Source organism: Amaranthus tricolor, chromosome 16, assembly GCF_026212465.1.
Source record: "Amaranthus tricolor cultivar Red isolate AtriRed21 chromosome 16, ASM2621246v1, whole genome shotgun sequence".
Lineage (NCBI taxonomy): Eukaryota > Viridiplantae > Streptophyta > Magnoliopsida > Caryophyllales > Amaranthaceae > Amaranthus > Amaranthus tricolor.
The window spans coordinates 8,764-131,003 of record NC_080062.1 but is presented as its reverse complement, the minus strand read 5'-3'; the positions used below and the strand labels follow the sequence as shown (position 1 = coordinate 131,003).

The following is a 122,240-nucleotide window of genomic DNA, read 5'->3' as shown; positions in this document are numbered from 1 at the left end:
CTGTAAGATACAAACCACATTCTTGGTATTTTTAGCTCAACGTAAAGCCCATCTAGCTAAGCCCAAACAGAATTCTATATCTCCCTTAACAGAAGGACATTTATTGTTATCTTTTTTTTTAATTATTTTTTTTTATTTTTTATCTCTACTTAATCTTTATATACTTGATGAATGTTTGAAATAATATTAAGAGAATAAAGCTCAACAATGTGGGAGATTCAGAAGATTCAAGATTACAACATACGACCCACTTGATTAAAAACTAATTTATTTATATATTTATTAATACATGTTCAAAATTTTCTTTAACTATTCATTACTAATTTAGGCAAACAAAAGAAAGAGAACTATATATTGTTTCAGTTAAAGCATATATCACTGTCTCTATGAAGAATATAGATTTGATTCTCGTTGCCGTCTTTTTAGCCCTCCTCTCAGCCTACCCTATGTCTCAAAAAGAGTGTAAGACATTCTTTTTATGAGTCATGAATGTAAGGTTACGTGTTTAATGGTGGTGATTTGGGAGGGGTAGAGAGGTTGGGAAAGAGAGGTCTATATAGAGTAATTGGGTAAATTAACTTAAGATAATGAATTTAATTGAAAGTCAAAGGTTATTACTTAGATCAACGATCATTTAGCAAGTCATCTCAACTGAATCCGGTAAAGTGGTTATATCACTGTCGTGTTCATTAATGTTGTTGTGAACGGGCTATGACAATGGTGGAGAACAATAACAAAAACAAATGCAAGGAAAACTAAAAAAACAGAGCACAAGTACAATGGAGAACAAGAAACACAAGATATATGAGGTATCCAAGGACCTCCCCCTCAAAAGATGATTGCTTTCATTAATATACTCAACAATACATTAATGAAAACCCTCACAAGCTTCCAAAACAACCTCTCAAAGCAAAGATTGAACATTTGATGTCAATCTCCCTCAAATGCTCTAATACAAGTAGAATGGACTCTCTTGGCTAAAATCCTAGTTGATTCTAAGTATTAGGCTCTCTCACATATCTCTAATGAAGTTCTAAGGACCCTTAGATAGCCCTAAAACTAATTAGAGAACCCTAGGACAAAAGCTATACACCACAAAACCAAGAACTTAAACAGAAGAGGTTTTGATTCGCGAGTTGACATCCGCTCGACTGGTCGAGCGTGACTCCAGTACCTACTAGACTTCCTCCGATACTTTGCTCAAGTCATTGCTCGACTTGTTCCACCTAGCTCGGTTGGTCGAGCACCTCAATTTGGGGTTTCCGACTGCCTTACTTAAGTATCTCATTACTTGTGCCTTGTGTTCATCATGGCACATCAAATCATCATCATTAATCACTTCATTAAGTGACCCAAAACATAAGCTCCCATACTTCTTTGCACTCACAACTTCATTCTCAAACGTACAAGCCAAAGAGTAAGCAATGAGGTGATCGAACTCACCTCTATCAAGGTGAGATTTGAAGCTTGACACAATAAATGTGAAGGCTATTGTTCACAAAAAAAAAAATTCACGACTGCTGTTAGTAAAAAATTTAAATTCCAAAGTTATAGTTGGCAAAAAAAACTCTTCAACTAAAAATTATATGCATTTTACATGGTGGACGGCCCTATAAGAATGTCATCTAAAATTTTCTAATCTTTTAATTGAATTATATGATTTTAATAATTTTATTGTATAAGATAAAAATAAGGTGTATCATGTCATATGGTATTCTTGGCTCTTGATCACATTGTAGGTCACGAGACAGAATTATCCTTGTTGAGAGGAACAATAAAATCAATTTGGGGGTTGATGTTGACTTATATGAGGCCAACAATACATCAACATGTAACTTAATTGCTCCATCTCACTATGTCTACATACATGTGATTACACCACATGTATCCAATGATCCAACCACAACATGCATTTTCTCCACCCTATAAATTAGTCCTTCATTTTTTTAAATTATTGTTTATTGATGAAATTCGGAAATCAAAGGCCAAACATAATTAATGAAATTTATTAGGAGCCAATTAAACTATGATCTTTATATAAAAACGATTATATAAACTCGTGCAATGCACGAAGTTTGTTAGTATAAAAATACCTATAAATAAAAATTTAAAAGAAAGATGCAATTGCATATTATAGTTAACATGATTTGTATGTCATCCCACAATCACATTTTAATCTGTAAAAATGATTTCATTTGTTAAAGATCTATAAGATCCTTGTTTGCAATTTTTCTATTCTTTTATAGTATTGTATAATTGGATGATTTAATCTAATATAAATCTTTTTAAAAGCTTACTTTTAATACTTAATATCATAATTGATGCAAAACTCTATAAATTCGCCTTATGAAATTTTCCACTTAGTTTATAGTATTGTATGATTATTCTCCGATCTGAATTGATTAGTATCAAATTTAAGATTTTAATTATGATATTTACATTTGAATAAGAATTTTTGCTACTAACATCTCAGATTCATTGGTTTTCATATATACAGACTCATTTATTTTCATAATATACATACATGTATATGACTGAGCTAAAAAACATAATTATTTACAATACAAAAATTGTTAATTAAAGACAGAAAAGCAATGTTCTAGTAATTGTTGAGTGAGAAAAGAAAGTACAATTTTTTGGACTTATTTTTCTTCCATTATATGATTGACTTTTGAATATGTGGCCTAAATAGTTTGATGGTTGATATTATTGAGATTATTTTGTATCTATTATTGCACCTTTTTACCAAAATCTTCTAATTTATTTAATAAAGAAAAGGCTTTACTAATTTAGTTTTTGTTTCTTTTAAAAATTCAAAATAATAGTCAACATTTATAATCAATTTATATGTATGAATTCTTATATATACTCGAGATTTTAATAAATTTAGAAAGTTGAGTTATCTCATTTGATAGTCTCATTTGTTTTCTTACATCTCTTTTATATTTTGATTATAACTTCTAATCGATGAGTGAGATATATCGAATATTAAAATTATTTACAAATTTTATATCGTTCTTTTTTCTATATGAGTAGGTTTTTCTTAATTAATTTGAAGACAATGAAAGGCTTTTGGATCAATAATTTGTTAATTAAAAGTCATTATGTACATTCTAAAAGCCTCTTAATTCATACATACCCAGCATGTTCCCATTAATTAATTAACCTAATTATATATCAAAGATTGCGTGAAGACTTGGATTCGGAATTGATCAAATAATTGATGGTTGAATCTAATTTAGAGTAGATTAAATAATAATTTATTAGATCTACCATTATACATCATAGTTTTAATTTAGTAATTAATAGAAGTATTTCCTAATCATTTTCAAAATTTATGTAAAACAAATGTAGCTACGCTACCTCTATCTTACTTTATTATGAAATAAAAGGCCAATTATACACACATAAAGCCAAGATGAAGACTGAAATGAGCCCACGAGAAGAAAATGATTGGTTCACCGCCCATGAAAAAAGGTTGCAGATAGGATTGGAGTATTCCTCATTTTAAGGTCAAATTTTGGAATTTTCTTAATACAATAATAATAATAATAATAATAATTCTATCTTCCAATTACTTCACCAACAATACTATTTATATAATTAATTCAGCTTAAATTCTTGTAAAGTAGGACTATTAAACATATATATATGTGTTCGTTCGGTGTGGCCTTTTCTTTAATTTGGGCTAATCAAAGAATTTTTTATGTAAAATACAAAAATAATTTTAATTATAAATAGTAAGAATCAAACTCTAATCATAAAATAATGAGAATAATCAAGTTATTATGCTGATTTATAATTTTCTAACGCTTTCTAATTTTTTGAATTGAGTCAAAATGTTAGTAATTTATTAATCATACAATCTATCAAATAGCTAATTTATAATTTTCTAACACTTTCTAATTTTTAGAATTGAGTCAAAATGTTAATAATTTATTAATCATACAATCTATCAAATAGGCTATAAAATTCCACATGTCATTCTCATAATAATTTGTCATAAGAAATATAACTAGTGACTGAATTGAATTATATGACATATAATATTTTTAAGTAAAATAAATAGTTTCTATCAAAGTTAACATTAACTTATTGTTCCATAATATTCGAGTTGAATATCACAATAAAATATGTTCTTTTAAATTCTTTGGGAATATAATATGTTCAATTTTTATAAATATAATATGTTCAATTTTTATAAAGTTCCTTAGAATATATATTTTCTTTTATATGTTTAAGTATTTGTTAATTAATAAAGTTTCTTCATTAAATTTTAATTGTGAAAATATTTCATCAAAAAACAAAAGATACATGATGATAGAAATTATTTTGAGAATGACGAAAAATCATTATAATAGTTGGAAGATTGCTCCAATTTGACTTAAAAAGTATGAGAACTTTTAATTAATACTTATATTAACAACCTTTTTTTCATTAAAAACACAATGTATTATGAAATCCTCAAACTATTTATAAGAAATATTATAATTTTATTCTGATAATATGTAATTGCATCTCTATTTAAAATTTGTATTTGTACATACGTTTTTGCTAACAACTTTGTACATTATACGAGTTTTTATACTTGTTTATATATAACGGCTAGTCTCTTGAGAGACGTATCTTAAGCCCAACTCATTAAAGATTAATATCTACTTATTGTATTTTTAATGCTTACTTTCATTATCCTTAACGCTTACTTATCATTTTTTTACTGCCTACTTTCAATATCTTAAATGTCTACTTACATCATTCTTAATGCCTATTTATATTATTTTAAAATATATAATGAGCCGACCCAATTAGAGATGATCTCCCAAAAAGACCGTCTCTCACAAGAATTTGTGTATATATAATTAGCTTGTAATGCATGTCATTAGAGTGTCTTTTTAATAGTTTTAGCATTATTATAAATATTTTATAAAGCTAATGGTGACTTTTTAAGTAGAATTTTGTAAAAAAAAATTACTATAATTTTTTAAAGGCTATTATAATTTTGTTTCAATAACTACTTATATACAGCGGCAAATTTAGAATCCAAACTCATGGATAACACCAATGTATTGAAGCAATCAAATAGATAAATAGTAAAATAAATAAATAAATTGTAAAATCATTATGTACTAAAGAGTCGAAGACTGAGGTCTGACTTTTGAGGAGGGGAGATTCAATTTGAAGATTAGCACAGAATCTTGAGTAGAAAAGAAGGAGAATCAAATGAATGAGAAGGATCGAAGAATGAACGCAAAAGTGCGTGAGAGAGACAATAAAGAAAAAGAAAAACACTTACATTTGAAAATACAAAAAAATGTACATGATGACTAAAATTTCCTCTCAAAAATTTTTTCTTTTAAAATCATAGACAAGTGCTACCCAAAGTTATATACTAACTTGTAGGCTTAAGAGGTACACACAAAACATTGGCCTCTCTCTAGTTGTCAAAATAAAAAAATAATAAAAATAAATCACACTTATACCCTTTAAATTATCATCGCATAAATGTGATTCCCATCCTAGCTCACTCCAAATCGAACTCTCCCATCTTCTCCTCTATAACTTAAAAAAAAAAAATAATGGAAAAATTAAGCATTCTTGTAATTTCAATATTAGTTGCATTACCATTCACACATTCAATAACACAAAATGTGCATCTTTCCAAACTATACAAAGCCAAATACCATGAAAATAATAAAATTGACAAGAACTCATATGAAACAATGCTTGATGTTGATCATGGCAAAAGGATAAATAAACATCATCATCATCATCATCATGATAATCATAGGGAGATGAAGGAGAGAGATAGAATAGAGAAGTTACCTGGGCAACCAGCAGTGAACTTCACACAGTATGGTGGATATGTTACAGTTGATCACAAAAATGGAAGAGCTTTTTATTATTACTTTGTGGAAGCTCATACCAACAAAAATTCTTTGCCACTTCTTCTTTGGCTTAATGGAGGTACTTATTATTATTATTATTATTATTATTATTATTATTATTATTGTTGTTGTTGTTAATTAATTACTGTTATTTTTAACAATTCTTTGGTTTTTCTTACAATATAATGTTGAGATTTTTCATATCTTAGAAGGGTAATAAGTAGATTTAAGGTGAACTTTATGACATTATTAGAATTTTGAGTTTAATATTTGGTAATAAATAAAAATAAGTTTAGAAATCAATTATTTCACGCTTGGATTACATAAGTGTCATTAAATTACTTATCCCGGCCAGTTTTCTTTTTATGGTTTGGTTATAAATTTTCTACTCATAATACATTGCATATTATTGAAATTTTTGAGGCTTGTTAGTTGTTACAAAGTTGAATTAAATTTTGTCTCATTTCAAGCATATAGGTTTTGGGTTGATTCTCGTACTAAATAAATTATTTGTTAACAAAAATTATTGAATATGTTGAATTATGATTGTAGGTTAGCAGATATATATTTGTAAATTTTGAGTTTGGTTATTACTAATAGATTATGAAAAAAAAAAAAAAGAAATCTTTTTGGATCCTGCGAAGAGCTGAATTAAGAGTGGGCTCTGTTTTGCTTCTTTATAGAAGTTTATTTTTATCCATATATCATTAAATTGTTTAGCAATGTATTATAACCAAAGAAGGTATTATATACTCCATCCTATTCGCCCAACGTGTTCCATTTAACTTTTTATTATTATTGAGGTGGTCAAAGGGACCACATGTGAAAGAAAAAAATATAATGTTTTAAAATTTTTATAGAGATAAAGTGAGATTAGTAGGTTTAAAGGAGTGAAAAAGCTAAGTTTAGTAAGAGTAAATTAGTAAAGATAACATACCCAAAATAAAAATGAGACGTTTAAGATAACTTGATCAAATAAGGAAATGAGACACTCAGGATGAATAATATATAATTAATAAAATTTGAGAAATTATTAAGTAATCTGAAATGAGCATAGATTGCGGAACAAAGAAAGGCTCGATTCTTGGAAAAATGATAAATGTGGATTAGTGCAAATGTATGTGTTATTAAATTATATGATGTTTGTAGCATATGTACCCCCCATTTGTCCCCTATTTCCTATGTTCTTTTTAATTAACAGAAATCGCCAGTTGCTGCTGCAGACGACATGTTTGGATGTCATTGTTTGTACTCTCTTGTTTCCCACTCCTTCGTTTAACATTATTTACCAATAAAATACTTCAGATCGTATCCTATCTTTGTAAATTGTCAATGTAGGATTCACTGCTTATTAGTTTGCATTGATTGAATAAGTGATGAATTTGTATTGGTACGTATGTAGGTCCTGGTTGTTCATCTTTGGCTTATGGAGGTATGGAAGAATTAGGTCCATTTCGAGTTAAAAGTGACGGCAAAACATTATATACCAACAAATATGCTTGGAATCACGGTATCATCTTCATATCTTACTTAAATGAAATCACATATATAATTAATTAATATCGCTTACATATTTATTTCTGTTTTAAAAGCGTTTACATTTTGGGATCCCATCGTAAACTATATTATAAATATAATAATAATTATTGATTGAATTATATATTATATATGTGTACGTAGTTGCAAATGTTTTGATGTTGGAGTCTCCAGCTGGAGTAGGGTTTTCATACTCAAATACAACATCAGATTATGATAGCAACGGAGATATGAAAACAGCGGAGGATAATTATGTATTTTTATTGAATTGGTTTGAGAGATTTAGTGAGTATAAAGGCAGAGGGTTTTACATTGCTGGAGAAAGTTATGCTGGACATTATGTACCTCAGCTTGCTCATGCCATTCTTCACCACAACATCAATGCTACTCCTAATTCCATCATCAACCTCAAAGGCATTATCGTAAGTTTCATTCTCTTTTGTATACTACATTCTACTCCCTCCAATTCACCACTAATGTCCCATTTATCTTATTTGATCCTTAATATCTCTAATTGTGCATTATTAAAAATTATGGAAAGTTGATATGAATAATCCTTGCATTAAGACGAATCAAACAAGATCCCATATAACTATATTTTAACTTATAGATTAATAATAAAATACAAATTAAGAGTAAGAGATAAATTGTTAGAGTATATAACATATCTTGGGGCCTCAACCATTAACTTAAGCTTTTGGTTGAGTTGGTTCCTTGACATGGTATCAGAAGCCAACGTGAGAGGTCACGGGTTCGAATCTCAACCACCCCTCATTTAAAGTGGAATATTCAGCGCCTATGGGCATCCACACTTCTAGCCCAATGGGGTCTCGTGTGAGGGGGCGTGTTAGAGTATATAACATATCTTGGGACCTCAACCATTAGCTTAAGCTTTTGGTTGAGTTGGTAGTTCCTTGATATAAATAGTGTCCAAAAAGCAAATAAGATGTTAATGTTGACTTGGTGAGAGTACTAAATAATCTAATAGTACATCAAATCAATTTCATCCATCCTTTAAACTTAGTTTTCTTTGCTCACTTAAATCAACAAATTAACACTTACCCATGTTTCGCCATTGAATTATGATCGAGTATATATAAGACAATAACTTTTTTGGAGCATTTCTAGTCATATATATATAATTTGATGTATAGGAATAATGTTGCCTAATAAAAACAGAACATTAAAAGACTGTATATGAACGTACCCCAATAATTGATAATTTGGGCTTTTAAATGCTATAATTTAAACCTATAAACTGGCATACATGTGAATTGTTTTGTATGCATTATTTAATTTCCTACTTATTCATAGCTGCTTAAAATTTAAATATGATATAAGATAGTTAAGGATTTGCCTTGTATTTGTTACACTATATCAAAAATTACTCTAACTTCGCAATATATAAAAATAACAAATAAAAATAGTACTTGTATTTAGAACTTAAAAGCATAATTTATTGAAGTATGATTTAATTTATGGTAATTAAATAATTAGAATTCTTAATAAATAACAGTGATTTTATTTGTAAATTACCAAAAAATAAAATAAATAAATAAATAAAATATAAAAAATAAAATAAAATTTTTCTCATGCTACGTAAACGCCGAATGATTTACTGAGTTAACAAATAACCATTCTTTAACTAAACAAACTCATTAAATAAAAATTGCAGATTGGAAATGCAGTGATAAATGATGAGACAGATTTAAAGGGGATGTATGATTTTTTCTGGAGTCATGCAATAATATCAGACCAAGTCAAAAATGATATTTTTGGGAATTGCAATTTCAGTCCAAGTGCAGCCACACAGAGTGACAAATGCCATGCAGCCGCCAATCAAGTTGAAGAGGATATCCAATACTTGGATGTTTACAATATTTATGCTCCTGTTTGTCTCTCCTCTAATCTTACTGTCAGGCCTAAAAAACTCACTGTAAGTCACTTTAACATGCACCAGTATCTCTTACTCCATCCTATTCACTTTAGGAGTCTCATTTAACTTTTCACGAATTTTAAGAAGAGTCAAAAGTGGAACCCTAAGGGTAGGAAAGAGAGTGGTATTATGAGTTTTTAATGTAAGGAACGAAAATTAGTATGAGTAATGGAGGGTATATGAAAATAGGATAAAGCTACTAAGGGCATAAAAGTCAAAAACCCATACAAAAAATAAAAATGGGACAATTAAGGTGACTTGACCATAAAAAGAAATGAGACACATAAGCTGAATAGGAGGGATTATTAATTAAGACTACTCTCTTCTCTTTTGTTTTTTCGACTTTGCTACGTAGTATAAATCAAAGTAAGGACGATTAAATATTTCATAGTATATTTAAAAGCATTTTAATTATTAACTTAAGTTTTTGATTAAATTATTTCCTTAGCATGACATCAAAAGTTTTCAAGTGGAATCATTAATGCCAAATAGGGGTATGCTTATGTAGCATCGATACTTCTATTTCAAAGACACGCACTCATATAAAAAGGCGCAATAAAATATGAAGTATAATAATAATAATGATAAAATATGAGGGCCTCAAATATATTAGTTTCTTTAAAGTCATAACGTTGCCTATAAGTAAATAATTATTAGAGAGAAAAAAGTTATTTAATTTGTTGTTGAAGAATTGTTGATGAAGCTAGCTAACTAGTATATTTTTGTTGTTGAGTGCAGCATGCTTTGGATCCATGTAGTGATCATTATGTGACTGCTTACATGAACTCTCCTGATGTCCAAAAAGCTCTTCATGCCAATGTCACCAAACTCTTTTATGATTGGCAACCTTGTAGGTATGATTATCAATTTCATTCTTTTTCCTTAGAGCATACAAAGCCACATACTATAATATACATAACTAATTTGAATATAATGGACTTTAATGGAATTTTAACCGACTTAATTTGTTCACATGTACATGAAAAATAATAGTTCATATGGTGCTCCATTCTTAGTTTTAACAACCATGTCTTGCTTTGCACCTTATGCGCACTTTAAGCTCAGGCTTGGATGAAAAACGCCTCAGCTAGGTGAGATAAAGACCATTACAAGAGGTGTACCGCCTTGGTGCACCTCAATGCTTTTCGCTTCTTGTATGTCTGGTGCGACTTCTCACTGAATGGAATATTAATTACTTAAGTTTGTTTGTTTGAAAATTAATTACTTGAATATATATGAAGTTTAAGAAATCGTCGTTTTCGTAAAATACTAGAGCAAGTTTAAGAAATTGCCGCTTCCATAAAATACTAGGGCAAAAAAACAAATGAAGAATAAAAAACATATAATATTATCGATTTTGAAAGTAACATAAAGTGTAAATTTTGCACTAATTCGTAAGCTTATCGATGAATATTAAAGCCTTAATCTAATCATGCATATTTGTTAAAAGTGTAAATTTATGAGTTTTATTTTGCAGTGCGGTAATCACCAAGTGGTCAGACAGCCCATCAACAGTGATACCTCTTCTCAAAGAGCTCATGGGTAAGGGCCTTCGAGTATGGATTTTTAGGTAAATACTTTTCTCATCATTATACTTATCTAATAACCATCATTCTTTTTTGTTATAATTATACAACTACATATTTTTTTATGACTTTTTATCATTGTGCCAATAAAGCTAAATATGGCTCTCACATGGATAAGGTCTTCCTAATGATTGTTTTATAAGTCAAGAAATTATTACCTACATATACAAAGCAAAAGCTTAGTATATCATAATCTTTAAAATTGTCGGTAAGAATTCAAAAAATGAGTTTTTAACACTTACACAACTTGCTAAGCTTAATATGTAGTTGCTTGTAGGTAAAAGAGCAAGTAAAATTTAATTAAAATCAAAGATGATAACGAGCTGAACTAATTACTTGAATTGTAATTATAATTCCGAGTTGTTTGTTCAACTAGCTAACTAGCTAGATTCGTTAAAATATTGAGTTGATCCGAGTGGACCCAAAACCTCCCACCTCAAAGATATTGAACATGTTGTAAGTAGCAATGGGCAATGGCCATAATAGTCCTTACAGCAGAAGTCAACTTTGGTACTGTTTTCTTTTTAAATGGGACCAAAACCTCAAAATGTTTAAACTTTCATGTTCTTTACCATGGTGATCGATCAGTGAGTAGGACGCACTTTGAATAATATTATAATTTTAAAGTAATTTACTATATATTTCCAATTTTAGATCACAATCAACCTACATATTCTAATATGCCCCCTCAGCTTTTACACGATAATTTTTTGGGCTTAAAGTGTAGATGCACCACAAGCTCTCCTCGTATTTATCATGAAACATTATTCATTTGATTTTGAGAATAATTGATATTTAAACTCGTGGCCTTTTAGTCATGTTAGCTCTGATACCAAGTTAAAAAGTCAACTCAACAAAAAACTTAAGTTAATAGTTAATACCCTATGATATGTTATCTACTTTAATATGTGTATTTGATCACTCACTTTAATATATTTGGATTTTTAATGGAATTAGAAGTACTTTTTATTATGTGGTAAAGGTTGGAGAATACTTTATAGAAAAATTAGAAAGCGAATTGATTCAATGTGTAGGCCGTGATGAGGATCGAACATCTATTGCGACAGTGTGAAAAAAGTCTTAAACTATTAGATCTAATCATAATTCTCTCTGAGATCAAATTTAATTACATGTTTATGTTTTTGATTGGATATTTAGTAGAAAATTATTCATGCATGATTTGGAGACAACGACTTCCAATATAATGCATCACACATCACACATGACACATACAATATAATCATGAGCAATCATATATTCAACTTGCTTTAAATGAAAACACATTCACAAAAGCAAAAAATAGAATTGACCGTTGATCATGGAATAAAATTAATTGATAACGTTCATTTATTGTGATATGAATAGTCCATATGATAGTTATAACATTGATCAATTAGTCAATTATCACTATTTTCAGTGTAGTAAGGAGCAAAAATTAAGGGATGGCAGTATATGATTATTGATTGGTGTATTCATAACCATGGACTATTAGTGCCGTTGAAAATACTTCACATATGAGGAAGATTTCATATTGTTAAAATATTGTATTGTGAATTTGTATATAATACTTAATAAGTGATCCTCCTAATACTATATAGTTTTGGGAAAGAGTAAAATTTATTAAGTGTTTTATGCAAGTCAACGCTTATTACTCGTGGGTTTGTGGGCACTAGCCCACTGGTGTCCATGAGAGTGATCATGTGTGGACCTATAGGATGATCATGTGATGAATAGTCACGGCCTAACATGAGCTTTATGATTTATTTGTAATTAATATATGAATATGATGTGATGCAGTGGGGACACAGATGGTAGAATACCAGTAACTTCAACCAGGGAATCATTGAATATAATGAAGCTTCCAATCAAGACTAAGTGGCATCCTTGGTTCATCAAAGGAGAGGTGAATACTTCTAATTAATGCCTTTCGACTACTATTAACCATTTTTCTTATCAATGATAAAAAGTAATTATTTAAATCATAAGAGTTAAATATTAGCAATAGGAAAAACAATGATTGAAAAAAAAAGCAACGAATTTTCTATCAAATTAAAATCACCATTTAATATTTGTGATGCTAATAAGTAATTATTTCAACTAAGAAGTGGCTTGGATTGAGTACAAATATTTAAGGGGTAAAAAAAGTCAAACTAGTGAAATAAAGGTAAGTAGAGGTGCAAATGAAGTAATTAAAATACTTTTAAAAGATGTAGAATGAGAGTAAACTATAAAACATAAATAAAAAAAAATGATAATTTCCCTCATTTGGAAGAAAGTAATCTCCTATCCTAACTTAGGGTAAATTTATACCCCAATATGAGTGAAATAATTATTGTTTTATCCATGTTTATTACCTTTTTAGTAATTCTTCCACCTTTTTAACACTCAAAGTCTTTTAATTTTCCATCTAATTAACTTTGTTTCCTTTTTAACTTTTATTCACCCCTAAAATATTTACACTCAATCCAAGCAAGCCATAAGAAAATTAGAAGCAAGGATTGACAATTTAAAGTCACTTTCCTTCATATTAGGAAAAAATTGAACAAATAAAACGCTACTTTTGTTTTTGGTATTAATTATTGGGACGATAGGATTTGCTCTATTAATTTCATGGACTCCTACTTATTACTACTTAGGATGCTTTCTTTTCGCTCTATATAAATGTAAATAAGTAGTTAGGTTAAATTTAGTAAATGACTTAAACTCATTAAAAATATGCTAGATTTAGCAAAACAATAAATATTCATTAAGTAAAAATAAGCCAAGCCAATAACAATTTTAAGAGCGAGATTTTCTTTTTTTTTTTTTTTTAAAATAAAGTAATGTATTGTTGACAAAGTAAAATATTGTGTGGCAAACAAGGTTGGTGGATACACAGAAGAATATGAAGGGAACTTAACATTTGCAACAGTACGAGGAGCAGGCCATCAAGTTCCCAGCTTTCAACCTATTCGAGCCCTTTCTTTGATCTCTCACTTCCTTGCTGGCACCCCTTTGCCTAATACTTCTAGAGCTAAAGTTTTTTGATTTCTTACTTCATTTTTTTTTTTTAGATTTTAATTATTAAGAAATTGTTTTTCTCCCAGTTAATCTAAACTATAGTTGGGAGGAAATTTCGGGTGATGATTTCCGCACATACAAATTTGATATTCGTTCTCCTCAAAGCGAGTTTCCAAGAAGGTGATTTGGAATTGTACAACGAAGGAACTTTAGTGCGGAAATCACATGCCGATAAATGGATTTTTCTTTTTTTTTTTTTTTTTTTTTTTTTTTTTTTTTTGAAAATTGTTATGGTAAATGAAAGTTCAAAGATGTACAGTTTTTATTCAAGCTGATTCATTTTTCATGAATTTGGAGTTTGCTTACTGTCTTATTATATGAGAAATACATCTAAATTTCTTTCAGTATCTCAAGTCGCTTGCAACAAATATAATCCAAGAATGAGAACAATGTGAAAGTCTGATTCATTCAGACAACGGATCGGAGATCAACAAAATAAACGAGTTTTAAGTGAGGCGAATGGCTCCAAACTCTATTTCTTTTGATGACCCAAACTCTGAACATAGCTTCATGAGCATAAAATGTTGGATATAATGATGATGAACTAGCAAGTCTGCCACGGTTATATTATGTCTCACGTCCCATTGAGTTTGCAACAGTTGTTAAAAAGCTCGTACGTAATTTTGACGGTTTTTGCAAAATCAAGGAGATGGAAGAAGTAATTCCTAGACGTATGAATACCAATATACCATCCTAGTTACATAAAGTAGTGTGAAACTGATGTGTCAAAACAATCAACAATAATGCGGTCATTAATCATAAAAATATGTGTTGAGTCAGCATAAAATGTACCAGAACAGTGTTCCAACAAAAACCCCTTAATTATATAGCGATTTAGCAAGCCTTTAAGAGACGACAGTCAAGAGTTACTTTATACAGTCAAGTAGATACAATATCTTGAAAACTAGCCCGGTTGAGGTCAAATAAGTTATATCATGATAATTAACTATGTTATTCAGTTCTTACAACGAAAAGACAACAATGTACGTTATTGAGTATTAGATTACATCGCACAAGTTCATAGCCAAAGGAGGGAAAGAATTTTAAGAACATTTCAGGTTTAAAAACAGGTAAAACATTAGAATCTACCACATTGAACCTAACATGTCATACTGTATACGACTACATGGCCACCATCACGATGTTAGAAATTTGAGGAGTAGGGATGTGGTGGGGTTTTAGTGAAATTGTAATTGATGAATTTGTATTATGGAGTTAATAATGATGCAATGAATTTTTTGTAATGCTTAAGTGGTTACATGCAAGTATATGCTCCTATTTATAGTAGGTTATGTTGGTGACATTAGCTAGCATATTCTTCTAGTTAGGTAGTCTATTCTAGAAGAATTATTAATCTAGATTTTTCCTAAGATAATATATATCCTAAATGTTTCTAGCTTAGATATTTTACATAGAAATTTTGTATACATATTTTTTCTAGTTATCTTAAGAATTTTCTAGATTAATTCTCTAATACTCTCCCTTAATATGAAAATTCTTGAACACTGAGCTGTTTTCTGAACTGGATGAATTTATCTGTTGGTAGTGCCTTGGTGAATATATCTGCGAGCTGCTCTCCCGTCTTGCAGAATTGTAGCTCGATTTCCTGTTTCTCGACCAATTCTCGAATGAAGTGGTGCCGTATCTCGATATGCTTAGTGCGACTATGGAAAACTGGATTCTTCGTCATAGCTATGGCTGACATATTGTCACAATAGATGATAGTTGGATCTTCTGTATCTTGTCGTAGGTCTTGAAGAATTCTCCTTAGCCAGACTGCTTCACATGCTGCGCTCGTAGTTGATATGTATTCTGCTTTTGATGATGACAGTGCCACCGTTGCCTGTTTTTTTGATGACCAGGAGATGGACTTCGATCCTATCTGAAACACGTATCCACTCGTACTTCTTCGATCATCAATGCTTCCAGCCCAGTCGCTGTCTGTGTAGCCCGTGAGCTTGTACTCGATTTCGGACTCGTACATTATTCCATGGCTCTTCGTTCCTTTGATATACCTGAGAATGCTCTTTACTGTTGCAAGATGTGCCTTGCTAGGTTCACTCATGAACCTAGAGACAATGCTGACTGCATGTACTATGTCGGGCCTTGTGTTTGTGAGATAGATGAGAGATCCGACCATGCTACGATAGAGCGATGCGTCTACTTTCTCCTTTCCATCATATTTGGAAAGTTTCTCATTCGTAGCCATTGGTGTCGTCATTGGCTTGCAATCGCTCATGTTGAAATTTTTGAGCATATCTTCAACATATTTCTCCTGTGAGAGAAAAATTCTTCTTGGACTTTGCTTAACTTGCGTGCCAAGGAAGTATTTCATAGCTCCAAGGTCGATCATCTCATATTCCGACATCATTACTTTCTTGAAATCTTCGATCATTTTTGAGTTAGTGTCCATGTAAATGAGATCATCTACATAAAGGCGCAAGATGAGAAAATCATGTGTCTCTTGTGTCTTGATGTGAAGTGATGGCTCACTTGTGCTTTTTGTAAACCCATTTTGAATAAGATAGCCATCAATTGCTATTCCATGCACGAGGAGCCTACTTGAGCCCATAGAGGGCCTTTCGAAGGCGATACGCCTTTTCTTCCTTGCCTGATTACATATCCTTGCTGTTGCTCAACATATACTTCTTCTTTTAACTCGCTATTAAGAAAAGCAGATTTGACATCTAATTGAAAAACTTGTAATTTAAGTTGAGCTGCGAGTGCAAGGACTGACCTGATCGTCTCCATTCGAACAAATGGAGCATATGTCTCGTTGAAATCAACTCCAGGTTGTTGTGAATAGCCTTTTGCAACTAGGCGAGCCTTGTATTTTTGAATGGAGCCATCTTCATTGTATTTGATCTTATAGACCCATTTGAGGCCTATTATTTCTTTGTCTCGAGGCTTGTCAACAAGCTCCCATGTGCGGTTTTTCTCGATCATCTTGATTTCTTCATTCATGGCGTCAATCCGTTCCTCTTCTTGTGCTGCCTCTTGGAAGCCTTGTGGTTCGCTGGCAATGAGAGCCATGATAGCATGATTACACTGATATTTATCTAAGTAGGCTAGAGGACGTCTGGGTCTTTGTGATCGTCGAACTTCTTGTGTTGGACTTGATTCTGGTGTTGGACTTGAGCTTGATGGTGATCTAGGGCTGCTTGGTGGTGATCTTGGGCTTTTTGGTGTTGATCTTAGCCTGCTTGGACCTTCGCCTTGGTCTGGGCTTAGAGGTGGAATGACTGTCACTGGAACTTCTGGATTGCTCTTGTTCCATTGCCATTGTGCTCTTTCATTGAATATGACATCTTTGGAGATGATCAACTCCTTGGATTCGGGCTGATAAAGACGATATCCTTCAAACTCGTCACTGCATCCAATGAAGATACATTTTTCTCCTTTTCTGTCTAGCTTATCCCGATTCTCCTTCGGGACGTGGGCATATGCAATGCACCCGAAAACTTTGAGGTGCTCAACCCTAGGCTTTCTTATGTGCCAAGCTTCATACGGCGTCATGCTTCTTATCACTTTTGTGGGAGACCTATTAAGTATGTAAATAGCTGTGTGGACAGCTTCCGCCCAAAAATGTTTAGGCCGATTTTTTCCTTGCATCATACTCCGAACCATTTCAGCAATTGTCCTGTTTCTCCTTTCTGCAACACCATTTTGTTGTGGTGTGCGTCTGACTGTGAGCTCCGTTTTGATGTCGTGTTGTTTACAGAATTTGTTGAATTCATTACTTGTGAATTCTCCCCCACGTTCGATTCTTAGAACCTTTATTGAATGCCCACTTTATTTTTCTGTGAGGGCTTTAAATTGCATGAAGTGGGATAATGCTTCTGATTTTTTCTCCAAGAAATATACCTACATCATGTGTGAAAAATCATCAACAATCAACAGAAAGTATCTTTTTCCGCCAAGAGACGGATTCCTAATAGGACCCCATATATCAGCATGGACAAGCTCTAGCCCTCCAAGATGAGGTTGGGAATGATGATCTACGCAATTTGCCATGGATACAACCCTCACAAATTTTCTTTACATTATTGATTGGTGGTAGCCCAATTACCATTTCTCTATTTTTTAACAGTTTTAAACTGTCAAAATTTAAATGTCCAAATCTCAAATGCCACAATGTGGATTCATTCACCATTGTACTTAGGGCAGTATTAGACTCTAATTGCATTTTACGTGGAAAAATTTTATTTAGACCCATTTTAGTGGTAGTGATTAATTGCTTCTTTTTCTTATTATATATGTGGCATTGATTATTATCAAATTTTACCATATAGCCTTTTTGGACTACTGACCCACACTTAACAAATTTTGTGCTAGCTCAGGGACGTAAAAGACGTGAGGGATGAATTTAGAGGAGCCATTTTTTGTTTTAACAACAATTGTTCCCTTTCCGAAAACTTTCTGATTACTCCCATCACCAAGAGTTATTTGTGATTTTATATTTTCATCAAGAGTGACAAAGAAATTTTTATTTCCGGTCATGTGGTTGGAACAACCACTATCAATGTACTATCTGTCATTTTGCTCTTCTTGAGCATTTAAACAAGTATAAAATAATTGATCACTAGAGTTATTATTTTTTGTAAAATTGGCCTATTCTTTTTGCCGGACATAACAATCTTTTTCAAAATGAGAGTGTCGTGTACATCTTTTGCATTTGTACCGACTGTCTCTTGTGTTATGGCCATTTTTCTTACACAATGTGCAAAAAGAGTTATTATCTCGGCTCCCTTGGTTTTTATAATTTCCTCTTTCCCGACCACGGTTATTAAAAATTTTTCTTTTTTGGTTGAAAATTATTTTCATGGCCATTTTTATTTTCTCCATTAGAAAATTTTAATTTAGTTTGAAAGGCTTGTTCTACCAACTGCTCATCAAATCTACGCATTCTTTCTTCATGAGCCAATAGAGAGCCCATTAGCTCAGTCATGTTGAGCAATCTTAAAACTTTATTAGACTCTTCTATAGTAGCCACTATGTGATCGAATTTTTTTTGTAAGAGTTCGTAGTATTTTTCGAATTATTTTAACATCGTCAAATGTGTCTCCATTAGATCGAATTTGATTAACAATACTTGAGACTCGATCAACATAGGATTGAATTGATTCATTATCTGTCATTTGTAAGCTATCAAATTGACCCCACAAAGATTGAAGTTTAAAGAATATTACCTTTTCCGAGCCTCTATATTTTGTCTCTAGGATACTCCACGCCTCCTTCGCCGTTGTAGCGGCCATGATCGTAGGTAGTATTGTTTCATCTATCCCACGATAAATTATGGAAAGGGCATAATGATCCCTTCTTATGTTTTGTTTATGTTGGCCTCTCTTTGAGGCATCCCAAGAAGCCTCTTCATTGGCATCTTTGGGTTTCTCATAGCCATCTTCAATAATTTCCCAAATATCTTGGGTGATGAAGATTGATTTCATTTGCATACTCCATTGATCAAATTTCTTCCCCTTAAATATAGGTACTCAATTAACTTGGGGATTAAAAATGTTTGTGTTTGTGTTTGAGTTTGTAGAGGAGGCCATTGTATATACATACATACATATATATATATATATATATATATATATATATATATATATATATATATATATATATATATATATTGTGGAGTTAATATAATGTTGATATGATGGTTAGAAGATAGATGATAAAAAGTGAAGGCTTTGGATTAAATTGGCTCTTGATACCAATTGTTAGAAATTTGAGGAGTAGGTATGCGGTGGGTTTTTAGTGGAATTGTAATTGATGAATTTGTATTATGGAGTCAATAATGATGCAATGGACTTTTTGTAATGCTTAAGTTGTTACATGCAAGTATATGCTCCTATTTATAGTAGGTTATGTTGGTGACATTAGCTAGCATATTCTTCTAGTTAGGTAGTCTATTTTAGAAGAATTATTAGTCTAGACTTTTCCTAAGATATTCTTAACTAGATTTTTTATACAATATTCTAAATATATATCCTAGATGTTTCTAGCTTAGATATTTTACATAGATATTTTGTATACATATTTTTTTCTAGTTATCTTAAGAATTTTCTAGATTAATTCTCTAATACACGAAACACTTGGAAGCAACAAAACTCTCTTCAAGCAACAAGTAGTTTGGAGGTTCTTTATGTACATTTTCTATCTACTGAGTGGTTACACTTATCCCCAGATTTGGAGGTTGATCGACATTAAAAGCCTCTCAATACTGTCAGATGATAAGCTAACAAGTGCAAGGAAAACACAAAAAATGTGTCACGACTCGGGAGATTATGAAAACGGTTCAAGAAACATCGTTCTGAAGTCTAGGCTACAATGTTTATCTCATGTATGTGTGGTAAATGTCCTTACTTGGTAAAACTCAATTATCAATTCCTCATCAGTTGCCATTACTATTCAATGCCATTAATATATATAGTTTTCGATAGCAATACTTGGAATAATGTTAGTATATCGATCATCAAACAAGCCAAAGACATCATTCAGATTTAGATACCTGGGGAACTTCAATTACAATTACACGGCAAGAAGCACTTGGGCACACTGATGCTGCATCACCTTTAGAACACAAGCGACCTTTGCGAGCATGAATTACTGGTTGTTGCTTGTTTTGGAAAAACAAATAAGTCAAATTTTGAGTTGATGGTCTACCCAGTAGGTAATTAAAACAGCGATGACCAACCTGAAGAGCTAATGGACCATGTTTCATTTCACCAGCAAGTATTCCTTTACTGTAACCTCTCCCGAAAACAAGAAGTGATTACAGATGAAATCTTAGCCACGGTACTCTAAACGGCGTAAACCATTAAAGAGAACTTCAAGAATGTAACGTCTTTCTCTGTTAACATTGAAATTTAAGTATGCAAAGATCCCACTCATTATGATTTCTCTCTGATTTGAATTCCCCTTTTTTCCTCGTTTCTTTGCTTTCTTACAGATGAAAAGGTCAGAGATCGGAGTGTTTGACTGATTATTTGTAACAGGGGAGGAGAGAGAAAATGGGAAAGACAACATTGAAACTGACAGAGAGATGAGATGATTGTATCTTTGTGTATGAATTACTACTCCATCCCTTGAACGACTAACAAACACAAAATCACAAATGAGGTTTTTTTAATAAAATGAAAATGGAAAAAGATAATATAAAAAGAATAAAATTAAAAGTCAAAATATATAAATGAAATAGAAATAATGCAAAATTTTATTTAAAACACATTGTTAAACATGATATTATAAAATAAGTTTGATAGTTTCATTTGTACAGTTCATCTTACTGGTTTGTTATTATTATGTCACCTAAGCTTTCTTAATTCATTTTCTTGTCTTCTCTTCCCATATATTAGGGCTGGTACATTTTCATAAGGTGAATAAATATATTTTTTTTTTGCTTTTTTCTTCATTTAGTTTTCAATACCTATTTTAAATTATAACATATATTAAAATAGCAAATAATATTAATATAGGAGGGGTGAGGATTAAGGAGTAAGAAGTTGTCAATTTTGACTAATAAATTTTGGAAATTATATGTTGGATCATTTATGGAATATTGTTATTATGGTCAAAGTGTTGCATGATGTTTTAGAAGGCAGAACGTTCGTAGAAAGGATTTATTTGGGCCAAAATTCGAGCAACCGGGCAACCCAATAATTAATTCACTTCTCAGCCTCACCTTGGAAAATTTGAATAAAATAAGATATTTTAACAATTTAATTTCAAAAATAAGCTTTGTGAAAACTTAATTCCCAAAATAAGCGGCCGTATATTCAAATCTAGTCTTAGAGTAAGTCGTTGTTACTAACAGAGACTTAAAAAAAAAATTTTTTTTTTAAGTTGCTGTTAGTAACAGCGACTTAATGCGGTTTTCAGTTACTTCCTCATTCCAACCTACGAGATTAAGGAGTTGACAAATTAACTTTAAAGTCGTTGTTACTAACAGCGACTTAAGGAGTTGACTGGTCAACTCCCTAAGTCGCTGTTAGTAACAGTGATTTATGGCTTTTATTTATTTATTTATTTATTTATTTATTTTTGTCTTTCGCAGTTAGTAACAGCGATTTACTCTAAAGCTAGATTTAGATGTACAGACGCTTATTTTGAAAATTAAGTTTTCACGAAACTTATTTTTAGAATTAAATTGTTAAAACATCTTATTTTATTCAAATTTTCCCAACCTCGTCTTTTCCGTAACAACAAACCAAAAGTATTTTTACTGGACTGGTACTTCGCAAAACCCTAGGAATTAGAATTCTTGATTAGGGTTTCTGTCGTCAAACACTGGACATGACGCAGAAGGCTAAATTGTTCAAAGGACAACAGAAGAAGAAGAGTATACCTCCTAATCGCCATGGAAAAGCTTCTCAAATTCGCAAAGGTAGCCCCTTGCCGTTGAAACTACTTTCTTCTTCATTTGTTTCTAAACCTCTGGTTTTAATGGTAAAGTATGTTAATGAATTGCAGGAAAGAGGGTAATTAAACCATCTAAAATCTCTAAGGATATGGATGATAATCGGGTATTGTTTTATACTTTACTACGGTTTTATTTTGTTTTTTCTGAAGGTTTAATTTTAATTGAGTCATTATTATACTCGGCGACATTTATTGTAAATCTATATCATACTTCACCATATTATAATCCGCGGATTATTGTTTATTATACTCTGCCATATATATAGTCAATTTATATCATGTTGACCCATTTAAAATATTATTTATATCATATTGATTTATGGAATAATATTATCTAAATTTTTATATTAATGATCAATTTTTGGTCATTTTTGATACATTGGTTCCCTGGTTATGAGATGATTAAACATTTTTGGATGAAGTGACTTTATGACCTTACTCAATGATGATCGAGTTGTAAATTTGTAATAGTTGGACACTTGACCATTAGTTGGAAATTCAGTTGAAGTTTCTGATAATATCCTCATGGGGTTTGATTCCGAAATACCAAATGAAAGTAGATTGGTTTTATGAGTTTATTTACTAGAAACTAAGTGGCGGAGTTGTTTGCATGGGGAGGGAAAAAGCTAAACGTTGAAGTTATAGAAGATTGATCCGAGAGAGGCTTTCTAGTCTCTTGGGCTTTTGGTACCATGATGTGGCTTAGGATTTCTCATCCTTGGAGAAGTTTGGTAGTACAAGTGATGATAGTAGATAGTCAATTGCAAGATGTTTGTAATTTGTAAGACTTTGTTCACGGAAGCCTTAGGATGTGAATTCAAATGACATTCCATTATCTTAATACCAAGCGGCTCTTACATAGGTGGGATGTAAGCAATCTTGCCTGGTTTATGTTGTAAGGCCTTAATTTGTCAATGAGTAATTTATATCTTGGTATAGGAGTTAATGATATTTTATTTTTATTATTAGATGGAGCTAACTTACTCTTGATGATTAACAGACGCTTCAATGGAATTAACAAAAGTCATTGAGAGGGCTTTTTCAAGTTTTGTGTTTAAATATGAGTTTGTTGGAACACCAATTTGTTTCTTTCAAATTACAGGATGATGTCAATGCTGTAATATTAACCATTTCACGATGCCATATTGATTTTTATGGGATTATAATTGGAAATTTGCACCACTTTTGTGGCCATTTTACTGATTTATTATGAGCTATTTCTCTCTTCTACTCTTTGGAGCCTTGAATTACTTTGTTTCATATCAATTAGCTGTCTAATCCTTGAAGCCCCTACTTAGTAATGGATCACATGGTACTTGTAGACCTAGTATTTAGATATGCTCCCTCTGTGTTGTATGGAAGCTTACTTTTAAAGGTTACATACAAGACAAAGGTGATGAAATGGAAAGTTGATATCCAATGGAATAAAGGAATAAAGAGGTTATTTTATTTGGTTTCTAAGGCCCTTTTGAGAATGAATTGTTGTCTTAAACCTAAGCAACTGAATTGATGATGAATGTTTGAACATAGGCCAAAAGTATTTATGAGTTTTATGATGATTTAAGCAAACTAGTTATGATATGAATAGGTATGGTTTTGGGACAATTGGACAAAATTATAAGGAAATAGAAATGTTTGTTTTAAAATATGTTAAAAGGGGTTAAGAAAAAAAAATTAATGTTAGCAATACAGTTACACCGCAAAGGCGCGAACAAACATAGGTAAGCATCAGCGATTTGAAAATGTAAGAGATAGGATAATTTTGCAAACTTTTTGTTACCAATGTTATAGCCATACCACAAGGATAAAACATAGGCCTCTAAGATCACAAGTGGATTGGAAGTTTACTAAGCAAAGTGATCTTTTTTTAGCTAATCCAAAACCTTAAGGCAAGACATTTTTCGAGCAAGTGTTCTTCTCAACAAAAAATGACTTACAACACTACATATACATAGAAGTAAAAGCTCAGTACTTAAGATTAAAATCAGAAGTTGTTATTCCCTTAATTGACGTGTTATGCAAGGAGAAGTTATTAAGGATAACTCCATTCACACATTTTGCATTTGAGGAGCTATGTACATTCCCTTTACAGTTCAACTACTTTTAGAAGGGAATTTGTGCATCTAAAATTTAGAATCTTAGCACGTGAAAATCCTAAGCTAATCTGAGAGGGAAAACCATAAAGGAAGTTATATGAATACTTATGTTAACTACATAGCCGTAACTTCCTCACCATGCAAATTAACTTCTACCCATTTTGTAAATAATTTCTAAACTATCTGAACTTCCCCACATAAGAATATAGCTCATTTTACATCTAAAATTTAAGTTTCTTTTAATGGAGGGAAAAGGATCCCAAAGTTGTAATTTCTTTGAACGTCTGTTTGATGATTCCCTCATAGCTTGTGCTTGATAAGTCCCAATGTTGTTACCTGATTTATACAACTTATACTAATTACTTTAATTCCTACAACTAATAAGCTAAAGTTCTTAAACATTACAACATGCATTAACACACTTAAACAACAACACTCTAACAACATTAACAAGCTATGTAATTGTCTTTGTAAAAATGTAAAAACAACATAATAGAATCATGAAAATCGCAGCTTGCAAAAGCTCAAAGAGATTGTCTTCTTGAAGATGAACTGTTATGAATGGTGTGACTTGAGTGCACATTTGGTGTGTGCATTCATGTAGTGACTCTTGGGATGAAATCCCATAAGTTTGTCATGAATGGGTGTATTAAGTTGAGTCTTGATGATTGTGATTTATGATGGTGATTAAAAGTATGGATTGATGAGGTAATGAAGTATGAGTTATTCATGGGAGTTATGGGACTTAATGAAGAAGTGCAAAGGTTTAACTCTTGATGCTCCTAGGATGCTGTTTTTGACTCTTCATATACTTGGGATGTTTCATTATCATTTATTCATAGTTTTAATGTATTTAATGTTACTTAGTGAGATCTCTCCTATAAATAGAGAGCTCTCATTCACATTGTAATAATTCACAAATACACCCCAAGCCATACACTAGCCTATATCTCTTCTCTATTGTAATTCTCCATATTTGAGAGTTCTTTGAACTCCTTTTGATAATATAAGAGATACTACACACCGGAGGACGTAGCCATACATTGGTGAACCTCATTAAATCTTTGTGTCATTTTATTGCTTTATTTTCTCCTACAAACATCGATATCATTGATAGCGTAATTTGTTTGTCACTAAAACTTCATACACTCGATCTTGGTAATATTGGAGTTTGAAACACATTGTTCGAACTCTAATACATCGTCGTTTTCATGAACTAATCTAGGACTTGGATCTAAAAGTGAGGGTGGGTTGCCAACTTGCCATAGCTAACCTTCCGTTGCGCATAGAGAGAGCTTGCCCTCGAACTTGGAACTTGGATACCATCTAACAACACCTTGGACACTTGTGTGATCATGCGGGAAGTAGGGATGTTACAAAAAACCAACCTGCCGACCCGTCTGGCAGGCCATTTTACTTGACCCGTCTTAATTGATTCAAGTCATGAGCGACAAAATTAATTTAATCGGGTATTCGCTGACTCATGAAATATAAATGTGCAAATTTCTTTAGAAGCTACAGTAGTACTACTACATTGAGAAAGTAGTACATTACAATCAATATTGGTTGTAGAACATTACACACTTTATGGAGTAAGAGATAGAAGTTCCCAGAACCTCCATTTTTTAACTTTTGATTAGTACTATGACATACATAAATGCAATGAATTTGAGGAGTTAGGAGTTAGGACTATGCATGAATATGAATTTGATTTTTGAGATATTGAAAAAAATTGTGTCACATTAAAATTAAAAAAATGTTAGCAAGTAATTCAAAAATATTGTTACAAATGAAACCGTCTGCCCGCTATTCTGACTTGGTTTTTTTGAGACCCTGATAAATTGGGTCGAAACATGGATTGATAAAACAAGTACCGGACTAATGGGGTGCCCGACTTTCTGAATACCCAAAACGTCCGGTACCCGGTTATTAACACCATAGCGCCAAGTCATTTTTTTTTTCCATGTGTCTTTCATGCCATTTCTTGTATTGCACACCTAGGAACAACTTCTTGCTTTGATGAACATTAGAAACAAAGCTAGCCTTCAAAATTGTTTGAGAAGAGGATTTTGGTTTGACTTTTTTTGTTCTGGCTTTGTGTTAGGAGTAAGGGTGATATTGCGGTTTTTGAGTAAAAGAGTATGTGCTTCTAACCCATAATATAGATTTCTCGCATAAAAAAAACAAAAGCCTCTGTAACAAAATGTGACATGCATTTATGGGAATAACATCCCAGTATAGTTCCTCCTTGTAATTCCTAATACTAAAGGCTAAAAACTCTATGAGATACTTGCAAACCTTTTCATTGGTTATGCCATTGTATAATATAAGGGTATGGCTTTGTGGATGATGTGAAGTTGATAGACTCATCTTAGATATTAGGATTTGTGACACCACATTGGCAAAACTACCCCCCATTCATGATCAAAGTACATATTTTGTCTTTGATGATACATTGTTTATAGAATATGTCCTCTTTGTGGACTTTAATTAGGCATCCTTTATCATCTCCAATCCAATGGCTTTTCCATTGGTTAAGCCATTGTATAACATAAGGGTATGGTTGTGTGGATGATGTGAAGTGGATAGATTCATCTTAGATATTAAGATTTGTGACGCCACATAGGCAAAATTACCCCCCAATCATGATCAAAGTACATATTTTGCCTTTGACGGTACATTGTGTATATAATATGGCCTCTTTGTGGACTTGAATTAGGCATCACATATTTTGTCTTTGACGGCACATTGTGTATAGAATATGGCCTCTTTGTGGACTTGAATTAGGCATCCTTTTTCATCTCCAATACATTCTTACCAATTAGGATGAACAATTGAAATTGGTTTTATTTCGATTGTTGCCTCTTAATCTTCCTTTAAACTAGGTTCAAACTCAATCAAAGTAACAAATTATATATTAGGACATTCTAAGGCAATGTGCCCTATTCCTTGGCACCTATAACATCTTCTTCGAGCTCGTGGGTTTGTAGGAAGTGTGTTTGGTGTGGTATTGATTTTAGGCAGTTTTGAAGTGGTTGATTTAGTGATGGATGACAAGGCTTCTTGAGTTTAGGAATTGTATTTGGTGAAAGGGTTTGGGGGTTTTGGTTATTGTTGTTCCACTATTTGAGCCAAGATGATCAATTATTCTAAAGTTGAACAAGGATGCAATTCAACTATTTTTGCAATCCTACTCTCAAGTACTGACTTGAGAAACGCACCAAAGTTTGTGTTTCATCCTTATTTACTCCACATTTCATGGCATAAACTTTGAATTCTCTTGCATATTCTTCCACACTTTTGTTTCCTTGCTCTAAATGGTGCAACATAGAGAAGTTTTCTCGAATGTAGTAGGATGGGAAGAATGTTTCTTTCAAAAGCTTTTTCATTTTTCTCCAAGTGTGCATCATGTCTTTTTCTCCAAATGTGCCCTCTGCCATACTCCACCCCACCATGTTCAAGTGTACTTCCTAAACTTTGAAGCCACAATTATAACCCTCTTCTCCAGAATCTGTTGGTAATTATCGACTCTTTCCGCTACTCTTCGCCACACAAAAAATTTGCATCTAATCTTAGTAGAAATGACCTTGGGTATTTGCAATGTATGGGTTTGTGACACACCCACCTCTGTTCCTTGTTCTTTGGCTGATTCCAAGAGTAATAAAGATCAGTTGGGACTTTACTTAAAGAAAGAAAGAAAGAGAGATAGAATAAAGAGAAACTAAGACACAGTTTCGAGTACTGCAACTCCTGCCTGACTTCTTTTATTATATTTCTTCACACCCAAAATATTTACATACTATGGTATATATAGAAGTCTTAGATAAAGAATCTAACAGACACCGATTACAAAAGTAACCCCTTCTAACTAATCATTTGCCAGCTGTCATATGCCTCTTTTTTTTTAAGTCTTGAGAACCGGCTCCTCATAATTTGTGTAATACAAACTTTGTATGTTTACAATTTCACTATGATGCCTACTTTCATGCCATGTTTGACGATAAATTCTATGTCGAACAAAGGGACTGCCTGTCAATTTTTCCACTAATGTTCTTGCATTCATCTTGTATTAAGAATATTCAGAGGATTTAATCCATTCATTTTAATACTTGGTATTTTTCATTTGAAGTCCATTGTGTAAAGTGTAAACTGTAAAAAGTAGGTGCATTCTGAAATTTCCATGAAAAGAATTATAAAGAGCTTTTAGAATCTAGATGTTGAAGTAAATCTGTAATTTCTTTCATTGGAATTGCCTTTTCTATTACATTTACTCAACTGACATCACGTCTCTTTTGTTTTTGGATAAGTAGGAGGTAAGTAAGTTCATAAACTATTGCAATGAGGTGAAAGCAGCCACAGTAGCTTGCAAGGATGGTGGACACCTGAGCATTGTTAAGACATCTAAAGAATCATCAGGTGGAGCACAGAAAGGTTAGCCATGATAATGATAATGATGCATGAAACAAAATGAGGTCTAATGATCATCATAATCATATGGTATATAAATGAAGTTTTGGAAAAAGATCATACAACTCATGCTTGCTAGTAGCCTTGATTTCACTGGTGTGCCACAAAATCTCCTGCAAGATTCAATGATTCATTATCATTGTCGTTGATAATTTTGAGGTTTCAAACTGTTTCTAAATTTTGCATTGTGTTTCCAAGTCACTTAATCTGATTTTTTTTAATTATCAATATTCATTAGAGTTGATGTTTTTGTTTTTCTTATCTACTTCCTGCTTCCCATGCACACTTGCAATTTTATCATCTACTTACTGGGCTCCAACTTGGGCCTCAACACAAACCGCAAATGTTTAGAAAGATTTGCCATTAGTGCAAACCTAACATCTTTTTCTGTCTTTTTGTGTTCTGCAGCCCCCTCTTGTATGAGGTCATCTCACCTTGAGACGAGTTCATATAAAAGGTCTATTATACTAAAAGTTTCTATTATTGGGCTATTTATGCAAGTATGAGGCACTACTCACGGTGAGAGCGTCTCATATAAGAAGTTGTGTTCTGTTTTAGTCTTGTCAGTTATCTATTTTTCTGTCATTTTCACAATTAAAGTAATTATTATAATGATATAAAAAAAATGTTTTAATGATCCATTGATTTTTCCTCTGTTGTTCTACCTGAAGTTCTAAATTAAATACAAAATTTGTTGTAAGAGACGATTTCTTCGAGAGATGCATTAGATATATAGGTTAAATAGCCTAATTAATACAAATTAAAGAGAAAATAAGAATATAGGCTTCTTGTTTGAGGTCGTCTCTTTGAGCGACGGTCTCTCACGAAAGTAGCTGAATTAAATATCAGGTTTTAGAGACGTCTCTTAGGCCCAACTCATTAAAACTTAATGTACACTTACTGTATTCTTAATGCCTACTGACATTATCTTAATATCTACTTATCATATCCTTAAAAACTACCTACCATATCCTTAATGTCTACTTACAATATCTTTAATTTCTACTTATAATATAATCAATATCTTTGATTCCTACTTATAATATAACCAATGACCACTGAGTAAGTACTTTAGTACTTATAATATTCTAAGTATCTATTTACAATATTTTTAATGTCTATCGAGATCCCTATTCTATATTTTCTTTTTTAGGCCAGCTTAATTAGCAATGGTTTTTCAAAGAGACCGTCTATCACAAGAATTTAGATTAAATATAAACCTTTATTAAATACTCACTCTTTCGGCTCTATGGATTTCAAATATTATATTTTTGTTTGCATTATTTAGTTTTGTATTGCTTGGAAGTTGTATTAATTTTTTATGAACTTATAAGTAATGTTTGCTACAAAAAGTTAATTTAAAACATGTCTAACAAGAGTATGGTTACGTATTTGCATACATCCAAACTTGTCAAAATTCATTTTATGCAGTGGCGGACCTTAGACTCAAATTTAATGTCGGCACAATCGACACAAAATAATATAATAACAATATTTTAAAAATCCTACATATATATATATATAAAAAAATAATGTTTGCAATTTAATCTCTTTTAAAAGATAAATATAAATATATCAGTCCAGTAGGTTTGAAAGGTTATACAATAGTGAATCCAATAATATTACAAAGAAAATAATAGCTTCGTCGGTCATTTTTGTGCTCTTTATATTTAAGAAAGGTTTAAGGTTTGATTTCTAGTGCAGTCTCTTTGCAAGCATTGTTGTTAAAATCGCGATTTTAATCTATGATTTTATGATCTAAAAACAAGTGAGCGATTTGAATCGTAGGTAGAATCTTAAAGTTGTAGAATCTTACGATTATAAATGGAATAAAATTTTAAGATGTAGAATCATAAGACGATTCTACGATTTAATGATCTGATTCTGCTAATTTAGTATTAATTATTATTAATTTTTCCTCTGTACCATCTTTCACTAATCTCTTTCACTTATATAAATAAATTTCAAATGTGTCGTCATGAAAACTTTTAAAAAAATAAATTTCTTAATCAGTTTGAAGATTTAAACTAATTATCAAAAAGTTTTCTTTACATTAAAAATAAAGTCAAAGAAACTTTAATTCATAATTTTAGACTTTTAAAATGGATAATAATGATAAGATACTATATATTTTAATATATTGAAGTTTATTTGTAGAGTACAATTCTACGATTTGATTCTACTGATTCGATTCTACCTTTGTAAAACGATTCTAAGTAGAATTTCGATTTTAACAACTTTATTTGCAAGTTTGTTTTTATGTTAAATTTCAGTGAAATTACTTGCGGATGCTAGTAGTATGAAATATTGTAATATTTTATGCTGAATCTAAAATTTATTAGCTTAACCTTTGATTTTGATATACTTTTGCTTACTATAAATCAAATCAATAAAGTAGATTTAGTGTAGCAAGATGAAGAGGTTAAAATAAGTACTCGTCTCCGATCTTAGCGGTCAAGAGGATTGAGGGAGTAAACCATTGTGGGCTCCAACGCCACTTGTTTGTACGTACTCCTAACTTCTACACCTTTTATGGTAGACGTAATAGATGTGAGAGCTTGACTCTTTTTCCTTGTTAAATCCTAGCCGTCCAATCTAATCATCGATTGAAAGTGCACCCAATTATATATAGCCACGATGCACCGAATCTTTCTCCAAAGTCTAAACTAAAGTAAGGCCATCCAATATCCAAATGATTAACACGCGCATATTTTTATGAATCTTCTTTCTGCAACGTCCTCATCTTTCTCTAAACAATTAAACATCCACCACTTCTTTTTTCTTTTCCTTTTTTTTTCCTACTCTTTTCTAGTAATTGTATGATAACGTTTAAGTTGTATTTTTCTGTGGTACTCTTTCTGTTTCATATTATTTGTAATATTATAAGATTATATATTATTTATATATTATTTTTAATTTATAATTAGTTTTTAATTTATAATTTAAAATATAGTCAAATAGAATCTTAATTGATTTGTTTCAATGCAAATTTTTATAATTTTTTATAATTTATTAAACTGCGTAAATACACAACAATTAAATTTAATAAAAAGTCAAATGGTATAAGTATTTTAAAACGGAAAAAGTATATTGTTGATTATATTTAAATAACTTTACATGGAAATAGAGATTTTAAATGCAACTTCTCATGGATATCAAAAAGTTAAAATTTTTTAATATGAGATTTATTAGATTAGTTTCAATATATAGAATTTAATAATGTATACTTATGGATATTAAAGGTTGAATTATACTAAAAAAAATTGTGTAAAAAAAATTAAATGTGACTAATATTATAAAACAAAGGCAGTAATATCCTTATGCATGCCTATTTTTATGGTCTCGAAAAGCAAGTTTATAAATTAGTGATGGTGATAAATTGTCCAATCAATAAAGATACAAGCCTATGTGTATTTAAATTTGTATATACTCCTAATATTTAATTAAAATTGTTGAAAATTGAGAAACCAAGCACAAGTCAAGAAACCATTTAAAATAGTCAACCACATGGACATGGAATAAAATAATACTTACAATTTATGAGTAATTTAATAAGTGTAGATTTTACCTCAACGCGCCATACAAGGAGAGTGGAGAAAATAAAACAAAAATGCTCCAAAACAGGCAAACGTGAAACGCCCACCCAGACTCCCAGAGGTGTCTTACATTCTTTTCCTCTCTTCCTCACATTGTAACCAATTTTTGTATCACTGTATTACTTTCAGTAACAATGATATTCACATTTTCTAGATTGACATTACTCATCACTTCTTTATAATTTACACCAAAGAGAAAGTGAGTAAAATTTTAAAAAGTGATAATAAATGTTGAGAGACAATAAATTATGTGAATAAAATTAAAAGAAACTTGAAATATATAGATGAGTTTAAAAGAAAGTAATGGGTCATTATGCAAAAATAAAAATAATACAAATTAAATAGGACGAATTAAAATAAAAAAATATTATAAATTCAATAGAACGAAGAGAGTACAAGAAAGTAAACAAAATTGAATAAACAATAAAATAAAATAAAACCATGAATTTGATATCAAAAAAGACTTAAAAAAAAACGTATAACGACTCTCTTCTTTTTTTTTTTCCTCTTTCTTAAATTCAACATTCCAGGACATCAACTTTTTCATCATCAGCTGTTGCTGACTTTATCACTCAATCTAAGGCATCCATGGGAGCATTTCAACCTGTAATCTACATTTATTGCATTCAATTTTGCTCAATTCTTTTGATAATTTTTGTAAAGTTTTAATCCTTTTGCTGTATTTTATCAGTTTGTTAGTTCTGTTTGTCAAAACTTTTATTTTTTTTTTTTTTGTGCAGGAAAGAGAAAATGGGAAAGAACAGGGAAGAAAAACAGAGGAGGAAGAAGAAACAGGGAATTTTGAAGGAAAAGATATGGAGAAAGGTGAAATGGAGGGTGAAGGAAAAATATTTGGTACAAACCCACAAACTAATTTTAATGCTTCAATGTTAAGAACATTAAATCCTACTAATCCTTTAAGAATTGTGAATTCAAGATTAACTACTCCAGCTCCTCCTCCTGCATATTCCCAACATCCTCCTCCTCCTCCTCCTGTTCGGCCGCCTCGGCCTCATGTTCATCCTCCTTCTCCTCCTCCTCATGTTCATCCTCCTCCTCCTCCTCCCCATGTTCATCCTCCTCCTCCTTCTCAATCCAGATTCATTCCGACAACTACACCAATTCCTCAGGTATATTTTTATAATTTTTATGAATCCTTCATTGTTTTTCATTTTTTTTTATGAATTTTTTTGGTGGATAATTGACAGCAATCAGTGTTTTCACTGAATTCAAGAGGATATACAAACAAGATTTCTTTAATTCTGTTTATATTGCATATGGTGGCAGCAATTGGTTTGGTGGGTTTTTTGATATACAAAGCAATTGAAGGATTTGTAAGAGGAGGAAAATTTTGGAGAAAAGAACAAGATATATTGAAGCATTATTTACCTCAAGTTGAAGCTTCTTCTTTTCTGAGTATAGTTTTAGCATTTTCATGGCAGAAAGCTGTTAGGGTTTGGCCTAAATTTATGGTTTATTTCATATTATGGGGTAGTTTTGTTATGTCATTAGCAGCTGGGATTATGTTAATTTGCTTTCAAAAACCAACTACTGATGCATGTGGAGTTGCTCTTATTGCATTTGCTATTGGGAATGGTTTATATTCTTGTTGGGTTACCCAAAGAACAAATTTTTGTACCAAAATTTTGATGAAATCGCTCGAACCAGTATCGAAATTTCCTGACTTGAACCATCCTACATACTATATGCTCATTGCTGGGTTCATTTGGATGTCTCTTTGGATTTTGGCTGTGATTGGAGCTCTAAATTTCTACTTTCCACCATTGGTTATTATTGGACTTGTTTTGAGCTTAGCTTGGACTACTGAAGTTATGAGAAATGTAGCTAATTTAACAGCGAGTAGAGTAATTGCTCTATATTATCTTAGAGGAATCCAATCTAGCACTAGTGTTTGCTTCCAAAGAGCACTTACTAGGAACCTTGGAAGTGCTTGTCTTGGTTCACTTTTCGTGCCTACAATCGAAGCCTTGAGGATCATCTCTCGTGGGTTGAATCTGGTTGAGGGTGAAGATGAATTCATGTTTTCTTGTGCTCATTGTTGCTTGAACATCATGAACTCTATCTTTAGATATGGCAATGGTTGGGCTTATGTTCAGGTTATTTCCCTATCTAGCTCTTTTTTGTTTTTAAAGTTGCCTAATTTTTATTTGAGTTTGATACGTATTGGTTGGACACAGAATAAAATAATTCACCAGCTAGTTGCTGTTCATTTTGAAATGATCATACTTTGCTTTTTTTTATTCGCGATTCCTGATAAAATTGAGAATAATGTGACACTGATGAAACATTTAGCACTACCAAATTGCTTAATCTATACTATGTTTGCGAACAATTAATTAGAGCTTTCTTAGGCTTTAAATGAGATAGCAAATGTAACAAAACGGGTAATCCCAAATTTATCATTGTGATCGATTCACAAGCAAAATTTTAGAAAGAGGTTTTCTTTATTGACATGTTCAAGTCGAGCACTCCACTGATTTTATTTAGATGTTGCTTAATAAGATAGTTCATTCTAGATGTTCTAGATTTAAGTAGTTTGATTTGTTCAAATAAAACAATTAGTCGCTATTGAATTGATATTAAAGATAGTGACTTTATTAAAAACTATAGTTGTCTCAATGGAAGTTTAGTCAAATTGAGTATAGACTGACATGTAGAATTGTACATTACTAATCCTTTGGTAGATAGCTGCTTATGGGAAAAACTTTACAAAGTCATCAATAGATACATGGGCACTATTTGAGCAGCAAGAAATGGAAGCAATAGTTGATTCAGACATAATCTCGGCGGTTTGCTTCCTTGCCGGAGTATGCAGTGGCTCGGTTTGCGTGATAATGGTGGCGCCCTGGACTCATGTTGTGCACCAAGCCTACACAGCCACCCTTTCTCTCTTGGCCTTTTATGTTGGTTACCTCATGGTTGGTACTCTTTTCTGCCTACCACTTTTTATCATAAAATACTACCATTTTCATTGATAATACTCCTAGTACTTTATTAATGCTTCTACTTTCTAATTCATGCACCCCATCAAGTAGTCACACTCATATCCTACTAGGCTACTATATACATAGAACTAGGGAATCACACTCATTTCATGATTAAAAAAAAAATTAAAAAAAAAAAAAGTTTAAATCTCTATTTTCTTTCACAGTCCAAAATATCTAAAAATCTCCTACTAAATCCGTTTATAGCAAAAATAAAGTTATAAACTATGAATTTGTTTACATTAATTATATTTTTGAAGAAATTAATAAATCTTATAAAGGGCATTTCTATAATCAACCACTCTAAATATTGAGAAACTTCAATACTTGAATGAAAAAAGTTCAACCAACAACCAAGTAGCATTATTACATAATGTCTCTTTTTTGTTGAAGTATACTTTTTATGTAATATAATATAATAATCCTATAATGGACCAATTTAATGATTGAATCCCTTAATGTTAAGTGGAGTATATATTAATAATATTAAATGGGTTAAATTAATTCAGACAAGGATAGCAATGGCTTTGCCTCATGCTTGTGTGAGCTGTTACTTCGTTTGCTATGCTGAGAATCCACAGAACAGGCTGTTTAATGATAAGATCATTTCTGGTCGTTTAGAGTTGATCAAAACTGGTCGAGATGTTGGTGCTCCAACTCCTAGAGTTCCTCACAGGTTCAATAGATGATACTTCTGGAGACTCTTCTTTATGTCATGTGGATCATTACTTCCTATTCCTAATTTTATGTACTTACTTAACTTCACTAATCCCTTTTTATTTTTTATTTTTTTTTATTGTAATTCTAAAAGAATCTTTTTGTATATAGTATAACATTTTTTTGTTTTTGATCAATAAATTATTAATGTCAATGTTACATTGGTAAAAACCATTATTGTAGTATTTATTACTACTTACTAGTTGTTTTGTTGTAGTACTCCTGGAATAAAATCATACACATGCTAATCGTAAATTGTTACTCCTTTTGTTTTGTAACATTTCACCTAAAAGCTTTCATAGTTTTTGTCAAAGTGTAATAAACAATATAAAATAGGAAAAATTACCGTAAATAATACAATTTTTTGTTAATTTTCTTACAATATTATCAACTATTGATTAATCATGAATAATATCAACTATTGATTAACCATGAATAATACCAACTTATGGGGTATTTTTTTAGAATAATACCAACTTTAGTTTGATTTTAACATGTTAAGGATTTTCTAGTAAAACACCCCTTTAAGTTCGTATTATTCATGGTTAATCAATAGTTGATATTATTATAGGGATATTAACAAAATGTTGTATTATTTACGATAATTTTTCCTATAAAATAATAAAAAGTACTTTTTAATGATTTTGAGTTGTAACTATTATACTACTCCATTTGAATATAAAATAAAGGGAGTACTATTTACATAAAATGAATTATAGTGCAAATAGATCTAATATTTTAAAAGAAAATATTGTGATTTGAATAGAATATAAAACGGAGTGAGTGAGTAGTAGTGAATGTGAATGTGAATGTGAATGTGGATGTGGTAGGGAATTGCTGAGAAGGATCTGATTGTGACTTATGAACAAGGTTAAACACAAAACATTAAATTATTTTAGTGGCTTCTTTTTTTTTTTTTTTTTTGAAAATAAAAAAAAGTTAAGTCCCCACTTTGATTCCATTCAACTATGCGAGAAAGCTCAAACAAAGTGCCTTTTTGCCTTTAAATATATTTTTCTCTCTTGTTTCTATGTGTTAATATTGCATATTAGAAGTATTCATCTATATTTTAGGAGATTTTGGAATCAATGGACATATTATATTACTAATTTGATTAATAAATTAGGTTGAGTGGATCCTCTTTGATAAAAAAGTTTCTTATAGTTTATTTAATTAACATCCTTATTGTAGTTGATGAATTTATAAAATCACATGGGACATATTATATTATTTTGTTCGTGTCTTTGAATGGCGTGCAATTATCTTGTGTTTAGAGTGTATTAGGATCTTCTTTATTACTTTTTTTTTATTATCCATGTTAGAATTTTGACACCTATTTTAAAATAAAAAATAAAATATCAAAGTCACTCTTATTAAAACTCCATTAAATATCAAAGTTTGCCTTATTAAAACTCCATCAAGCAATTATAGCCATTAGAATGAATAATATACACTCCATTACATTTTAAGTAATAGAGAGAATCCTAACTCATTTAGAGTAAACAAACAATTTTCAGACCGACAAATTTAAATATTTTATTTTCCTTCCCGTAAAAAGTTTGTATTGTATTTAAATTAAAATAAAACAGTACGATAATGGATTGTCCTCTACAAGCAGGCGAAGTCATATTTCTCATTGATGCCAGCAAGTTTAAGACTATGTATAAGTTCGGAATACACAACGTTACAGTAACAATAAGTTAAAAATTTAATGTCCACCGAAAAAGTACTTAAAATGTCTACTTATAATATTCTTAATGACTATTGAGAAACTTAACTTACTAGCCTACTTACTATTTTTTTAATGCCTACTTACAATATACATAATGCCCACCGAGTAAGTACTTAAGTACTTACAATATTATAAATGTCTAGTTACAATATTCTTAATGCCTACTGAAAAACTTACTTTATATTTTCCTTTTTGACCAGCTCAATTAAAAATACTCTTTTAAAAAAATCGTATCTCACAAAAATTTGTGTTTCTTATTTACATGACCATATATTTTTTTTCCTTTTATACTAATCAAAACAAAAGGCAAATTGGATGAGAAAAGCTCGAATACACGGACACGCCACTAAACCTGCATGTCGCGTGTCGGACACGCCACTGAACTTGCGTGTCGCGTGTCGGACACGGACACGCGAAAATCCGTGTCCGACACGCCAAATGAAGTGTCGAATATTTTAATATTTTTCTGGACACGCGGACACGGCAAGGACACGGAAGGGACACGACAAAGAGTCAAGGACACGTTTTTTAAAAAAAAATAAAATAAAAAAAATTGAAATCAGAAGCAACAGGTAGCAGCACTCAAATTCCTTGATTTCCCTCTCAATTCCCTCTCTTGCTCTCACTCCTCTCAACTCTCTTTCACTCTAACTCTAAAAACTCTACACAACTCTTCCTCCACCTCCACTATCGCTGCCGCACACCCGCACCACACCACCGCCCGCTCCTCCATCACAGACGAAAACTGCTGTTGCCCTGTGGGTTGTTCGAAACTTCGAATCGAACACTGCTCTGCTGCTTCTGCTCCTAAAAATCGAAATTTTTGATTTTGTTTAAGGTATTTTCACTCTTTATCCTAAATCCTAATATTAATCTTGTTCTAATCTTTAATCTTAGTGTTAATCTTAAATTCTTAATCTTGAAAAGTTTGTAATTTGAATTTTGAAAAGTTGAAATGTTGTTCTTGATTTTTTTGTATATCCTCTTTGAATATTCGTTAATTGTTATTTGTTAATGTTAAATTGTTAATGTGTTATTTGTTAATCTTACATTCTTAATCTTCGTGTTTGTAATTTGAATTTTGAAAAGTTGAAATGTTGTTCTTGATTTTTTTGTATATCCTCTTTGAATATTTGTTAATTGTTATTTGTTAATGTTAAATTGTTAATGTGTTTGTAATTTGAATTTTGAAAAGTTGAAATGTTGTTCTTGATTTTTTTTGTATATCCTCTTTGAATATTTGTTAATTGTTATTTGTTAATGTTAAATTGTTAATGTGTTATTTGTTAATCTTTATTTTTAAATCTTTAATTGTGGTTGTTTGAATTTGAAGAGTTCAATCATATCTAGTAGTGGGGCTACTGGCTCTGATTCATGCAATGTTAGTGGTGATGCTACAAATGAAGAGGGTGATTTCAATTCTTATCCGTTGTGGAAATATGCTGTTAAAGGGGACAAAATGAGTGGAGGTGGGGGTAATTATACTTGGCAATGCAACTTTTGCAAACAAATAAAGAATGGTTCATATACTAGAGTTAGAGCACATTTGATGGGTCTTGCAAAAGGTGAAATTAGTCAATGTCCTAATGTAACAAATGAGGATAGAATGCAAATGAGAAACGTAGAAAGACAAGTTGAGCAATATAAAGAATCTAGACAACCAAAAAGACCACCACTTCCTAGTCAATCTTTATCTTCTGAAACTTCTCTTTCACCAACTTCATATGGCAAGAAAAGAAAATCTGACAACCCAATCACCAAAGCTTTTGATATACAAGCTCGAAACAATTTGAATGCTGAGATAGCAAGGATGTTTTTTACTGGAGGATTGCCTTTCAACCTTTGTCGAAACCCTTACTATATTAGTTCATACAACTATGCTGCCAAAAATAATATTACTGGTTACAAGCCTCCTGTTACAATAAAATGAGAACCACTTTGTTCTTGGAGGGAAAAAGGGGTAAGTATAGTGAGTGATGGGTGGAGTGATCCACAAAGGAGACCTTTAATTAACCTCATGGTGGCTTGTGAAGTTGGTCGTCTGTTCTTAAAGGTCGTTGATTGCTCAGGAGAGGTAAAGGATAAAGACTTTATTGCTAGTTTGTTGAATGATGCCATTGAAGAAGTTGGAGATGACAAATTTGTTGTACAAATTCTCACTGATAATGCAACCAATTGCAAGGCCGCTGGAGAACTTATAGAGGGTAGATATCCACATATATTTTGGACACCATGCATTTTTCACACTCTTAACCTTGCTCTTAAAAACATTTGTAATGCTAAAAATGTTTCAAACAATGAGGAGGTTTATGATGAGTGTCATTGGATAACCGAAGTTCATGGAGATGCTTTATTTGTCAAAAACTACATAATGAACCATTCAATGAGGTTAGCTATATTTAGGGGGCGTTTGGTTGGGGGTCTTAAGGAAAGGAAAAGGGAAAGGGAATGGAAATACCCCATTCCCTTTGATGTTGTTTGGTTCGCATTTAGAATGATTTCGTTTCCCCATTTTAAGGTTTAGGTTTACCCAAATGAGGTAATCCTCATTCCCCACCTCCCCCTTCACTTTCCCATTCCATTCCCTTCCCCATTCTTGAAGCTGTCCTCTCCAAACCCTACTAGCGTGCTACCGCCATCTCCTTCCATTCGTCTTCCTCAAGTTTTAAGGTTCGTCTTCCTCAAGTTCTCATCTCTTCCTCGCGCGTCGTTCCTCCTGCTGCTTTGCCATTTCTCTCACGCTCGATTTTGCTGCATCGATTGTCAAATGTAAGTTACTTGTTGATTTGAATCTCCTTCCTCTTCACTCGTTGTTCTTCTTCATTCTCTGTTGTACCGCTGCTGCTGCTGTAATTCATGTTCTTCTTCATTTGTTGAAGCTCTGTAATTCATGTCGATTCTATGCTGCTGCTGCTATTGTCGATTCGTGTTCTTCTTCATTCGTGTTCTGCTGCTAATTGTTGTTGAAGTTGGATTAATTGTTCTGGATTCCTGTATTTGTTTAGTATTTATTCCTCATATTATTATGATTATACTATAATTTGGATTTCTGCTGCTATTGATTATATGTGTTATAGGATGCACATGATGTGCTCGATGAAATGCTCCTATGAAATTATACTACTTTTTGTCATATTTTATGCAAGAAATGGAGTATTATCCGGTTGTTGTGTATTTGAATGTGTAATTTTTTCATAATGGTGGTGATGTGGTGTATAATGGGGGTTCTAATTTTGCTGTGATTCTTAAACATGATATGACCTTAGAGGGTTATACATAAACATTGCCATGATATCACAAGCTGTATTGGTGTTGTATTTTGTAGGTTTGTATTCTGTATTTGTTGAGATATGTGTTGTTGAGATCACAAGCTGTTTCACAAGCTGTGGTTTTAATCGTACTGTGTTTCATTTGGTATTCAATGTGAAGTAGCAATGTGAAGTAGCAATGTGTTGTTGATTCTTTGTTTGTTTGGTTTTGAAGAATACATGGAAACAAGGTACTTGGTAGTTCTTTGTTGTTCTTATTGATGTTCATTAAGGCTTAGGTGTTGTTTATCTCTTGTCTTTTTCATGATTAAATTATTAAAGAATATTGTTGCTTTTGGCATTGAGGAACTTCATGTGTAGGTCTTATGGTCAAGTTCTACATTTCATGCTGCTTTGAGTCATACTAGAGCGGTAAGAACTATACAGCAAATTACAGAACACCAACTGAATTTTTTCCTCTGGTGATGCTGAGGCTGGAGTTTTAGCTGCAGTGACTTGTGGGAAGTCAACTAGATAGACTTTATTGAATTGAATTGTATTGTTGCATCACGGGTACCTGTGCTTCTACAGTCTTGCTTCTCACTGTTGAACCAAGGATATATTTACCTGTGACTTGCAAGGATCATCTTTCAACACCAGGATCCCTGAGTTTGTTCCTTTGGTATAGATACAGTTGATAAGATGTACTCAGGCTAGCTTCTAGGACATATAGTTGAAAATGAGCATATGCAAGTGGCACAATATATGGCTGAATAGCTTTCATGTAGGCTGTAAGAAGTTGGGTTTCATCATATGATCAAGGTTTTTTGAAAATCTTCCTGAGATTGATTCCCTTTTTTAATAATCAACCTTGTTGAGGTTATTTTTTCCCTACTTCCTCCTTGCAATATTGTATCTCCAGTGAGGAACTGCGCTATTTCTTCTTGCGAGTCCTTGATCCAAGATACTTCGAGGAACATTAGAATGATTTGAAAAGGACTAGAACACTTTTCGTATGTATTTTGATCTACAAACAAGTCATTATATGTAATTAATCGAGCTACGTTGTTATTATTTAGAGTTATGTTTTTTCAAAAAATAAGTTTTTCAAGTTTATCATATAACAACTACTTATTTTTGGAGAAAATATAAAAGAATTTAAAAACTCAAATTTTGATTCCTTAGCTTGAACCAAACAGTCACAAAGGGAATCATTCAGCAGTTCATTCCGTTTCCTGAACACAACCAAACGACTAGGCTAAATTAGGGGAATCCATTCCTTTCTCCTTCATTCCCTTTCCTCATTCCATTCCGATTCCCTTGTGCGAACCAAACGCCTCCTTAATAAGTTCTCTCAATTAAAGCTTCTTTCTGTTGGTGATACTCGCTTCGCTTCAGTAGTTGTCATGCTAAAGAGGATGAAACTTCTTAAAACTACTCTTCAATCCATGGTTGTTAGTGAGGCTTGGTCCACATATCGTGATGATCATCGTGGACAAGCTACACTTGTGAGGGAAAAGATTCTAAATGACAATTGGTGGGACAAGGTAGATTACATCCTTGATTTTACTCGTCCCATTTATGACATGATAAGAGCATGTGACACTGACAAAGCATCACTTCATCTAGTATATGCAAAATGGGATTCAATGATTTCAAAGGTGAAGGAGATCATATATAACCATGAGCATATGCAAAGGCATGAGTATTCTTTTTTCTTTAGTGTGGTCGAAACAATACTTCTTAGCCGTTAGAAGAAAAGCAACACTCCACTTCATTGTTTGGCACATTCTTTGAATCCGAGGTATTATATTGTAATATCCCAGAATTTCCGACCCCTTAACGAAACCAAAACCGTAAAGGACGGGAGGAAATTCGAGTGTTACATAAAAGAAAAAGGAAAAGAATTTAGATAAACGTTAATTATTAACTTTAAAAAAAAATGAGCGAGTGGAAATTTCGGCAGCATTTGCCTTAAAACTGTGCGCCTTTGTAGAAAAACAAGTTATTTAGAAGCTAATAAAGTAAAGGCACCTATCAAAACTATGTCACGGCGGAATGATTCGTCGCCAACTTCCCAAATCAACATGCCAAGCATGGATCGTGGTTCCAGTGTCGACGTTTGCGTTTTAAAAAAACTTAACTTCTTAAAACCATACTGAGCTATAAACTACGCAGCGGAAATACAAATGTACGAGAGAGGACGCAAAGCCTCATAACAAAACATATACAACCAAAGTTTACAAACGATAACAAAACTACAAAATCGAAAGATAGCGGTATGACACAGGGTATGCTTCGCCCTTATCACTCTCCCCAAATGCAATGCAATGCAAAAGAAGCTCCAGAACCTGCTACGCTTGTCTATGATCCCCCTGCTGCTCGACATTAGACCAAGGGCCAATGTGTCACAGCAGGACAATCATAGAAAGTCAACAAACAAACATAAACACAAACACGTACACGTCAGTAACTAGCATCATATATAATAAGGCCAACTACTAGATAGCAATATATCATAAAATAACATAAGATGATTTCATAAAACGCAAGCACAGATAGTAACCGTTTATCGGCCACTTATACTTCTTAATTTCATTACGTGCCTTCCAACCCGAACCATGTGCTCTTGGGTAGAATGCAGGTCTTCACGCTCCTCTTTTCAAATATAAACTCTTGCAAAACACGCATAGTTCAACTCGACCAAAGCATTAACAGAATACCTAACACATGACCTTATAGAGCTTGTCTATCTTAAGGTAAATGTGATCATAGTCTGTAATACCCTTGAGGTAACTTAACTTAAGCATATTTCTCCATAGCATAAGCTATTCTATCAATAAGTAGATGTCCTATCAAAGAGTAAATATTCTATCAAAAAGTAAACGTTCTATCAACGCGTAAGCTTTCTACCAAAGAATGAAACTCCTACCATTAAATAACTTTCGATCAATGAATAAACTTTCTATCACTGAATAGTTTTCTATCAGTGGATCTTTTCTCTACTTCCTGGCATAGTGACACGGTCAAGGGCGTTATCGGCCTCCCGGCGCCCATTGGCAAAGTATGAGCTTATGCCCCCTCCAGCTGAGCCTCTCGGGTCCTACCTTTGGGAAAAACTAACACACTGGGGTACTAACTAGTGAAGAGGCCACCATATTGGGGTTTGCAAGGCCCGCATGGTAACACCTCGGTCAAGGGGCGTTTACGGTGGTCCCGTCGAACCTCACCTAGGGGACTATAAAAACAACCAGACATAATCCAGTTGAGTCACGCCAGCTAATCATAATCTAGTACCGTATCAGATGGGAATAACTTCCACCCTCAACTATTAATGAGCGCCCTGGGATAGCAGCGCACCAAAACCCACTGAGCCACTCCATAGAATATGAAATTCACCTATAACGGAGTCATTCTAACTCCAATTAAGGCATAATCTAATTCTTAAATATATAAGGGGGTGGTTCCCGCCTTCTATTAACACTCTCATTCTCTAAACTATTCTAAGCGTAAAGACTTCATAGTCGATAGCTCTTCATATAAAGTGTACTCACTAGTATCTCATAGTTTCGATACATTGCATACTATCACAATAAACAATAATGTCTTAAAGTAAATTGCATATAAGGGTTATTACTGCATGTACGTACCTGCAAGCGTCACTGCACGACCACAAGTTACAAAAATTGCCCAACTAAGGGTCTACTTTCCTCTTATAAACTGGGAACCTATACAAGTTAGAAATAGAACTTATAAGTTCTCTTAACTACTTTGTCATACCAGCTAGAAACCAAAGTAACCACTATCATCCATTCACGACAAGTTTTCAATTACTCTAGCACGCACACAACTCATTCAATACAAGTCAAAATCATTGACTCAACACAGCATAAGTCTTTCCATCAATTTAAAGTAGAAGTATGTGTGAATCGTTTCTTTGCATTAACTAATTTTGAGCATATCGGCTCGCGTTACCCAAAAATAACTAATCACAACTAAATCTTATGATTTTAATATAATATTAATATAACGATAAAGCAAATCTTAGAGTTATCATATCGGGATATCATTTGTTGCATTCTCCAAGGCTATTAAGAACTATAATCAAAACAACACGACAAATAACTTTAGCAACCATCTACGATAAGTTGACATTATGCTCTTGGCTTACCAATATCATGTATCTATAATTTCAAGAACAACCTAATAAGGGTATTTGTAATTTACAACAATCAAACCAAAAAAATTAGTAACTATTATTCCCAATATAATCAATCGAAATCACTTTCATAGTCAACTAACATCATCACCATCACTAATTATTCACAATAATAACTAATCGACCAAATCTTAAAACAACTTTTAAAGTTATTTAATCAATCATCACCAAAATATAGTATAAAACACACTAGTAATTTCATTTCTAAATCCAAGCCCTAATCGTTTCGTGTTCAAAGATAACATATTTAATCACTACACATACTAAGATTCGAAAAAACTAATACAAAAACCAACACACAACCCATAATTTCGATCACACTTCAAACCCTAAGTCATAAACATGTTTAATTCATCAATCAAATTCTTAGCCACAAAAAGATTCAATGAAAATAACAAAAAAAAATCAACATCACTCATAAACTTCATAAAACTTCAATAAAACTTCAAATAAAACTAGGAATTAATTAGAGAAAAAAGAAGAGATGGCTCACAAAGATGGGACTAACAAAAGGATGAAGACTAGATGGTGGTGAAGGACCCACGCGGCTGGGCCGTGGCTGTTGGTGGCGGCAGCCTCCACGGCAGAAAAGGGAGAAGAGCAGGCTGGGGTCTTGGCTGCAGCAGACGCGAAGCGGTGGCGGCCTAGATGTTGGTCGCTGCTGTTTGGGGAAGGAGACGCAGCCCTTGCTGCTGCTTGCGAGGGCGGCTGCTGGTCGGGGAACGAGACGCAGCCCTTGCTGCTGCTTGCGAGGGAAGCTGCCGGTTGAGGAAAATGGGAAGGAGGTGCACGGGAAGAGAGAGGAAGAAGGAGAGGGAGAGAAGAGAGGATGACGGCTAGCTTTTGTATTTAGGGTTTCATGAGTTTTTTTTTTTTTTTTTATATACTTGTTTTTATTATTATTATTATTATTATTATTATTATTATTATTATTATTATTATTATTAGGTTTATTTATTTATTTATTTTATCTCGGTTTATTTTTCTTGCAAGGCCCAACTAAGAGACTTCGTGGGCTCACACGTTTTAGTAAAATAATCATTTTGATTCGAACCTCTTTATTTAAGAAGTCGTAACTATATTTCTAATATATATATAAGTCAACATTTAAATCCGTATATGAAAGAAATTTATTAAAACTAATTCGGAAATAATTAAATAATAATTGTTAAATCTTTAAAAACTATTAAAATATTAAATAATTACGTCATTAAAATCTCGGGGTGTTACATATATATTTTTGTATGTTTAAATGTTTAAAGCATTAGATTATGCATTAACTAAACTTTCTTCTTTTTTATGTATTTAAAAGGTATTATAGTGACACGTGGCTTAAAGAGGTCCCCGCTAGAGTTGCTCCACATGTTGACAATGAAATTTCCACACAAAGATTCAATTGCTTTAGAAGATTGTTTCAAGACTTGGAAGATAGAAGAAAGGTTAATATGAAGTATGCTATTTTCTCGGCAAGAGATGGTGGCGTATTTACCGAACTGGAATGCTTGAATGATATGTACTTGAAGGCTCCAAAGCATTGGTGGGCAACTTATGGCTCACAAGTTCCGATGCTTCAAGCATTAGCATTCAAGTTGTTTGGACAACCATCATCTTCCTCTTGTTGTGAGAGGAATTGGAGCACATATAAATTCATTCATTCATGTACTAGAAACAAACTTGCACCAAAACATGCTCAAGATTTGGTGTACATTCATAACAATCTTCGTTTGCTTTCAAGGAGAGGTGAGGCTTATAACAAGGGAAGAACAAGGTTGTGGGATGTTGGAGGAGATGACTTTGAAAATTTAGAAGATTCTATTTGTCTTGGCATGGCGGATCTTTCTCTCGATGAGCCCGAGTTGGAAACTATTTTTGTAGCGGAGGATGATGATGGATGTCATATGGATGATGTGTGATGATCAAACTTAAATTTACCTATTTATTTGGTTTTCTTTGATTTGGTTTGTATGACTATTTTTAAATACTCATGTTGTTTATTTGGTACTTATTTTCATTTTATGTGAGTTTTATGTTTTTAAAGTGTTTATTTACATATATCAAATGAAAGATTGTAAAATTATCTTTAATTTGATATATTTATTATATTACCATTTTTGTGTCCCCGTGTCCGCCATTTTTAAGTTGGCGTTTTCCCGTATCCGTGTCGTTTCCGTGTTCATGTTCGTGTCCGTTTTAGTGCAATCTAGGAGAAAAGCCCAAAACAGGGTGATTAGAAAAGTGCGTACAATATAGAGTTTTGAAACGTGAAGCATTCAGCTACTCGACTCAAAAATCAGAATGTGTAAAAAAATAACAAGGACATGAAGACGTCATTCCTTTTAATCTAAATCTCTTCAATCCATCCTTACGTTTACATATTGACGTACTCCACTTTTTCTTCTTTTAGTAGTGTTTAGAAATAAGTATTTTATTTTAAATTATAAATTTCAATTATAAAATCATAAATGAATTATAGGGTTTGGATAGTCATTCTCAGCTTTAATTATTTTAAAAACAATGGTGGAATTTTATTCAAATTTAAATTTGAAAATTTTTTTATTTGCTAAACTATACAGAAAGAGGAAGAAATGGTGGAAAAGGATGGTTAATTTTTTGATTATGAAAAAGGATGAATTTTTGATACACAACGCGACTGAAATATACTATTTTGTCCTCTTTGATTTGCATCAAAGAGAAATTGGGTTATTTTTATGAAAGTGATAATAAATAAAGAGAAAGAATATATTGTGTGAATAAAATTAAAAGAGATTTAAAATGTATAAATGAAATTAAAAGAAATTTGTTATGTTTGTAGCTCATAATCTCAATATTTGTTTGATGTTGTGGTGTATGGTGTGCTAAAAGGAGGGCATTGTTGATGCACAAGAGGTAGAACAAAAGTCAGAACTCAGAAGCTACCCCCTGTAGCTCACTTGACCCGAGCAATATTAGCTCGACCAGTCGACCAAAGGCAGCCTCGAGTTCGCATGCTTCTATTTTGGTTTTCTGTTTTAGCACGTGATGTTTGGTTGCTGTCCATACTTGTCACAGCCTATAAATACTTATGAACATCCTTTTAATGAATTACATTGTAATCAAGAGAGAAACACATTGTAATCCTCTTGTAAAGGAGATTGATCTAGATAGAGAGAGAGCCACAAATTAGAATTTTTGAATAAATTAGGAATTTTTCAATTACTCTTATAATCTCTATAATTTTCCATCTCCGTTATTAGAATTATTAGTGTGGGTAATCAAGAACTAATCAGTACAATACTCTTTATTCATTGGGTGGGTTTAATAGTCTAATATCAATTTGATATTAGGATTTTCCCACCTTCCAATTCTTTGTGTGTTTGATTATTTCTTTATATTTTGCGATCTTTATCATTCTTTGAATATTAGAATCTCCATTGAAGAGAATTTGCTCTAATAAAAGTGGTGGACTATTATCCAAAAATAGAAATGATGCAAATTAAATGAGAAAGACTAAAATGAAAAATGTTACAAATTAATAGAACGGACGGAGAAGGAAAGTAAAAAAAAAAAAAAGAAATGAGAAGAGGGATGGATTGGGATGTAGTCCTGATAAAGATGTGAACAAATTGTACAATGACTCAATGAGTGTCATGACTTTGTTTCAGAAAACCCCCGTGACATGATGCGATATTCAGGTATGCTCAAGCTGTGCCTGTAACACTACAATTTACAAATGCACAAATAATGCAGAATTACCAGTTTATGGCTTTATGAGAACATTATGAATTCATGATTCACATTAGCTTGACTCAGAACATAATGTTGAGAGTTGACACTGTCAAGTGACAGCTATATATTGCTCATCTGAACTTTCAACAATACACCAATATCTCCTAAAGACATCCTACATATTCCACCAGCCGACCCCAATCTTTTTAGATTAAGGTTCTGACTGACATTGTTATGCGTTGTACATATTCCACATTTCAGTTCTTCCATCATCAAACAAATTACCTCAACTCTTCAAAAGTTTCAATAATTCACGTATCAGTCATCAACATATTGAGCTCAATGAACCCCATTGTATATCTTGGTAGACACATTATATATGAGAGCAATTTGGTTAGAGAAAGGAGGTTTTAGCACCCCAAATATCCTCATAGGTACTATAAAGAGTGTGGGAGGATTTTAACCCAATAGATATCCAACAAAACCTAAACCTAGGTACCCGACTGTAATCCCCCTGACTCGAAATTGGTTCAACATATCGTGAACCAAGTCTAACCCGCCTGACTCGGAATTGGTTTAACATATGTAAACCAAATCTAACATTATGCAACTCAAATTAGCCAAAATCACTATTTTTCTGCTCTTATTTTGATACATAGATACACAAAAATATAATGAGAACAAACCTTCAGCTATCCATCACTCTCTAAAAATTGAAACTTGTTCGGATACTGAAGTTTTTACAGGATTCAAGGAAACTAAGCTCATCTTATTATGGTGGAAACTTTGAATCCCTGGAAAAGGGAAATAATAACATTGTAAATGGAAAGTAACTATATACATAATTTCGACCTGCCAATTATCGTATCCGAAATAATAATCAGATGTCCTAAAACAAAAAAAAAAAAAGAAAAAAGAATAGCTCATCTCAATGCTCAATAATTAAAATTTAGCTCAAGATCAACAAGATTATGAGGTGTTTTTGCATACAATGCAGTGAATACGCCCTAGACTTCTACTGTGATTTTGACTACTGCCTCACTTTGTTTCACGGAATCTCCACATTCTGATGAAGTCGGTGTTATGAGTGGTAACAACTTTTCCCATCCCCACAGCTATGCATCTTATGGGTTGTCGAGTCATTAATGGAAAATTTGAGATACCTGAATCTTCCGTTAATCTCTTCACCTGTTTCCTTTCAACCGAGCCATACAAGCTATTTGTTGAAGTTATTTTCACTGCACTTGATCTAATCACACAGCGTGAGAGAATCTCGCCAGTATTTTGATCCAGAATACGTAGAACACCATCTAGGCCACCAACAACTAGTGTTGACATGTCCATGCGCAGAAATTGCATAGAATAGATTGCATTGGGACCCACTCGATATCCCCACAATTTTTTCATTTTTCTACAAAACATTAGCAGCATAGATATTATATAAGATTGAAACGATATTGTAAGCACATGAATAAGAATATATATGCAACAGTTATACCTAAGGTCCCAACATTCTGCATAACCATTGATTGATCCAGCAAATGCCAAATGAGAGGACGGATTGTAGCACAAGGTCTTTACACCTAATTGACAATAAAACACAATAATGCTGGTGTTCTAAATTCTTCCTCGCAAAAGAATATGTAAAAATAGCAGACCCCTCTGCTCACATGATAATAGGCCACATTTGGTCTTAAGTATGTTCTAAATTCTAATAGTAAGAATTGACAAAATTTGACAATGGAACGTCAAATTCAAGGTATGTTTATTAAGGGCACTATTAGAAACTTCAAATTTTAGCTGAAGTTAGAACACGATTTAATATTCAGATTTCAGAGATAACAATATCTTAAAATGTACTTATTTTATTTCCTGAGCTCCAAGGTAACAAAAGCATGTCGGAGCATCCTTTTTCCCCCAAGTAAAAAACAATTGGTTTAAGAAATTGTCTTGCTTCATGCTAGCAACAAAACAAATTTTGTAAAGAGACACAATAAACTGCTACATAGAAAGATTAACAATCATAACCTTGAAGATCGCTGGGCTTTAATCTAGAAACTCGCTGATTAGATGATTGACCCAAAACGTTTAGTTTTATGCCTCCATGAGATGAACCACTCAAAACCAGTTGGTCATCTCCCACAGCCAAACAATTTATACCAGAATCTCCCATCCTGAAATGTTAAAAAAAGTTTGAGCAGGTTTGTGGAAAGTGAAAATTTTACTATTTTTGGGAACGGAAGTGATGGACAGTAGATATAAAGAGCAAAAAGCAGACACGTGAACAGGGGACAAGTTTTAATACTTCTAATTGGAGGATGCAAAAGCTATTGAAGATCTCCATGCGATAGTCACTACAATACATCAACGTTTGGAAAGCAAACTGAAAGATCGGTTCTTAATCAATATCATAATTGGTAATCTTCTATTTATTTCTTTAAATTGGATATCTAATCAAGGTTCAAACTTTATCCGAGAATCACAACTCAAGGACTAGATGCAGTAAAGATGTTGTGATGTACTTCTAAATGTCATTTAGATCAATACATGCTATAAATATAAAATACCCTAACTATGCCATCCTGACAGAAGGAAGCATAACAAAATTACCGAATTATTTGAGAACATGTACTACTATACATGTCAAATACCCTAACTGTGCCATCCTGACATCCAACCATAGCATCTGGGTCCATGTACCTTCATGCACACAAAATAAACAAGCATAAGGCCAGCACAAGGAAAATATATGTTAAAAACAACAAGACATGGTTCACCAACCTCATACATAAGCCCTTTGGAAATGTGCCTTCACGTAAAGGAAATGCGCTACGATTTCGATGGCGCATCCATATACATAAACGGGTTCCAGCCAAACCAACAACCTATAGGAATATGACAACCCATAGAAGTCATTATATCAAGAGATCCATCTTCAAAAGCCAGAGATTAGAAAAAAAAAATATATAGGGATAAAGGAACAACAGTAGGTGAAAGCCCATATGCTTGTCTACTGCACTGGCTATCTATGGCCAATAGGTGCACCCATAAAACAGTTCATCAAAAGCATATATGCACTTTTGTTTTCTACTTTACCTTGTTCTCATCAAAATCAAAATCTGCCAGTGGGCCCAGATCAGATAGAGAGTACTCTTCCAAACATTTGTAAGTTGTAGATGACCATAGACGCATGAGCTGGAATCAAGAAGAATAAAAGATAAACATGATGGCCAAAAAGCTGGGGAGGAATTCTGAGGGAGAAGATAGAACAATGTAAAAATAGTAAAGAGGAATCTTGATGATCATGTATGAAGCATATTCACATCTTTGACCATGATACAAAATAGAGAGCAAGATGCAGTCCAATCAAGGAATGATACCTTGTCCCCTACGCCGGTTAGAATCAAACCCATCTTCATTCGGCATTGGTCAATCCTGAAAAAAACACGGTGATAAGCAGAAATCAAATAAGAGTACTAGATAGAGAGCATCTACTACCCTAACGCGTAATGACGATACATGACAAAATCCGTAATTTTAAAATACAAATGACTTCTTTCCCAAAATTACATATATAATGATAGTGTGCCCAAAAGAAATAGAGAAGAAAGAATAAATTCTAATGAGAGAAGGACAACTTTACCCAACTGTATGACCTTTCCATTGATCAACAAAAACAGAACCTTGAACAAGGGCAGACCTATGATTCTGCATTGCAAGATCCTCAAGGAATACGTTCAATGGTCCTCCCATATTAAGTGAAGAGCTGGACGCCTCATTAGCCCATTGTTTGACATACAATGTATGCATTAATCTTGATGTGTTTATGATCACATTCCTTCAGAAAATCATTAAACTGCAAGCTCAATTACGATAGAAAGAAATACTAATATGAGCACACAAGCACGCACATGAAGATAAACGTAAAACATGCCATGGTAAACTTATTGGTATCCATACACTAATACATCACAGGTCATTGTCATTCTGACAAGAACAACTTGATAAGGAAGCTGCAATGTGCACGTATGACTTGAACAGTTGGACACCGTCAATAAAGAAAAATAAGTAGAACGGGAAGGAGTGTCACCCTTCTTAAACGAGGTTTATTACTATAATATGTATATTATGACACCAACATATATCATATGACAATGATTGGCTTGGTGATAAAGTTATAGTTTTTATAACTAAGAGGTCAAGAGCTCAAGCCTTTATACTATTATTTTTTATAACCCATATTTGAAGTTCAAGCCTTTGTCCATCTCAAATTTTTCACCAAAGTTTCACCACTGAACACCACATTCACACCAAAGTAACTAGGTCAACCCTAAAACACTCAAGTATGATACGATAATCATCCATACAGGAACAAAAGGCACAGAAGTCCTGACATCAACTGATTCATTGCCTTGAATGCTCAGGTAGTACAAGGATACTAACAGCCTGATTGTTATCCAGTAATGGTAATATCTAATTAATTAAAACATACCTTAGAAGTCTAAGACAAAGAGACTCCATTCCTGAACATGTACATATCTTTGTAAATTTCCTTTTTTCGATACAACCTTAAAAAGTGGGAAATTTGCACAAGACTTTACAACATAAGCCAAACATAAACATAAGTTTTTTCTTCCTAAAGTTTCATTAACACTCTTTAGTCTATTCCACTTCTATAAGTGGCAATGAATTGGCATGAAACTTTTCCTATATTATTACATTGAAGTTGATTCGTCCTAAGTAACTTAGGGTTCTTTATTGAAGTTTAAACAATCATAATCATATCAAAGGGAGAAAGGAAAGCAGCTCATACATCAACAAATTTGTTGTGAATGGGCAATGGCAATGGTGAAGAAACAATCAACAAACAGAGCACAACAATGGAAGAAGCAAAACACAAGGTGTATGAGGTATCTAATGATACCTCCCCCTCAAACAATGCTTACTATCATTAATATATCAATATACATCAATGAGAAGCCTCACACAAGCTTTGAGAACACACTCACAAAGCAAAGACCTCACCTTTAATGGTGGTCTCTCTCAAAATCACTAATACAATGAAGAATTCTCTTGGATAAACCCTAGTCGCTTGTAGTGTATTAGCTTCACTCACATAACCCTAATGATGCTCTAACACTCCTTATAGTCATAAAACATATTAGAATAAACTAGGAAAAAAGGCTTAAAAGCCCACAAATAATCCCGCATAAAACAGAATGTCGTTGAACTTGGGTACTGGGCCTCGCTCGACGAGCACCAGCCGCTCGACCAGGCAAGCGGTGTTCCACAACATTCTGAACTCCTCTGGAGCAACTGCTCGACCGAGCCAAAGGTGCTCGACCAGTCTAGCGGTCCATCAGGGCCTTTGATCTTCGTGTCTTCTCTACATTAAGAGAATCCAATTCATCATCATTCATCACCTCATTTAGTGACCCAAAGTATATGCTCTCATACTTCCTTGCACTCACAACTTCGTTCTCAAAGTAAGCAACAAGTGATCATACTCACCTCCACCAAAGTGTGATTTGGAGCTTGCCTCAACAAAATGAGATACCCAAATTCAACAAAAGAGAACATCATTACAATAAATTTAAGCCAAATTCAACGGAAGAGGTTAGAGGATAATTATTCAACTTCATCAATAATCAAGAACAAAGCCATAAAACTCGGATAAAATTAATAACCCATAAAAAGAACCAACAGAAATCAACACGTAAATCATATAAAGTTGAGTTGATTGCCAGTAAAAAAAAAAGATAAAATCAAGTTGGAGTATAAAATGTAAAAAAAAATACAAGTAGAAGGGAGGCGGGAGGAGAAAAGGAGTAGCATACCATGATTTACAGACAGAAGAACAGCGAACAAGATCGAAGAGATCGAGGATAGAGAAGATAATACAGAGGATGTCTTGGTCGAGTAAATTGATAGTTCTTCTGGTTGTGTTTGGGGGTTTCATATCTCTACAACTTACAACGACTTACGACTTACAACTGCTACTGAAACCCCCCAATTTGCACTGTTTGTTTAATTAATTTCAATTTATTGATGTTTTCAAGTTGAGATTTGTTAGGTAAATAATCGAGATTTACCGAATCACGCGGGGCTAGTATTTATAGATTTATGACTTTAGTGATTTTGTTTTCCTTTTTTAATTTTGATTATTTTATTAATTTTTATTTTATTGATAATTATCACCATGATTAACTTTTCAAGTTAGCTTTTGTTATCTTTCATTTTTTGATTTGATTACAACTTAAAAGGTGTGTTAAGGGAAATCATCTTCTCCCCTTAAAAGTGATACTATTTGAGTATTTGGCATTTACTAATTATTATCAAATCAAACAAAGCTCAATTCTCATTAGGTCATCTTATATCAATGTAACTGAACATTCCAAACTTCAACCTTGTGTACAAATAAGTATTTAAGTCTATTCACTAATTCTCTTAATTTATATTCTATTTTTAATTTATAACTTAGAATATAATTAATAAAAATTTTATTATACATATCTCAATATAAACCATATTAATATTATTAGTATCATCCAATACTATAAAAGAATTGTAAAATTTCACATGGCAATTTTATATAGCTTTGCTAAATTGAAGATTTTTACAAGTTAACATGATTGTGTGATATTTAAAAAATTTTATTACATTAATGATGATTTTAACTATGTAACGTAAGTTTTCAAATAAATTTTATTAGATCATCATCATCATCCTACCCAGTGTATTTCACTCATAGAAAAACTATGGACAAGGTCTGGGGAGGGAAGGACGGCAGCAACTCATACCCATAAAGGAGAGCGCGGCCAAAGGACTCCCTCGGCTCGAGAAAGATAAGGAGACGTAGCTACATGGGAAAGATAAATTAAATGCATATAAATAAAATAAATAAGTAGAACCAACTACAAAATAGAAGAAAACAAAATAATAATAATAATAATAATAATAATAATAATAATAATAATAATAATAATAATAATAATAAAAGAAACGAGAGAAGCAAGATGACAAGAACACCAAAAAGTAATCTAAGAAGACATCAGTATTCTAAAACATGGATATGGCGCCTCCAACTGCCGCTATTCCTAGTCAGACCCTCAGAGAGGCTTAACTCAAGTCTTTCTCTACTATAATGCTTTCTACCCTCCTCACAAGGGCCACGAAAGTCTTTCTCTGCACATGTTCAAACCACCTCAATCTATTTTCGCGCATTTTTCCAGAAATAGGGGCTACCCCTAGTTTGTCTCTAAACTCTTGGTTCCTAATTCGATCCATCAATATGAGCCCACACATCCACCTTAGCATACGCATTTCTGTTACTTCCATCTTATGTTCAAAAATCTTCTTTACAAGCCAACATTCGGTCCTATATAGCAGAGCAGGTCTGATTGTCGCCCGGTAGAATTTTCCTTTTAACTTGCTTGAGAAATTCCTATCACATAGCACCGCGGTGGCTACTCACCACTTGAGCCAACCTGCTTGTATACGATGATTTACATCTCCGTCAATCTCCCAATCCCTTTGAATGATCGATCCCAAATACTTGTACTTGGTCGTACTTTTAACAACTGCTTCATCAATGGACACCTCTGGTTCACCTACCGATGTTGTCCCACTAAAGTCACAACGCAAATACTCGGTCGTCGTACGACTAATGCGCAACTCTTTACCTTCTAAAGCTTCCCTCCACTCATCCAATTTATTACTAATCTCCTTTCTAGTTTCTTCTACTAGCACTATGTCGTCAGCGAATAACATGCACCACGGTACCGTCTCCCAAATAGATTTAGAAATCTCTTCTATAATGACAGTAAAAATGAAAGGGTTAGAGCCGATCCCTGATGTAGTCCAACTTTAACCGGAAAACGCTCCATTATCCCTACCGATGTTTAAATGTTAGTTGAAACTCTGTCACACATATCTCGTATAGCCTCAATGTACACTGAAGGAACACCTCTAGCCTTGAGGCTATCCTAGATGACACGTCATGGTATGCTATCATACGCTTTCTCCAAGTCAATGAACACCATATGCAGATCTTTCTTTCGCTTCCTATATTTCTCTATCTATCAGTCTCCTCAAAACATGAATTGCCTCTATGGTTGACCTTCCCGGCATAAAACCGAATTGGTTATCTCTAATCATCGTTTCCTGTCTAATTCTCCTTACTATCACTCTTTCCCATAATTTCATTGTGTGGCTTCGAAGTTTGATACCTCTATAGTTCCCGCATACTTGCGCATCGCTTTTGTTTTTAAACAGAGGTATTAGTGTGTTATTCCTTCATTCTTCTGGCATCTTATGTGTCATCAAAATAATATCAAAGAGGCTAGTCAGCCAATGAATGTCCTCTTCTCCTAAACCCCTCCACACCTCAATCGGGATATTATCTGGCCCAAATGCCTTTGTTCTCCCCATCTTTTTGAGAGCTTCTCCTACTTCTCTGTGGTAATATCACTCGTTGACCCATATATTCCAGTGGTCTTTGGACGTTAGAAATTTGATTATCCGCCTCCTTTGGCCCCTAGATTCATTGAGTAGTTGAGAGAAATATTAGAGCCATATGATTTTGATGTCCTCTTATTTCTAGAAAAATCGTCCTCCCTCATCCTTGATGTATTTCACTGCCTCTAAGTCTTGCCGCTGCCTAGACCTAGTCCTTGCCAACTTAAAAAATCTGCTTCTCCCCTCTTTGGTGTCAAGCTTCCGATACAAGTCCTCATAACCACGGTTTTTTTTTGCCTCCGTTACCGCTTTCTATGCCGCCCGCTTTGCTTCTTTATAGCTTACTCACTTTTCTATCCTATCCTCCTCTTCCATGCATGCTATAAGTTCCTTAAATCTCTTGTTTTTACTCTTTATCTTCTTTGCCACCTTATCGTTCCATCACCACGACTCTTCGAACACTTTTGGTTTACCCGACGACACCCACAAGGTCTCTTTTGCCACTAATCTAATGGTTTTGCCATGTTCACTCACGTTTCATTCGCATCCTCTGACTGACTTGGGAAGCCCAATAAACTTATCTTGCTTGACAGGGTTGTGACCATATCCCATTTGAGTCTCCCCCACATGATCTTTCCCCTGGACTCGACCTTCTTCTCTACTATTTTCTTCCTCATCCTGAAAATCAGTACTAAAAGCTTATGTTAGGTGGACATGTCTGTACCCAACACCACCTTACAATCCAAGCATGAGGCCTGATCTCCCTTACGCACTAAGAAATAGTCAACATGCCCGCCTGTCACGTGTCGACTCTTTCCCTAGTCTTACGTGTGCCACTTGCTTACACTCCCGTCATAAGACAAGTCAGGCAAACCCCAAAGGTGTATTGCTAAATGATGTAGTTGGTGTGTTTGTGTGGATTTGGCTAAGACTTTGAGAAGATGTGAAGTAAGTAGGAACACAAAAGTTGGGAAATGTAAGTTAGGTTTATGTATTGCACAAGGAAAGTTTTACAAGTGAACTCTCAAGTTGTTGGGTACAAATGAATGCCTTGGGGTATTTATAGGCAACACCCCTTACTACTTGTCCTACTTCTAGAACATTCTAACCTCCTCAAATGGAGGGATCTAGATTACATCTTTCTAGAGAGTTCTACACAATTACAAGTATTAAGGTACTCTAAAGTATGTACAAGAGTTGCCTAGAGAATTCTAGACATTAGATATTTACAAGGCTCCTTCAATCCTTCAAGAGTTCTCCGGAACCTTCTAGTGTTCTCCGGAACCTTCTAGTGTTCTCCGGAACCTTCTAGTGTGGGTTGTTCTAGACCCACATGCTCCACAAGCCTCTTGATGATTCCGAAAGTCTCTATAACCTTCTTTTGAGGAAAGGTACCCGGATACCAAGTTTTGTGTCTCTGTCATGTGTGGGGACTACGAGCCATGCGTGACACGCCGCTCTTATATGTGATCAAATGCACAAATTAAGAAGTTTTTGAAAACATTACATAGTAATTTGCAAGCATGTCAATTTCAACATAACTTTTTTTACAAAATTGTGTATATCACAAAAATAGTTACTTTTAGGTAGAATGTATAATCAAAAATTATATATTCAAGCAAAAGTTGTGTTGTTATAAATACTTATCTCAATTATTACATAATTTTATTGATATTATAATTTGATAATTATAATATGCAATTTTATTTTTTTTAAATTTAAATTTAAATGTATTTTCATACTAACAAACTTCGTGTATTCATAAGTTTGTATACTAATATTGTATATTGTGCATTAACAAATAGAGAGACACACTAAAAAAATGGAAAGAATATCAAATATTTAGAGCAAATTATCCCCAACTTATTTGATGCAATCTTAAGTGTCACATTTACACTGATTGATAAGTCAAGTTTGATTCACTTCAAATAAGTTTATTTTCTTTTCATTTCGTTTATCTCTCACACTTTCGTTTTTTCTCATTTTTTCTCATTTTTTCTCATACGTTCAATTGTTAAAGATCCCAGGTTCAGTACCCTCAAATAAAATAATAAATGATGGATAGAAGTTGACGAAAAATCCAAAATTCATCTAAACACATTTCACCTGCTGCATATAGTTTCTTCAGTTGGGTTTCTAAGAAAATTATGTTCCATTTCAAATCATTGTTACCTCTTTTAATTTTGATTTTGATCTTCAGAAAATGCACATCACTTAATTCATTTCAAAATTCAGAGCCAATTAAGGCTTTGATTAACCGTTTAGATTCTCAACGATCATCTGCAACAGTCCAAGAAAATGCAGTCGAAGGGATTCTTCAGAGATTGTTGCCTTCTCACTCTTCCAGCTTCATTTTCAAGATCATTTCAAAGGTTTCATCTTTATATGATTAATCATTTTCTGGGTCTCCTTTCAGTATTTTGACTGGTTTGTTTGTTATTTTATTTTAAAGGGTTTTGAATTGATTTGTGTTTTGCATTGCTATTGCTTGCATGATATAATGATGCTCTGGTAGTATTCTTATAAATGAATTTTTAGAGTTTACTTGATTACAATTGTGGATATTATAATTTGATTCTGGGCATAGATGTGGGCTATATGCATGTTATATTGTTATGAGGTGTTCATTGTTAGCTTTATGAAATGAAAGGATTTGAACATAAGTTTTAATGGTGTCTTGGACACCTCCCCGTAAATAGGAATATATTTCATTTACTATTCAACATGAAATATTACAAAGCTTGAACTCACTCTCTAGAGCTCAAAGTTTCTTCCTTTAATATGGTTCACTCACTAATACATGAAAGACACTCAAAAGCTCTCGAAAATCCTATTTCTCTCTGTGTTTGTCACCACACAACCATAATGATTCATTTGCCCCTATGAATAGCCCACAAATCAGCATAGGAATATTCTCCAATAGGACAATACGTGTTCCACTTAAATCAGTAATATAAAATCACGTCAGAGGCCACTGTTTGTTCTGCTCAAACGAGTCAGGCAACTTCTCGCGAGCAGCCTCTGAACATTGCCTGCTGCTGGCAGGTCGTGGTAGCATGACTCTTCCCCCTCCTTGCTTCTTTCAATCCCTATATCAACGTCCCAAACCTCAAGTGCTCAAGCCCCAATGCATACCCATCTTATCCCTCTAATGTGCATGACATTGTATGAGCTATAATGTGATCGAAATAACCCTCTACGCTTGGTGATTTGACTCCTGCACTAACACTTTATGCTCATTATGTTTTGATAGTATTGTACTATTGTTCTATCCAAGTCTAAAATCTAAATCTCTTATGGATCTGTAGTAATAACTACCAAATCATGAAACAAATGTGTGTTCGGACAAGCACAACATGGAATGGCCTATCATTCGTGGGCGTGCTTACTAGTGCGTTGGATTGACCCAATGCTGGAGGGAGCATTCTTGGTCGAGGCTGGCAGAATGTTGAGTCGGGTCATGCTCGGACTAGCATAGGAGAATGATTGGGCGAGTGCTCTATGTTGAAGCTGGCAGAATGCTTGAGCCCTTGCTCGGGAAACAGGTTTACGCTTGGACGAGCTTTGTTTCTCGAGCATGACAACAGGCATAGATAGATGAATGCTTGGACCAGCATCATGGATGCTCCATCAAGCACTTCATTGGCTCGAATGAGCAATCTTCGTTAGAAATTTGTGCTCTGCACCAAGCAAATGTTCTGACTTTGTGGTCTTATGTAGCCAACGAAGGAGTGTTGTGCACTGCACCACGCACTTCAGCTCGAATGAGCAATCTTCGTTAGAAGGCATCTTGAATCCAAAAAAGGAGTGTTGCGAAGTGTGGAACCTATTGAAATTCATTAATCTCTCAGAGAAGCTCTTGAGGACAGAGTGAGAAGGGAGACCATTGAAGGCGTTTTAGTGTTTGTAAGCACACTTGGTGAGTGTTTGAGCGAGTTGTATTTAGTTCTAAGTGTTTGTAACTACATTAAAAAATACAAATCATTGTTGAGGAATACCTAGTATATGTGCATTCTCGGTTTCTTGTTGTTGCTCATGACACTTTGGTCATCATGCTTCTTGGGGTAAGATCCTCATAATCTTTAATCTTGTTTCACCCCTTGCATATTTCACAACATAATCTCTTGAGCATTATATATGAGATTAGGTAGGATGGTAGGTTTTAAGCTCATTATATTTTGGTATTGTTAATTAGTTAATATTTTGGTTCATTAGAGCATCATATATGAGACTTTGTTTTGACAAACTCATCTATCGTCACCTATACGTTGTATCTTTGCACCTGCTGCTTCGTGTTGTATTCTCTTAGTTTAGTTATTATGCCTTATTTTGTTATGCTACATCGAAGAATGTTGATAACTTTATCTTCTGCACTTGCATGAGCAAATACTATTACTTTTCACCAAAACTAGCAGCAATTGAATGTTTGCATTTGTTTCCTAGTGGCCCATCATTAGCAGTTATGGTGTATTTTTTTTGGATATCATTGTGTGTCCATGGCATGTGCGACCCCTTGAGGCATGAGATTGTCATTTTTGTTTGCGCATTATGTATTGTGTTCCACGAAAAAAACGCTTTCATGGATGCGTTTGCAGAAGCGGTCGCGGTGTCGCGGAAATTGTCTATAATGGAGAAAAACACGGATTGCGGCCGTCACGATGTGAATGTAAAAAATCATATGAGAAGTTTTTTGATCTAATACTTGCTTTTTTTTTGTTGAACAACTATTATTATGCAATAATATGGCCATAGATATTACGATTGCACCATATGAGGTTTTTATTAGTAATATAATGAAATACAAATTACACAACAACTAAATATGTGTATTTTCTGATTCTTAATTTACACAATACATTGTTGTTTCATTCTAGTCTCCTTTGTACTAGAAGATTTTTGTTTAGTGACACACATTGTTGCAAAATTATCTTCAAGGTGAACATAATTTGAAGGTCATACAATCAAGAAGATTGGTTTCATTCACAAAAGAGAATACAAATTTAGTTGTGTAATTTGTAATTTGTAATTTGTAATTTGTAATTTGTATTTCATTATATTACTAATAGTTCTTTTAGTGGATATTTAATTATTGTAATTTGTATTTCATTATATCACTAATTGTTCTTTTAGTGGATATTTATTAATTAACAAGTTAGTTATGTCGTTTAATAGTTAATTGTTTCAATAATTGTGATTAACTTGATTTGTAATATTTAAATTGATGAGTATTAGTGAAATTTTAATAGTCTGATGTTGGTGGAACTATTTGTATATTTAGGCTTCAAGATCGTTAGCTAGAGTGTTGATCGCTTATAGATTACTATACAAAGTAAAAACCAATATAATACTTTGTTATTCTTCTTCTTCATTGTTATTATAATGATAATATGGTTGACCAAAACAATATGTATTCATGTTCTCAAAATTTGACGAATTGCTTGATGGAAGGTTGTATTAAATGTACCCTGGTTTATTATTTGAGTGTGAGGTGGATTCTTCTTGGGAACTAGTAGGCCAGAGTTGCTGCCAAAATGTTGACAGGCTTGGATTTTGGTTTTGGTTGACATATTACTTGAACTCTTAGTCTCCCATATTTGGAGCAAGATTTGGGTGGTTGAATTGATGCATGTTGTTACTTGTGTAAGTAAAATCCCAGCCATACCCATAGTTCATTGATGTAACACTCCATTCATTGTTCTTTATAGCTTGATTACAGCCAATTTCATTAGTGTTTTGTGAACATAGGTCTGCATAAATTTGTGGATTGCTTTTTTTTTTTTATTTATTTTTTTTTCAGGAATTTAGAATCTGTGGAAGAGATTTTTGCAAAGATTGCAATGTTTCTGATATCCATAATTTATTAACATACTCATATTACCAACCGGCAGGATGTTTGTGGGGGTGACAGTTGCTTCCAGATTGAAAATTACAAACAATCAAGCAAAAATGGGCCACTGATAGTGTAAGTTGAACATTAGGTTTGTTGTGGACTATTTTGATATTTATCATCTGCTTCTACCTTTTCTCTATTAGCCCATCTGTTAACTATACTGAGTTATATTTCAGGATAAAGGGAACCACAGCTGTGGAACTGGCTTCTGGGCTTCACTGGTACTTGAAGTATTCATGTGGAGCACATATTTCATGGGACAAGACTGGAGGTTTTCAGATTGCTTCTATCCCAGAGCCAGAGTCACTTCCTTTTGTTAGAGATGAGGGCTTGGTCTTCAAACGTCCTGTTCCATGGAATTATTATCAAAATGTTGTGACTTCAAGCTGTGAGTATTATTCTACAATCCATGGCTTTCATTTTGTTGCTATTGATAAAATTGTCAACTTTCATATTTCTGTAGTGTTGTTTGTGTGCCGTGATTTTGAAACAGGAACTTAGGATGCTTGTTCATCTTTTGTATTTCATGACTATATTGAGCTATGACACTTCATGATCTCATTTGGGACTTACCATTTGTGAAATTAATGTTTTTTTGTTGTATTTTTTAATTATTGCATCAACTACAGCTCTAATTTGAAGAAGATTTCCACGGATATTACAATTTTATTCTCTCTCATTGCCATTCTTAAAATAATTGAAGTGAGAAATTCCTTGAAGCATTTTCTGATTGCAGTGTGTGCACTTTAGTTTTTGGTTTGTTTTGCAGTCGTAAATGGAAGGGCACTAGGAGTGGCAGAGGGCAAGGAGGCATAATAGAAAGAGAAGGAAGGGAGATGAGGAGTGAGCTTAATTTTTTAGTTTCTAAGTTTTCCACCATTATATAGATTTGTTTACAAGTAAGAAAAAATGTGCATTCTTTCCTTTCTCATTTTTGTTTTCAAAAAATACAAAATGTGATTGGTCTTCGATCTCCTTCTTCCCTTTTCCCCTCCAGATGCTCTCGTTCAAACAGTGTAAGGCCTTAGTATGAACTCCAAGCTTGATTAGAATTTTGTCCTGTTTATGTTACTGATACGATTTGCTATGTAAAAAAAGAAATAAACTCAATGCACTTGTGGTTCCTTGCTGATTAGTATGTAACTTAAATGGTAACATTAACGCTCTTGAATTGAGAACTTTGTCTGAATAACATCTACCTGATTTTCTTATTTTATATATCATGCTGTGCCTTTAGAAACACAAATATTAATGGACAGGCTTTTTGATTGTATTAATTTTGTAATCAAATGCTTATTTCAACTTGAAGGTAGAATCTTTTCATAAGACATTTTAGAAATAAAATCCATTTCTTTAACCTTTTAAAGTAGATGTCTTTGGAGTAATTTAGGTATATTTAACAATGGAAGTCTCTCACCGACTCTATAATTCCGAGTAGTGAACCTCAAACGATGATATGAAGTGCTTGGATGTTGAAGTTGTTATAATTGAAGCATTATCTTTGTTATTATTGAATTTTGGGCTTCTCTAGGGATCAAAGAATTTCTACTAAAATTATTTTAGTGTCTCTTCTGTTTCTTGTATGTACTATCTTGTTCAAATGATACTACTTAACTTTCAGTTTCTCCTTGAATGTTCTATTCAATTTGTGTTTGTCTATAACTTGCCATTTCGGGTCTGTAGATTCCTTTGTTTGGTGGGATTGGCAAAGATGGGAGAAAGAGATCGACTGGATGGCACTTCAAGGAATCAACTTGCCTTTAGCTTTTACTGCGCAAGAAGCCATTTGGCAGAAAGTCTTTATGGTCAGTATATGCATAGTTGCCCTGTTGTATCTGGTTGCACATTATGGTGTCCTTATAATCACACTTAAAGTTGTGAATGTGTCTGGCGCATGCATTATCAAGTCAATCCATACCATATCGTAAAGTAGCCAACATCCTAACAGCTTTCTCGTAGTGATACTTTATACCCTTGTAGCCAAATTCGCATGGTAGATTGAAGATTAGTCGGATTGTTGGTTTCATTTAGCACTTCTGCTAATAAGTTCTTAGACACTTTATGACTAATGCATGTAGTGCTTAGCCAAATTCCTTTTAGCTATGCTATTATGTTTATAGGACAGGTGATAGTGAAAATGTTCAAGATGTTTAGAAACCATGGTTCTAAAATTTAGCATGGGGATCATTTTAGCTTCCTGCAGAGAATTTGAATGAAAGCAGTGTCACATTATTGCAATAAACATTTTTTGTCCCTTCTAAGTTCTAATCCATTATGGTTGCAGGACTTCAATGTCAGTAAAGAAGACCTGAATGATTTCTTTGGTGGACCGGCCTTTCTTGCTTGGGCACGCATGGGAAACCTGCATGGGTCAGTACATTAATAATGCAATTCATATCTTTTCCTCTATATTATCAAGCTAAAAGATGAGCTCAATGTTGCTTTGACATCTAGAGTGCTATTATGCTGCAAGTTTGATATACTCATGCTTGAGAAAAAAGTTTTACGGTCTCTATTTGAAATCTTATTTATTCATCAAATGGCCGCATAATGGTCCATAACAAAATTTTCTGCTATGAACGAAGTGCTATTTGCCTATTTGAGTTGCAAAATTATCTTTCTCATCAGTGTCTCCAAAAAGATTGCATAAGCTTTTCCCTTAAATTACCTAGATAATATTAGGAGGAACATTGGCTAAATTCAAGCAGCAGAAACAAGAAACTGATTTGAAATTCTATTGCATTGCTTGTTACAAATGGATTTTTCTGCGAGGTTCTGTTTGGATGGTCAGCTAGTGCTGTATTTTTGTTTTTGTCAAGTTATAAGTTCATTTGGCCTTGATGTTTAGCTCTTATTATTTAATTAGCTAACACAAAATTATAATTTTCTGTCCTGAATATTTCCTGACGACATTTTGTTAAGACCTTAAAGCTATTGACATGTAAACTTAACATCCCGATTTCTATCATGACACAGTTGGGGTGGACCATTATCACAAAACTGGTTGGATCAGCAATTGGTCTTACAGAAGCAGATATTATCCCGTATGTTGGAGTTAGGAATGACCCCAGGTAATTTGGGTTGACTCCACATTTTCTCTCTTAACTAATAAAACTTTGGCGAAAAAAGTTCATTGACCATCTATATAATATAACACAATTTTCTTTTAAGACAATTTGATATTTAGATTCATTTCATGAATGTAGTTTCTTGTTTCAGTCTTGCCTTCATTCTCCGGAAATGTACCTGCAGCACTAAGAAACATTTATCCTTCATCAAATATAACCAGGCTGGGGAACTGGTATTTGACTTCTTTAGTTCCTTTCTCATTCATCTTTTTTCTTCTAGTTAATAGCCTGCAGGCTGTGTGACTAATGAAGTTCTGATGGCTGGCTCGAAATCACTTATAATAGTTATTACCCCTGCACATGTGCTCTGGAAAAATTTCAGTGAAATACCTTGATCATTCTTTTAGTTTGAATATGAAACTTCTAGTAAAATGGCTCATTAAATCATATACATTTCTTATTTATGTGAAGTTGCACACGACGTTTGCTACTAAGGGTCAATCAGAAACAACCTCTTTATCATTAACAAGGGTAAGATTGTGTACATCCGACCCTTTCAAACCCCATCCTTGGTGGAACCGCTTGATGGCATTGGGATAATGGAATGTTATAATTATAGTATGAGATTGTGTTAATTGGATCATCATAATTTTAGTATTTCACTTTCTTTCAGGAATACTGTTAGTGGTGATCCCAGATGGTGTTGTACATTTCTTTTAGATCCTTCTGATCCATTGTTTGTTAAGCTTGGTGAAGCCTTTATTCAGAAGCAGATCAAAGGTGAGCTTCTGTAAGACTTGATATGATATCATGTATAAGACATTATATATAACATCTGTATTGTTGATAGCATATCATAGCTTTTGGGATATACACTTTGGGGTCCTTGTGTATGCTATTTGTTCAGCGTGTGACAGTTTTTCGTTGCGACTGTCAACGTGCGAAAATGTAGTACAGTCACGATCGAGGTAACAACTTACCGTAATGCGTATTGGCTGAAAGAGTGAGATTTTTCCTGAAACGGCTCAAAACATAGTTTTTCCACATCTTTACGAGGGAAATATGGGTTCAGATTTTGTGAAAAACTTCATACTCGATGCGTTGTGGCCTTGTTTTTGTACTATGGTGGCAATTCAAAATGCCACACATATTGTGGCTTTACTATGGTATTGACAAATTTTAAACTGAAAATGATAATGCACAGTTGTTTTTTAAACATTGCAAACGATAAAAAGTGTCCAAAATAGTTAAAGAATAACTTCTCTTGATGATATGGCTCAACCTTTTCTTTGGAAATTACTCAATTTGGGATTAGTCTAGCCCAACAGTTTTTGGCTGAGATGATTAAGTAAATAGTGTTTATTTGAAAACTGAGAGCATGTGTATACCCTTTCATACTTCTCTAGATCAGAAATGTGGTCTAGTAATTTAAAAATTAGAATGATGACTTGTTGGAAGTCAACCTTTTGCTTAAGATCCAATTAAGGTGTACTAAATGACACTGTTGAAGCACCTTCCATACTTCTCTAATGCATATGTCCTATAAGCATTGTCATAAGACATTCTTTCTGCATTTTGTTTCATCGGCTATTGTTTTGAAATATTAACTAGATGATGCACTTATTGGTTTTTATCCTGTCCTGCTGCAGAATACGGAGATGTGACTGACATATACAACTGGTAAATGGACATTTTACATTTAGTACGTCTATGCCCATGAAGGTTTACATCTATATGAAATTACTTGGTGGTAATCCATCTTCATACCGACTTTGTGCAAGCATATAATTTGACTGAGCTTAAGGGTGATGTAATTTTAGGTGAATGTCATCTTATACCTTTGATGTATAACCATTTTTTGTCACTGGTTTATTCCTGTGGCTGTATTACTGCTTGGTAATGCAAATACCAAACGCTATACTTGGTGAAGGAGGCCCAATTCGTGGTATTAGGCTATATCTATTTTGTTCAATTGCCAAATTAGTTGACATGTTTATTACATGAATTTATGATCTATATACACGCAAATGCAAATATGCAATTAACAAATTTTTGGAATTTTTTAGTAACTTTTCATGTCATGCTCTTTAAAATTTCCTGATGGTTCATATAATCTGATCAGTGATACGTTCAATGAAAACTCTCCACCCACTGATGATCCAGCTTATATATCATCACTTGGGTCTGCTGTTTATGAAGCAATGGTCAAAGGTGATAAACATGCTGTGTGGCTTATGCAGGTAGTTCTCCTTCCATATCCCACCTTTCCAGATCTTGGACCTTCTTGCTTGTTTTTATATGTTTGGTTGATATGTTTACATGAACTTGCAAGAAACCAGCCCAAAACAGATATCCGTTTCACTTATGCTAGAAGGCCCAAGAAGAAGTCACTAGAAGATGGTTGAAGCTACCAATTGTTGCTAACCTGGGAGATAATTGCAGTTTTGAGGGTAGAGGGTAATATAGTAAATCTAGAAGAAAGTTGTTAAGAGTTTGTTAGCCTAGTTGCCTTGTTAAGAGCATACTTGAGAAAGTTTGTTATGGATCTGTTTATATAATAGAGAATGGGGTAGAAGGGAAGGCAGACAAATTTTTATTAAACACATATCACTGGGAGAGCACCTTCCTCTCGAAAGAAGGGTCTTGTAATACTCCATCACTGCGTGATAATAGCAATCCACATTCTCTGAATCATTCTTCTTTTTCTTTTTTTTTTTTTTTTTTTCTGTTTGTAACACTTTGATTTCCAGCAATTGGTATTAGAGCGGAATCGATCAAAAAATAGATGGCCAGGTTAAATCATGGGCAACGGTTGGATTTGTTGGAACAGGAGATGGCTGGCTTACTGGCGTGTGTAGCCCAGGAGATAACTACGGCATTGGCAACACTCAAAGCTGACCTAAATAATCAGCTGGCTGCTGGCCAAGAAAAAATCCGATCAGACCTGCGGTCCACGTTGAACGGTTTGCCGTCGACATGGGATAACCCATTTTCTTCTCAATCTCAGGCGGAAAGTGGAGAAGGAGGTCACTCAGGAGGTCAATCAAACTGGAAAATGAGAAAGCTTGACCTACCTCTGTTTGACGGTACGAATCCGGACGGTTGGATTCTCAGAGCTGAGCGGTTCTTCCATTTTTACCGATTGGGGGAAGATCAACTAGAAGTCGCCATTGTGGCGCTGGAGGGAGATGCGTTACTTTGGTATCAATGGGAGCGTCGGCGTCATACGGTACCTTCTTTGGGAAGCACTGAAAAGGCTAATCCTCCGGCGTTTCAGATCTACCGCCACCGGCACGTTGCACGAGCAGTGGCTCGCTCATGAGCAGACTGGAACAGTGGCGGAGTACCAGCATCGTTTCATTGAACTATTGGCACCGATAGATGGTGTACCAGAAGAGATAGCAAAAGGGCAATATATAAAGGGATTAAAGGAGGAAATCCGGATTGAGGTTCGGATCTTAGATCCGATTACATTGGATCAGGCTATGGAGCTATCTTTAAGAATTGAGGAGAAATGGAAATTGGGCCCAAGGCCCAAGCTGAATTTAAATCCGCCCACGTGGCGACTCCCTAACTCAAACCCACGTGCATACCCATATCCCACTAACCAAAGTCAAAACCATCCTCTTTCAAAAACAACCCAGACACCCAACTCCATCACTCCCCATCCTTTCACAAATCGAAACACCCTTAATCCTTACAAAAACTCCGGTGAGGTAAGGCGACTTTTCGAGAAAGAGCTCCAGCAGAAGAGGGAGCAAGGGCTATGCTTCCGTTGTGATGAGAAGTGATCGGTTAGCCATCGTTGTCAGCGCCGGGGGTTGAGCGTTTTACTCACGAAAGAATATGAGGAGGAGGAAACGGCGGAAGAAGGAGAGTTTGCGGTGGCGGAAGTAAGTGCGAACGAAGCCTATATAACCCATCCAAACTCAAATTTGACCCCAGAAGTCTCCCAGAGCTCCGTAATCGGACTAACCGGCCCAAAAACGATGCGTTTGGCTGGTATCATAAATGAGCAAGACGTGGTAGTGATGATTGATCCAGGAGCAACCCATAATTTCATATCCAAGGCCGCGGCTCAGCAGCTTGGTCTTAATCCAACAGAAAACAGGAGTTTTGGGGTGACCTTAGGCACCGGTGAGACAGTACAAGGGGAAGGGGTATGTAAAGGTGTCGTGCTGGACCTCCAGGGGGTCACAATCGTTGAAGAATTTCTGATTCTTCCCTTGGGCAGTTCAGACGTAATTCTGGGCATTCAATGGCTGGAGAAATTGGGGACCATTTCAACCAATTGGAAAACACAGACACTAAAATTTCAGTTGGGGGGTACAATGATCACCTTAAGGGGTGATCCTTATCTGGGGCGAACGGGAATATCTCTCAAGGCCATGATCAAAACTCTGCAGAAGGAAAGGCAAGGATACCTCCTGGAATGGAATCAGTTGGAAGGTAAGGGAGAAAATGAGCCAACCATTCCGGAAGAGTTCCTATCGTTGATACGGGAATTTAAGCATGTGTTTCACCTTCCGGAAGGGTTACCTCCACAACGACGTATTGAACACGCCATAGTGTTGCGTAGTGGAGCTAATCCCGTCAGCGTTCGACCATACAGATACCCGCAAACACAAAAGGATGAGATTGAAAAATTCGTGGCGGATATGCTCAGAGCAAGAGTGATTCAACCCTCCACCAGCGCCTACTCTAGCCCGGTTTTATTGGTGAAGAAGAAAGACGGGTCGTGGCGTTTTTGCGTAGATTATAGGGCCCTAAACAAGGAAACAGTTCCGGATAAATTTCCCATACCCGCCATTGATGAGTTGCTTGATGAATTGGGGGGTTCGGCCATCTTCACCAAGCTGGACCTAAAATCTGGCTATCATCAGATTTGTGTGAAGGCCGCAGATGTTCATAAGACCGCTTTCCGTACCCATGAGGGTCATTACGAGTTCTTGGTCATGCCCTTTGGGCTAACCAACACTCCGACCACATTTCAATCTCTTATGAATGACGTATTCAAGCCGTTCCTACGTAAATTCGTAATTGTGTTCTTTGATGATATACTGGTATATAGCCCTTGTATTGAGACACACTAGAGACACTTAGCCCAAGTTCTACAGGTTCTTTCAGACCAACGACTCTTTGCTAACTTCAAGAAATGTGAAGTGGGATAAGAGAGGGTGGCCTATCTTGGTCATGTGATATCGGCAGCCGGAGTGGAAGTTGACTCGTCCAAGATACAGGCTATGTTGGATTGGCCTTGCCCCTCGAATCTGAAGCAGCTTCGGGGATTCCTGGGCTTGACAGGATACTATCGCAAGTTTATCAAGGGATGCGTCCGGGCATGGATTAGGGGCTGTCTTACTACAAGCTGGGCATCCCATTGCATACTATAGCAAGATTCTGGGCATTCGCAATAGGGGTAAACCTATATATGAAAAAGAACTCATGGCCATAGTCTTTGCAGTAGAGAAGTGGAGGCATTACTTGCTGGGTCGTCATTTCATTGTCCGCACTGATCAGTGGAGTCTTAAGTTCCTCTTGGAACAAAGAGAGGTGGGGCAAGCATACCAAAGATGGGTCAGTAAGCTGATGGGGTACACTTTTGCAATTCACTACAAACCAGGCTCTACGAACAAAGTGGCCGATGCTCTATCACGTCAACACAGCCCCAAAGTTACGTATAGCGCTCTGGTAGTGTCGTGTGGGTTACGATGGGATTATGTGCAGGCTTTCATAGCAAAGGACGCCACGTTGCAACGATTGGTAACTCAGTGTTAAAAGGGAGAAGGAACACCGAAATGGTTTTCTCTGAAAAATGGGGTTTTAAAATATAAAGGGAGGATAGTAATACCAAAGCAGTGTGAGCTCACCTCTAAATTACTCAAAGAATACCATGATTCCGCGGTAGGAGGGCACGCTGGTGACCTCAAGACCTACCAGCGCTTGGCCGAGGAATGGTTCTGGTTCGGGATGAGGAAGGACGTGGCAAAATATGTGCAGCACTGTCATGTCTGTCAACAAAACAAGCTGTCCACCTTATCTCCTTTAGGACTCCTCCAACCATTACCTGTTCCTGAGAGGGTTTGGGAGGACATTTCCATGGATTTCATTGAGAAATTACCCAAGTTCTTGGGTTGGGACACTATACTCGTGGTAGTAGATAGACTGACCAAGTATGGGCATTTCATTCCACTTAAGCATCCCTATACTGCTCAGAACGTGGCCCAAAAATTCATATCTGAGGTCGTGAGGTTACATGGAGTACCCGACTCCATTGTCTCTGATCGGGACAAGGTGTTCCTGAGCATCTTTTGGTCGGAGCTATTCAAATCACAAGGCACTCAGCTTCTGCGCAGTACGACTTATCACCCTCGGACAGATGGCCAAACTGAGGTCGTCAACAAAGGCGTAGAGTCGTATTTGAGATGTTTTGTGGCTGGTAACCGCACACATGGGCTCGCTGGTTACCGTGGGCTGAATATTGGTATAACACTTCTTTCCATACCGCCACTAATTACACCCCCTTCAAGGCCGTATATGGCAGGGATCCCCCTCATTTGATTCGATTCTCCGCTGGCCACACAACTGTGTCATCAGTAGAAACGCAATTGCAAGAACGTGATGCCATTTTGGATGAATTGAAGTTTCATCTGGTTCAAGTCCAAGTGTATATGCAGCAATATGAGAATAAGAAGCGACGGGAGGGTTCTTTTCAGGTAGGCGATATGGTTTACTTGAAGCTACAACCGTATCGACAACAGTCCTTAGTGAAGCGTGTTAACGAGAAACTTTCACCTCGGTTCTATGGACCGTACCCTGTGCTAGAAAGGATTGGTCAAGTTGCCTACAAATTGAAACTTCCCCCAGGGTCCAAAATTCATCCCGTCTTTCACATCTCCCAGCTCAAGAAGGCCTTAGGAGCAGGGCATCAACCGACCAATCTTCCTAGCCAATTGACTGCTGACTTGGTGTTAGAGGTGGAACCTTGGGCTGTGCTTGGGGTGCGCAATTCTCAAGCTAATATGGAAGTCCTGATTCATTGGAAGGGTTTGCAAGATTTTGAAGCTACGTGGGAGTCCTTTGAGGAAGTCCACCTCAGATATCCTAATTTCCACCTTGAGGACAAGGTGAATCTGTGGGTAGGGGGTATTGCAAGAAACCAGCCCAAAACAGATATCCGTTTCACTTATGCTAGAAGGCCCAAGAAGAAGTCACTAGAAGATGGTTGAAGCTACCAATTGTTGCTAACCTGGGAGATAATTGCAGTTTTGAGGGTAGAGGGTAATATAGTAAATCTAGAAGAAAGTTGTTAAGAGTTTGTTAGCCTAGTTACCTTGTTAAGAGCATACTTGAGAAAGTTTGTTATGGATCTGTTTATATAATAGAGAATGGGGTAGAAGGGAAGGCAGGCAAATTTTTATTAAACACATAGTATCACTGGGAGAGCACCTTCCTCTCAAAAGAAGGGTCTTGTAATACTCCATCACTGCGTGATAATAGCAATCCACATTCTCTGAATCATTCTTCTTTTTCTTTTTTTTTCTGTTTGTAACACTTTGATTTCCAGCAGAACTATTTTGAAATTTCAATGTTGGTAGAAATTATTCCTGCAAATTTTGAATGCTTGATCATCTTGACTTCTAGAACAACATAATTTACATAATTTGATTGATGCAGGGATACATCATTTTTGTATCTTTTACGTTATGTTCAGTGACTTCAGTCGTCAATGAAAATCATCAATGAGTCTTCTCTTATTTACCACATTATTTTGCTGGGTTGATTGGGAAACTTAAGAACTCCCGCCTTCCCAAAGATATGCTCTTGTTTGACTAAAGTAATAGACTCGTATGAATAAAAAAAATGGAACGTATCTTTGGGGCAGAAGGAGTATTAAATGGCATCTGATACAGGTTTACACGATCTTATCAATTTAAGTGTTTTGTCATGTAGTCTAAAAACTAAGATATGAACTATATCGGGTAATGTCAGCATGTAGATTTTATCGCTGCTTGTTTGTATATTCATTGGACTTACTATTTCAACATATTCGATACACTTATGCACTGCCTATTCTACCTGTAATTTTAATCCCCATCATTTATTTCGATGCAGGGATGGCTCTTTTATTCAGATTCTAAATTTTGGAAGCCGCCTCAAATGGAAGTATGTTTTTGAGTCTTGACTCCTGTTTTTTCAGGTTTTTTGGGTTTTCCCTCTTTGTGCTGTTTTTTCATGTGTACCCCTCTTCATTATAGGCTCTTCTTCATTCTGTTCCCAAAGGGAAGATGATTGTTCTTGATCTATTTGCTGATGTCAAACCCGTTTGGAAAATATCATCTCAATTCTATGGCACGCCTTATATCTGGTAACTAATCTTTCTTTCTGCAGGTGAGTCGTTATAAATGAGTCACTGTAGTCACTAGTAAGTGTTGATGTGTAACCAGGTGCATGCTTCACAACTTTGGTGGGAATATTGAAATGTATGGTGTCTTGGATTCTATATCTTCAGGGCCAGTTGATGCTCGGATTAGTGAAAATTCAACAATGGTACGGTGTGATAAGCTCACGTGCCTTCAGCTTCATTGATCGGGAACAGAAGTTATATATATTCTTGTTTCTTGTTATCTAGGTTGGTGTTGGTATGTGCATGGAAGGAATAGAGCATAATCCTGTTGTTTATGAGCTCATGTCTGAAATGGCATATCGAAATGAAAAAGTTCAACTTGTGGTAGGTGCACATGTTTTCTAATGAATAATAATAAAAAAAAACCTTAATTGACCCCACATTGATGCATATGGCTCCGCCACTGCTTGCAAGTTGCAACCCCCATTAGGCGCGCTTAAATGCGTACTGTATCTATTTAATTAGTCATAATGAAAGTACCTGTCTCACGAAATTATTATTTTCTTCACATAGGAATGGATTAAAACATATTCTCATAGGCGCTATGGTAAAGCCATTCATCAGCTAGAGACAGCTTGGGAAATTCTATATCACACCATTTACAACTGCACAGATGGAATTGCAGTAAGTTCTTTCTTGCCCATAGTATTAGTGTTGTGACGAGATGACTTTATTCATCTTCAAACAACAAAGATTCTTCAAGGGTGGCACCCCTGGAAGTTTATGTCTTGATGTTTCTTCTGATGCTGTCTTATCATGTATTTATGTGCAGAAGTTTTTGTTGTTTTAGCAAGGGGATTGAGTCTTCTACATTTCACCTGTAGATTTAAATGTGAACTTAAACATGATTACAATGACAATCCCATTTGAAGGATAAGAATGTGAATGTAAAACTACTTGACAATACATTTGTCTTCTTTAGCAGAATGTCCATGACACTGACACTGCTTGGATGGGAGGAAATGGAGGGAAATGGAGGGATTGCATTTCTTTCATTTGAATACAAATAGGGAAAGACAGGGAAATGTAAGGAAGGGAATTGGAAAGAAAAAACTAAGATCATCAATCTTCCCTCCCCCCCCCCCTCTTTCCCTTCCCTCCCCTTCCCTTCTCTTCCATTCTTCTCCTTCCAAAAATGTTATTGAAATATAGTTTGAAAGAGTTACTGCTAACTATTTTGAGTTTGGGTTATGAACTTATGATGTACCTAAATATTTTAAGCTACTTGTGCATCACGTTTTATATGACGTTAGTCAATGCTTTTGATAAAAACACTCTTTTGATAATGTGAAGGCTGAACATGTCTAAACTGACTTACCCTGGCTTGTAAAGGTTACGTTATGACTAGTTTTTTGTTGATGTGAAACTGGAATGCAAACTTGATGTTGTCTGAGATACTTCCTCTCTCATTTGTTTTCTATTTGTTCTGTGATAAATTTATGTCCATTTTTGTTCAGGATCATAACAAGGATTACATTGTTGAATTTCCTGACTGGGATCCTGTGACCAACACGACTCTTTATGTAACCACAGAAAACCAGAAACAAAATCTTTTCAACTTACAAGGTAGCTCAAGGCATTTTTTGCTTGAGTCGGGTCTTTCTTTGCCATCCCCACATCTGTGGTATCCAACTCAAGAAGTTATCAAGGCTTTACGTCTATTTCTTGATGCCAGAAACGATCTTGTGGGAAGTCTTACTTATAGGTTTGTATCCAACCTTTTAAGTTCTCTTATACCTTTTAGATGCCGGGAAGGTACCACCTAGCTTGTTTAAGCCTTTTGGTGCGAGGTCCTTAAATTCAAAAATGCAAATTGTTTAAACTTTACTCTCTGACCCCTTTTGCCCCTCCTCAACCCACCCTACTCTTCAAAAAACTATCACACACCCCACTTCAATAAACTTGCTAATTGTGGAGCACAACACAATAATACCAAAGCCTGAATCATTAATCCCAACTACATGGGGTCGGCTACATGAACCAAAATAAATGACCGCGAGAGATCATTGCTAAGAGTAGACTTTATTTGGCCATTATCTTTAATAGTAATATACAACTAAGAACATCTATATGCGTGATTGTCCGCATATATTCACCTTTTCATTCGTTCTTGCGAAATTGAAATATTTTCTGCTTCTGATGAAATGCATTAGAAAGAATTTCAAAATTAGTTCCACAATCTGATTAGTGATATCATGTCTTTACTCTTTACTTAATAGATGATATAGAGTAGAAATGAGATATACCCCAAGAAATAAAAATAAATTTGGTTTTTAATGGCAGATACGATTTGGTTGATTTGACTCGACAAGCTCTTTCAAAGCTAGCAAATGATGCATACCTGAAAGCTGTGACTGCTTTTCTGCTTAGAGATATAAAAGCATTGGACATTCATTGCCAAAAGTTCATTCAGCTCATAAAAGACATTGAGGAATTACTTGCATCTGATGATAATTTTCTTCTCGGGACTTGGCTAGATAGTGCCAAAAGGCTGGCTTCGAATCCCATGGAGATGAGACAGGTTAGAAAGGATGTTCTTTTTTTCCTTGTGCTTAATGCCAATTTCTCGGCCATATATTTTTTTTACATGCATAATTTATATACAATTCCACTTTAATTGCAGTTTGAGTGGAATGCCAGAACCCAAATTACAATGTGGTTCGATACAACAGAAACCAAACAGAGCAAGCTCCATGATTATGGTAAATTATAGTTTTTCTAGTTATCTTTTCTTTCTTTTTTTTTTTGGTGATGGTTCTCTAGTTGTCTCCTTGGCACAACCGAATGATATGTTACTTGGGCCTTTCCTTTCAACTCAACTCCTTAAGGGTCTATGTCTGATGCTAAACATTCGGACATGGGGTCACACCGACACTTTCTCATATTTGTGTCCTACAGGACCCAATAGAAGGTACTCATAACATATACCACCCAGTTAAGAACGTCGGGGAGTTGGGATCACAGGGTTTATGTCAGAATCAAAACTCTGCCAACCCTAAAAGTTGGGGGCCCACTTCATTGTTTCCGTTGGGTTCTTATTCTCTTTGAATGTAATTGCTCTATTTCAGCAAACAAATTCTGGAGTGGGCTGTTGGAAGACTACTACCTTCCTCGTGCAGAGACATATTTCAATAATCTCAGAAGATCTTTGAAAAACAATAAGATCTTCCAAGCTGATTTATGGAGAAGGGAATGGATATCCTATTCAAATAAATGGCAATCTGGTACAAATATCTACCCTGTTAAGGCTCGAGGAGATGCTCTATCTATTGCAGAGAAAATGTATGCAAAATACTTCAGTTAGGTCTTCATTACGCTGTACACATTTTAGTTACTGAACAATGAGCATTTGTTGTATCATGTATGCAATACCCCTCATGCCCGCCATAGTACAAAATATCATTTGTAACCTTTGTGTGCTGATATGGAACCTGTGTACAGACTTATCAGATTTCGGTTTCGTAATCAGAAAAACATCAATGCTTATTTGTGAACTGTGTTCATAATGAATCAAGATAATCCAAGTATATTTTACTCTTCTGTTTCCTGCTTTTGACAGTAATTTTTTGTTTCAAGAACAGAGAACATATAATGGAGTATATAAAAAGCGAATACCCAATACAGTAAATCGAATTCCCTTGAATTAATCAAATCGATGAAGTTTATAACTTACACTGTTGTCTTTCAAGAAAACAAAAAAGTAAACTGCCGAGTTTGATTAGCATCTAACATCAGGTAAACCACATCCATAAAACTACAAAACCCTACCTAAAACTCGTCACTTCCATCAATATTCTCTACTTGTATATGGTTATCACCAAATTTGAAGACAATTTTGCTTCGCTTGATTATTTCGAACTTGAATAACTTTACATCAAATACACCACCCAACGCTGGCTGCAGCACATTCCTGCGCTGTTAAGTTTAATTTTCATTCAGTGGGACAAACCATATCAGAGATCTAAGTGCTTTGTGCACCTGAGCTTGCCCTGCTGTTCTGTTTGGCAGGTGCAGCATTAGAACAAAGTAAACGCTCACCAGTGAGTGGTCCATTCAGTCATAAGATGGCTTCTGGCATTCCGAGGTTGCTGCCAAGGTTGCCGAGGCAACTCATATTTGTGTATATTTGACGTTTTCTCAGATCGAGATAACGTCAAAGATCCTGTTGATGCTAGCAAGGGTTCTAGTTCGAATGTCTGTGTCCTCATTTCTTCCAACAGAGCATTAGCAGTGTCAATACCTGTTTGTCATCACCAGAAATGAGAAATGTTAGGCTTCTCCTTGAAAGTCGACAGAAAAATGAATTTTCCAAAAGAAACAAACTCCAGACATCCTGCATATATGTAAGAGTGTTATTTTTGAAATTTTGCCCTTGGAATGCACATGCATGTTGTATGCAGGGAGATATATGTTCTACCTCACCGGAAATGTATCCAAATTAGACTATCAGACAATAGCTAAACTGCTGTGAAAACAGCATGTACCTGTGAAATATCCTCCATGAACATAGCCACTAAACCTTTCACTAGTATGCTCTCCCGAGAAGAAAATCCGTCCTACTGGAGCCTGCACCAAAATGAACAGTGAATGAGCTAATTTGCCAACAGCAATTCGACAAACTGAAAATTCAAGTGACAGCATTCTCATGCCAGTTATAGCTAGCCATGAAGGTAATGTGAAAATTTGATACAAATAATATGATATATGCTTTGATCTATTTATGATCATTCAAGTACCTTAATGTCTCGTACAAGCTGATTGTTGGAAATGATAGGGTAGTTGCTGTAACTTCCCCTCTGAAAGCGGTTATTCCACCAACGAGGCACAAGAATGTCTATGGCATCTGGTATGTCAGGACCAAACATATCTCTCAAGACTTCCATGGCCTCCATCTTAGTCTCTTGGTCAGATTGAGCCTCCACACGTTTTGACTCACCATTAGTTAATGTTACTACGAGAATATTAGATCCTGGATACGCATTATCCATGTGCTGTTCTTGACAAGAAGCAATATATAAAGTAACTAGTCCAGGTAAGAATTTGAGACTTGTAAAATTTGGAATCACAATTAATATCAGGCTATGGAAGATCAGAATCCTGGCGTTTGTCATGCATATTATTAAACAATGTGAACATCAAGCAACGTGCAAACAATAAACCATAACACCATGATATAAATGACAGGGTTAGTCGATCGTTTTTGTCTACAAGGAGGCAAGTATGCCAGTTAAATATGTTATTACATCAACTGATAGGCTTACATCAACGGACTTAAGTTGTCCAACTTTATAATCAATGCTTACAACATTCCATTGTCCCAATATAAGTGACTCTCGCCTAAGCTCTCATCTTAACAAGTTTTAGAGGGTCGGATGTATAAAATAATAGACATTACTCTTGTAAAAACAAAAAAATTGTTTTCAACTGACCCTTAATAGCAAGCATCATGTGCAACTTCACATTATAAAAAGTGTACATGATTTAAGTAAATCATTAAAATATATGCTTATAAATCAAAATTAAAAACACAGAAGACTTCCAAAGTGCTCAACTAATCTTGACAGAGAAAAGGAAACAAATGACTGCATAAAGCATTAAAAATGGTACAGAGAGGCTAGACAATGTACTGTATACCCCAAAATAAAATAGGAGCAACAATAAAAACCTAAAAAGCACACAATCATTGCTTCAAATAGAAAACTAATTTCTTTAAACAACATTCTGCATCATCAAAAGACTTGACCTTATCTCTAAACCACCAAAATTAAGCCGTAATTTGTGGTACTAGCATACTTGGATTACTTTCTTGTTTATTCAAATTCAGTATGTGATTTGCAACAAAGAATCCTTAAATCAGGAATAAATAAAATAATGGCACGAATTTTTAGTGTTCAATAAAGGGATCAGTAAGAGAGCAATCAAACATTCCAAGAAACCAAACCACTCTATCCTTTCACTTGAAGCCATAAAGAACTTAAAGTCCATCAAAAGACCCCACTATGTTCATCATTTTGTGACTAAACAAAAGATGATCTTCAATGATATGATTGTTAAAAGATAAAAAACCAAGAGAGCACTGACACTTCGCTTTATGTTAATTTAATAATGCAGCAATGGAAAAGACGGGAATAAAAGAAGAGCCACTAGCTAGATATAGCATACATTGATCAAACACACCTGCCAGAACGTGTAGTAGCCTCTCCTCTCATGTGCATAGATGAAGAATTCTTTTTCTGTTCCGGATGGCCAAAAATTGTAAGGGAACTTAAGGAAGATTTTTGTGTATACCATCACTTCACATTTCCCGATGGCATCTGTCTTCCTCTTCTGTTTCAAACATGTATATCTTTAATATATGTGAAATTGCACCAGTGTTATAAACAATTGATACCAATAACCGTCTGATTTAAGAAATAAATAAGCTCCCATCAGTTTTCTACAAGCTCTTCCCAAACAACCAAATTTTAGGCCACAATCACTAAGATTACATAGTTTAGATCCCCTGATTTTCAGTCTGCGAAAGGCTCGTGTGTGTATGTCATAATCAAACTTATGGTTAAATAATTGTATCTAATCTGACAGATTTATGGGTCCACAAGGCAGGACAGGATGCCTTCATGTACGTTACAAGATAATATCTAACTTTTGAGTGGTCCAATTCTCAATACTGTATTGCACCCACCAAATTCCTTTCCCCTAGTATCATTGATCGATCTGAACTTTAATGTTTTATATACATTTGCTGTTGAGTGATGAATGATTGCAACATTAACTAATTAAATTTAGTTGTAAGCTTGTCACGAGAAATCTTTCAAGTCCACCTAGGAAACCTGTGGGTTGCTAAAAGTATAACGGACAAAGAAAATCTCTGAGATTTGCAGAATGCAAAGGACAACGACTGATGTTAAATATTGGTTGATTAGCTCACAGCCTACAAATTCTGACTAGTTCAAACTGTGCTACCATTTGCTAGTTGATAATCCTACACTCTTACTCCATTTAAAAGGCTAAGAATCACACGTTGGAGAAGCCCACAGCAAAACATAGCTTAGACAGGGATGATCAGACTACTAGGGACCTAATAACCTGGTAGCGATAGTGTAAATGTTTACTGAATTGGAAAAGACATTCAATACCGATGTATTAGTACGTTCTAACTGACACACAAACATTTTGTAAAGCTGATTAATAGAACAGTTTTGATGCAATGGTTCATTTTATAAATATTACAGTTCACGAGGAAAAAACTAAAGCAATGGATCCAAATAAGTTAGGGAGAACAAAATCTCCGACAAAAAGAGATACTCTTGTGAGAGACTGTCTCTCGGTGAGGCGACCTTAAAACAAAGGAACCCATATGATAATTGTTCGGTGTTTATAAAGTGCGTCTCATAGTGAGACTGTCTCACACAAATTCTTTTACAAGAAAAAGGGCTCAAAAAATCATCAATGCCTTAATGCATGAGTGCACTGGTCTAAACACCTGTTGATTGGAGAAGAAACGTGCAAAACTATGTGACAATAAAGACGTTTTCTCAACTACAGCAAAATAGAATTTAGGAGGACTGAATATGAAGTACAAGTGTGCAATTTTGTTTTTGAATGATGCCCTAGATTTCAAAGGTCAAATACATTGAAAGAGTCTACTATAAATAATTAAGAGTTTTTAACTTCCTAAACTATGATGATTAGAATAAAATTTGGAGTAATATTTAGATTTTAAAACATAAATATTTAGTCGATTTTAATCTTTTAAGACTAACGTCGTTGCTGGGAACATAAATGTCACTGAAAAATGGATCATAAGTGTAATGATATCTGAATTATTTGCAAATATAAAGAAGAATACATACGGGTAAAGGTGGACGAAAAGAAATTAGATCACTTTGAAGTACACCAATGCTAACAGACAAAATTAAGTAATTAGCCTCGTAGATGGAACCATCCTCTGTTTTTACGGTAACGCCGCTCCTCGAGTATTGTATTTCTCGAACAACCTGGCCAAAATCAGTTGCATGTTCAAAGTCCAAGGAATATGAGATGATAAGATGTATCAATTATAAAATATTTGCTGCAGGGACAAATTCCACCAACAATTAATATACTATCATCTCATTGAACACAGAGTTTAAGCGACCACCACAATAATCATCACATACTCGATAGTGAAATTTTTTTAAGGATTTGATTATACTTTTAGCTATAGAAATGACCCCATCATCGAGTTAGTGGGAGCTTTTCCTAAATTAACATACACCATCAAGTTAAATTTTGAGTTACCTTCAAACTGTAAAGAAATCCTACAAACCTATAAGTAAAAGAAGCAATGATAGGAGGGCCAGCCTTTTTGAATTTTTGATACCTCATATAAAATTTACACATTTCATGTGTTATTATTATAGGTAACTTATCACCAAGTAATCAAAACATGATTAAGGTAATTAATCATTTTTAGTTAGTGTAAGTTAGAAGAAGATCCATCACATGTTGGTGATTTGGTTTGTATGGGAATCAATAGTACATGGTACTATTGATAGCGTAAATCTTTACATGTGAAGGATTATAGTGCAAAAATCAGTCCAAGAATCAAGGTGTTAAGACACTTTGGAGACCGTGGGTATACATAAAAGAGGAAAGGCAAGCAGCGCAAGCCAGCAGAAGGCTGCCTGCAGCTCGCTCGACCCACACATGGTCAAGCCTAGGTCGAGCAGGGTCTCTGCTGCTCCTGTATGCATGCTGCTGTCCATCTCTTATTATCGCCCCCTTTGTACTACTTAAAGACCCATCATTTGCTATAAATACATTAGCCTTAGGAGCTCATTAAGTGCTCCAAAAGTCTCGTCTAAGAGCTACTTCCTTGCTTATGTAAATTACTCCCTAATTAGCTCCTCTCTTCCCTACACCAATACTCCATTGTAATTCCTTCAAGTTTTCTATTCTCTTTTTTAAACACATAATATTAATTCTATGCTAGATAGTGGATGTAGGCCCAGATTGGTGAACCACCTTAAATCTTTGCCTTGATTATTTACGTTATTACTTTCATTCATCACATCCATGCATATTTGATCCCTATACTTGACACAACATAAACTCTCACTTAAACTTCATACTTTGATCTTTAAGTGAGGTTATTACCTCTCCTTTCATCATGGTTGTTCGACAAATAAAAATGAGAATGGTGAGACATACACGTTCACATAATGCAATAGTGTTGCACAATGTTCTTATCTAGGGTGATTCTATAATAGACTTTTAGATCGAAACTTTAATCAAATCTCATGGATCAAGTAGAAGTTTCTCGAGAAAAAGTTAAAACCAAATTGAGAGAGAGAAAAAAAAGAGGACAAGCTCCTTCCTCCTTTGACTTGCACGATTTAAGTATGACTTGACACTTCATCATATTAGCAGGAGTAGTTAAGTACGTAACCTTTTACAACATACAAACATGAGCACAGACACAGTAAAAGATAATGCAATCTAGTGCAGGGGCAACCAGGGCCTACCAAACGAATTACAACGTAGGGGATTCAAGATGAGAATGATCACAGTATATGATCAAGAATCACAATATGGAAAGGTCAAACAAGGTTCTATTATATTGGGTCATGATCTAATGGAAATTAATAGGAAAGAAGGGGTTAATTTGATGTGCGCATGTGCAAATCTGAGATAAAAAAATGATGCTCAAGAGTCAAGACTCTCGAAGACATACCGACCCAGCTAGATACAGCCTACAGCATAAAACTTCATTTTCAGATATCAAATCAGATCATCTGACAATGCATGAGAGATGAGACCCATTATGACTACTAGCTAGCTTAGCTACATCATGGTAAAATTAACCCTATATCTACAACACACAGGTTATTGTTGAATAATGGAAACAAAATCAACTTCTATTACTACCAAAAAAGACAACCCAACTTGTCACTTTAACTCTTTGCTAATAATGACATAGTTATCAATTCAATCCGTGACAAAATCATTTACAATACTCCTTCCATCCCTTTGAATTTGCATCATTTTCCATTTTGGTCCGTCCCATTTAATTTGCATCATTTTTATTTATGACAATGACCCACTGTTTTCTTTTAATCTTATCCATACATTTTAATTCTCTTTTAATTTCATTCACACAATACATTCTCTCTCTTCATTTATTACCACTTTCTTAAAAATACACCAATTCCTCTTTGATGCAATCCAAAGAGGATGGAGAAATATTGATTATTTTTACATCCTCATCAACATCATCTTTGTCATCTGTGCCATTGTTATTGGTTAAATATCTTTAAACTAGTTATTAAACTAGCCATAAATACAACAACACGATATTAATGGTACATAGAATCTGATCCTTTAAAAATACACTAGATATACTTTATATATATATATATATAGAATCAACTAAGAAGGATTTTAAAATGAGAAGGGTGAGAAAGATTTCTGTTTGATTTTATTTGGTTACTATAAATACAAAAAATGATACTATGTTATAAATTAAGAACATTTAAAAATTATTTTATAGTTACCTTTCTGCGTAACATAGTTACTTTCACAATTATGATTTTTTGGCTTAATCGCGACCATAGATTTTTTTTATTTTAGTAAAATCAAGGGTCTAGAGTCCTTCTTACCCTTCTCATTTTCAACCCCTTCTCAATAGATCCCTCCCCTATATATAGGGGAGGGATCCATTGAGAAGAGGTTGAAAATAAGAAGGATAAGAAGGACTCTACACCCTTGATTTCACTAAAATAAAAAAAATCTATGATCACGATTGCCAAAAATTTATAATTATAAAAGTAACTATGTTACACAGAAAGGTAACTATGAATTGATTTTTAAAATGTTCTTAATTTAACATAGTATCTTTTTTGTATATATAGTAACCAAACAAAATCAAACAAAAGTCCTTCTCACCCTTCTCATTTTAAATTTCTTCTTATTTTATCCTATATATATATATATATATATATATATATATATATATATATATATATATATATATATATATATATATATATATATATATATATATATATATATATATATATCCTTATATGAGAATCCTGAGAACCAATCTACCTCACAAAAAAGTGTTACTTTTTTTTAAAACAAAGGTGATACTTTTAGGCAAAAAATTATTACTTTAAGAAAAAAAATCTGAAAAAACTCACAATAAGGTATTACTTTTAATATAAAAGGTGTTACTTTTCGAAAAATATTATGTTACTTTGTATTTATTACTTTTTCTAAAAGTAACACTTTTTTGCTAAAAAGTACCAGATTTTTAAAAAACAAAAGTAACAGTTTTTATTGAAGAGATTGGTTCTTACGGTTCTCATATAAGCTTGGTTCTCACTGAAATTTGACTATATATATATATATGTGTGTGTGTGTGTATGTGTGTGTTTTATGGTACATTCATCCTAATATGGAGGGTAAGAAATTAGATATAATAGGTTAAAGTAGTGAGTGGGGTATTTATTTAGAACTAATATAGAGTTAATAGAAAGTAAAAATGATGAAATCGTGTCTAAAAATAAAAATAGAACATATTTATTGGGACAATCTAAAATAGAATATAAAGCTAAATTATTATTGAGACGAGGAATATTTAAAATGGGTCATCTCTTATATGATATAGGCACTTGGGCATCCAATAAAAACAAACAAATTAAAAGAAACACTGTTTAATAAATTGATGACTTACCCATTTTATGAAAAAAAACAAAGATTGATAAGTTGATAAGCAACAAAATTACAGATTCAACAAAGACATCATTGTCTCAAAACGCCTCCCAGCTAAAAATTAAATATTTATACATGCAAAAGATAAAAACAGGCTAAATTGTCATTCTTGTATCAAATTACTAATTAGCCTAGCTTCAAGATTTGATCTTCAAGATTTTCATTCAACAAAGATATCATTGGCTCTTATCGTTCCGATTTATTAGTTAATTGTCATATTATTAGTAGTGACCACTATACTCTATATGTAATCAACCAGTATACAGTATTTCCTTAAAATTGAAGATCAAATATTTATACCTTATCAAGTTTGAGCCGATTATCCAAAATTTCATTATCAGATGTCAAAAGAAATGAACCAGCCATCTCGTATAACAAATGATCATACCCTCGTTCATCAGCAACAAGATATTCCCTTTCTCCAAAATCAACATATGTTGATATTGGTTCAACTTCTGCATTTTACAATACAGCTTTTCATTATTTAAGTTTAGTTTCATAAATCTGTTCAATTGTCAAATCAAAACTAGAAAGTTGGACTCAAACAAAGAAGATGAAATATCTTTCTAAGTATAATTATAATTTATTAGCAGAGCATCAACTGTTTTAATCGCATACCATATGATCAAAACTTATACATGATAAATGAAAAATTATAAAAAGTGACTGAAACAATAAGGGATAACTCACCAGCCATTTCAAAATCATGGAGGATGAAATCAATTGCCAATTCTATAGGTGTTTTCGGCGACCTGCTCAAATAAAATAAAATCAAATTATAATAAAATTTGAGAAGAACAGCATATAATTTTACGCTTTTGTGGGAATATTAATAATCGCAGCATTTCGCATTATATTATATTCATGTGATAGTTTTATAGGAGCACTCCATTATTCTAAATTACGAAATGAAAAGGTTTACTCCGAAATTACTTGAGATGCTCATTTGAGAAACCATCTTCTTTAACACTGAGTCGTTGAATTGCGGAGTCAACAGCTTTCTTATACGAGTCAGCAGCTATTCCACTTGGATATATTTTTCCGCTGCGAAAATTTAATAAATGTCAGCTCATAAAAACTAATACAATAAAATTTTGTTTTTAAAAAAGTGAAATAAATTTCAGCTATTATCAAAGAGAGAGAAAATGGAACCCTCGATCATAGATATTATAGCGAGCATTGCTATAATCAGAGAAGCAAGTACGTAAGCCGGCCCGTTTAGCGAGTTCCCAAATCGGGTTAGTATCTTTACCACCTACGCCGGCGATCCAACCGGCTCCGAGTTCGACCGTGTGGCCGGAAAAGTGTTGTTTGCGAATTCTACCACCGATTGAATCGGAAGCTTCGAGGATGATGATATCTTCAACGCCATTATCTGCGAGATGTTTAGCCGCCGATAAACCTGAGAAAAAGGAAAACAGAGGATGAGAAATGTAAAAAGAAGAAAATAAAAGAGAAGGAAGAAAAAGACGCAGTAATAACCGGAGATTCCAGCGCCGATAATAATAACGGAACAACGTATGGTAGAATCCATGAAAGGGAGAGAAATAAGGAAAGCCGTATCGATGATCAGTTAATGGGGGGAGTTATCAGTTAACCAGCAGGACTCGGGAGCCGGTTTATATAGTATGTTTTCGGTTGAGTTTTTAAAGTGTTTCCTTCTATCATTTGGTTTTCAAATAGTGTCATATACATTAATACATGAATAAAATAGATTAATAATACAATTAATAGTATATAAATTTTTTTATTTTAAGTCAATGACTTAAAAAAACTAATTATTAACAAAACTAAAACTGAAAGACCCACGGATCCACAAGTAACAACAAATACAAATTTGATTTAATGGATAGTGTAGATTTTTTTTTTTTATAGTCTATGAAGAAGCGTGGAATTCGCCGTGTCCGCGTGTGTTATTATTTGGGGTCAAATGGACTTAGGTGAGTGAGGCAGGCGCGTTGGGTCTAAGGGAGCACTACATACTACAATTTGACTAAAAAAAATAAAAATGAATAACATACAATAATGCTAAAATTATGGGGGCATTGGCGAATGGCAACTGCCAAGTAGGCCATAGTTAGAATAAAAGTAGAAATCCACAGTTGTGGTTAAAATCAAAACGTGAGAAACGATAACATGAGAATGAAGAATAAAAGAAAAAGATGTCAACCCATGTGACAATTACAAATGAAGGAACCGTGTATGTGTGTGAGAATTAAAAAGCACTAGTAGTATTAACGTGTTAAACACGAGTTATTTCCCTAAATAATGTTTTAAAAAAAAAATTTCCCACTTTACCTAATTTGGGAAAGAATTTCCCAGAATACCGTCCACGTGGAAAAGTCTTTTTTTTTTTCAGACCAAACCGCCACTTGAAATGGCGGTTTACATAAAGCACAAAAACACCACATGAAGTGGCGGTTTGGTCAAGGCAAACCGCCATCTCATGTGGCAGTTTGATCCCTGGTAAACCACCACTTCATGTGGCGGTTTGCTGGTGGCCTGCAACAATATTTTTTTTCTTTCATTTCCCCTAAATAGTGAACGTAACCTGTATTAAACTAGTTCAATACCATCTATTCCATATTAATCAATTACGAACCAGCTTGATTTGAAAAAATTAATTATGAAAATAATGCGAAGATATATTACAATCATGAACATACAAAGTTAAAATCATACAAGAATATACAAGAAGTTAAAATAATATAAGAATATACAAAGTTTGTTAAACTACAACCCCCGGCCCCTTTTGTTTTGCGCACCGGTGGATGATGATGGTGTGAACTCGTCAACCTCCGCAATGACATTAAGAGTAGGAGCTCGTCGTTGACTAGCACGCTGATATGTGATAATCCTTTGCGGAGGCGATGGATGTGGCGGAGGAGTGTTGATGGAAGACGGGGGAACGAACGGCGACATAGTAGCGGATGTCGATGGCGATCTGGAAGACCGACCCTGAGTAGATGAACGCTAGCGGGCTCTAGTGGACCGAGAACTGGATCCTCCGGAAAAGCTACCTCGATGGGCTGAACTCCTTGGAGAAGGAGTGTGGAATGTGTCATCTACGTCGCCAATGACGGGTGGAGTCGGTATGAGGTACTCATAACCCGCTTGACTCAATGCATCGGTCAACGACGCATTAATGGAGCCTAAGGTCTGAGAACATAGCCGGTAGCCCACGTCAACTGGCGATGTAGCGGCCCCTTGAATCGTGTCATTACATTGTATCAACACCGATCGGATGCGCTCAGCCTGTTTGTTATCATTATATTGTTAAAACAGTTACTTAAAACTATTACTATTTGTTATGAGTGTTGAAAGAAAACGTACCAGTAACGTAGATGTCGGATGGTAATGTGATCCTGGCTACGTAAATGCGATGTTCGTTAGGCGTAATATGGAGATGCGCCTGTACCAACTCATGTACATAGCAGAGCTATGACCTGTGAAGTTATCTCCTCCAACCAATGTAGATGCTCGGTCGTTCCACGCATCTACATGCGATCTATGTCGTACGAGGTAGTTCTTGTCCCCAGTCCTCCGATCGATCGCATGTAGTTGACGTTGGGTGTCACAGGCTTGCGGAATTACCTGCTCCAAACCGAATTGACGCATGACACGATCCGGGAGATGTAGCTCGACGATGTCAAAGCAAATAAGAGGACAACGCGATCTCCAAATCTCGTGGCCCGATGTACATATGTGCGGTAGAGCTTCCATCTTAGCTGCTGTGTAAGGCTGCCATGTCATCTGTAATAGAAATCAATATGCTTAGTCATGTATACAATTTATTCATAACTAATACAAATAGTAAATGTTACTAACCTGCTCGTCCCGTTGTCGATCTAGTGCGTCCCTGTAGTAGACGAGAGTATGTGGGGAGTGGGATCTCGAAAGATATACGCGAAGCCAGCTGTAAACAAATAAACATTTTCATCTATCATAAAATAGTGAAATTATGAATTTGAATAGTGAATTGAGTGTTGCTACCTTACTGCCAAAGGATCCATCCCGCACCGATGCTGTGACCCTAATATCGGTTCAAAATCATCCGCGTCATCTTCCTGATCATGTTGCCCATCCGGTCGAACCGTCCGAATAATGGGCCTCCCTATATGAATGTGCTCCCATGACCATATCTGTAACAACATCAAGCATCCACCCATGTCCTTGGCACCCTTACGAGATGCTCGACATAAGTTACGATACAGATACGCTAGGGTAGCACTTCCCCAACTGTACTCATCTACGCGCTCCAAGTCTCCCAGTAGAGGGAGATAGATCAACTGTACCGAGTCGCCGCTCTTGTCCGGAAACAAGATGCATCCAAACAGGTACAAAATGTAAGCTTGGGCATGTCTGTCAACCGTCACATCATCTGCATCATCCTCAAGCGCGCTAAAATGCTGTCGAAGCCAAGTCAGCTTCAATGACGATCCAACGATGATCTTCGGCTGTGAGGGGTCTTGAGGGTTTTCCGGCCAAACCCCTAGCAGCTCATGTACTAATGCTGGCCAATTTCCCTCCCCATGACCAATGACTGGTTGTCCTTCAACCGGCAGTCCCATGATAACTGCCACATCTTGCAACGTGATCGTTGCCTCGCCAACTGTGAGGTGGAAGGTATGTGTCTCCGGCCTCCACCTCTCCACCAATGCAGTGATAAGTGCTCGATCGAGCTCTAAGCCCCCACCCAACAACCGGTGAATGTATCTAAAACCAGCTAGCTCGACTACGTCTAATACCTTGTCATCCACCTCCCACCGTAACGTACTCGCCTGGTAGTGCTGACGAGTAACCAATTGGGCAGTGGAGCCCTCCCACGCAGCTACGCTCCTGTGTGTCGCCTGAAGCGTAAGCACTGATGGATCAACTGGGCCCCGCATCGCCATGATCGCTGTTACGTGTTTTTCATCGCCATAAGTGTTATAAAAATCATAAAAATATCATGACTTCCCTCGCATTATCCAAATTTGCAACCAATTCAACATGTTTTTCAATGGGATAATGATCTTTCATGTGATATCTCCACCAATTTGCTACCAATTTGCAACTAATATCATGACTTCCTCACCCCAATACACTATAACGGAAAGTGTAAATTTGAATACAAGAATTTGTGATACTAAGGTATTAGAACACTTATTATAAGGTTCATTTCAAATATAAAAGCTAAAAATACCATGAATATATACAAAAACCATTAAACTAACCCTACAAAGTAATAAACTTTCATTGAAGCATTTCATCAAACACTTTATATGCATACAAAACAAATCCTAAAATTCAACTACAAATGTGTAAAACGTAAGCTTAAATCATGAAACCAATAGAATGTAACAAACAATTAACGTTTTTATAACTTCAATTCAAACAATAATGAACAAAAAAAACAATTTGCATATTGAACAAAAATTAGGGTTTTATTCATACCTTAAATGAGGATGAAAATGAACTAGTACACAAGGAGAAGATGGGAATATAGTTGATTAGCTTAGTTGAATGAGAGGAATTGTAAATTTGAAGTAAATGAGAGTGAAGAATTTTTTTTTTTTAGCAAAACCGGTAGCAACTAAGAATGGAGTGGAATGAATGAAAACTCACGACACTGTGGCTGCTTTGTACTGCTACCAAACCGCCACTTCAAGTGGCGGTTTACTTAACATATATTTTTTTTTTTTTTTTAAAAAAAATTCCACTACAAAACCGCCATCTCAGATGGCGGTTTACTCCAGATGCATGAATAAAACCGCTACTTCATGTAGCGGTTATATTTAAAAAAAAAAAAAAAAAATTTCTCAAAGCTATCCTACGTGGACGGTAATGTGGGAATTAGTTTTCCATTTCAAGCAAAATGGGAAATACTTTGTACAATTGCATTATTTAGGGAAATTTCTCGTTAAACACTGAATGTATTAAAAGCAGTGGAGAGGTAGACATCAAACAATGCTCAGTACTCAATACTCATAACTCATAGTAGGGGAATATGAAAATAACTCTTTTTGGCATGACATCCCATCTTTCTTTTTCATAGGCAACTTCACTAAGCTACTCCGTCCAATGTATTTATGTATGCTATGCCCCATCCCAAGACATTTACTAATTGAAATGTGAATATCCATTTTCTTTACTTCTCTTCAATTATAAATCAAAATATTGAATATTTATAAGTATATAGGTTCTAAATAATATATATTATGAAATAAAAATAACAGTAAGACATATATGTATAATACTAAAGGCCCAAGGAAAGTCAAGAGAAAAAACACAATGTCAAGGTCAGAAGAAAACGACGGCTCATCGCTCACTACAAAAAACAACTGATTTAGCAATGGAAAAATAGCGAGGGGAAGCGTTCGTCGCCCATGGAGACGACAAGGCGAGAGAAAAGTTGGTCGCGAAAGCAGAAAGTTAAATGGCGACGGGAAAGGTCGTCGCCAGTAAGTCGCCCTCTGCCATTTTTCTTTTTTTTTTATTTTACTACATGGCGATGGACTATCCTGTCGGCATTTCGTCACCAAAAAAGACGGAATTTTTTTTATTTTGATGCATGGCGACGGGTTCTGTTAGTCGCCACTTGGTCGCCATGTTTGGTTTTATTTTTGGTTTTATTTTTTTTAAATGTAGGCGACAGTTCTGTTGGTAGCCCTTTAGTCGCCATGTTTTTGAATTTGAATTCAAAAGTGGCGATGGGCTTGTAATCGCTGTGTTATCGCCATGTGTTCTATAAATAAGCTGCGAAATGTTGTGCATCGTATATTTTGGAAGCTAAAGAATTAGAAGAGGTTAGTGAGTTTTTTGTTTTTTCTCTTTATATGAGTTATTTTTATTTTTTTTATTATTTATATTTAGTTTCCATTGTCATTAATTTGATTTAATTTTATTATTTAATTAGTACATATTTTATTTCCTTTGTTATTTACTTGAGTTTTATATTTACTTGATTTAATTTTATTATTTAATTTCTATTGTTATTTACCTAAGTTTTTTATATTTTTTTTTATTTTAAATTTTAATTTTATTGACATTAGTTTGCTTTAATAATTTTTATTAGAATAATTATATTATTATTATCATATATTGTTATTGTCATTAACTTACTTTATTGATCAGTTGAATAATTATGTTATTATATTATATTTAGGTGTTAAAAATGAGTTCTAGGCAAGAAAGAAGTTGGATGTACAACCGACGAAAAAATGGAAAGTTTAGTTTAAGATTTATGATAGGGTTGGAAAAGTTTTTAGAATTTGCTCGTACACAAAGCAGGAGTTCTGAGATTAAATGTCCTTGTAAAAAGTGTAAAAATTGTTGTTATAAGGAACCAGATGAAATAAGAGAACATCTAATGAGAAGGGGGTTTGTTGAAAATTACTATGAGTGGGAATATCATCAGAACACAGAGATAGGAACAACATCTGATGTTGTAGCGGAAGTCGGAGAGCAATCGTCAAACAATCCAAATCCATACTCACAGATGGTGGATGATGCAGTAGCTAGTGTGTTTCCAGACAATTACCATCACTTTCTTCCCTCACAGTATAATGTAGCGTCAATAGATAATGAACCACCGGTACACGTTGACGAATATCCAAACCCACAGTGTCAACAGTTCTTTGAAATGTTAAATTCTGTAAATAATCCTTTATATGAAGGTTGTAAAAATCACACCAAGATGTCTATTATTGGTCGACTTACAAACCTCAAGACAGACCATCGTCTCACTAAGAGGTGTTACGACGATATTTGTGGTATTGTGAATGAAGTGTTACCAGAAGATAATACGATGGTAAACAACTTCTACGAAACGAAAAAACAAATAGCTGCCCTTGGATTACCCGTTGAGAAGATAGATTGTTGTCCTAACGGATGTTTGACATATTGGGGGAATAACGCGTTCGCGGAAACAATTTCATTATTTCCCCCTGGGCCCCAGATTACAAAGATTGTATGCTTCAGAGGCAACAGCTAGGCATATGAGGTGGCATGCAGAGCACCGCACCAAGGATGGAGAGATGATACATCCGTCCGATGCTGAAGCGTGGTTGACATTTAATGACATGCATCCAGTCTTTGCATTGGAGACTCGAAACGTGCGGCTTGGTCTGTGTACAGATGGTTTTAACCCCTTTGGAAGTTCAGGTCAACAGTATTCATCGTGGCCTGTCATTGTCACACCATACAATCTTCCGCCATGAATGTGCATGAAGAAGCCGTATATGTTCTTGACCGTGATTGTCCCTGGGCCGAGTAATCCAAAGCACAACATTGACTTATATCTTCAACCACTAATACAAGAGCTGAATATGTTGTGGGAGGAGGGTATTTGTACATTTGATGTGTCAAGAAAGGAGAATTTCCAACTGCAAGCAGCTTTAATGTGGACGATCAATGACTTTCCGGCTTATTCGATGTTGTTCGGGTGGAGTACTGCGGGCCGATATGCTTGCCCTTACTGCATGGATGATTCACAAGCCTTCTACCTTACGCATAGTAAGAAGATGTGTTGGTTTGATTGTCATAGAAGGTTTTTAGATAGAAGTCATCCCTATAGGAGAAATAGAATAAATTTCAGATCAGGCGTTGTTGAGAAAAGGGATCCGCCTGTTATTCGGACTGGACATGAATTTCTCCTCCATTAATCTAATTCTTTATTAATTTTCTTTTTCTGTCTTCATCTCATCCTCATAATTTCGTAGTTACTACTTATCTTTAACTCATCTTCTTATTAAAAGGTTAGTGTTTATTATTTATGTTTTTGAATTTTTTCAATGTTCTTGATGATTATGATGATAATTTATGTTCGAATGTTTTTTTTTCTTTTTTTATGTTTGATATCGAGTTGTGAAGTACATTGTCATATTCAACATGTTTTTTCATGTTATTTCATGATGTTTATGTTGAATCTTCATGAGCATGTTTAATTTGATAATTTTCAGATTATTTTTAATTTTAAATGTAATTTTCGAATTATAGAGTAATATAGTTTTTAATGTCAAGTATATTATTTTGATTCGTCGTTTTTTGTATGTTTTTTTTTAATATTTTTGAAATATGAAATAACTTGAGCATGTCTAATGATATTTTTATGCATTTTTCAAGTTACGGAGTAATTTATATTTTCGATTTATGGAATACGTTGAGCATGTTTTATGTTATATTTTTCCAGATTCGTTTTAATGTAAAATGTAACTGTGGAATTATAGAGTAATTGATTTTTACCTGATGTTGTTATCTAGTTTCGAATTATGGTATAACTTGAGATGATAAAATATGTGTGGATGTTTTTTTTAATGTAATTTTCGAATTATTTTAATACTATACGTAGTTATGTTTAGTTTGGGACGATAAAATTCATTACGTAGGTAGAAATGTTCATTTAATTGAATATTAGTTGTACAATATGTCAATTGGGATATTTTATGGTATAGATGACATTGATTTTAGTTGAAAATAATATTAGGATTTGAAATAAATATTATAGGCAAAATGAGCAGCGACCCTAATGATTGGGCTAGCAACTATTTCTTGAATAATTTGTCGACTAGCAACGACAACAAAAGCAACGAAGACGACGATAACCCAGTTCATGGGAGTAGTGAAAATACTCCAAGTGATTCCATACATAATATGGAAGAGGACGATGGAGACGATCCTCGTCCGAATCTTCCATGGCTACCAACAATAAACAAGTAAATGTTTTTATCATCTTATTATCATTAATATTTTTTCAATATTAAAATTTCATTGTAAACTAATTTTGTTAATTACTGTAAGATTTAATCCGATATTCGGGAACACCATTGCATCCAAAATAAGGGCTACCTTTAATTATAGGCAAGATGTCGAAGGTAGTAGTTGGAAGGGTGTGACCAAACCCACCAAAGATTTTTATTTTAATGAATTTAAGGTAAAATTATTATTTTGTTGTTTATTTTTAGACTTTTTTATATATAAATTATTTTAAGTATTTTATTTGATGAAATATTTATGTATTTAGAAACAATACAAATGGGACCCTCGCTTCGAATATTTCGTTCGAAGGTCATGGGAGGAAAAAGCCGCAAAGCGCTATGCGGATATGCTTTTCAAATGGCGCAGGACATTGAAAAGCAAGCCTGAATTTAAACCTCCTTCCATCGATAATGAGACCTGGGCGCGATGGAAGGCTGATTGGGAACGCCCAGATAATAAAGTCGTTTCGGCTAGGAATTCCTCCAATAGACGTGGAGGAAAAGATAAAGCTGAAGCCACCCATATAGGTGGCTCAATCCCGCACGCCAGAACAATGCGGGATTTGGTGAGTATTTAGTTAATTAAGTAGTATTATATTGAATTTTTTTTTTATCTTTTGTTTAATTTTAAGTGGTTTTTTATTTAATATTTCAAGAACAATCAAAAGGTCAAAGACCCACAGCTTACGAAATATTTACACGAACACATGGGGTCTTTGACAATGAAACAGGGGATTATTCCCAATGGACGAACAGCAAGTCACAAAAAGTTAACGTAATAATCTATTAAACTTGTTTATTTATATATTTTTAGTATCAATTAATACTTTGTTTATTGGTAATTGATTTCTTTGTTTTATTGAAGAATGAATATCGTTCTTTGATGGAGGAGCATCCAACTCGCGACCCAAGTCAAATTTGGTTGGATGTTGTAAAAAACGTAGAAAGCAGTTCAAACAAAAAAAAACAAAAAAAGCAAAGAGGTATTTAGGGTTATGTCCGCCTCTCAAATTATTTATCCTCCTGAGCCAACGGATATTCCGTCTTCTCAGCCTGCACAACCTGATTATGATGCCCTTATACAACAAAGGTTTGCGGATTTAGAAGCCCGGCAAATGGAGTTCAATAATCAATTATGGGAAGCGATACGAAGAGGAAATGCTCAGACTGCCTATGAGACTCATCAAAGGCTAACTGAACAAATAACAAGAGAACGAGAATTCTTTTTGAAATTCATTGAATCACATTTCAATTTGAATCAACCCCCTCCTCCACCTCCTCCAAATGAATGATAAAATCTATGTAATTTTTATGACTTTGTAAATAAATTTTAGTTTTATATATAATATTTCCAGCTCTTTTATTTTAATTTATTTGTTTTATGTGTATATATTTTTGTCTTAATATTATAACTCATACAAAATATATATAAATATAATATATATATATATATATATATATATATATATATATATATATATATATATATATATATATATATATATATATATATATACATATATATATATATATATACATACATATATATATATACATACATATATATATATACATACATATATATATATATATGTATATATATATATATATGTATATATATATATATATGTATATATATATATATATATACATATATATATATATATATATATATATATACATATATATATATATATGTATATATATATATATATGTATATATATATATATATGTATATATATATATATGTATATATATATATATATATACATATATATATATATATATATATATATATATATATATATATACATATATATACATATATACATATATATACATATATACATATATATACATATATACATATATATACATATATATATATATACATATATATATATATATACATATACATATATATATACATATACATATATATATACATATACATATATATATATATATATATATATATATATATATATATATATACACGGCGACCAAAAAGCATAAGAATGTTGTCGCTAGCAGTAGGCGACGAAAGGGCTATCAGATGGTGGTCGCCATAGTGGCGACGAGACATTTGTCGCTGATTGATCGCCAGGCCTGGCGAGAACTCTGGCGAGGAGATTGTTGTCGCCATGTCAGACACGTTCTTGGAGATGGAAACTTCGTCGCCTTTTGGTCGCCAGTTATTGGCGATGGACATCTCGTAGCCTCTTGGTCGCCAACTTTTCTTTAAAAAATGGCGAGGATATGGCGTCTATTTTGGTGTTAGCGACGAACGATAAGGCGACCACCACGAACCTTGTCGCCCTCCCGTCGCCAAGGCAACTTTTTGACCATTTAGCTATGAAATGGCGACGATAATGTGTGTCGCCAATTTAATAGTTTTTTGTAGTGGCTTATAGACGACAAGTCGTCACTTGTATTCTGAAGTCTCAATTTTGAGGTAGAAGAAAAAGTCGACTCGACTTTTTGGAAGCACCGAGTTGACGCTTTAGGTGATGAGTCATCGCCAGGGAGCAGAGACTCGTTGAATGGCTTCTATTTTGACCTAAAAAAAAATGTTTTTTTTTTTTTTTTTTTTTTGCTGTTTGAGTTAGTAAGTGCGAACAGCTATTTTGTCTTTTTTGACCTGTTCGCAGTTACTAACTGCGAACAGCCCCAAACCTCAGGTTTGGGAAATTCACACTTACTTTTGGAATAAGTTTGATTCTTAGTTTATTTTGTTATTTTTTTTAAATTTTTTCACTTATGTTTTTCCAATTTTCCCTTTTAGGCCAGCCTCACGCAATCCAAACCTTCCTTGCAGCCCACAGTCTCTCCACTTTTCTTCACGCAGCCCAAATCCTCCTCCTCTCAGTTGGCCTACTGTTCATGAATTATTGAAATAGATAGGGTAATTTATAAAAAAAGGCACGGAATAAAATGCAAATCAACTTATTTCATAAACGTCTAATTTTCAAATCTGAGGTTTGGTTCTATTCGCAGTTAGTAACTGCGAACAAGTGCTTAATTTTTTAAAAAGGCATAGAAGGGTTGTTGACTTTTTTGACCCTGTTCGCAGTCACTAACAAACTCATTATCCTCGATGGTGTTCGCAGTTAGTGTAACAACCCGACTTACCGTTGACTGGGTAAACAGGGTCATCACTGGGTTCGTTTCCCAAGAAACCGAAATCACACTTCCAAAACTCAAGCAAAAGGGGTCACAAGCTCTTCAACGTGACTAATTAAGCTAAATCCCAAAACCAACATCTAACTAATACACAAGATAATCATACAATTCTCTATAAGTCCGATATAACCAGCACAGCCAAAACAAATTTACATTTATCCAAAATTCCTAATACAAATCTATAATTCCTAAGTACTCAGCTCCATATACATCCTTGGAACCACTAATCACCTCCGCTAATTCATTATTCCCGTCTGGTTCCGATTTGTAGACAAACTAAAAGTTGAAAACAACAGAAGGTCAGATTAAACTGAATGAGAAGTAACAATCCAAACAACAAAACATAGTAATTCAAATCATAGGTTTAAAAGCAACATCAGTTTCCTAGATCTATGTGCGCACAGGGAGTCTAGTTGAGAGGAACATCCATAGCTCTAAGGCTATGTCACTCTCGGGTGAAGCTAGTCAATATCTCAATGACAATTCGCTTCAAACTGAGAGCAAGGAACAATGTTCCTCGACTCCGTCAATGACCGGCTCGCAAGCCCGATCTGAAATAGACTACATTTAATAAAGTTTAATTATAAGTTTATTAAGCTGATTGGGGTTATTAAGTAAGTTAATTCGAGTAATAATATTATTACTTTGATAATATTGACTCAAGTATTTGATTTGTTAACATTTTCAAGAAAGAGGTATATTTTATTTAATGTATAAAATTCGTATAAAGAGTACTTCGAAAAAAGTGTATTTTGATTATATTTTTATTAATTGATTACTATCTTACCTTTATAAAAATAAATTTAAATAAAGTATTGAAAAATAAATTCCTAAATGCAATCCTTATTCACACTACCAATTACGAAATATTACTTATTTCATAAATCGTTTATTATACCCTTACAGCATGTCTTATATAAGATTGTCTTACGACGAGACGACTTTGATAGAATTTAACGGGTCAAAGCTAAAAATAAACCCATTCTTATCTCATTTAAACCGACACACCTCTTCCCTCACATTGAAAACCCACGCCTCACTTCCTCACCCTCTTCCCCACGGCTGTTCTTCCTCCTCAACAGCCCTTGCTCATTTTCTCCTCCACCAGCAGCTGCCTCCTCCTCCACAAGCAGCAACCAACACCTCCCCGTCCTCCACAAGTAGCAGGCGGCAGCAACTAGCCGTGAACTACCCACCTAGCAGCAACAATTGTTGCTTTGTGCCCTCCAAACAGCAACAAGCTGTTGTGACGCCAGCCCCACGCAGCCTTCCTTCACCATCACACACGGTGGGCCACACCACCATACCAACTCCTTCCTCTTCCTTCAATGGTGATTGAGGTAATCCACAAACTATTCTATTTAAGTATTAATTGAATGTTTTAAAGTAGTTTGGTATTTGTGGATTCAATTTGGGTCTTTGATTCAAATTTAGGTATCAACTTGAATTTAAGATGATTATATGGATTCAATTAGTAATTGACTTGTTTTTAGTGTTGATTAGAATTGGTTATTTGGGTTATTTCGTTTCTAGTATACAATTTAGTATTTGGATATTGAAATTTCAGCTCAAAAGCTGATTATTCTGTTTTGGTCATTTTCGGGTCAGTTTTGATTGTTTCTAGGTTTTGGTGTCTTCATGAAATTTGTAGAGCTTCGAGTCGCGATCGCGTGGGCACTTGAATCGCTCCAAAATGAATTTATATGAGAGAGTTATGCTCAAAATAGTGAAATACTAGCAGGCTGTCTTGGAAATCCATAACGAACCTTCTGTTTTGGCTATTTTGGGATCGTTCTAATTGTTTCTGGGTTTTAGTGTCTTAATAAGAATAGTAGAGCTCTGAAAAATGGTCGTGTAGCCACTTAAATCGTCTCATTTAGTTTCCGTATGAGTGAGTTATGCCTGTTTTAGTAAGAGGTGTCCTAAAACCATTACGGAATTTCAAATTTGGGATCAAGAGATATGGAAATTAATTGGATAATTGAATACTTTTGGATGAAGTATTAGATTCTGTTGAGACTTGTTAATTGTAGGAAGAACAATGACCTTTATGTTTGATCAAATACATTCTAATAGATTAAGGGTCTTGGTGTAACCTTAAATCCTTGAATCTTGATATGTAAGTATGAGATGGATGGACATTGAATTTACGAAATTGGTGGAACATGGTTGTTTATAAGAAAGTAATGGGTAATTAATATTCTTAAATCGACTGTAAGATTTTAAAGGTTAGAATGTTAGCATAACTCTTGGTTAAGCTGTGGTCTTAGGAGGAGATGTAATAAGTTACATGTTAGTTTGTAGTATCGAACGCTTTGTTGTGATGTTATGTTTGTTATGCTTCAGAAGGCGACGTCATCGAGGAACCTTTCTAGTTGATAGTTGCGAATCGAACTTGACTCTTTGAAGCGTCGTCATTGGTGAGTAGTAGCAGTCCCTAAAAGGGTCTGATCAGACTATATTCTTGAAAATAAACTTTTTACTAAAGCTCTTTTGAGATTGGAAATTGTTGAGACAATTGTTGTTGTGAATGTTTATGCTGATATTATGATATGGTCAATGGATCGGGCTTGCGAGCTGGTCATTGACGGAGTTGAGGAACATTGTTCCCTGCTCCCTGTTTGAAGCGAATTGTCATTGAGATATTGACTAGCTTCACCCGAGAGTGACATAGCCTTAGAGCTATGGATGAGCCTCTTAACTAGACTCCCTGTGCGCACATAGAAGGGAACTGATGTTGCTTTTAAACCTATGATATGAATTACTGTGTTTTGTTATTTTGGATTGTTACTTCTCATTCAGTTTAATCTGATTCCCTGTTTTCATCTTTTAGTTTGATCACAGATCGGAACCGGTCGGGAACGATGGGTTAACGGTGTTGAATAGCGTTCCAAGGATGTATATTGAGCTGAGCACGTAGGAATTTGTAATTTTGTATTAGGTTTTTGGATAAATGTATATTTGTTTTAGTTGTGCTGGTTATATCGATCTTGTAGAGAATTGTATGATTATCTTGTGTATTAGTTAGATGTTGGCTTTGGGATTTAGCTGAGTTAGTCACGTTGAAGAGCTTGTGACCCCTTGCTTGAGTTTTGGAAGTGTGATTTCAGTTTCTTAGGAAACGAACCCAGTGATGACCCTGTTTACCCAGTCAACGGTAACTCGGGTTGTTACATGATCCATTGACCATATCATAGTATCAGCATAAGCATTCACAACAACATTTGTCTCAACAATTTACAATTTCAAAAGAGCTTTAGTAAAAAGTTTATGTTCAAGAATGTAGTCTGATCAGACTCTTTAAGGGACTGCTACTACTCACCAATGACGCTTCAAAGGGCCGTGATCGATTCGCAGCTATCAACTAGAAAGGTCCCTCGATGATGCCGCCTCCTGAAGCATAACAAACATAACATCACAACAAAGCGTTCGATACTACAAACTAGGCTCATATAGCTTATTGCATCTCCTCCTAGGGCCGTAACTTACTCATGGATTCTTTTCTAGCATATCTAATCTTTAAAGAATTATGCGTGTTCTAACCCAAGTTGTAATATGTCATCAAGATTTATAGACACAGTCTAGACTTCTTTAACATTCTCTCAATATTACTCACTTTTAGGACTCTCCTTATATTTCAATCAAACACAATTGGAATATACAAACTCAAAGTCCAAAAGTCCTCAAAAGAATATAATAACCTATTCAAGAACATTAAATCATCCATAACATTACCATCAACAATCATTTTTCATGAATTTCTTAAATTTAATGTTTACAAATATCATACTAACCTCAAGATCCATCAATCTTAATTAATATCTATAACCTCTTTATATCTATAATAAAACCCAAAGGTAGACATTCAAATCCAAAATCAATAATAATCCACAAAGAGTAATAATTCATCCAAAATATCTTATTATCAAATATCTATCACTACATTTATTTACCAACTAAAACCAATAATCTCAACATTTAACCATTACCATAATTTGAAAAGGTTAATATTACATCCTAAGAACACTGAACTAACTACAACTAAATCATTCGAACAATCTACTACTATAATCATAGCCCACACTTAAATTCTCATCATCACATAACTCAAACACATTTTTCATGAATTTCCAATTTAATGGCTCATCTACTAACTCATACACATTCCAAGATTCATCAATATTTAGAGTTTAACACATGAATGAAAGTTTATACAAGGGAAAGTATATGAATAAGAGCATAATTATTAAGGAAAAACAAGGAAAGAAATCAAGAAGGACTACCTTCTGTTTGCAGCAGCAAGAAACCGAAAAATTCATGTTCAAAGCTTTATTTTCGGCTTGGATTTGATGTTTATTCAACAGGACCAAAAACTCATTCAATCCTTCCTCAAATCGGCAGAATTCAGGTTAAGAAAGGAAGTTTTTGGATGCTTCTACACTCATTGTGGTTCGAATTCAGAGGGAAAAAAGCAAGAAAGATCAATTAGTCATAATTTACACAAAACAATCAAGAAAGTAGAGCATTGATCATTTACCTTAAAAAAAATATCGCAAAGAGAAAGAATCAACTGATTTCGCAACATAGATCCTTCAAAACTCAGAGGGAAGGAGAAGGTGTGAGTCCTGCCGTTGTTATTTTTCGAAGTAAAGCTTCAAAGAAGGCTACATTAGGGCTGAATTCTTTAAAAATTTCAGATCAAGATTACATGGTTGCACTCGAAAATTAGCGAATTGAATGAGAAAGAAGGTTGTTCATCTTTTGAAGAACTTAAGCAAGGATTTCGACCATTTTAGAGGGAATGTCGTGAAGGAGGAAGGTGTTCTTGGGTTTGTGGGTTATGAAACAGCCCAAACCGGCGTAAACAATATAATAATATTGTCTACAAAGCACAGCGGAAGACTTATAGAAGTCTGGGCTGAATCCGACCTGTGGCTCGATAGCCACAGCAACCAATATCAGAGTATTTAAAAACTTTACAAAACTGTAATACAATTACTTACAACCCAGTTATAAACTAAGTTAATACATTATAAAATATCTATTTTTTTATTTTAAAAAACATGATTTGTCAAAATATCATTATAAGTTAACCTTCCGGAAACGATGTCCTCGCTATCGCAACACATGACACATAAATGAGCAGCACATCCATCCACACTAAAAATGGCAACCTGAAAGTGGATCTACCCCCTGTAAGAGATAGACCTATAAAAAAACTGTCAACAATTGCATTGTTGAGTAATCCAACAAACTACTACATTTGTATACAAGTCATTAACAAACATTTCCGAATCAAATTCCTTGTTCACTTGGTAATCATTTATAAACATTATTTTATCCAAATCAAAACTCTTTTAAAAGACCGTTTGGTATCGACATAAATACGGTTATGAACCTTTAGTTCATAACAAATCAAAACTCTTTTAAAAGATCGTTTGGTATCGACATAAATACGACTATGAACCTTTAGTTCATAACGAATCAAAACACGGCTATAACTTTACAAGTTAATAGCGTAAATCAAAATGTGGCTATTACTTTACAAGTCAATAGCGAAACAATACGACAAATGACAAATATGATATCATTTGCAAAACAAACAAAACTTTATGTACCAAACGTATTTATTCAAAACTCTTATTAAATCAATAATTTAACAACACTTAAAACGTGGGAATATATGGACCGTCAGGAAGTAGGCTTGATCTAAATCCTGAGAACACGGGTGATCGTCATCACCAAAAATACGATTCTTGCAAGAACGAGACCGATCCGAATAACCATTACCTATTATCAAGCTATAGGATTTCACAATAATCCGGATATAAATATTCGTTGCCAATTCCCAAAAACGAACATTTTTCAATGTCGAACATTTCAATATAAAACAAAACAATAATTCAATTGATTTTCTTAAAAATCAACAATCATACCTCATTTTCATAATACAATACTTCAAGACTCGTATTTTATAAGTTAGTAACATACAAAACATGCTTTTGTAATCTCTTTAAATAAATACAATATTTAAAAGCTCATATATAAAAACATATGAACATTCAAAACATAATTTAATCAAGGACTAGGAGCAAAGTCAAACAAAGTCAAAATCCACAGTTTCGAACACCAAAAATTATACGATTTTGCTCAAATATCAATAGTAGTAATACCAGACCTTATAAAACATAACTTGAACTTTGAAATACTTGAATTAAATTTAAAAGATAGGATAGTAGTTTGCTTGTAGATTACCTTTCTACACCATGAATAACAATCAATAATTGAAATACCAATCAACTCATCATCAACCATCAATATGTAAAAACTTGAGTTACTATCAATGGAGTTTACCCGATTCTAAATCCCAAATACCCAACTTATATCATATCCAACTAATACCAACTAATCAAATACCCAATCGATACTTATGTTCCCAAATTTGATACTAGAACCAATACCCATACTAATTAAATAAGAACTCATAACTCAACAATATCAATCAATAAAACTCAATCGGATGATAAATAACAACCCTAAACACTTGGAGTACTCAATTTGAACCCCAACTTTAATTATGAACAAGCTAATCCAAAATGCTATTTTCGAATTTTCAGGACACCTGTTAGTATTTTGGGCGTAACTCTCTCATACGAACTCATTTTGGGGCGATTCAAGTGCCCACGCGACCGTGACTTGAAGCTCTACAAATCATATGCAGAAAACAGAACCCAGAAATGGCTAGAAGAGGCTCTAAATCAGCCAAGAACAGTGAGGACGGAATCTGATTAAGAACTCTAAATGAACTTTGCTCTTAAAGTTTGAAGATGAATCAAAACTACAAATTGCAACCACTAATCAAATACTACCGCATGAATTAGAACACAATGAGAACCCAAATGAATCCAACATCAACACTAGAATTAATTACCCAATTTATTTCATAACTTCTAATTCCACTTTATAAATCCCGTATTAGCACCATTTCAGGACATATCATTACTAAAACAGACATAACTCTCTCATACAAACTCATTTTGGAGCGATTCAAGTGCCCACGTGATCGCGACTCGAAGCTCTACAAATCTCATGAAGAGACCAAAACCCCAGAACGACTCTAACTATTTCAAAAACAGCAACACAAATTCGGACAGAACAAAACGGAACCTCATTGTCGATTTTTATGACAGTCTACTAGTATTTTGGACATAACTTCCTCATACGAATTCATCTCGGGGCGATTCAAGTGCCCACACGACCGCGACTCAAAGCTCTACAAATCTCAAGAAGACATAAGAATCCAAAAACAATCAGAACCATCCCCAAAATAGCCAAAACAGAAAGTTCAGTTTCGAAATCGACAATACCAAGTTTTATACTAGAAATCAAATAACCCAATAACCAATACTAATCAACACTAGCAAGAACCCAATTACTAATTAAACTCATATACTCTAATTAAATTCAAGTTGATGCTTAAATTTGATTTAAAAACCCCAAATTAACCATGGATACTAAACTACTACCAAAATTCAACAATCATTGTTTATGCTTAAGAACTTAAAACTACTTTAAAACATTCAATTTATACTTAAATAAAATAGTTTGTGGATTACCTCAATCACCATTGAAGGACCTTTCAACTTTCAATCTTGAACTTCAATTCACTAACTTTTCCCAAATCAGAAACCCTAACTTGATTCTTCAATAAACCAAAACCAAAGAGGTGAGGAAGTGGTGACTGAAGTGGCGGCAAAGGTGGTGCAGCAGCTCCGTTGACGGTGGAGGGAGGACAAGAACCGGCTGCTACTGAACCGTGAGGGAGAAGAAAGGAGGCAGTGTTGAGAGTTTAAAGGAATAAAAGATGAGGATGAAGAAAGAAATGGGGAAGGGGTGTGTTGGTTTATTTGTGGTAAAATGGGTTTTTATTTTTAGCTTTGACCCATAAAATTCTATTAAAGTCGTCTTGTCGTAAGACAATCTTATATAAGACATGTTGTAAGGGTATAATAGACGATTTATGAAATAAGTAATATTTCGTAATTGGTAGTATGAATAAGGATTGCATTTAGGAATTTATTTTTCAATACTTTATTTAAATTTATTTTTATAAAGATAAGATAGTAATCAATTAATAAAATATAATCAAAATACCCTTTTATCGAAGTATTCTTTATATAAATTTTTATACATTAAATAAAATATACCTCTTTCTTGAAAATGTTAACAAATGAAATACTTGAGTCAATATTATCAAAATAATAATATTGTTACTCGAATTAACTTACTTAATAACCTCAATCAACTTAATAAACTTATAATTAAGATTTATTAAATGTAGTCTATTTCAGGTTAGCTGGTTTCTGGGTTTGTCGAGGTGAGAGAGAGAGAAAGAGTTTGAGAAGAGAGGAGAAATGAAGAAGATGATGAATGCGTGAAACTGGTTTCTAATTTCATAATTATATTTTTTTTTTTTTCTGTTTTTTTTAAGAAAATAAAAAGAAAAGAAGAAGTTAAATTAAGAATATTTTATGTCATGTGTATTTAGGATCATTATCGCATTGATAATTCTTAAACTTACTCGTCTTAAAATATTAACTTTTCCGAATGTTATAGTTAGTAACTGCGAACAGGGTCAAAAAAGTCAACAGCCCTGTTCGCAGTTATTAACTGCGAACACCTTCTTTGCCTTTTTAAAAAATTAAGCACCTGTTCGCAGTTAGTAACTGCGAACAGAACCAAATCTCAGGTTTGAAAATTAGACGCTTATTTTTAGAAATAAGTTGAATTTCTTCTTATTTCGTGCTTTTTTTTTAATAATTTATCTTATCTATTTTATTTTTTCACTATTCATCGTAGCTCTAATCCGTATCAACCTCTAGCCCTTTTTTGTCTTTTCCAATCTAGTTCACCTAAGAGCGGTATTACTACTCATAGCAAGCATGGGATTTTTAAACCCAATCCAAAATACTCTTCTCAAGTATTCTGTTTCCTTTTCTCCAGTCCAAAAAATCTAATTACTGCTCGTCGTGACCCGAACTGAAAACAAGCCATGCATGAGGAATATGATGCTTTAATTGAAGATCATACATGGAATCTTGTGCAAAGACCTCCTAATGCTAATGTTATTCGGTCCTTGTGGATTTTTCGGCTTAAGACAAATTTTGATGGTTCTTTTCAAAGATATAAAGCTCGTCTCGTCAGTGATGGGAAATCTCAAAGACGAGGTGTTGATTATGATAAGACTTTTAAGTCCGTTATAAAGTCAACCTCTATTTGCCTTGTTTTAAGCACTGCTCTGTCTAAATGTTGGCCCATCCACCAGCTCGATGTCAAAAATGTTTTTCTCTATGGTTACTTAAATTAAACCGTCTACATGCATCAATCTATGGGTTTAGTGATACATTTGACATATATCCTATCGTGAATGGTATATATCCTATCATACTTTAAATGTCCAACCCAATAAACCACCTAATGAAACCCTCAAGTTAAATATGCAAAATTAAGTTTTAAGTTTAGATTTTTTAGACTAAATAATTATTTCGAAGAAGTCCACATTTGACTTGTTCTTAAGTTTTCTTCATCATTTTGTTTGATTTATTTCATTGAAAAATCTCAAAATGCATAGATAATTAGAGAGGAAAAAACCAAAAAAGATAGGAAAATATACAAAGTTACTTTGGGTTGAAACTAACAAGCAAAAGGGCTTTAATGAGGTATAAAATGTTATAAAGATACATTTATCACACCACGACTAACATGTCTCATTGATTGGCCAATGAGAATGTGCTCTCATGCCTATAACTGTGACATTTAAACAATCAGAGTATTTTATTTTTTAACATATATACTATAAGTCAACATTATATGGTACTGAAAGTATTAGTACCACAACAATCTCATTTAGAGGACGAACTAAAGCATGAGGCGTAAGAGAAAAAGATTTAGGAATGTTTTCTGGAGTCAAGTCATTGCCTAGGGAATTCTCATTCACATCCACATCATCCTCAACAGGAGCTTTAATAAATTCATCACTCTCATTATTAGATTCTCAATATACTCACTCATTTGTTGCTCCTAAGTTAACCCTTATGGCATTTGAAAGTTGGATTTGGAAGGGCTCATTAGGAGTAGTACAAGAAGACAATAGAACAAAGGAATTTTGAGTTTCTTAATTTAAAATTGACATAGGGAAAAAAGTAGATGAAGTTACATTGAACACTGGATGTGTTTCTACAATGTTAACATTTTGATTTTCTAAAGGTATCTCTTCTACATATAACTCCAAAGAGAGAGTAGGGGTAGACTTTGAATGCTCCTACACAGCCTCTAATGCTCATCATCCTTAATAGGATATACTAAAAATTGTTCATTTATCCTATATTTAAAACTTGTATTCACACTACTTAGAGTCAATTCCAATCTTTAACATATATGAAGTTTTAATTCATTCAAATCCATGCTCAAATTGCATACGAAAAGTTTATGTATACCACCAACATACTCAACATTCATATTACTTGTTCGAATTTCACCATTTCAAAAAGATGATGTAGTCACATGATATGATGTCATTTTCTATAAGAATACATATAAAATTAAAATTGTTATCAAGTTCATCACAAGAACAAGTACATTTAACGTAAATATCAATTACTAATTCATTAAACAAAATTAATTCGAAGTGCTAAAATAATTAGCAACTACACTTCATCATCAATAATTATAATTTAATAAAAACAATAAAATACTAAAATTAATTAATAAATACCTTAATCAAATGAGGATAAGGAGGTGGAGTATTACTTTACAAATATGTGACCTACATTTGAATGAACATATAAGATTAAATAAAACGCTAACCCAAGTATGTTCCCAAAAACTTAACATTATTAAATTGGAAGAAGGAAGAGTGATTTGATAAGTTGAAGAAATTTTAATGGTTCTTTTAAGGTAAGTGTTGAAATTCTTGGGTGTTAGAATTTATCATTTGAGAAAAATGAATAAAGTTCGTTATTACTTATTAATAGTGAACATAATATGATATGGTAAGAAAAAGTCGAACTTTAATATTTTGGAATCATGTAAAAGATTCATTAAAAAATATACAAGTGACATGTGACAAATTTATGTATTTTATCTTATTTGTATTTCAAATTATAATCGGTACCTAAATTGTTAATCTTTATTTGGACAAAGCTACTAACTAGTTTATTTAATGCTTAATGTTTATTGAAAAAAAGTTTATTAAACAGTGAAATAAAAGGAAAATAAAATTTTAAGCGAATGCAAGTTGATTCTTTTGTTTTTTAATGAATTCCTGATTTCCTTGGGTAATTAATTGAAAAATTAAAATTGGAGAGGAGTGGAAGTGTCGATAAAAGGAAGGAGCGACAGCAAAAACAGACCACAACAACAACATTGTTTTCCTCACGTTATCAGTTCCAGTTCCAGTTCCAGTTCCAGTCCTTCTTATTCTGTTTAAGTGAAAGTGTAAAACCCTAACCTTTTTCCTTTTCCACTATGGCTTCTTCTCTGTTTAAATACTCATTTTTCTATTTTCATTGGTCTTTGAGGTTTTCTTATACCATTATATATTTGGAATTCGTGGATAGAATGTAGTTTTTTTGTGCTCTTTATTTTTCAGATTCAACTGTTGTTCGTACTTGCTAGAGATGTGTTTTTGATGATACAAAGTCTTGATTAAATCAAAATTATTTGTGGGCTGTGGGTGTAATAAGCCTAGAGGCTAGAGATGTAATGATTTAATTGTTTTGATGTGGTTTTGTCTTTTGAAGAGCTCAATTTTAGTTAATATTTAATGTTGTTTCTTATTTTGAGTGAACTCCTAAAATATTCATGGAGGCTATGATCTGATTAGGGGGCATCATGAGGTCTGCAGGGTATTCTTTTGCTGCTTCCTTTGCTCCTGTTCATTGTCTTGCTGTCCAAATTCAGCATATATTTCCATCAAAACTGATTCTTAGATATTCAACTTCATCAAAGAGATTCTACTCTTCTGGGCACACATCACATAAAGGATCAACCATGGTTGTCTCTCGCTACCCACTTCCCTTATTTAGGTGTCTTTTTTATCTCCAGTTGTACTTTAAATATGGTTCCCTTTTAACTTGAATCATTATAAGCTAAACAATTGCACTTGACATATGAATCTCTTATCCTACTGATTTCCAGTGTTGCCCCAATGATGGAATGGACGGACAATCATTATAGACAACTTGCACGACTCATTTCAAAAAATGCTTGGCTTTACACAGAGATGCTTGCTGCTGAAACTATTGTTCATCAGAAGGATAATCTGGTTAGTCACGTTCTTCTACTCTTCAAATCCTCTTTAGATACTAAGCTTTAGGATAAAACAAGTGAATCAGTAAGTTGTAAGTAGTAAGTGTGGTTCAATTTTGGGTTAACTTTACTAAACTGGGTGGCAATTTGTGACGTCATAGTGAAATAATGCAGTCATTGTAACCGTTGCTGAACGACTTTTGTGGGAATTGCAGATGGCTTTGCGCTGTTGAGGCCTACATTTATGTTGCGATCAGCTCAAAAACCTTTACAAAACGATCTTGATACGATGATGCAAGTGATATTTTTTAGTTTGCCTTATCACTTTGTACACGGAGTTATGTAATGCTGATATAGATGTGAAAGGGAACAAATCAAATATATGTGTGACAAGCTTTTAGTTTTAATCTTCAGTATTTATTACTTGAACATGAGATGAGTACATTGCGTCAAACAAGAAATTTACATTTTGATAAAATTGTTTACACTTTACTAGGGGCGTCATGTTCCTTTCATATCGATTATTAAGTCAAAAATTTTTTTCCCCTGTATAACTGTCGCTGAATGACTTTATTGTGGATGGCTTTGCATTGTTGAGGCCTAACTTTATGTTGCAATTAGCTCAAAGTCCTTTACAAAACGGTCGTGATACGATGATGCAAGTGATATTTTGTAGTTTGCACTATCACTTCATACCTTGCATTATGTAATGCTGATATAGATGTGAAATGGAAAAAAAATCAAATATATACGTCATGTGTGCTACATGCTTTAGTTTTAATCTTGAGTATTTATTGCTTGAACATGAGATGACTTGCATTGCGTTAAACAAGAAATTTACATTTTGTTACAATTGTTTACTAGAGGCATCATGTTGCTTTCATATTGATTATGAGTGATAATTTTTTGTCCTTGCATAACTTTTTTGAGGAACTTTTCTTGTGTTTGAAGCATTAAGTTGATATGTTTTTCAAAAATGTCCAGGATAGGTTTTTGGCATTTAATGCAGAACAACATCCTATTGTTTTTCAAATTGGAGGGAACAACTTGGAGAATATTGCGAAAGCGACCCAACTTGCTAATGCTTATGGCTATGATGAGATAAACCTAAAGTTCGTACTTGATATCTAACTTAATCTGTTAAAAGTTTCATTAACTTCTTTTATTTGGCTAGCCTCTAATATCTATTGATCCTTTTCATCAAATTTCACTGGCCTTTTTTCTCTTTTTGGTAGTTGTGGATGCCCTAGCCCAAGGGTAGTTGGACATGGTTGTTTTGGTGTGCGCCTCATGCTTGATCCAAAGGTGAGGAACTATATTTTTATTTACGTACGTATACATGGTAGAATGATTTCCTTATGTTATTGTTCCTTGGCTTTTACAAGAAAAGTTTGTTGGCGAGGCCATGTCAGTTATTGCTGCCAATACAAATGTTCCTGTAACCGTCAAGTGTCGTATTGGTGTTGATGATCATGATTCATATAATGAGCTATGTGAGTGTTTTTCTTTGAGCATCGTTTTTCCATTCACTAATAGTTGCATTTTGGGGTTGTGGATATTTTGTTTTGGTACTTCTCTATAAGTAGGGTGTCTACCAAGAGATACAGAATGACTTGATACCATTATGTAGTGTTTTTGGTGCCATTTATAGTATTCAAGGGCTTATGGTGACCCAATGAGGATTCCTATATCTTATTCAACCATTCCCATTTAAGTTTTCAGATCACTTTGAAAGCAGGAAATATACCTTTGAAATGAGATACTCAAGACCTATCGCAGGAGCTGGCTAAGAATTCTACAATAATTCCTACACTCTATAGGACTTATTAGGATATTTATGGTGATAAAACCTAATCACTCTTGCCAAATTGCTCACATATGCTAGAAGGTTAACGGTGTGTCTACAAAGACATACAATGGGACTTTTAAAACTCATTAGATGTCCTTCTTAGTGTCATTTATAGTAATTTACTTTACATGGTGACCCGATGGGGATTCCTATATTTCATACTCACATTGCCATAAAAGTTTTTAAAATACCTCGAAAGCATGAAGTATAGCCTTTGAAATGGGTAACTAGGACCAATCTAATGCATTCTCACACTACTATAAAAAAATTTCAAAACTTCCTAAATGGCTGAATTATAGACTTTGAAATGGGTTACTCACGACCTATCTCAGACTCTTGCTCAGATTTCCACGATACTTTACCCACACTCTTTATAAGACTTACTAGGATATTTGGGGTGATAAAACTTCCTTACTCTTGACAAATAGCTCACATATGCAACAAGGTTAAATGCGTGTCTACCAAGACATACAAAAGGGTTCTTTGAGCTCATTATGTGGCTTCTTGATGCTATTTATAATTTTATAGGGCCTGTGGCGATCCAATTAGGATTCCTATATTACATTCTCATATTCTCACAGAAGTTTTCAGTACATTCTAAAAGCGTGAATTATACCCTTTAAAATGGGGTACTAAGGACCTATCTTGGGCGCCGATTCAGAGCTCTCTAAAAATTTCTCGCACTCTTTCTAGGTCCTTTTAGGACATTTGGGTTATAAAATCTCCTTACACTAGCTAAATTGCTCACATATACAATAAGGTGTGACTACCAAGAAATACAAAAGGGCTCTATGAGCTCATTATATAGCCTTATTGGTGTCGTACATAGTTTCTTAGGGTATTTATAGGTCCTATCAAGAAATCTAAGGTGATAAAACATGCTTACTCTAGCCATATTATTCAGTAAGGTGTGTCTACCAAGAGATACCAAGAGGTTCATTGAGCTCATTATGTGGCCTTCTTCATGACATTTATAATTTTTTATGGCATGTAGTGATCCAATTAGAATTTATGTATCGCATTCTCGTATTCTCATAAAAGTCCTCGACCCTTGCACCGTTTTCCTTTCTGCTTTTTGTCATCTTCTCATTTTTTATGTTCTCCATCTACATATTTGTCATGATATTCCATGAAACTTTTGCTTGTTCACTAGGTGATTTTATCTATAAAGTATCTTCAACATCTCCAACCAAACATTTTATTATACATTCAAGGAAAGCACTCCTCAATGGCATTAGTCCAGCTGAAAATCGAACAATTCCACCACTCAAGTATGTAATGGTATTTTATTTTGTTGTTTTGTGTGTTTCCACCATAGCTTCAAGCGTAAACTAAATTATGTTTAAGTCAATGGTGGGGATGAGATCTATTTGTAAAAGATTTGTGTTTGTTAGAGCTCTGTACTTGAATTGAAGGTTGATGGGGTGATATTAAATCTGGTGTGTTTTGTTCCACAGATATGAATTCTACTATGCGCTACTGCGTGACTTTCCAGATTTAACATTTACAATAAATGGAGGCATAAATTCAGTGGAAGAGGTAAAATCTTCTTGTAGCATTTTTTTTTGTTGTCTAATTACTTCACTTCTTCATCTTTTCTGTGTCTGTATGTGATGGATGGTGGGTTGGAGGCTCTGTAGCTGCCTTACTTAACAATGCTTGTTTATAGTGCCTTGAGTTGAATCCACATTACGTGAGTTTATTCTGAGTCTTAACAAAACCTTTACTGTCTGTTTATCTGGCCTCTATTTCCTTTTTAATATGTTGTTGTGTCATGACACCATTGCACTATGTTGTGGTTCAAAGATTTCCTTCTCACTATTTCACCTCTTGTTTAACTTGATTTATATTTCCAATAATTTCTATTAGGTTGGAACTTTCTTTTGTAAAACCAATTAATGTGTTTTTAACTCTGAAGACGATTTTTCCATACTGTGAGTTCTCGAATGTTTTATTCTGAAAAGACGGCAAAGTGTTGTGTTATAATCTTCCTAGCATTGGCAATGTTTAAACTCTGAGAGATTATACCTTCCGATGTAGCACTGGAAAATATATGGCTGTGGCTTTTACTTCTCTTTTTCTTTTCTCCACTTCTCTTTTGGTGATATAGGATTATAGAAATTTGGCGGCTCTTTAATCATCAGAGTGTCGTGTTATGATCTTTTATAGAGTAGTAACAATTTGTGCGTCTTTTGTCTGATCTTTCATATTCTCTTCAAATGTCTGTATCTATATTGTTTTTCATTTTTGTTGATTATTATTAATCTAGATCCTGACATTTCCTCTTTCGCTTGATGTCTCTTGATCTGTTACATAGGTGAATGCAGCACTTAAGAAAGGAGCTCATGGAGTAATGGTTGGACGAGCTGCCTACAATAAGTGAGTACATTCTGGAGTAATTGATTGTGTCAACTCTCACGGCATGCAAAAGCTAGTTTCTTATAATTTCTTCAAGTGAAGTTTTTGGGTGAATTCACCTATTGTCTTCTAATTCTTCCATTGAAAGTGCGAACTGAGAGACCCTGATTCATTAATAATGAAAATTTTAAAATCTTATTTGGCATTGATATAGAAAATCTCCCCCTAACAATGAGGACCTGACAAGGATGAGTTTAGCATTTCTTTACATCTGATCTTATAGTAAGAAGCTTAGTTGACTTAGTAAATCTCTTTTTGCATTAATCCTCTCAAAAAAGGTGCTGCGCTGAAATTTGTTTTCATCTTTCATTGGTGTCTCTTTGCTCGACATGTTATAGTTCATTTGCTTTCTTAAAAATCAACTGATCTATATCTCTATTTTTCAGCACGTGGCAATTATTGAGGAATGTTGACACTGAAGTTTATGGTGCTCCTCCTTCTGATCTTACACGTCGTCAGGTTAGCCTTACGGATTGAGTTTGCGTGGATGTGAATTGTGATTGATGTATCTTTCATACTTTGGTGTCACACATTTTGCTGAGTACTTTTGCTTTAGGTTTTAGAGAAGTACCAAGCCTATGCAGATTCCGTTCTTGGCAAACATGGAAATAACAGACCAAACATTCGGGACCTGGTCAAGGTATATGTTTAACTTCAAGTTTATGATTTATGTTTGGTCCCTCTGGCTCTATCCTTTTTGAATTCCCTGTTTTAAGATGTTGCAAATAGTTCCAAGGATAAAGTATGCTGATAGTGTCCCCTCCCTGTTATTTTTGTTTTTCTTTTTTCAATAATGGAAAGTGCTTGGATTCTGTCATTTTCATTGTTTCTGATACGATTTTAACTGTTTTCCATTGGCGTTAGAACGAATCTCGCTTTGGGTTTTTATGTTATTGATTAACCTTGATGCATTGAAAAAGCTTCTCTTTGTTTCCTTCAAGCAATCAACATTTGTTTGTGTGAAACAGCCTTTGTTGAACCTATTTCATTGTGAGCCTAGAAATGCTATTTGGAAGCGTAATGTGGATGCTGCATTTTTCCGTTGCACGGTACATCACGAGTTTCAATACATTTGCTTATTTATTTCCTACTGGAAATCCTTCCTTGTCACACAGAACTTGCATTTCTGACAATAATTATTAAACCTTTGCAGACAGTTAAACAAGTCCTTGAGGAGACATTGCCGATTATTCCAGATTATGTCCTTGATTCTCCTGCGGCCAAAGCACCACCTAGTCGTGGAGATCTTTTTGCAAATGTAAATGATCTGATGCCCTCTCCATATAAATCAAGTGATCTGAGTTGCAATACGCTTAGTTTATCATAGATTGAATCCTTGTAAATTATAGTCACTATCAAGGCTGATTTTACTCAATCAATTCTTCATTCTTTGGGATGTAAGGTCCCCTGTGATAGAAAGTACTTTTATTTTAAAGACTGATAACTCCACAGAAAGTGTACTTAAGTGAGAAAAGCTGTTGATGAAACCATTATCACTACATTGGTCCTTACATCCTTCTTGTTGATTATACTGTCTTAATTTCGTGGCTCTAATATAGAAGAGTGTCATTCGAGATGCATGTTTTGGCCTTTGTTTACCAATGTTGATGGCCTATGGCTACTCTATCTGTCACTAACCAGCTTCAGTTCTCTGTAAATCTTGTGTCATACGATAATTACTCCTTCCTCCTAGGCCCTAGCTACGGCTACGAGTTGCCGTTGCTGTTACAAAAAGCATGTTAGCTCTTGTTAAAACGTAATTATCTACTTCTAGTTAGCTTGTTCTTCCTTTCTATCTCCAAGGCTTTTTATCTCAAATTCTATGCTGTATCTCCCACTATGTTTCTACATAACTTAATTTTGTAGCATTTAACACAATTTTAAGTTACAATTGGTATGAAGGAAGTACTTGTTCGAAATTAACTCACATGTGATATCATATCAAAAATTAAAGAGAGATGGACATTTAATATATAAGCTTGATGGTTTACTCCTATTATCAATAGGTTAAAAGATGGATTCTCATCGAATTTGTGTGCAAGCAATTCTTCTTTTGTATGAATTTTATATGCAAGTCCGATAACAAATCTATTAGTAGATGTGCCATGGGTATTCAGGGCCTACTCTATATAGCTTATTTTCCGAGCCTTGTTCAATTTAGCTTCATTCAACAGTTTTGTTCAACATACTTCACTAATTACACTTTTACCTTCACTATTCATCTTATTACACTACAGTTATCTTCAAAAGCTTTTAACTCTAGAGAACATACCCCAAGTTGGTGAAAGTACACTTAGGATTTAGTATCCCTTCGACAAGTTTGATATTTAAATACAACTTTTTTAGGGTTTAGGGTTAGGGTATAGGGTTTAGGGTTTAGCGTTAGGGTTAGGGTTTAGGGTTTAGGGTTTAGGGTTTAGGGTTCAGGGTTTAGGGTATAGGGTTTAGGGTATAGGGTTTAGGGTATAGAGTATAGGGTGTAGGGTATAGGGTTTAGGATATAGGGTATAGGGTAGGGTATAGGGTATAGGGTTTAGGGTTTATGGTTTAGGGTATAGTGAAATAGACTACATTTCATAAAGTTTAATTATAAGCTTATTAAGCTGATTAGGGTTATTAAATAAGTTAATTCGAGTAATAATATTATTACTTTGATAACATTGACTCAAGTATTTGATTTGTTAACATTTTCAAGAAAGAGGTATATTTTATTTAAGGTATAAAATTCGTATAAAGAGTACTTCGATAAAAGTGTATTTTGATTATATTTTATTAATTGATTACTATCTTATCTTTATAAAAATAAATTTAAATAAAGTATTGAAAAATAAATTCCTAAATGCAATCCTTATTCATACAACCAATTACGAAATTTTATTTATTTCGTAAATCGTTTATTATACCCTTACATCATGTCTTATATAAGACTGTCTTATGACTAGACGACTTTAATAGAATTTAATGGGTCAAAGCTAAAAATAAACCCATTCTTTCCCCATCTAACCGACATACCCTTACTCCCTCATACAAAATCCACGGCTCCCACTCCCTCTCTTACCCTAACTCCCTCTTCTATCTCCCTTCTTCCTCCATTCTTTCCCCTCACAAGAAAAATCTCCTACCGTCATCACCAGGCCAGCCAGGCCGCAGCAGGCCACAAAGCCCAGCAGCCGCCTGCTTCCTTCTCCCTTCCCCCACGAGCAACCGCAGCGGGCTAGCCTTCCCACGTACTGCCGCCTGCAGCAAGGCTGCAGACCACTCCAGCCGCCAGCATCAAAGGCTGGGACAGCCGGTTTTGGCCCCTTCTTCCAGCCAGTTTTGGTCCTTTGCACCACCACGAGGACCTCCTATCTCTTGGTTCACCTCTTAGTCTCACTCTTTGTAAGCCATCTTCTCTTTTCTCTAATTAATTTTCTAGTTTTAATTGGAATTTTATTAAGTTTATGAGTTTGATGTTGGTTTTGAGTTACTTTCATTGAATCTTTTGTGGGTAAGAGTTTAGTTGATGAATTGAACATATTTATGATTTAGGGTTTGAAGTGTGATTAGAAATTATGGGTTGTGTGTTGATTGTGTATTAATTTGGTTTAATCTTATCATGAGTAATTGATGTAAGGTGGTATGGAAATACTAATGGTGTTGATTATGTTACAAAGCATCATTTTGGACTCGAAGCAATTGCAAGCTTAGTGTCGATTGAATTGGTTTGTTATGAATGGATGTATATAAGTCGTTTGTCAAAATTAACTAAAATGTATATGGTAATTGAAAATCAGAGATTAAATAAGGATTATGAATTAGTTATTATAACTTAGCATATTTTGCTATCGGGGTTTAACTTGAAATGGGAAATATGAATATGAATTCGAATATGAGATTGCCATAGATGAATTAAGTGTGATTATGATAACGAGCTTGCGATTTTGGTTACTTGGATGATGACGTATTTTGTTGGATTGGATTATAAGTTGATCTTGTAGGATATGGTATATGATTTGTATTAAAGTTATACATGTTGATTACTGTTGGGTTTAAATTGGGGATTTTGTGACTCAAAACTGAAGTTCAAGATTGAAAGTAGAAAGGTCCTTTAATGGTGATTGAAGTAATCCACAAACTATTTTATTTAAGTATTAATTGAATGTTTTAAAGTAGTTTGGTATTTGTGGATTCAATTTGGGTCTTTGATTCAAATTTAGGTATCAACTTGAATTTAAGATGAGTATATGGATTCAATTAGTAATTGAGTTGTTTTTAGTGTTGATTAGAATTGGATAATTAAATATTTTGGATGAAGTATTAGATTCTGTTGAGACTTGTTGATTGTAGGAAGAACAATGAACTTTTGTGTTTTAATCAAATACATTCTAATAGATTAAGGGTCTTGGTGTAACCTTAAATCCTTGTGAACTTGATATGTAAGTATGAGATGGATGGACACTGAATTTACGAAATTGGTGGAACATGGTTGTTTATAAGAAAGTATTGGGTAATTAATATTCTTGAATCAACTGTAAGATTTTAAAGGTTAAAATGTTAGCATGACTCTTGGTTAAGCTGCGGTCTTAAGAGGAGATGTAATAAGTTACATGTTAGTTTGTAGTGTCGAATGCTTTGTTGTGATGTTATGTTTGTTATGCTTCAGGAGGCGACGTCATCGAGGAACCTTTCTAGTTGATAGTTGCGAATCGAACCTGACTCCTTGAAGCGACATCATCGGTGAGTAGTGACAGTCCCTTAAAAAGGGGTCTGGCCAGGCTACCATTTGTAAAATGTTTATTTCAAAGTTTGTGAAATTTGTATGAATGTGATAAATGTTTATGAATGATTATGTTGATATTGATATGGTCAATGGATCGGGCTTGCGAGCTGGTCATTGACGGAGTTGAGGAACATGGTTCCCTACTTCCTGTTTTTGAAGCGAATTGTCATTGAGATATTGACTAGCTTCACCCGAGAGAGACATAGCCTTAAAGCTATGGATGTTCCTCTCAACTAGACTCCCTGTGCGCACATAGATCTAGGGAACTGATGTTGCTTTTAAACCATTGTTTTGAATTGCTGTGTTTTATTGTTTTGGATTGTTACTTCTCATTCAGTTTAATCTGATTCCCTGTTGTTTCCATCTTTTAGTTTGATCACAGATCGGAACCGGTCGGGAACGATGGCTTAACGGTGTTGAATAGCATTCCAAGGATGTATATTGAGCTGAGCACGTAGGAATTTGTAGTTTTGTATTAGGTTTTTGGATAAATGTATATTTGTTTTGGCTGTACTGGTTATATCGGACTTGTAGAAAACTGTATATATCTTGTGTATTAGTTAGATGTTGGTTTTGGGATTTAGTTGAGTTATTCACGTTGAAGAGCTTGTGACCCCTTTGCCCAAGCTTTGGAAGTGCGATTTCAGTTAATTGGGAAACGAACCCAGTGATGACCTTATTTACCTAGTCAACGGTAAGTTGGGATATTACATATAGGGTTTAGGGTATAGGGTTTGGGGTTAAGGTTTAGGGTATAGGGTTTAGGGTTTAGGGTATAGGGTATAGGGTTTAGGGTAAAGGGTATAGGGTTTAGGGTATAGGGTATAGGGTTTAGGGTTTAGGCTACAGGGTTTAGGGTATAGGGTATAGGGTTTAGGATTTAGGGTATAGGGTTTAGGGTTTAGCGTTAGGGTTTAGGGTTTAGGGTTTAGGGTTTAGGGTTTAGGGTTTAGGGTTTAGGGTTTAGGGTTTAGGGTTTAGGGTTTAGGGTTTAGGGTTTAGGGTTTAGGGTTTAGGGTTTAGGGTTTAGGGTTTAGGGTTTAGGGTTTAGGGTTTAGGGTTTAGGGTTTAGGGTTTAGGGTTTAGGGTTTAGGGTTTAGGGTTTAGGGTTTAGGGTTTAGGGTTTAGGGTTTAGGGTTTAGGGTTTAGGGTTTAGGGTTTAGGGTTTAGGGTTTAGGGTTTAGGGTTTA

General features: G+C 34.3%; 9 protein-coding genes and 1 long non-coding RNA gene across 19 annotated transcripts; 6 read left to right on the top strand and 4 right to left on the bottom strand.

Annotated features, from left to right (window-relative positions):
• The first annotated feature begins 5,394 nt into the window (after positions 1–5,394).
• On the top strand, positions 5,395–14,033 carry LOC130802136 (serine carboxypeptidase-like 40). Its single transcript, XM_057666041.1, has 8 exons — positions 5,395–5,964; positions 7,288–7,395; positions 7,566–7,843; positions 9,097–9,357; positions 10,096–10,211; positions 10,835–10,927; positions 12,741–12,846; positions 13,806–14,033. The coding sequence occupies exons 1-8, from the start codon at positions 5,577–5,579 to the stop codon at positions 13,968–13,970; spliced, it is 1,515 nt and encodes a 504-aa protein (XP_057522024.1). The 5' UTR covers positions 5,395–5,576; the 3' UTR covers positions 13,971–14,033.
• Positions 14,034–22,215: 8,182 nt separating this feature from the next.
• Positions 22,216–29,234, top strand: LOC130802137 (uncharacterized). Its single transcript, XM_057666043.1, has 3 exons — positions 22,216–22,392; positions 22,479–22,531; positions 28,834–29,234. The coding sequence occupies exons 1-3, from the start codon at positions 22,302–22,304 to the stop codon at positions 28,957–28,959; spliced, it is 270 nt and encodes an 89-aa protein (XP_057522026.1). The 5' UTR covers positions 22,216–22,301; the 3' UTR covers positions 28,960–29,234.
• Positions 29,235–32,958: 3,724 nt separating this feature from the next.
• On the top strand, positions 32,959–36,570 carry LOC130802135 (uncharacterized). 2 transcript variants are annotated; one of them, XM_057666040.1, is made up of 6 exons: positions 32,959–33,192; positions 33,327–33,441; positions 33,524–33,716; positions 33,874–34,703; positions 35,292–35,525; positions 36,101–36,570. In XM_057666040.1, the coding sequence occupies exons 2-6, from the start codon at positions 33,337–33,339 to the stop codon at positions 36,278–36,280; spliced, it is 1,542 nt and encodes a 513-aa protein (XP_057522023.1). In that variant the 5' UTR covers positions 32,959–33,192; positions 33,327–33,336; the 3' UTR covers positions 36,281–36,570. The 2 variants fall into 2 exon arrangements, with proteins under 2 accessions (XP_057522023.1, XP_057522022.1); XM_057666039.1 differs by having other exon boundaries at positions 32,974–33,192; positions 33,327–33,716; positions 33,795–34,703; positions 36,101–36,566.
• A 2,045-nt stretch (positions 36,571–38,615) lies between these two features.
• LOC130802133 (uncharacterized) lies at positions 38,616–47,503 on the top strand. 4 transcript variants are annotated; one of them, XR_009039735.1, is made up of 3 exons: positions 38,616–38,878; positions 39,374–40,809; positions 41,670–42,367. XR_009039735.1 is itself a non-coding variant. In XM_057666038.1 (2 exons), exon 2 carries the CDS (start codon positions 46,953–46,955, stop codon positions 47,418–47,420), a length of 468 nt encoding a protein of 155 aa, XP_057522021.1. In that variant the 5' UTR covers positions 38,616–38,878; positions 46,820–46,952; the 3' UTR covers positions 47,421–47,503. The 4 variants fall into 3 exon arrangements, 3 of the variants coding, with proteins under 3 accessions (XP_057522021.1, XP_057522019.1, XP_057522020.1); XM_057666036.1 differs by having other exon boundaries at positions 39,374–42,344; XM_057666038.1 differs by lacking the exons at positions 39,374–40,809; positions 41,670–42,367 and adding an exon at positions 46,820–47,503.
• Positions 47,504–49,831: 2,328 nt separating this feature from the next.
• LOC130802132 (F-box/WD-40 repeat-containing protein At3g52030) lies at positions 49,832–55,290 on the bottom strand. Of its 2 annotated transcripts, none has more exons than XM_057666034.1 (9): positions 55,050–55,290; positions 52,856–53,050; positions 52,593–52,647; positions 52,309–52,407; positions 51,994–52,097; positions 51,823–51,912; positions 51,241–51,386; positions 50,711–50,795; positions 49,832–50,623 (listed from the first exon to the last, which is right to left on the bottom strand). In XM_057666034.1, the coding sequence occupies exons 1-9, from the start codon at positions 55,169–55,171 to the stop codon at positions 50,251–50,253; spliced, it is 1,269 nt and encodes a 422-aa protein (XP_057522017.1). In that variant the 5' UTR covers positions 55,172–55,290; the 3' UTR covers positions 49,832–50,250. The 2 variants fall into 2 exon arrangements, with proteins under 2 accessions (XP_057522017.1, XP_057522018.1); XM_057666035.1 differs by having other exon boundaries at positions 52,856–53,068; positions 55,050–55,203.
• Positions 55,291–59,631: 4,341 nt separating this feature from the next.
• LOC130802130 (alpha-N-acetylglucosaminidase) lies at positions 59,632–78,570 on the top strand. Its single transcript, XM_057666029.1, has 19 exons — positions 59,632–60,041; positions 63,558–63,631; positions 63,736–63,947; positions 65,243–65,364; positions 65,844–65,929; positions 66,536–66,630; positions 66,779–66,860; positions 67,301–67,407; positions 68,277–68,307; positions 68,750–68,867; positions 74,743–74,793; positions 74,886–74,995; positions 75,075–75,177; positions 75,260–75,358; positions 75,548–75,658; positions 76,492–76,739; positions 77,318–77,555; positions 77,658–77,736; positions 78,103–78,570. Exons 1-19 carry the CDS (start codon positions 59,817–59,819, stop codon positions 78,336–78,338), a joined length of 2,427 nt encoding a protein of 808 aa, XP_057522012.1. The 5' UTR covers positions 59,632–59,816; the 3' UTR covers positions 78,339–78,570.
• An 83-nt stretch (positions 78,571–78,653) lies between these two features.
• LOC130802131 (polyamine oxidase 1) lies at positions 78,654–88,624 on the bottom strand. 3 transcript variants are annotated; one of them, XM_057666031.1, is made up of 11 exons: positions 88,274–88,624; positions 87,944–88,193; positions 87,725–87,835; positions 87,482–87,543; positions 87,092–87,246; positions 82,888–83,031; positions 81,197–81,361; positions 79,771–80,025; positions 79,519–79,600; positions 79,073–79,274; positions 78,654–78,949 (listed from the first exon to the last, which is right to left on the bottom strand). In XM_057666031.1, the coding sequence occupies exons 1-11, from the start codon at positions 88,323–88,325 to the stop codon at positions 78,904–78,906; spliced, it is 1,524 nt and encodes a 507-aa protein (XP_057522014.1). In that variant the 5' UTR covers positions 88,326–88,624; the 3' UTR covers positions 78,654–78,903. The 3 variants fall into 3 exon arrangements, with proteins under 3 accessions (XP_057522014.1, XP_057522015.1, XP_057522016.1); XM_057666032.1 differs by having other exon boundaries at positions 81,212–81,361; XM_057666033.1 differs by lacking the exon at positions 81,197–81,361.
• A 1,290-nt stretch (positions 88,625–89,914) lies between these two features.
• On the bottom strand, positions 89,915–92,563 carry LOC130802129 (serine/threonine-protein phosphatase 7 long form homolog). 2 transcript variants are annotated; one of them, XM_057666027.1, is made up of 4 exons: positions 90,785–92,561; positions 90,620–90,707; positions 90,125–90,544; positions 89,915–90,046 (listed from the first exon to the last, which is right to left on the bottom strand). In XM_057666027.1, the coding sequence occupies exons 1-3, from the start codon at positions 91,684–91,686 to the stop codon at positions 90,161–90,163; spliced, it is 1,374 nt and encodes a 457-aa protein (XP_057522010.1). In that variant the 5' UTR covers positions 91,687–92,561; the 3' UTR covers positions 89,915–90,046; positions 90,125–90,160. The 2 variants fall into 2 exon arrangements, with proteins under 2 accessions (XP_057522010.1, XP_057522011.1); XM_057666028.1 differs by lacking the exon at positions 89,915–90,046 and having other exon boundaries at positions 90,124–90,544; positions 90,785–92,563.
• A 6,588-nt stretch (positions 92,564–99,151) lies between these two features.
• On the bottom strand, positions 99,152–107,592 carry LOC130802128 (uncharacterized). 2 transcript variants are annotated; one of them, XR_009039734.1, is made up of 4 exons: positions 107,329–107,592; positions 104,250–104,920; positions 103,996–104,147; positions 99,152–99,988 (listed from the first exon to the last, which is right to left on the bottom strand). It is a non-coding gene; the product is annotated as an uncharacterized LOC130802128 (long non-coding RNA). The 2 variants fall into 2 exon arrangements; XR_009039733.1 differs by lacking the exon at positions 99,152–99,988 and adding an exon at positions 102,924–103,105.
• A 3,473-nt stretch (positions 107,593–111,065) lies between these two features.
• On the top strand, positions 111,066–117,787 carry LOC130802726 (uncharacterized). Its single transcript, XM_057666769.1, is given in 14 exon segments — positions 111,066–111,208; positions 111,597–111,798; positions 111,911–112,037; positions 113,006–113,133; positions 113,257–113,326; positions 113,412–113,514; positions 115,024–115,141; positions 115,328–115,409; positions 116,188–116,249; positions 116,675–116,747; positions 116,845–116,928; positions 117,257–117,337; positions 117,442–117,583; positions 117,586–117,787. Coding segments are annotated over 13 exon segments (1,284 nt in total). The 5' UTR covers positions 111,066–111,208; positions 111,597–111,604; the 3' UTR covers positions 117,606–117,787.
• Positions 117,788–122,240: the final 4,453 nt, after the last annotated feature.

Bases quoted from the DNA above. Each gene is read 5' to 3' on its own strand.
- LOC130802136 (XM_057666041.1), top strand. From the start codon at position 5,577: ATGGAAAAATTAAGCATTCTTGTAATTTCAATATTAGTTGCATTACCA. The intron at 7,396-7,565 runs GTATCATCTTCA...ATGTGTACGTAG, and splicing joins CAAATATGCTTGGAATCACG to TTGCAAATGTTTTGATGTTG. The intron at 12,847-13,805 runs GTGAATACTTCT...GTGGCAAACAAG, and splicing joins CTTGGTTCATCAAAGGAGAG to GTTGGTGGATACACAGAAGA.
- LOC130802137 (XM_057666043.1), top strand. From the start codon at position 22,302: ATGACGCAGAAGGCTAAATTGTTCAAAGGACAACAGAAGAAGAAGAGT. The intron at 22,393-22,478 runs GTAGCCCCTTGC...AATGAATTGCAG, and splicing joins AGCTTCTCAAATTCGCAAAG to GAAAGAGGGTAATTAAACCA. The intron at 22,532-28,833 runs GTATTGTTTTAT...TTGGATAAGTAG, and splicing joins AGGATATGGATGATAATCGG to GAGGTAAGTAAGTTCATAAA.
- LOC130802135 (XM_057666039.1), top strand. The intron at 34,704-35,291 runs GTTATTTCCCTA...ATCCTTTGGTAG, and splicing joins ATGGTTGGGCTTATGTTCAG to ATAGCTGCTTATGGGAAAAA. The intron at 35,526-36,100 runs GTTGGTACTCTT...AAATTAATTCAG, and splicing joins TTTATGTTGGTTACCTCATG to ACAAGGATAGCAATGGCTTT.
- LOC130802133 (XM_057666036.1), top strand. From the start codon at position 40,058: ATGGTGGCTTGTGAAGTTGGTCGTCTGTTCTTAAAGGTCGTTGATTGC.
- LOC130802132 (XM_057666034.1), bottom strand. From the start codon at position 55,171: ATGAAACCCCCAAACACAACCAGAAGAACTATCAATTTACTCGACCAA. The intron at 52,408-52,592 runs GTATCATTCCTT...TCTTGATTCCAG, and splicing joins TAACCGGCGTAGGGGACAAG to CTCATGCGTCTATGGTCATC. The intron at 50,624-50,710 runs GTATAACTGTTG...AATGTTTTGTAG, and splicing joins GCAGAATGTTGGGACCTTAG to AAAAATGAAAAAATTGTGGG.
- LOC130802130 (XM_057666029.1), top strand. From the start codon at position 59,817: ATGTTCCATTTCAAATCATTGTTACCTCTTTTAATTTTGATTTTGATC. The intron at 66,631-66,778 runs GTAATTTGGGTT...TTCTTGTTTCAG, and splicing joins GGAGTTAGGAATGACCCCAG to TCTTGCCTTCATTCTCCGGA. The intron at 66,861-67,300 runs GTATTTGACTTC...ACTTTCTTTCAG, and splicing joins ATAACCAGGCTGGGGAACTG to GAATACTGTTAGTGGTGATC.
- LOC130802131 (XM_057666031.1), bottom strand. From the start codon at position 88,325: ATGGATTCTACCATACGTTGTTCCGTTATTATTATCGGCGCTGGAATC. The intron at 81,362-82,887 runs GTATGTATTCTT...TGTTTGAAACAG, and splicing joins CTTTTCGTCCACCTTTACCC to AAGAGGAAGACAGATGCCAT. The intron at 78,950-79,072 runs GTGAGCGTTTAC...TAAACTTAACAG, and splicing joins ACTGAATGGACCACTCACTG to CGCAGGAATGTGCTGCAGCC.
- LOC130802129 (XM_057666028.1), bottom strand. From the start codon at position 91,686: ATGGCGATGCGGGGCCCAGTTGATCCATCAGTGCTTACGCTTCAGGCG. The intron at 90,708-90,784 runs GTAGCAACACTC...ATTTGTTTACAG, and splicing joins ATGGATCCTTTGGCAGTAAG to CTGGCTTCGCGTATATCTTT. The intron at 90,545-90,619 runs GTTAGTAACATT...TTTCTATTACAG, and splicing joins ATCGACAACGGGACGAGCAG to ATGACATGGCAGCCTTACAC.